Source organism: Varroa jacobsoni, unplaced genomic scaffold (genome assembly GCF_002532875.2).
Source record: "Varroa jacobsoni isolate VJ856 unplaced genomic scaffold, vjacob_1.0 scaffold_443, whole genome shotgun sequence".
NCBI lineage: Eukaryota > Metazoa > Arthropoda > Arachnida > Mesostigmata > Varroidae > Varroa > Varroa jacobsoni.
Window position 1 is genome coordinate 18,155 of NW_019213345.1, and position 125,733 is coordinate 143,887.

At 43.1% G+C, this 125,733-nt stretch overlaps 1 protein-coding gene and 4 long non-coding RNA genes across 5 annotated transcripts; 2 read left to right on the top strand and 3 right to left on the bottom strand.

Moving 5' to 3' along the window:
* Nucleotides 1-5,578: 5,578 nt before the first annotated feature.
* Nucleotides 5,579-19,652, bottom strand: LOC111260477 (uncharacterized). Its single transcript, XR_002680354.2, has 2 exons — nt 19,584-19,652; nt 5,579-5,932 (listed from the first exon to the last, which is right to left on the bottom strand). It is a non-coding gene; the product is annotated as an uncharacterized LOC111260477 (long non-coding RNA).
* Nucleotides 14,978-25,681, top strand: LOC111260476 (uncharacterized). Its single transcript, XR_002680353.2, has 3 exons — nt 14,978-15,227; nt 21,567-21,714; nt 23,011-25,681. It is a non-coding gene; the product is annotated as an uncharacterized LOC111260476 (long non-coding RNA).
* A 2,958-nt stretch (nt 25,682-28,639) lies between these two features.
* On the bottom strand, nt 28,640-114,221 carry LOC111260475 (uncharacterized). The gene is made up of 3 exons (XM_022833280.2): nt 112,892-114,221; nt 56,114-56,286; nt 28,640-33,004 (listed from the first exon to the last, which is right to left on the bottom strand). Exons 1-3 carry the CDS (start codon nt 113,403-113,405, stop codon nt 32,276-32,278), a joined length of 1,416 nt encoding a protein of 471 aa, XP_022689015.1. The 5' UTR covers nt 113,406-114,221; the 3' UTR covers nt 28,640-32,275.
* On the top strand, nt 60,015-69,742 carry LOC147753486 (uncharacterized). The gene is made up of 2 exons (XR_015311082.1): nt 60,015-60,784; nt 68,863-69,742. It is a non-coding gene; the product is annotated as an uncharacterized LOC147753486 (long non-coding RNA).
* Nucleotides 67,604-93,528, bottom strand: LOC147753487 (uncharacterized). The gene is made up of 3 exons (XR_015311081.1): nt 93,376-93,528; nt 67,864-68,199; nt 67,604-67,688 (listed from the first exon to the last, which is right to left on the bottom strand). It is a non-coding gene; the product is annotated as an uncharacterized LOC147753487 (long non-coding RNA).
* Nucleotides 114,222-125,733: the final 11,512 nt, after the last annotated feature.

Consider the following 125,733-nt stretch of genomic DNA (forward strand, 5'->3'; position numbering starts at 1 on the left):
CTACGACTACTACTACTACTACGACTACTACTACTACTACGACTACTACTACTACTACGACTACTACTACTACTACTACTACTACTACTACTACTACTACTACTACTACTACTACTACGACTACTACTACTACTACTACTACTACTACTACTACTACTACTACTACTACTACTACTACTACTACTACTACTACTACTACTACTACGACAACAGCACGACTAACATCAGCTCCGCCGCCGCCACAAGCAACATCTACAACGGCGTTGTCATCAAGGGCCATATATTAGCAGCAAATGTCTTCTGCTGTATGAAGGTGATGCGAGCGAGTGTTACTTCATCGTTCACTTTATCGCTTCTGAAGCGTCTGTTTATATAACAGGAAGGACCAGCAATGAGAACTTATGTAACATCTGACGAAGCTAAAAAAAAAATGCTAATTACCTTTATTAGCAAATCTAGAAGTATGTTGTCACATAAAACATGAGGAAAGCTTATTTGAGAGTCGTTATCGTTTTCTGCAAAAAAAAAAAAAAAAAAACAGTGCTTGTCTCCAAATGTGTTATTGTAGTTACTTACATAATTGGCGAAATTTCTGACGTACAAAAACGTAACATACACACGCTAGCAACACAAGATAGTATTCGAGGGACTTTCATGGTTATTCTTGATGTGCGGGTGAATTCCTACGTTAAGAGGTAGTGTTTTTCGAAGGCCGAAACCTCTGTGTTAAGAGTGCGGCGAGAGAGAGACATGTGGCCTTATGGTCTAATGCGCCGTATTGCGTCAAACGATTAGTGGAAAGGTGAAAGGTTCAACACGAACCTATAGAAGATAGAAGAAAATTTAGAGGGAAGTTGCACTAGGTAACGTTTGATTATTTCCTTGGGAACGAATTGTTCACAGACGGTTCCTCGAATGGAGTGAGAAAAAGAGAAGATGAGCTTTGTGTGACCAGTCAGACATCAACCAAAGACGAGTAATCAAATCTTACAGTCGAGTCTAAGGCATGCGCCGAATTTTAAGGCTCGTGATAGCGTACAAGCTTGCTCCCAGTAATTATTGTGATACACATTTCTGTTTCAATGTTCATCTGTTAAGTTTTTCTGTGCTTTTATTGTTGCCGTGATATTCTACAATAGGCACCTAGTAGCCTTTAGGTAGTAAGTCAACAACGTGAGACATCACCGATGCGATGTATCCTCACAGAAAATTATGGGGTACAATATATTGTATCCCATATTTATAGCTATATGCGTTCTATTTATATATAACTAGCTGTTACAGTAATTGGTTATTGTTATCACTTTGAGGACTAATGAGGTACGTATTAGATGTCCATTCTTACCGTTTAGACAATGGCGGGAATAGAAATTACTGCGTTGAAAAACGGTCTCTACAGCGCAATATGGTTCGATGAGAGCAGTGATGGCGCACTTCAACGCAGCGATCGCACAGTTCACCCGTATTTACTCAAGCTTATCGATTTCTTACCTTCAGCGAGTCCGAAGAACTTTCTGATATAGGTGTCGATCTCAAATTATCATATTTTTTTTTAACACTATTTTCAATAATGAGGCAGATACAGACAGGCTCAAAGTGCCTTGCTTGAGTATTAAGCAATTTTGTTTAATCCTACTTCGAAGACAGCGGCAATTTCGTCCATAGACGAAGACCACATTTTTATTCGAGATGCAGAGATTTGGGACTGTTAAATCTTGTCAGACTGTTTTCCACCAGTGAAACAGCCATTATGAGAGGCATTACCAAAAGGCAGACCTGCCATTGTTCACTCTGCAACTACGATCCGCAGAATCATCATCATGGAGAGTATGTATAGCCATCAAGATATCGATCGAATATCTGTTATCTGATAAGTTCGGTTAAGTCGGAATGACTCGTTACAAAAGCGAGTGATCTTCGGCCCAAGCGAGAGCAGGAGAACCGCCGTATTCCATTTGGATCTTCGTCAGCGAATTATCAAATATGAAATGAACCGTTAACGATCGACTGATACTATGATGCACGTACGCAGCCACCCCCATAGCTATTGTTGGTTACTGTCCAAGTACAATCCAAGTGACGATCCACGTTTGTCAAGCTTGAGTCAAACAGTACATCTGCATGACACGAAGCCAAGCACGCGTATCCAGGTTGGTTACGATCAGGAAGGATGGGGTCAGGATAGATCAATCATTGTGCACAATTAGCGCAGAAAAATCGATAGCCATCAACACCAATCTCGGATGATAGCGGTCGTTGTGGACTCCGGTTTCCGTGACACAATGGTTGATAGACTGCACAGTACGTCGACGCTGGTCAGCAGCCGCCATACTCGTATATGTATATCGACAAACGCTTATGTGTCGCCTGAACGCGCCTAGGAGGTCAGCAGAGTTTATCCAAATCGGCCAGATTATGCTGCTGAATAATCTTATCGAAGACTATAGCTAGCGGCCGATGCTGATAACGAATGTAGATCAACTAATGTATTTTTATCTTATCGGGCTGATCATATACTATCATATCGGTATTGCAACGCGATTAGCTAAAATATGAAGCGTTAGTTTAAAGGCGGAAAAAGATAGATAGCCATAAGTGCAAAAGCTCTTTTCAGCGTGTCCGACTGGGGGTGATGCCGCGAATTTGAAGATACAAAATCGGTTTTGTTCTAGATGGATGTATGTATGTAATAATATGTCTTTAGGTATAGCAGCTGCACGTTGCGGAAACCTTATCCCAAATCAACTGTTTCCTGTGAAGAAAGTCAGGAATAGCGAGATCCTAATTATGTCAGTCCTCACGACACATGTCTTTTAATAAACCATAGAAGATTGATCGTTCTGTCGGCCCTACATCTAGCTACCTTAAGATCCAAAATAACTCTGATAGCGAATATATGAACTTATTCCTGCTTAATGCTAAACACATCTAACAGATATCGAGAGGCGTTGATGAATAAGCGGGCACGGAGCCGCCAAGCGCTTTCGGCGTAACAAACAACTGTCTGAAATCCTCCTCTAGGCTGGTAGATCTTCCGAACTAGGTAAGGCTTCAGTAATGCCGAATGGCTCATCTAATAGATTTCCCAGACACTGCCTCGCTTGAATTCGTTTTGGGCGACGACAGTTGCTTTCCTGATCAAGTGGCCATCTTGACGTTTCCGATTTTCAAACAGATAACTTGCCCGAAAGATATTTTGCGACTATACGTAATATTAGCTAGATTCGGAACTACTTTTAGTAATAAATCGAAAATTATTCCTAGAAGTTTGTAAGAAAGGCTGTATTAGCGAAGGGTATTAAGCTTGTTTTTATTGAATCCTTTTCTTTTCACTGACCTATTACGACAGTTCGTAGTTGTGAAACTGTAGAAAATGCCTCTTTAAATCTGCTTATTTGTAGTTTCTCTAGAAGCCAACAGTCCTATCCGCATATGTGCGTGTAAACGCCGTTCTCACTAGCGAAGATGCAAGCAGCATTTGGTTAAACGCACAAGTCTGCCACGTTCAATTCGATGTCCCTACTGCTGTTGCGGCCGCCGCCGCCGCCGCCGCCTTCGGACCTATTGCCCTTCCCGCTGTGAGCAGGTGCTTCTCGGTTTGTGTCTACTCTCGCGGCTATATATCTCAGATATATTATCCGGTACTGATCCTTCTCGATCTTGTTTCTTTGGCTGCCGCCGTTGCTGTTCTCTTTTATTTGAGCTATCTCACCAAAAACATCTATCCAATGTGTTTCTAGCTCGTAAATAATATTAGCAAAGTAAATAAACGGGCCACTATCGACAGTGCGATCAACTTTATCAGCGGGCCGGTACTCTACGGGTGACGCGATGCCTCCCCTCCAACCCACTGTTTTTGCGTGGCCCTTCGATTTGGTATCCCAAATGGGTGTCTAGCTCTTGACTCAGACGAGTAGTCAACTGTACGCCCTTCAAGTCTCGATGTGTTATAGCGAACGGAGTAAAAGAGCAAGTAAAACCAGTGCGCGCGCGAGAATCATCCTCATGGTATGAAGAAAGAAGAACAACGTTAAATCAAACAGAGAGGAAGCAAGAAAGAACGAAAGGTAGAATACATACAACTATATATACATCAACGAAAGACATCATCGCTTCATTTAGGCGAGGTAACTTCGAATTAATAGTGAGGGCGCCGTACGGGATGTTCGCGACTGTGTCGTACGCTTCCCTCCCTCCCTTCCTCCCTCCCTCCCCCGTCTAGTTGGCAGCAGTAAAGTACGAACGAACGAAGCAGGTATTATTGCTGTTGATTCTCTGATCACGATTAGCTGCCCCGTGATGTGTGCTTCGGGCCCACATAGGTGTAGGCAATTCCTTCACAGTACCTGCTGTGCTATGGATTGACGCGATGCGAACGCGCACGTCCGTCTACCCTAGAGCCCCACAGTTAATTATCTCGCCAAAATACTGTGTGGGCGGCTGTTTATCTAACGGGCCTGATAATCGCATCTTGCCTTCTAGCGAAAATCACTGCTGTGAAAACTTAAAGTTGATTAAGAGAAATTTGGACCGCATCAAAGACGACTGCTTGAATAACTTTGGGCATACCCGCTATTTTCTCACATTCATATTCGATCAATGCTACCTGCCATTGAAGCTAGCGTCGTTTATGAGTTAAAACAATAGAAATAGCTCATTCGAACAACCTCGACGAAATGCTACACTTACGTAGAGGTGCTCCGCGCTCTTCGCTGACGATCTAGGGACGAACTACCACCGTTCGAGGACATTTGGCCCAACTGAAATCAGGGAATCACATTCGAGTTCTCGCTCTGATCATTTAGTGAATTATGATAGTTATGAGTCAAGCATAATCAGAGTTACTGTCGAACTTCACATATACAACTGAACAGAGCGAAACTGAATTTTCTACTCGTGCCTATTTGGTGGGGCATCTAAATTCGGACTTTTCCTTTTGGGTTATTTCTAAGACTGCCTGATTATGAACAATAGTTTAAGCGAGCTTTCCCTGCAAGTGCTTATTCTCAACGGACCTGTTTGTTATTTTTAACATTAAAATTTTAATCAAAGTCAATTAAACTAAATTTTGGACTGGTCGGAGACCAAAAGTGCCAAAAATATAAAGGCCAAAAACGGTTAGGATGTCCAAAAAATGCAAAAAAGCCTAGAAAACCTCATAAACATTAACGGTCAAAGCCTGTCTGGGTAGCTTAATATTTCGCTCTTCACTAACATGTATATATATATATATACATATATATATATATATATATATATATATAGGGAGGGAGAGAGAATTCAGATATATCAACGATTTTTGAGTTATTTTGATAAATTTTGAGCCCCTTCAAATCTAGACTATGATGAGGACTTTTAGATTGCTTTACTAGAACTTTGAGAAGTTGCATAAGAACAAGCAATAACGCAGACCGTTGATTTCGTACAGGAAATCGGGAATTTGACATACTGTTACACTTTTATTTCATAGGTTTGTAAGATAAGTCTAGTAACGTCTGTTTTATCTAATGCGTGATAACTAAAATAAAGACCAGACGTAACAAAAAAAAATAAAGCGTCAAATTAAAACAGGAGCTGCTTAAAGATCGATTTTTTATTAGAGAGTATTACAGTGTATCCCTGCAATGACACGGTGGAAACGTGCTTGCTTTTTATTGACCGAAGACGCTGTTTGTATCCAAACTTGCAGTATGCACACACATAAATACTCACACTGAGCTTAGCTGTCCAGGAAAAGAATTCTCCCGATAACAAGGGTAATGAATGTGGTCATAGATTATTTTTCTGCCTGGTCCCTTTAGACCCCCAGAAACAATGTCCGGCACCGGCTCGTCTTTGAAGAGGCAATTGGGAGTCATCTTCGACAAAGGGTTTTGATGTGCCAATTGATTAGTCTGCGATAAACTATGTGGATCAACCGTCACCGTCCCCCCTAGACAGAAAATACGTTTTCGTAAATATACGGTTATACGATTAAGGCCATAGGTGTTTTCAGAAGTATAACGAAGATCTCTACAGATCGAGAACACTCTTGTTCGATATGCACAAAACATGGATCTGGTTGTCTGCCAGAATAGCAAGCAAGATTCGCGGTAGTATTAATTGTGATCTGTAAGTACCATGAAAAAAATGCAATTGAGATCAATTAGCCATTGGCATAGAGAAGAAAGAAACATCCAGCTTAAAACTTTTCTCCAGCTGCTGCACACAGAGATACACAACTAATTAATTAACTTTAAAATCTAATTATCTATTGACACGTAACTGTGTAGTAACCAGTCGAAGAAAATATAGAAGGAATGCAAAAACAGGGTTGGAAGCATAGCTGGGACACGGAACCTGTAATATAAGCGTGCTATCCATGTATGTCCCAATACATGATACCGGTTTCAGTCGTGTGTCGATATATTTGACTTTGAGCGTAATAACGCATGTTATTTTTTTTTTTGTTTTTGCTATCTTGTATAAGCCAATACCGATAGCACGTTTCGGTCTAAACTGTTGCACGTGAAACAGTAGATCGAGATGAGTACAATTATTTATATAGTTAATTATATAAGTTATAATTATTTATAGTTATGATAAGCTTCGACACGATGGATAACGTACTGGTATTCGCATAGATACACGCTCATCTTGTGAAACAGAAACGTATAGCTATGGGGCCTACTTAAGCATATTCATCTTGCCTGCTGCCACTAGGGCTTTCAGTATTGTGTAGGACAATGTAATAAAGAACTATAAATAAATAAATAAGAGGACTTTAACAAGTAAAACTTCTTGTTCTTGAAGCCGTCCTGACAAACAAACAGTGACAAGTGACCAACTACTGTGGTATCAACTAAGCAAAAAACAATCGACAGAACTGTACAATTCGTTAGTTTGTATCGAAAAAAAAACGATAACATTCGGAGTGTTGAAGCTGATGAACTTCGCATCGAGCAGCGCTTGACCGACCGACCGACCCGCGTCAGTGGCGGCTATGCCGTTTGCTCTTCGGCCGTACGTTTCATATGAAACTGCCCCGCTTAGTTTATCTTTGCTGGTCGTCGTTGTGTTTCTCCATACGAACGAAGGCGACGATGGCGGTGGCTGTGGCCGTGGCCGTGGCTATATCGACGATGTACGCTCTATGAAACATGATTACATAGGTAATGAGAAGGGAGGAAGGACTGGCCAAAGTAAAAACAACTCGTTTGTCCTTTAGCATATTTGGCAGCATACATGTGCACTATTATTTTTTACCATCATCATCATAGAAGAGTAGCACCATGACGAGGAACAATCACGGCTGAACTTCGGCTTCTGTTAGTTCTATAGTCTCCACTATCGGTGATAAGGAGGGCCACGATGATGCTTCTGCAGTTGTTATTGTTGTCGGTGCGTTATCGTTGACATTTACTTACGGCAGGCGGAAAGTAGAATGAAACAAGTGGACATGCGGCCTGAGCTCGGCAACAGGGCAGCTATTCGTCGGCGTAAACGTGATACGCCCATCTCATGATGCCCATGATGCAGTATTTGTAAACGAATGGCCCAAAATGATCAGAAGTGATATAACCGTTTCGCACCAACGTCTCTATACATCTCATGTATGATGGGCTGTTATAGGAATTAACGGCTCCTTCATAGGCCATCAGAAGCTCCGTATGTGAGTTAAAAAGCCGTGACTCCATTGCACACACACATCAGAAATTGGTATTCTGTCGAAGTTTGTTCAATTTTTTTCAAGATGTATCAATAGATGATTCAGTAAAATTTATCTTATTTATTTATGAAATTTATTTTAAAAAAATTAAATCACAACATTCTAGGATGTCAAGTTTTCTAGCGAGTTTACATGGGGACAGTGAGAGTATTTAATACATGTTCGTTTTGTTTATGAAACTTCGGAGTGACACACGATTTATCGCGAGCCATGCACCGCGTACCTAATATGGTGATTTTCTCTTCTCAACTTCCTTGTCACTGCCTCGGTCAAACTGACAGCTAGGCCGAGCTTCACTAAGACTGTATGCAGTTTAGCTAATATTCGATGAACTCAAATACGGCTGCTTGCAAAAATTACTAGATTGTCAGCGTACGTGATTATCTAGACAAATCTTTTGGGCCCTCGGCCTTTCACTGTTAGAAGCGCGAAAAATACAAAGAGCCTACCTGGACGAGTCCTGTGCTCTAACAAAGGGCATAAGACTCTGTTACTCTACCACCGACCTTCACCTAATTTTTAAAGGATAGCCATTATAAGTGTAAACATTTTTGTGCGGACCGCTTTCTTTGCCTTGGAGCATCGTTTGCCGACATCAAATCAGAGGCTGCCTTAATCAGTTTGTTGTTGATATCGGCTAGTCGAACCTTAACCGTCGGTATAATTGATCAATCATGTCAAGACCGTGTTGCTTCCCCGGAATGGCTCTAGCAATTGTCAGGAGCCCACTTAATCTCTTTTTTTTTTGTTTGTAGTATATGACTTTCCGTGCAAGTTCGAACAGTTAAAGTTAACTGGAAGTACGGCCCCTGACTACTGACTAAACGGTACCGTTTAGCAAAGGGTCATGATGAGAATATTTTTCAGGTGGTTGCTTTTTGAACCCGCTTCATCAGTAACGTGTAGACCGGGAAAAGCTTGCACGTTGTCTTTTACTAAGAGGTCAACCTCGATGATGTCTCTTCCCTCACTAACCGTTTCCTGTCCGATTGCCGAGTGTACGTTGACTTGGTATCAGATAGTTCCTTGCTACCAAATTGTTCGATTCAAGAGCAGTGGCAAAATAGTTGATCAGGATCGACGAAGGTGGGGTCCGTTGGGGAAGCCGTTTGTATGACCAGCGCTTCACAGGCCAAGCTTGTTTCTTGCCCGCGAAACGAACTAGACGCCCGGGACTTAGAACCACAAAATCTCTAGCTAACCTAATTGTCCACGTGCAAATCGATGCGATCCTGTACTTTCTAATAAGTTTACAACATAAATTATTATACTCAATACCGGTCGTTGCGGGGCATAGGTCCTTTGGAACACAGTCTTCAGTTATACAGCAAGGGCTCTCATTCCGGGGTATAAAGCTGCAAGAAACTTGCACTCGTTCTGGTATCTCCTGACAACGCGATAAGTTCGTAGTGCCATAGGAAGCTGTGATCCTCAGAACGATGAAGCTATACGGAACGCTGTAAAATCTAGGACACTTGTTGTGGGTAGATTTCGATATCAATAGGATGAGGCGCATGTAGCGCTTCAACAACGGATTCGTTTGTGCTTCAGGTTCATCTGTTCAATTTTGCATTAAAGACAGAACAACAGAGTCTCAACAGCTGCACCATGTAAACATTTTTCGACGAAGACAACCTTCAAATTCAGTCACCGGCGAACATATGCTGGCAGCTAAAAAACTGATATCAGGCCCATTCATAATAAGACTATCTAAAAGTCCGGAAATTGGCTAAAATTAAGATTCTACTCTAAAGCGTTCTGCGCCGGCTTCTCTTCGAGCAAGGTAATGTACGGAAAAATGTCCGGCAGAGGTAATGGATGTCTGGCAGGTCTATGGCCTGCCATAGGTGCGAGGAGCAACAAGGTTATTGCGTTCTCACAGTTCCACTAACCGGCTCATAATGTGTCAAAGATTTCTCGCGTGATCGAATTTGTCCCTGATCCCTGCTGCGCGAACGACTGTGTCCTCGCGTCAGTTGTTGACCAACGGGGCACAAATTTCGTTTAATCAATAATCCTGGCTTATGGACTTGACATGCTAGGGCTTCGAGCATTGAAGATTGCGCTAAAGAGATGGTAGAACCTTCCCTGCTCGTTCGACACTGCATTGTGATGAGGCAATCAGGTAGGTTCGGATATTCCTGCAGCCTTGAGATTTTGCTTTTCTCGATTCTGCGAGTAAATCACCAAGCTGACCTGCAACGAAAGCTAGGCCTTCCTGAGAACTAGCGAGAGGCAATAACGTCGCATCCTGTAACTCCTGGACTGGTTTTTGTTGGCTGATTCCGGATTTCGTATTTCGCGTACCACTTTGCTTTCAAAAATATTCACCCCTCAAAAAGCGTTTCCCCTTCTGGCAACGTTGTATAAGGACCTATTTGGCAACGTCGCGCTTGCGTTTATAGCTACAGTTTTAAACGAACTTTTGTTGGGCAGTGATCAGAACAAGAAGAATCGAGAACGGAGTGCTTATTTGAGCCACTTTTCTAACTGCCTTACGATCTGTGCAGAGTAATAGTAACTCTAATTCTGGTCTTGAGAGCCTCAGCTGGCGTCCCAACCGCCCGTATAGAGACGTCTCTTCCGAACTGCATACATTTATGCTATTCTGTTTGTAGAAAAGTCGCCAGTGGATAATTATAACATGCCTATAACCACTGGCAATAATAATGACTATAATCCATCGTCGCTTTTAACTAGGGGGTCAAAGCTAGTACTAACTTCTCGGTGTATAATACTACGGAACTCCAATGTCTGGGTTAAGTTTGGGCTAATAGTTTAACTTTTTTTTTCTTGTTTTACAGCATACTGCCAGAGCACAGAGCATCAATAGTCGAAAGCTGACGCTCTGTGCCCAACTTCCCCTCTTGTTTCCTAATAAACATTACATTACTTCTTTCCTCTGTAGTAGCTATAAAAGCAATATTTATAAGTGAAAACAGTCATTATAAACTTGAACAATGTCTCGTAGTGAAATACTATAAAAGGAACTTATAATTACTGAGCGGAAAAGAATACTCCATACACAAAGTAATGTCCAAGTTAATAAATACAAACACACGGCCTTTACCTAATCGTAATATTAATGGTTTTCCTCTAATGAAATACTATATTGGCACCCTACAATTATGTTAATAGTTGTGCCCTAGAAAGCACAGTATAAAAATGCGTGTCGTTTAATGGAAAGATAATAATGATTTAGTTAAGAGAAGACGAAGCTCATTTGAACAATTTATACTTACATATAATGATTGTTCTTTGTCACAAAAAACACGACTAAAAAATATCATCACACGAATTATAGCGCACCATATGGTAATTAAAGCTGTAAGATGGTCGGCTACCGCTACAAACGACAAAGATAGCTTTCAAGCATTCTGTCGAAGGACACACTTGTTGAGGTCTGGTGTCGGAAGCATATGCAAACAATTAACAAAACGGCAGTCGAAAGAGCCCCATCACCATTGTCGATATACAGAATGGAGATGGGACACGAAACGATAGCTAAATTTGCGCGTATTTCACTCCCTTTTTAAGTACGTACACGTAGAACTTTTTTTTACCGTTCTGTAGGGCGGGTTGAGCTGGTCGTATTCACAGTGGAAGATTTCGTACACACAAACATCAGAATCTTATTATATTTTGGACTACGCCCACCTATACGATTATGTGGCACGTTGGTAAAAATGTGTAGCCCTATACTGAAATCATTAGCTAAACATGAAAATGGGTTACTGTTTTCTCAGAAAGCCATGTTTAGAAGCCATACGATGTTGGATGAAAGCTTATGAAGATCCCTGATAAAGGAACTGTTTGCGTCGGCGCAGAAACTTATTCGCGGTAGCTATACGTGTTCGAATGGGCAGTCATTACTCGATAGGTTTCTGCGTCGTATTTTCTGCCTGCAATGGCTAGTTCTCTATCTAGAATGACTACTAAAGAGAATGGAGGTGACTGATAAGCAAAACGGAGCAGAATTTGGTGAACCCGATCGCTGCGCAATGAAGTTTCCAATGATATGTACGGCCACATTCGTCGCAGGTAACATCTGCGTTTCAACAACACTGCATTGTTTCCAACAATTTGACCGTGGATCAATGATCATCTAGCTTTTCGAGTGAGACAAATCTCCACCAAAATCGAAAATTCTCTTTTTTGATTCTTCCGAATTGATAGAAAATCTGAGAAAATTTTTATGGGGTAGACCGGAAGAGCCTTAATAGAGTTTGGACATGAGGAGTTCGACAATTTACCAAGACAGCCTTTTAAAAAACTCTTTACCGAAACTAACGCTCGTTTTAGAGTGGAAAGTACCAATTGGGTTGGCCAAATAAGTGTAGTAAGTATAAATAAGTGAGTTGATTTATTAGACTTTATGTGCGTTCGTGCACCTTTCGGCCATTTTGGGCCCGCGCATTTTTGAAACTGTTAGCCTGCTATCAGTTCAAGATCTATTTGCGTTAGAATTTTTTGTATGAGCGACACCCTGATGGGTTTGCACCCACCAATATCGTTTGATGTACAGTTAGTATTAAAAAGTTATTTCTGGATCAAGGAAAACATACATTGGAATCGTGACTAGTTAATCGGTCAGATTCGAAATCTTAACCGCGGTAAACGGCATTTATAACCACGAAGCATGACCACAAGAAATGATACTTCCAGCACATGCGGCATAAAAATGCGTTAAAGTATCGGTTGTTTTTGTCTAGAAAGAAAAATCGAAGAAAAATGCCTAAATTAGACGTGCCGTCTTCTAGGAAATAATATAGCCTACAACAGTTGATATTCCTTTTGCTCAGTGAAATGAAAAACGTCCATTGTGTTTAGATCTAATAGTTTTCGTATATGCACTATAAACGCTTGATCATGATTACAGTTATACAATGGGTTTATCGTTGTGACAACGCCCTGAGAAGTAATTTTAATAACAAAGGCCAATCGGTATAAAAACATCCAGCTGACTTGTAGGAAGAATACAGTTTACAAGAAAGGGCACGATAATATCATGTCGCTTTAGCCGGACTTTATCGGAAATGGCCAAATTTCATTTGACAATCAGCCCGCCAATCGAATTCTGATTGAAGGGTAGGGCAACAGCAGACGGCAATGACACTTCCATCATCACTGTTAGAATGGCACACGCCCGGTTGAGCTCGACGTACTCCTATTCGGAATTATGGATAGCGGCGTGCTTCAATGGCAGAACTAAATTAAAAGGGGATTCATCTCTAAAGGACTGGGTGGCATTAGCAACAAAAAGCAATTATCGCATTTGTGTCAATTTGCGGGAAAGCGAAACACTTATTTAAGGTTCTATTGTCTGAAGTGGAGCGTCTCAGAGCAAACTCCATCAGGTGACCGAGGAAAAACATGTTGCTGTCATTTTCTTCAAACCATAGATCTGTTTACAATCAACAATATCGATGCTAGGTTAACATTATAACGCCAATTGTTATCAGGCGCACTCGATAACACCACTAAATACTGTAGACTTTTCTCTCGACAAGTTTAACCGGTGAGCTGGCTGCTTTTCCGTAAAGTACCCAATCACCAATAATAGTAATAATAATAATGAACGATTCAACAAGTCACGATGATGGTTCGTGATGTTTCTCACAGTGCCTCCCTTCTGTCGAATGCCAGTGGCAGCTATATAGAAGAGCAAAAGATAGCTTTAGCACCACTTTTCTAAGTTGTTTTCGACGTTCGTTGTTGGCATTCGTTGCTGCCTTGTGACTCTTGCTGTTATTGCTGAATTTGAAGAAGTAGAGGCAGACACACCAGTACGCCGCGGGGGGGCGTGGCAGGCGCAGGGTAAAGCAGAAGCCAGTGCTAACACGCGCCACCACTACGCCACTAAAATAACTCTGGTCGCTGTCGTCTTTAAGCTCCTCGACAACAACAGCAACAATAGAAGCAGAAGCATCATCAGCGACATCAACGAACAACAACAGACTTAGCACTGGTGGCGCGGCATGGCGCGATAGAATTCGCAGTTCGCTCTCTCTCTCACGCGCTCTCGCCCGCCCGCTCGCTCGCCGCTCGTTTGGCTGGCGTCTTACCGACTGCTACTTCTCCCCTTCTCATTTAATTAGCGATTAACAAGGTTCAACAACAAAGCTCAGATTGTTATTTTTGCTGAGATATATGTATACAGGTTATTTTTTTTCGCTGACTCGTCGGTAGCTATCAACGCTTGATAGCGTAGTCGTTGTCCAATGCCTCCCTCTTAACTACAATGACGGTATTATTATAATTTGATATACAATGAAATATGGCGCGCGCGTTGGCGCCAAGGCGTGTTGCCAAGGTGGTAAAAGGTTATCACCAGTGTAAGCCTTGAAATGAACAGCATCAGCCCCGAGCAGCAGATGACCGATGACGTGTTTGAAGTTGGCGCGGTTCAGTATTATTACTATTATGATTATTACCAAACGGAACTCTAGGTGGCGCTACTATTAATGATAGTGGGCATCTTTGCGTATTTACCGTGCGGCTAAATTGAATAGGTCGGTAGCCTAAGAAATCGCCACCGTGGCTTGAACGGCCAAGCCTGCAGGCGCAACGCAGCAGGGATTGGTGGTCCGAGTCCCGCACACAATGATACACAATCTGTGCGATTCAAACAAGTTCTCCATATAGGAGAATGTGTGATATGGATAAGATGTTGTTGATTGTTATCACTCATTATATAATAAACGGTATTTATCATTGTCAATCTGGGACAATTTTGAGCTGTTCCCTCGTGCGTTTAGAACAAGAATTTGGAAATTCGTACGTACAACATGATTACTGGCGTGTGATTACGATTTCGGTGGACTGCTAGCCTCACTAAAGCTTTTGATGCACGAAACGTGCTGTTCGCATCTAACGAGAACTAAGTCGTTTCCCATTTACATAATATGTAGGTGCTAACTGTAGAGGCGTGCGGAGTAGTCGTTGAGACGTGACACTAAGGACGGTCTGTTCGTATAAAATCGAGCAATATCGGCAGGTTTATGTATTATTATGCTATGAATAGTGGGCCGGTTTCGTTGTGGCCCATTAATTTCGAGCGATTTGCCAAGCCGCCTCGAATGGTACTCCCGTGGATGCACGAGCATTGACCAAAGGGCGGAGATCTCATACTTTTATAGAGCTGTATGTATACAAAGTTGCAAGCGAACAACTGAGGTGCGCCTTGACAAACAAACGAACTCTCTGAAATTGGTCATCAATTGATTTTATTATTATATATGCTATCATTGTAATCATCAGATGATTTGAACATGAGTACTCACGCTACGTTCGATCACTAACTGTAAACTGTACCAGAACGTATCGATGTTTTGTCATCGGCCAGCTGGGACCGTTGAATCACTTCGAACACCCTGTTTGAGGCGATAGGCTATTTCAGTGCGTTCTATTCATTATCATTATTATAACCATTAGCCGACTAAGGGACAGGAGTTTTTTTTTTACGTATTCATAAATTGTCTGTGTATTTTCGCATAGAGACTGGACGAACGAGTCGCAGGTAAGTTGCAAGCGCGGGAGGTTTTAGCCTTAACAGATTGCCTAATTTGTGGCGTGCGAGCAATTACGGCCATGGTTCTACTTTGTGATTCCCTGATATGGTGCTTGTAGATGCTGTTTCTTCAACTATAGACCGTTGTTTTCGCTAGTGTATTGTATAATCTAGTCCTGTAAATAGCCTGAATTCGTTTCAATAGCGAGTCTATGCATGTACGATGAATGGGTATACAATGTACTGTTTTCGCAGCATATCCTCAGCTACCCATACAGAGCAAGTCTCTGTTATTTATGATATTGATATGATATGTTATAATAGCTCGTGTTGTTGCCTTAACTATAATCATCGCTCACTTAGTCTTCGACAACCGTAGCTGATTCGTGGCCCGCATACAAACTGGGTTCCTTTGAATGTCGCTATCTTACCCGCACGCCTTTTCTAGCTTCAGCAATTGTTTTTGTTGTTAATTTAGTCCTAAGCAAGGTGCGATGCCTATTCGTGTGATAGAGAATGAGACGTTTAATTACTAAGATAGAATACCTCGATCGATCGGCTGCGATGGTTCGTCGTTTATTTGATTTAGGTCTTCTGTCGTTCTTGTTACGTTTCCTTATTTTCGCTTTATTGATGTATTTATTTTACTTGCTTAGACCTGTTTCCCTACTAACTGTATTTGTTACATTTACTTAATAATGAAAAACAAGTGGTCGCACTTATTAGGGCTAGTAGTGGTAACTTAAGCAAGTTTAACTTGGCGAGATTAACCGAGAAACAAATCAGCCAGCCACCTTCTTCTGTTTGCGAACGCCAAATTGAGCTCGTTAGCGAAACATTCAGGCATTTGTCTTTGTTACCTCGTCAGATGCATATAAACAAAATAAAGAACAAGAGGCCAACTGTGTAACTGGGCCATTACAAGTTCCTACGACACACAACAGCGATACAGTTCTCGCGCGCGTAGACGCGAACACACACACGCACTAAAAACCTGTGCGAGCGTAAAGGCGACCAGTTTGGTCAGCAAATAGACAAAATAAGAAGCACCATCGTCGTCTTTTTCAGCTGTAGAGGAGAAATGACACCGGGCGAAACAGGGGGAGTCAAGGCCCAATTCGACCACTATATATACACACACATACACACACGCATATATACATAAAGTACATTTCTGCTCCATTTCGATTCGTTTACTGCTGGATTCGTATGATATGAGCAGTTCTATAGCAGAAAAAATACTCGCAGAAATAGCCGTTATAATGACGACGACGACGGCGACGTGATGATGACGGCTGTTGTTGTTGCGTTGTACAAAAATATTCGAGGTGCCAAAATCGATTGGGGGGCTACCCGCTGACTTTCAATTGGAAAGAAATGATTTGTAGTCACCTCACTGTTATTTGTTTCCTGCACTTGACTCTGTTCTCGTTGATGTCGTATCTGCTTTTGTTAATGTACCAGCTAAAAACGCCGATCTCTAATATTGTAGCTAAAAGACGAGAGCTGATATTTGTTTATCGGCTGCTCTTGTGTTACGGACGGATTAGCGGGGATCTAAAAAAGGGGCATTTTTGTCTAAACACTATTAGCTTCATGTTGTTGATAGCGTTGTTGATCGGTGGCAATGGCTGTGAATGAAATTCACTTTGAATGTTAAGTTGATGTACTCGTTATTAAACATTAAACCACTTCACAAACGATATAATGACGTACAGTATACAAATATAGTTGTAATTATGGCGAACTTCTAATATGCAAGGTTAACCAAGATCCGAAGGCGTCTTCTACTATGATTACTCTTACTGTTGATCGATTTTTTCTTAGAATAAAAAAAAAAAACAACAAAGCGCTAAGAATTCGACCAACTTGAAGAGAAACGACAACGCACAACGGCCGATATTACTAGATAGCTAGAGATTTTTAGAAGAAAATTTCACTTAGTGACACATATATGTCTTGTTCACACAGAGTCTTAAAATCCTCATTTTGTCAGAATTTTTATAAGTACAAAACTGTAGTAAAATTTTACTTCAAGCATTACCACAGGAGGCTAGCAGACATTTGACAAACTGAGTGCATCTATATCCTGAGCTTTTAATCTTCCAGAACGAAACTTTTTACTAAATATCTTTATTATAAATACTAAATTTAAATTCTTTATATATATATATATATATATATATATATATATGAGCAAAGATTCTGGCACGGCGTTTGTCGTAACGGGCACACGTTTATTTTCTTTCTTCTGTTCATGGTATCAGCTGAAAGCCAGACAACAAATTTGTTTTTGGGATTTAAATGAACATCTTGCGTTGTATGAACCCCTACCATAATTAGAAACTTAATTTTTTTGGCTGAAATCGACGGTTTACATTACTGCCACCTGTCATGCGGTTTTTGGAATATCTAAACAGAAATATTTTGAGGCAAACTGGAAGATCCTCCATGAAATTTAGATTTAAAGGTTTGGAGAACTCATCAAAATGGCTTAAAAAGCCATTTTTGACACACAAAGATTTCTCGCAGAGAAAATAACGGGGGTTTTCTAAAAGAAGAGAATATCAATTCACAATTTGGTCGTCCAGACAGACTTTAACATTCTTTAGGGATTTCTTGCATCTCTTTGCCTATTTCAAGCTTTTTGTACCCGCTTTAGGCGCTCGCATTTTTGCGACTTTTGGCCTGATTCCAGGTCAGAATTTAATGCAGTGTATTTAGCTAACACTTTAGCGAGTCCACGGTTACTAATGTCTCCCGACGTACATCCACTGTTGAAAGCTTTCTGTGTTAAAGGAGGAATATTTTTTTCAAACGGAGTAGTTAGCGGCTTAGGTTCCAAATTCAAGCAGTAATCACAGATGGTGCTCATATGTGGTATAGATAAGCCCGAAAGACAGCCAAAATATATATATCCGGACAATTTTAATTAACCTAAAATGAAGCAGGCCAGCGATTTATGTGTATGCGATGCCAATGTAGATCAGCGACAGGTGACTGAGTTCTTTCTATCTATCTATCTATTACTCGCGTTCACTATTACGGGAACTACCGAACGTTGACGAGAAGTAGAGAGGACGGATAGACCACTGTCACAGGCAAAACGATTGAGTAAACACAATTTAGCGAATTGACCGCATATTTAGCTTCCTAGCAGGTATATGAATGAATGAATGAATGGTCGACATCTCTTCGAGACACTTAACATTTTATGTGAAATCTTCCCTTTTTTTTAGCCTTTTTACCTTTCGTTTTAACGCCCTGTTATTTATGTCTTTTCTGCCAGGTCAATGAAATCGTAACTACGCACCGTAAACGTTTCGCGAAGAAACATCTATCTTTTGGTGAAGGTAGTTGACAATTTCTAAGTCAAATATACTGAATGGGAACCACAGCTTACAACAACAACAACACATAACGTAAATTAGACCCAACACATCGGTTTGGGTTGCTGACTACCCCCCAACGAATCAAACTGTGAGCTTCTTGAGAGTCACGTTTTTGTCGTTGTATTAGTGCAGCGGGAACAGATCATCATAATCTGTGGCAGAAAAAATATGGGCATTTCTGGTAACGAACTAAAATTTCTGTGAAATGATTGGGAACGAAGACTCTAGGTGATCAAAAGGCTCCCTTACACTTACTTATAACTGCATAGGCAAATTATGAAATTTGAGCGATAGTTAGGCTTAGCCTGAAAATCTTATTCGGTATCTTCGGTTTTATCTTACCTGAAAGATTCTAGTATTCATCTAGATTCATCCATGTTGGCTATGTTTGCCTAATCCATGTTTTCTAATCGCAAAAAATGTAACAATCTTATTGAATACCGAGTTCGTTGTAAGGGTCCGCGACACAAGCTACAGAACTTCCAAGAACCAGCTGCGAAGCTAGCCCAATTAATGGCTTTTTTTAATTAATACAGTTGCTAATGTCACTCAATGAGGTTGTTTGTACCATTTAGAAGGTAATTTCTCCTCTCCAACGTACCAAGATTAGTCATCACCTCGCTATTATCAATAAGACCCCTGGGGACATGTTTTTTTGTGTGAGATTTTAGCCTTCGTCGCGATCGAACTGGCTTTCCTTCGTTTTTTAAAACAATTAATTGTGCCGCTGAACTTTTCGATCACCTACAGAAATCACTCCGGGTGGCTAAAGTCAATACTATTGGTTGATCTGAAATATTCTGAACTGAAGTGTAATTCGTTCAGTCTGACAGCGTTGTGAAAATGCCTATGTTCTTTCTACACATTTATCGAAACAGACACACCAAAGTAATAACATACCTAAATAGATGGGTCGAGCTGTTACCAGGACTACGGAAACCAAGATAGCTCAAATCAAAATAGCACTACTTACGGCTGCCGATCCGGTGAAAGGTACCAGCTGCTCCGCTATCTGATAGACATCGTAGATAGACAGAAGCTTGTATCTACCTAAAACGGCGTAAGTCGCCGGTATAAGTGCGTTTGTATCACCGCTCAGTCCGACTAACAAGGGCTAAATCAAGTATATAAAGCATACGATCGAGGACTGATTATGATGGGGCGGATATCCGTTTCACTGGAAGAGTCCATTTGAAAGCTATATGAAACTAATTGAAACAGGTTCTATCATCAATGTAAAAGGGCAAATCCACTTGAGAGAGAAACGGAGTATTTACAAACATTGCTTTGTACAATTGATGCCCATTTATTTTGTTACTAGATAACCTAGTTAGCTAATGCCTAATGCTAAATACATGGAAAATTCTGCAGAATTTATGAAATATTGTGTGAAAGAAATTATATTGCGAGGCTTTCATTGACGAAGTTCTGGCTTCGAACTGTCAGGCGCTTTCAGACGTACGCTTTGAACGATTGCGGTTTTACAATACGTTACACGTAATAAAACTGTATAGAAGTGGCCTTATTACTGTTCATGATTCCTATGACCACAATTAAGGGTGATCATCTGATGCGAGTCTCGGCCTTAACTGTTCTCATTGCTCGGCTACTCCAAAAAAATCTAAGAGATTTCCGTTAAGGTAAGTTAGGATATTTGGTCGTACCAATCACTGTGCCAAAAAGCGAACTTAGATCGAAAACATCGCGCGAAGTTATCGCTTATCAAGCGCGCAACTCGTCATTACATGATGCTTTTCTCGGCCCTCGGTAGCTCCTAGTTCGCTCTTGTTTGCTATATTGATGAGAATTGAATATGAAGCGCGTCGGTTCCACTTATTTTTTTATTTGCGTTTCTACACCAAGGTGACTTTAGTTCACCTCTCTGCGGCCCTGATGTAGCCACAGCTTCAATTGCTCATTTAACAGCCGGTACTAGAGAACTGGGAGTAGCATCACTGAAGGCAGATGAAACGAAAATGAGGTCGGCGTCAGACTGACAGCCGAAGCAGCTGGGACTGAGTAAACAAACCAACATGAAGCATACTCATACATCGTCGCTGCCGCCAACGACACCTCACGAAGAGCTGATGAAATTTGCGTCACCCCACTGACCGGCCGACGGCCTACTCACATAACTAGCCCATGGATAAACGCTGATGCAGTATTTCTTTGTCTACGTATCTTTCTGCTTGTGTGCTGACTAAGTATGAAGTAGTTGTGCTTACTACGGCTTCTGTTTAGCTATACACACGTACACACACACGCACACGCAGCCAGTAAATCGGAGATAATCTAGATACCTGCTCTGATCTATAACTAACATGTTAAAATTCGGTTTTATTGTTTGGCTAAGGTTATATAAATGAACATCTTAATTACTGTAACCTAACGGACGCCAGCCGGCATTTGCTGCGTTGACGTGCATGCCCTATCGTATCGTACGAGGTGTTATTGTATTCTTGCGACCCGACTGCTTGTCAACGTTTGAGAGTCGGGCGTTGGAAATCTGCCCAAACGTTTGTCACGCAAAGCTTGACTTTACCGTGAGAAAAAAAAATTGACTGTTATTGGCATATAAATCGCAACGTTACCACCGAAGCTCTTTGGTAAAATCCCTCAATTGCGAAACTCCAACTATTATGTTTCTATTTCTGTTCAGGTTCTGTTGGTTTGCTTAATCATAACGTTTTCTAGTAACTAACTTGCCAATGTGTTTTTGGTTTGGGTATCGTGGTCGAGTTGACGCTGCATGACAGAGCGGCTATCGGAGGGCTTAGCAAAACCTGCAGAGATTATCGTCAAAAAGTTACATAGACGAATAATGTGTACGCTATGTGCAAAGACTCATGTATGTAAAATGTGTAGTGAAAAAAGCGGTTTATATCATAAGGCCAAGTCAGTGATGAATAAACCTATTTACTGCTTCAACTTGTACAATTTCTGCATTCAAAAATAGTCCCAGGTTTCTCTTGCCTATCGACGACAATAGCCGGTTCGTGTTCGTGTTCGGCGGCGATGTGTCTCGAGTGAAGTGGCAGAATGAAAAGACCAACGAGGATGGACGCTTTGAAAAGTCTCACATGTACACCTATACAGGCTCAGAGGTTGGGACAATTAACAGTATTTTCGATGTTATTATACTGTTCTTTATTTTAGTAGTAAAATCATAGCTATCTCTGTTTGAGGCATTTGTGTAGGAACTTGGCTTCTGTCATGCAGACGATTCCACACGTTTGTGGTACGGGGTCATTCGCCAATGTGAAACCTACGATTGTCTGCGATTTTTCTATTAATATTCCTCTCAATTATTTCAGACGACTCTAAAATTGCGAGTCCTCAAAGCTTGCGCTCATTGTGAGGAACCAATTCTCTTTACCTCTGTATAGCAGTGGTTAATATCTTGTTTGATCTTCTCATTTTGGCTTGAGTGTCACTATTTCTTCTGTGTCATTTTTGTTTACCAAGGCTTATGGTTAGTGTTTGCTTCAGAACTTTGAAATGATAACGTTCATGTCGTATGTTTATTTCTGCAAGATTATAACTAGCTAATTTGGTCTTCAACTGAACAGCTCACCCCAGTGGCAGTGTTCCGAAACGGACCCGTCAACTCGAATAGAAGGCCTGAAGAACTGACCCAAAGCGCAGTTATAACGGTGATGTTTTTATTCTTGAAGATCTTTTGTAAACATTGACGGCGTATTAAGTCTCCTATGAGTTGGCAGGCTGTTGTTTCGACTTTTCTTTTATAACAGATGCCCTGTGTCCGTTATGAACGCGCTGGGGATTTCTGTGTAGGCAATTTATTTAGACGAAAATTTCAGCCAATACGGCAGATAATACGCTAATAGCTTCAGCCCCACACGACGAGTCCTTGAAGAACTAATACCGAAATCGTAATATTAGTTTCAATGAAAGCTATACAAACGCATGAGTGCGTAAACCCCGGCCCATTGTTTCTGTAAACATGAAACGGCAATGCTCAGTTCAGAGTTAAATGAGAGAAACTGCATTTATAGGGATAATACAACTGGTAAAACCAACACAATCTTTTGTGTTATATATATAAGACAGTACTATATATACTGGCATTCGCAAGCTGGACAAACCATCAGAGTATCGTGGCGGAATCATGGTAAGTTCAGTATTGAGCTAAACTATCATATCAACGTCATTGTGTACATACTGCTATTCTTCTATATTCGAAGCTAAATGCGGGTATGCTTGGCGTAGTTGCCAAATCAGCTAGCAAAGCTTGTTTCATCTTTGAAAGATGTATACCACACCCATGAGAGCGTTATCAAATATCCTATATTAAAAAAACAACCCAACTAGCTTGCCCGGAGTACTTCGACTGGCCGAAAAATTTTAATACCTCTACGTTTCTGTTCTGCTGTTTTCAGGTTACGTTTTGGGAAAATGCATATCAGTCTTTGGCCTTCGGTGACTATAAACTCATTGAGTATAACCTAGGAATACTAGGTACATTGGGACAGAAGCAAAGATATCGTTTGGTGCTCATAACCAACGCTTAGGGATTAATTTAAGCGTTTTTCGGGAATGGGGAAGATTGATGAAAACATCGGGTAAAAGGGTCTATATTGAAATAAGAGTTCGTTACTCGTACGATCACTTCAAGAACAGAGGTTATGAAATAGGGCACTTCAAGCGAGGAGACTGAATCTCAGGATCTCGAATTGAGGAACGAGTCGCTCTTTAGCACGGAAACTTTAAGACGAAGCAGAGCAGAGACAATACATTCGCCCCGTTCAAGGCATAGCGAAGTTCAATGACATTGTGACGGGACCACTGAAAACGAAGAATAAAAGCAAAAAAAAATTGCTTCCTCACAAACTGAGTCCAAAACAGATATAACCGTGTCTCGTATATTTTAGAGACGCTTTGAGCAATCACCAGCAGTGAACAAATCGCTCGGAGCATACCGTTATAGACGAAACAAGGATTAGCCTGTGCCGTCCACCACAAATATTTCAGGCGATAGGCTGATGTCGAGTAGGAAAGAAAGCGACTTCCATGGCAGTACGGTAGAACGAATTCGGTTTACCCGAATGCTCACAGTCGCCATGTTGCCCAGGGGCAGTTGTCGTTGCGAGATATTGCTTGAAAAAAAACAGAACTGGCTGATGGATATCTGAAGTTCCTAAAGAGTCTCGTAGATGTCTGCAGTAACTAATTTCCGCAACATCTTCCTTGTTGCTACACTATAATCGAAACGTGGGTCGAGGAAATAATAATAGAGGAGAATAAGCTCGGACGGTCACTTCAACCCCCACACGACGACCCCACTGTGCCCTGTAACTTCTCAAATAAGTTGTCGATAAGTGAAATTAGGTGTGGTAATGCAAATTACAAGCACACAGTCATTGCGAAGAATCCAAGGCGTTAGCTTCAGTATGTAAATAATAGATTAAGATATATCTAACACATCAAATGCTATATGGTTTAAAAGTTGTTCGACCCTTTAAATAGCCCTGGACAACTTAACAGAAGCGGTTAATAGTTTTTACTTTATATATATATATATATATATATATACGATTAAGGCTTGAATAATTTGAGTTCAAATATTAATAACAATTAAATGAAGTGCGACGCTTCGGTGAATAGTATTGATTATTATTACTATTATCGAAGTTTTACAAGCGGTGAAATTTATCTGGATTGCTTCGCAGTAGCGTCAGCGAACGCTGAAGACATGTAATAGAAAACAATAATGACCAGTAGGGTGATTACTCTTACCTATGAAATAAATATGTTGCTAGATCATACATGATTTATAAAATGTACGTCTTCAACCCGGGTGCCAAGCATAGAACATAGAAAATATCATGGCTTCAGTAAATCAAACGCTCATCTTGCGGCAGAAAATGCCGTCAGCTACAAAGACAAAACAAATAATAACTCATTTAAAAATTGTTGTTTGGCTGAGAGATCATTCATGATGACAGTAGCAAGCGCTTGCAAACCAAAAATGTGTCTTCCGGACTTAGATGGGCAAAGCGATTTCGACAACTTGTCACATGGAAAGAACCTAAAGCAGCCCTTTTTCTTCCGTTACTTTGAAAACCGAAATCAAGCCGCTGAGTCATAAGACTATAGAAAGCTATCAAGCCAGTTGCGCCATTTGTATCGTGAAGGATCGGTGTTATTTATTAACCCACGAGCATATTTTATATTGCTATGATCCTGTGGCCTCTTTGTCAATGTGACACGCAAGTTATAGAGTGGCTGGCTCAAGAAAGACTCGGACTGAACCGGAAATTAGAAAGCAACTTCAGCACCTTCGAGTCAGATACTTTGCGCTGTTTATCCTTTTACAAATACTCATTACACTTCGTGATCAATTAATTATTATCGGAACTGATAGATGGCCAGTACGTACTATGTATTATGTGTTTATGTAGATGTTTCCATTGGTTTTCGGCGTCGATAGCGTAGCAGACACAATGAGAAAATGAAAGTTGATAAATAGTGCGATAGAAAGTAAAGCGGTAACCTAACACATTTCAAAATAAAACAAATTAAATAGAATCTAAATAGAAACAGTAACAGCGCATGTGAAAAGGTAACATCGACGGAAGCTCCGAGCCATTGCGGCAACAACGATAGCGTTTGCCTCTTTTGCCCTGATCGACGACACTGGTGATAGCCGCAGCCGCAGCCGCAGCCGCAGCCGCAGCCGCAGCAGCCGCAGTAAAAACGCAAAACAACAACAACAACAATATAGCAGCAGCAATTCGGCCCCAAGAGACAAACGCGCAGCATAAATAATGTTATGTCCCCTTAGCGGCTTTCGACAGGGTTAGGGCGGGGTCTGCTAACCGGCGGAGAGGAGGTAGGTGGCGGAGATGTGGTGCGTAGAGTCACAATGACCCAAAACATTGTCCGCGTATCCTTTGCGCCCAGACTTGTATAAAATAGATCTGGTCAACATCAGATATTGATAAAACCTGTTGCCGGTGCAGATGTGCTTCGTTCAAGTTCTGTAAGAGTTTCTGCTCGGTATATGCTGGGCCTGTAGAACATAATAAACATTGTTTCCTTCTGTCTTTATTGATGGCTATCATTTTGATTTGGAATCGAAAGAAACCTTTATGATTCTATTTTTATGGCAGGTTCATTACTAGGCTTACTATTGACCCGGAAGCTTGACAATGAACAGCTGTAAACAGCTCCAAGTGTTTCCTGGAAGCTTCCGATAGAAAGTTCTAAGTTTGAAACTCTCGAGCTTGATCGGTTTTAAATCCGTTCTGACATTTAGAAAAATTATTATTTACTTTGCAAGATGTTTGCTGAGTCAACGTTTTATGTTCTGCTTTGGACGTCCGGAAAAAAATATGGAGTGTTTTCTCGGTGGAGTTACAAGTCAACTTCCTATTCACCCACTGTGCGCGACCTTCTCCGAGCAATGCGCCGGTCAGCTAAAATCGGGCGCGGAACTTGTTGTCGTTATGCAGATCTATATTAGTTCTCGAAGGAACAGCAGTCACAAGTATGGGTGGCCTTTGGTCAGCAATATGACGACAGATTGAGAAAGGATGTAATAAAGTAAGGCAATGTTAAAAAGGTTCCCAAAAAATCGATACTATCTATCAAGCAAGATTAAATAACGTAGCTTTGGGAAGGTTATTGAAGCAACTGCCCACTCCGTTTTAACTTTTCAGGATATCGTGAACGTACATACTATTCAGAGGACCCAAAAGAGCCTTGTAAAAGAGAAGCACTAAATCACAACATATCAGTAACTTATAATAAAGGCGCCGCAGAGGTTTCGTAGCAAAGTTCGGGGCCATCTCTTTCTGCTCGTCTGATTTACTGACCGTTATGTGCTTTATTCGACAGCAATTCAATAGAGGGAACAATTTGAAAAAAATCAAAGCACTGACGTAAATGCACAATGTTTGTAACAGAACGGGAGTCCGGATTGTGTCAGCTCTGATAAAAATGCACTCAAATCGTTTAATGTTATACTTTACGCTTTATAGATGTTAATAGGAAGCAATCTGCAGTTCCAGAACGATTCGACGTAGCACAAAGAGAAACTTGCTCTCTGAGATAACTTATCTAGCTATAGTTTCTCGGGTGGGGCTTTAGCCTTGGCGACAAGCTGTCAGTTACATTGTGGCTGAATGCTTACAGCGTCAACTTTGTACGTTTGTCACCTATTTGTCTTAAGAACCACCACGAGAGTACGGACAGCTGAGTATACATTGAGCTGGATCAAATCCGCTAAAGTAGACTGACAATGACAACATAAAAAAGTTGCCCCATCGATGAAATTGACGAATGGGCATACTTTCTCTCATATACATATTCATCTATAAATTGAACTCCATGTAACACTATTGGGTATGAATTTAACTATGGTATTTTTTATTTCCAAGCCAGCATATTTTCACAACTAGTCACAACTTCTGTCGGTCCGTTAGAATTTTCGAGGGCATGCATATATTAAATACTGATTCAGATACACGTGACTCAAACAGAGCAGCTCGAACGGAACTTTAGCCTGAATCCTTCACTTTAATATGACGAAAGGTCTTTAATCGTCGTAAATGTAAGTTTGTCAGGGCAACGCGTTGCTGAGTTCACTCAACCGCTATCTAACATGACTCTTTCGTTACTTTATCTTTATTAGGTATACAGAAACAAATACACTATAATATAATGAAAATTATAGAAATTACCTTGCGTTACGTTGCCTAAACCTTTCCGTATTGTCAAGTTTGTTCGACCACGTTTAAAAAGATTTAGAGGTTCTTAATTCTACAATATTATAACCGTACATATTCTCTATTGGAATTTACTGTCTTTCTTAGAGAAACGTATGAGTGTGTTGAATGTATCCTACTGATCCCGTTAAGCATGATCGCTTCTACATCAATAGCAACATCACTACCTAAGTTACCACCACTATTAGTAGCACAAAGGAACCTATCCATCTCCACTTTTGGCATCGGTTATATAAGCTTTGTTGCTGCCGCTGCTGATACAAATATATCTATCGACTCGTTTTCCTATCAGCTTGTGTATCCTTACTTTTCTCACATTGCCCAGTTTCGTCTTGAGTTATCGGTCGGTACTACTGGTTTCCGCACATCTGGATTTTGTGTGCTGCCTACCGATCAGCGAGCAACTCCTGTTGTAGAGCAGCAGTTCGGAGGCTATTTTGAGCGGTTTCTTTCCGGAAAAGTTTTTTTTCTTTGAAGATGGCCCTGAAGCGTCTCAGGGGTCTAATTTGGTAATGGCGATCACCGCAGTAAAAGTGGGTCCTTGAGTTCTTCCTTGTCTTCAGCTCTCACGACATTGAGCACTGCTGCCACTTGAAAACTATCAAGTAGAAGCAGGTTTAGGAATCAGCAATTAAACCCTCTCATGAATCGGCTACAATTCGATATAACTTCGCGAAAAATAAACTATTTGTGACCATTTGAAGTGTAATGCTTTAGCTAGGGTGAAGCTAGCAGCTATCAGATGCATTAAAGCGAACCTTTCACTTAATCAGATAATAAGTGTACTTGACTGACTCCCAATCTATGATACTCAAGCGGCGATATTGTGCTATTTGAAAAAAAAATGAAATGGATTTGCTGTATTCAGCCTTAAAGCCAGCACTTTGGGAGCACTCGACTCATGATAACTAGGTAGTAACGTGTTTGCCTATTAAACTTCAGATCACATGATTCGAAACTGGGCGAAAATACACCTTGTCCCGCCGTAGGAGCTAGTCATCTTAAGTAAGGCTCAACGGTTCAAGTACCGAGCAAAACCTGGAACCTCTGTAGAGGATGCCTAATTTCTAAGCCACGTAATGCCAAAATGGTAAATCTCTGTGATAGGGATGGATGGGTTACTAATTTCCAGGCAACTGAATTAGCGAAAACGAGCTCAGCAGGTGCTGAGAAACACTCTGTATAGCCTAAGCTGAATATAGTTAATAGACCATCTGTAAAAAGCAAACAAAGTTTCTTTGTCCGTACGCATTACCTAAGCGAAAAGAGCAGAAAAATGTACGTAAACTGAAACTTTTTAGTTTATTTCACCTCTTTGTTGTTTTTTTACGACATAATCATATATCTATATCTTTCTTTAGCATTCACCTTTGCGTTGTATTCCTATTCCAGGCATGTTCTTCACGTTCCCATGTCCCATCCGAGCATACTTACTTATACATCCAACCCCCAAGCGATAAACCTGCACGTTCGCCGTGTCACAATGAATGATCAGGTTATACAGGTGTCGCTTATAAAATAAATGCACCCCACTTTTCTATTATTGTATAAGAACTTTCATTTTTTATTATCATGGAACCGAGAAGGTTTGCTGGCGTATCACTGCGGCTGCCTCTCATTTTTTTTTTCGTATTTCCATTGTTGCATCAATATATACATATACAGGAAGCGTCACCGCCATACAGGCACGTACGCTTTACGTCATGTATTTTCTCCTGCCGCGCCCCAGACTCACAAAGTTTCTCGCTTTCTAGGAACTGCTCTCGAGACCGAACCGCTGAAGCTTCGCGCGTCGTCCTTCCGTACGCACACGCACAAACGCCTATAGTCACTTACATATGTATATACGCTATATAAATAAGATTTTGTGACATTAGTGAGACTGAAAGTTCGTTCGCCTCCTGCTTGCTCATGCTGGTATTGTGCACTACATAAAAGCTATATATATATATATTAACCGGGTCCACTAGAATATAATCCAAGAAAAAAAAAAGTAGTTTTTACATATGATCTTGCGTCTTAGCATTCATTCTGTTCTATTATTACAGCTGAGTTTAATACATTCAATAATAACGAGATCTCAACATATCAATATGTTGATTTACTAGCACTTTTTACTCAATTTATATATATATATATATATATATAGTTGCTGGAAACCCTGTGTATTTTTACAGAATCGTTTCAACTCTTCGCTGCGTTTCAAGATAAAAGAGCTCATATCAGTACAGCTTGAACCGAAGCGACCGGTCCACTAACGACATTACAATCGATGATAGTAATAATAATCCATATAGATTGCTACTGGGTAGTTTTTTTTTTTGCATACAATTCTACCATTAGACTTTGCGGACGACCACGTTGAAGTGTAGGTTTAGATCAGTGGAGAAGATAAATAAATAATAACAGTAACGTGTTACGTGTGATGATGGCGCGTAAAGACAGGACTTTTGTTTACATGACCAATTACCTTCGACTGGCTAGCTCGTAGTCAGTCGTTTATTTCTTAAGTAGTTTTTCTATCGAAAACAAAAAACAATGCATGTGATGCGCCAATGATGTATGCGTTGATTTATATGTGTGTGAATGCGTATATGTGTTTACTGATCGGATAACCCAGCGGCCTGGCGAAAAGGTTATATTAGAAATAGGGAAAAGAAGAAGAGGCAGAAAAAAACAGGGCAGCCGCCAATCTGGGCCGAATTCAGCATCGAGGAAAAAGAACAGAACAGAACAGAACAGCGTTTCAGTCCATACTCCCGCGGACGGAACGTGTCTAAATGCAAATATTGACGGACAGCTTCAATAAATTGCTCTTCTTGCTGGTAGCAAATTTAATATAAATTCATTCTTCACGAGAAAATACCTATGGGGGATTTGAGTCTTTAGCATTAGATGGCTGCAATTGCCAAAGGCGTCGAATTTTGTATGGGTTTTCTGTCTTTTGCTCTTTTCGCTGCACTTGGGATAAGATCCCGGCACTTGTGTCGGCGATGGGACAAATTTTCAATCTCAATTCTTCTATTTCGTTCGCCATCCGCAGTAACGAAGAGGCGATAGCTGTACTTTTCCTCTATCGCCATCGTGATTGACGCGCGTCCTAACGATATATGACACATACAAGGTAAGAACTAGACGACGACGACAATTCACAAAAAGAAAGAATCAAGCGGCCGTAAATGAGAAGCGAAGAGAACCTACGAAGAGATCTACGAGAAATGAGAATTGGCGATGATTGAGACGATTCGCGCTCAGCGAACGCACCGTGCGTTCAACAGCTTTTGCTTAGATGACAGCGTCATTTCATGGTCCTCAGCGGATCTGCTCCGATTTGTTGGTTCGTTCCTTTCGTTACTCTGTTTTTACTTAACCACTCAGACTGACAATACTCTCTTCTTCCTTTTCCACAAGAGCCTACCCCCTTAGAAACATAATACAGGCAATGTCTCACTTCAACGCATCATTTTGACGCTTAGCAGAAGCGGACAGAGCTCCTGTGTAGTCCGCTTCAGTAGCATGTATATAGAAATAATACTCAAATACGATCCTGTGTTCTGCTTCTCAAAAGAACACAATTGTGTTGAAGCAGTTGTAGTTCTTACGGGTGCACGATTCAGAAAATACACGATTCAAGTAAAGACTTTATGATGTGCCCAGAAGTGATCAATACACGATTGATGATGACCATAATCAGCGCGATTTGGAGACGGCAGTACCCCTAACAATGACGAGAAGTTAAAACTAAATTAATGTTTACAGAAGCCATTTGATAATAACAGTCATAGCTATTATAAGCTGAGTTCTAAGCCATTGAATCGAACGCGGTCCTGCACTAGGTAGCACCGTACCACTGGAGTTCGCCAAAGGAAGCGTCAGTAATAGGTTTCTTGGACCCATTATGTTGTCGTAATTTCAAATAGCGATTGTGTTGCTATTACGCTCTGGACGCCAGATGAAGCCGGTCCTTTTTTAGAGGCGCATCAACAGTCGGCGGTAGGACTGCGCGTGTCTGTCTGTTTCATATGTAAAACAAGGGACTGCGTGGTTTCAAACAAATTGGTTAGTCTTCGAAGGACCACAGTGAAGATAGCATGCACACATAACTAATGATAACTCGGAATATGTCTTAGATTATAATTCATCTTAACATACTTTCTTACTGAGATATTGATTCAGTGTTTACAGGGTGTTTTAACTTATATAACTTTCTGAGACACAAGCGCATACAGCTTTCACGAAATACAATGTTCTTTATCTAAAGCTATTTTCAACCAGCTTTAGAACCGCTAAGAACGTATTTAGTCATTACTTAGTATATGCAGATCGGAGCAATTTTCCAGATTCTAAATGCTGTTTGTTGTACATTATATTATAGAAAATTTAACTTATTTTTGCCGTTTATAATAGTCGTATCAACGCAGTGCCGACACCCGCGGTAAGCTTGGCTTCTATTCTATTTCACCCACACTGCTTTAGGCTATCCTTGAAACTTATTCTCCTGTTTGCTTATCATATATCCTCCATCTTCCATCCTTAGGTACCAATTGTTGTGGTCTTTTTATTAAATATATTTACATAGTATTTAGATCATGGCTAATATCTTCGACGGTCAACGTCATCGAAGTCCTCGTCATCACCGCAACGTGTTCCACCTTAACAGAACGTGTTGAAAATCCGACGAATTTAAGCAGTGGGTCAATGACGCCCGGCCATCTCTCTTCGAACTATTGAAGAAATCAGCAGCTGCCTGGAAACATAGATGGAACACGCCTCCGGAACGTGCCTATGCATCAGCGTGCTAGTTTCGCACACTTTGCAGCGGTTGTTGCTGTTTCGGACAAAATCTTTTCACAGTCTAGGCTTTTTTTTTGAATAATTTTGATTCATAATGGCGATTTGCTGGCATCGTCAAAAGTCAAATTCCGGTTTCGCGCTTGATAAGTGTCTGCGTACCTCCCCCAACGCCTCCTCGAGGAGAAGGGGGTGTCGTCGTCTCCCGTTCGGTATCGTCGCCGCCATTAGCGCCACCAGCGTGCTGAGCTATACCGGCCGACTGCTGCTGTTGACCAGCTGCTGCGACGGCAGCAACGGCGGCGGCCGCCGCCGCCTGCGCCGCCTGTTGCTGTAAAAGGTGATGATGTTGCTGTTGCAACAACTGGAGATTAAGCTGTTGCAGACTAAGACCTTGCGGACTGGCGCTAGCAACAGCCAATAGCTGCGGTGTCAAACCTTGTTGCTGTAGAGCTTGTAGATTGCCTGGATGCTGTGGTGACATCTGCTGAGACATTTGCTGCGCTTGATGTAGCTGCTGAAGCTGCGCTTGCAGCTGCGCGTGATGCTGTGCGACGAGAAGGTGGTGCTGTTGTTGATGCTGCTGCTGATCGGCTAAGGCGCCGGACAGTGAAGGGCTGTTGGCACGAGCATCGCAGTCCTCGTCATCGCTCTCTTCGAGGTCGATATCGGGCGACATTGACCCAGGCGGCGGTGGTGAGCTACTGTTGTTGTTGTTGTTGTTGTTGTTATTGTTGTTGTTGTTGTTATTACTACTGCCGTTATTTCCACCAGAACCAGCAGTGCCACCTTCGCCCTCTTCTTGCTTTTGACGTTTATGCTTCGTACGCCGATTCTGGAACCAGACCTTTACCTGGAAGGTACAGGACGAAGTCATAGGTATTTTTTAATATGATTCAGTGATAATTCAGTGATTACCCATGATGTCATTTTCGGTTCCAAATGTTAATGATTCGTGTGATACAAATTACTGTGCATCTAAAATGGAGGATGGCCCTGTGGGGCTAATTGAAGCAATCATGTTACGATATAACCTAGATACGCTCATCAATCCCTACGTAATAGACAATGGCATTGACGATAATCAAATAATAAATAGCTACAATAGCAAATAATATGATGGTCGTAGCCGGCGAAGCATATTCGCAGGATCTCTTAGACCGCCCGCTGAGATCGCCAACCAACCAATCAAAGGTAATGCTCCTATCGCCGACACTACGATCACGGCCACTATCAGCGAGGGTGCTAGTGCCGCCGCCGCTCACGTTATATCTTCTATGGGCAGCACTATGCATCTCTTAAGCACCAATATTCCATTTGTCAGTTCGCGCAACGACGTCAACAACTTGAGAGCACAATTCAACGACGACGGTAGCAGCACAAACGATGGCGGTATCTAACGTTAAAACACAGAAAGCGTCAGAAGCGGGGAGATGGAGACATGAGGGAGATGTCTCGCGTCAGAGTTGGTGTGAATCTGCTGTACTGTTGGGTGGATGATGACACGGGGCAAGCGGGGACCAGCCAGCAATACTATGTCGAATTGTGCGATTGAACGTGCGCAAACAATGACGCTATCCTCATTCGAGTTCTCAAACGACAACGATTGTTTGATTTGACGGGATCTGACACCATCTGGTGCTGTTGTTTGTTGTTGAAGAATCTACTCCACTGTTAGGCCTCGTATCGCTATGTTGTCGCGCTTTCTGCGCGCATTGGTCGTAGTTGCTAGAGTCGCTGCAGGTCACTGTATTATTCCCGTCATCATCATCTTGTCGAAATGTTAACAAATGCTCCTACTACAGCATAGGTCGTCCATGTATCAATCTATCTATCTACCTAGAATTAAATAGACGCTGTTATTTTTCTTTTAGTATATCTGTATGTATGCGTAACCTACGGTTGACTGCTGCTGCTCCTGCTCCTACTCGTGCTTTCCGTCTCCGTTTAAGACGACGATTGTGATGATAATGAAACAATTGCTTCGTAACCAGTAGGTCTCTGCCTATTTGAACAATGGCTGATACTGGCCGTCGCCATCAGCGGCCGAACGCGCACAAGGCCGCCAGGTTCAGTGTCATCCGAATGGTCGCTGGTGCCATGTGGCCCGGATCAGGACGTCAATTTGTTAGGATGATTTTGTCCCAATTTAGTGGAAGTGATCGTATAGGCAATTCAAGCAAATCCTATATCAATGTTCGACCTGCTTCTATGATTAGGTCTGTCTATGAACAGGCAGACGTATGGACATTTTGACTTTGATTACTGTTATCCGTTCGCTGCTGCTCCCTTTTTGTCGAGAGACAAAATATTTGTTTTTTAAAAAATTTGATGAGACCAAAAGGTTCAGCTGAGAAATGCGAAGCAGCAGTTATAACATGTGTGAGGATGAAGAGTAAAAAGGCCCTAATCCGAAATTTATAGGTTCGATTTGTTTTGTTTTATCGCCATTGGCTATCTGCTTGATCTGCTGCTGCTGCTGCTGCTGCGCGCACACGGTAGAAGCAGAAGAGACACCACACATGGCCAACTGCTTCATTCCTTTGTATTGATTGCCTTCCTGTCTGATCTGTAGGAGAAGCGCCGTGCATCGTCGCGCACCGTGTAGCTATGGCTCAACAAGAATAACAGCGCACGAGGCGCGAGACAAACAGACGAGGCTGTATATAGGACGCAAAAATGAAGTGCTGCTGTTGTTGCGGTGCATCGCGAGCCGAAGGAAGCCCAGAGGACGTCAAGCCGCCACAGAACACACGACCAACGGCAGTAGTCGCACCACGAGCGGTACCAATCCTTCAGTACGGAAGTGAGTGAGCAAATAAACAAGCAGTATCCTATACGCGTGTTATTTGCGACGAAATTACTCTCGGGTCCGTTTGTGTGAGTGGATCTGGTGCAATCTGTGGCGTCTGGTGAACGCGCCCTTCAATAAGGACACGCGGCCTACCGAGCGCTTGAGCCTCCGATCACGAAGTCAAACACTTGCTGAAGAAGCTGAAGCGATCGAAAAGTTTTGATCAGTGATACACACGCGTGCAGCAAAAAAGCCAACGAAGTAACGAACGTCGGGTCAACGGCAACAAGTGTTCGCTGCTATCACAATGGTCATTCGTCTCGAGGCCGACATTTGTATTTGTCGCACACACAGGCACACACGCATAATTAATATCGACAAAGAAAGGTGGCTACGGCAAATAGAAATGCGCAATAAACTTTCTCACATTACGGTTTCCCTGCAATCCTCAAAATGGATAAACTAATATATCTATCTATATATTCTAAGAAACTAAACTCCTTCAATTCCATAACTACACTTTCGCAGCTTGCCAAGGTACCCTGGCAAACATTATCTTTGATTGATGTTGCCCAATGCAGTGCATCTGTAAGGTAACAGTACTAGTTAGCGCTGACGACCCACGACTTCCTGTTGATGTTGACGTTGACGTTGACGACAAGTGGGAAAAAATTCAAATAGAACCTTAACGAATTAGTCATCCGTTCGCCACTGGCGTTTGATACGACACTAAATATCTCTAATGTAATAGACGGCTGTCAGCCGTTATTAGTCTACTTAGTAAGGTTTCCGTCGCGTCGGTGTTGGTAAAAGCACAACATCATTTTGCTCCGGATAGAATCACTGAGAACCCATCGCCGTCCTTTACTGTTTGTTGACGGCGTCTTTCTAATACTAGACGCCAAGTACGCTGCGTCCGTCGGCGGTAGCTGAACGGTGACTTCAGACGACGCACTCTTTCCTCTATATACCTCATCTAGAACGAGTAACGTTGATGTTTGATGACACCGGAATTAAATGCTATAAGGACCCGGACACACGAAGAGCACCGTCAACGTGTGCTACACCATCAGAGGTAGCCGACGTTAGTGATCAACTTCATTTTTACTTTACATGTAGATGTTCGCGAACGCTTTCAATCGAATTGAAGATTTTGTTCGACTCAGCTGACAATAAACTTGGGTCGTAATACCCTTGTCGACTTGCAACAGGGTAATCCATGTAACTAATAGTTAAATATAAGGAGCTTAAGTGAAGAAACCATTTGTAACTTAATATGTAAATACAGCCACTTGCAGCTCTTGGTGCAACGTCAAATATCTCAGATTGAAACAGAATTTTCCCTCCGCGTCCGATAAAAACCTGTTGCAACAGCAGATTGACGGGGAGCTCTCAATGAATGATCCCCGCTCTCGCCGGTGTATAATATCAGGCGTTCGTAAATACGCGGTTTTGATCTAAATTACTTTAGCGCCTTGATACAGCTTTACTGTTTGAAAGAAGTGCGCGCCAGCTGATTTCAGTGTTACAAAACCACCGAACGTACCCCCGTTCGCTACAACTTGTCATTGCCGCTGCTGTTGACACTTCAAAACGAAAGCCCCATGTTATTGCCCTTCAGCGACTTCATTTTTATTCGATTCGATTCGATTGCTGCCGCCTACAGCAATAAGCGATTCATTCATCTTTTTGAATTAGCGCGCGCAACCATTTTCTGAAGCTGCTCAAGTGAGCGGTTATCACAAAACGCCTGGCTGCGAAGCATTTGCTTCATAGAGGTGTTAGGTTTGCTTGTCGCTTTTATTATTCCTCGAACGAGAGCTATATAATACAAATGAAAAATTACAACGGGACCCAAATATATGTTTAAGGTGGTATGTCAAAACTGAGAATTTCTCTAATGCGTTGTATCAAACAAAAGTAGATATTTTAAGAAAGCTCTTCGCATGCATTATAAGTGTCATTCCTGACGATCATCATGATGATAACGACGAGTTGTCAGTAGCGAGAGAGCACCAGAAGCAGCAGCGAGAAGATAACAGGTCCGGCGGCGGCGGCGGCAGCAGCAAAGTGACGTACTATATATATAAATCGATAGATCGGAGGAGGAGATAAGGAGAGGGAATATAAGGGTGGCTAAAGTCGATTTGTCGAAGTAAGGTCATGATAAACAGTACGCATTCGATACATAAAACCGGACAAGGAAAGGCCCCGGAGATGGACATCACTCGCATGTGGCCTATCGTGACAACTATACCGCTATCGTAGTTGTCGTGGACGCCCGAAGAGCAGATACAGGACTTCGATGTCCCACTAGTGGAAGTGATGGTTGCAATAGCACTAGCAGTAATCGTACGTTGCTGATGCGTAAGTGTTCAGTAATGCGTTGAAGCGTTTAACGAAAACCAGCAGTGCGGCGTTTCAAAATCAAAAACAAAATCAGCGAATTAGGGACTGATGCCGGATGGCAAAGACCGGTTCGATGATCGCGGCCGTCCTTCGAGTGTTCGTGGCCAGGAGCGTGGCACACGTGGTAGAGGTTATAGTAGCGGTAGTAGTAGTAGTAGTATAAACAGTAGTTGTGGGGACGGTAAGTGGTAACTTTACGATTTTAAAAGGCGGTGGGAGGTGTGACTAGACGAAGAGACAGGATGGACCCACCCAGTTCTCCGTATTTGGTGGCAATAGCAGCATTATACAGCCTGCTATGGTCGACAAGCGCAGTAGACAGCTATAGATGATACAGATATTAATTCTGTTCGTTTTAGTTCTTCCCGTGCACGCAGTCTGATCGGCGCACGAAGGTTTTACAGCTATAGCAAGACGAGCTCCGATAGTCGCACCGATCGTCTGTGACATCGACTGCGGGAGCTCTGGGCCACTAACCTGTAACAACAACAATTGCTACCGCTTCTTCTATGTGATGATACAATTATGTGATCCTGTTAACGCCACTGCCGCCGAGAGAAGGAGGCATGCATACATACACATACAGGTACGCCAGGAACGAACGCGATACGCAGGCAAAACCAGCAGCGTAACTTGTTCGCGTAATATACGCAAATGTACAGCGGCCGGCTATTAAAATTACTTTTTTTTTTCTTTTTCGCGTCCTTTTGTTCAAATCAAACACTTATTCAGTCACTGTATTGCCCCAAATTATAGCGAATTAGCTAGCCCGCCTCACTGTTGTTGGCAGTTAGCTGATATCGTTGGTGGTCACGATTGGTGGGGTCGCCATTATCATCGTTATCACAATAATGATCGTACTAATAGCATCATGGCCCGTCAAGGAGCAGTTCCCAGTTGCAGAAGATATATTATGAGTTAAAAACAGAGAAGTGATGTTAAATAGTGGTTCTCCTCCTTAAGTGAACGTGTATGTGTGCTTGTGTGCCTTTTTTTTGACGAGCTAATGCGCTTCCATGACTTGCACCGCCGTGCGGTGTCGCTATTATATATATATATTCACGTACTATATTTTAGCCAATCCAGGTGATGGCTCTTCAGTTGGCGAAGCACTTGAGTGATATTATCTAGTAAGAGCTAAGCTTAAAGGTAAACCAGAGTGCTACGATCTGTCAGCGATACTGTACACAATCGCGTTAATACGATGGATCGCGATAGCAGACGCCGTATGAAGCGATTGCAAGAGTGCCAGTTGAAACAGCCACTTCACGTTCGCTCTTGATTCTCGTCAGCATAATTCCCTTTAGCACAATTGCCGCAACAGTCAAGTCATCTGTGAGAATGGCATTGGCGATGCCAGCTAACTTAAAGGGCACTTGACTTTATCCGCATGCCGGCCACGCAGGAATGGCCTCCCTTATTCCGGGTCCCTAAGGGTATGCATCATCATCGTTGCAGTTGCCATCATGCATCAATCGGTTTCGTTTGATCTGGTTGCCTATTTTGTTCATCCATCATGTAAACACCATCTGTTCTCTGTTGCCTGCTTTTTCCTCTATGTTTATGTCCACATATACCTGACCTGCTCCGAACTCCTGTTCAGCCAGCTGAAAGCTGCTTGCGATCTTCACAGCTCAAACAAAAATGTGTCAGTTTGACTTCACATATCGGTCGAACACATCTCATCTGCTCCGAACTCGTTGTCGAATCGGCTGTTGGACGATGTCCCAAGTAGCGAAGTCCCATAATGAATCCTATCCGCTATAGCCTCCGAGCCGCCACTAACACAACATGGCAACGCTGAAGTTTATGATTCGACTACCCCATATAATAGCTAGTTCAGTGCATCGATCGCGCCAATTTCTGAAAAGATTGGTGCGAAAGCGAAGGAGATCGTTGAGTTGGCGGCCGACAACCGACGAGTATTTCAGCAGGGGGTCCAATCAACTCGTTAGCAGCCGAACTTACGCCGTGACCCGGAGCGATTTTGTTCACTTTGTTCCTCATCACTTTAGTTCATTTTGTCTGCCTGCTCACCGCCGCTTGGCACGTGCTTCGTCATCACTGCGTACCCTCCTCCTTCATATACCGACCTAAACCAAAACGTGCACAGACACGCCGACGCTGACAAATCAGGACCCACAATGGGACCCACTGTGCTGCTGAAATCTGCGAGTGTACCTATTAATTAAAATACTTATCACACCGCAAACGCCACACCGCAGTCCTGAATCGTACTAGCTAGGTGGGAAGCAGTGACCCGTTTATGCCACGTCAGCAAGTTACGACGTGCGTTGGAGTAATCTTGTTATTAATACTTCAAATTTCTAAAGACCATTCAAACTAACATTGCACTTAGATGATTCAGGTTTACGAAAATAACCTCTGTGCTTGCACTCTGTGCTACCTGTTAAGGCTGAATTATTCCTTTAAACTGCAGTTGATCAGCCAAATGAGAAAAAACTAATAAGCGTCCCTTTTTGTTCTTCATTTCGTATTTTCGAAAACAGCGCATGCACAAAATCCGTATCGTAACATTAACTAAGAGACTCAGCTTCCCTCCGTTTCTTTTCCGACCACACGCGACCTCTGGATTCGAACTTTCCCTCTCCACTGACGTAGAGGCTGTTGGAGGGTCGTAATCCGCTGTGCGGAAGCTCTCATGGTAAGCATAATGTTGCTTGCTGAATGGGAGAGGCGCAAGGGAAGTTTGAGGGAACTGAGTGGTTGATGGGTAAGTGAGTGTTTGTGCGTTGGTTAGCAGCCGGCCGGGTGGCCGGAAGAGGAACGGAAATGGCCATAGACCTTACACACAGCGTCATTCGGGGCAGGACGGGTGGTGCCGCTGGTAACCATGCCTATTCTGTAATTTACTAGATACGATATACAGCGGTTCCCGCTATAGTCACTCAAGTGAGATGTTAACTCAGGCTAGCACCTAGAGCATAAGACGACGGCCTGCTCAGATTTGCGCTAACTTCTGTACGATGTTACAGTGCTTTCAGTGTGCCTATTGAGTGTTGAGTGTCTATGTACACATATGGCGCATGCAAGTCTGTAGAAAGGACAGTGAATGGAGACGGGATGTGGATCGATGGCAGGCTGGGGGACGACACCGAGATCGCGTGTTGTAGGCCGGCCAAAAAGGGACGCTGAAGTTCGTCACACAACACGAAACCAGTGTGGCAAGAGCATTGACGGTCATTTGAAGGGGGCCAACTCAAACGCGTGGCAAATCAAACGAAGGTCATACAGGCCAGTGGGGGGAAGTCGAAACATATGAGCCTGAACGAGTCCTATTGCTGCTGGATAATGGATTCATTGCGACTAAGAATTCACTAACAACTTTCTCTATCTACAGATCCATGTGGTGTACATCTGTAAATGTGTATACACAGATATATATACACACGTATATATATGAACACTTACTCGGTCAAGCAATTATTTTGCTATAAGCTTTTCTGATGGCAGACGATTCTATTGGCGCGATACGAGTAGGCTCTTTTGTATGGATGACGTCTTTGTGAAACTGAGCGAGAGATGTACGAGCGAGCAGTTGACTATGAAGTTTGGGGAAGAGTTGGGGAGTTCGATAGCTTCGCAAGCGGATACCCTTCTAGAGTGACATGGGTAGTGAAGATTTGCGGGGTCAGCATCGTAGCCTCTTCGACGAAAAAGCTTTCATACTTAACTATGTCAGGGAGTGCCTTTAATACAGAAGGGTCAAGCTCAAATGTTGGTCGTACATAATTCCATCTGAATTGAGACTATAAGTCATGAACAGTTCGTGTGTGGTCAAGCGCGCGATAAGTAGAAGAGTTGCATTAGCTATTTAAGATGAAATAGGACCTCGTAAGTGGATGGCCTAGCTACACCAATCGGCTGCGCAACACGATCAGTTCAACTTGTTGGCCAGCACGATTATACATAGTTACATATTCATCGTATCGCCTTAGCCATTAGGCGAGTGTCACTTTGAATCACTAACGAGGTTCTCACGGAATCGGTTTACGTTGCACAGATGCAATTCGCAAAGCTCAAGGTGTGACTCAAACCGGCGGAAGAGCTATCACACAGAAACCTTTTAATCTATCATGGCAGGTGAAGAAAGATGGACAAGCTGTAGCCAACAAACCCAAACCAGTAGAATCCCGGCTGATGGAACATACCACAGGCCCAGTACTACTTTTGAATTAGATTGGTCTGAGAGAGTAGAACACTCGATGCTGCAAACAATTAAGTAATAATAGTAATAAGTGATCACCTACAACATCTACGAAAGACTTTGTCTCCGATAATTTCAAGTGATCCCACGTAGAGTTACTTGCCAATGATTTGCGCTGACACACAAAGAGGACCAAACTGGCCTAGCTTCGATTGCTATGAAGCGTATTTTTTTTTGCGGGTCGGTAGCCGAACTGCTGATTCGTCTGAGTTCTGAAGTTCGTTTGTAGGCAAGCCAATCCGATCGTTCGACATGTACTACATCATCAGGAAGCCTAGTTCGTGCCGTTGTGTGGTTCATCAGGTCACTGTTATCGAATCAGCATTAAGCGATGAATAAAATCGTTATGTCGATGGTATTTACTGACGCTAATCACTAAATCTTCGCAAATTTCTCAGAACGGTTACTGCTATTATAGCTACCATCGCTTGACTTCGCATTGGAAATCCTGAGAAGATCTTGGTCAACCCCGATTGAGACGTGTTTTTGCGTCCGTGTGGGTGTGATAGTGTGTCTGTATGTGTGTGTGTGTGTGTGTGTGTGTGTGTGTGTGTGTGTGTGTGTGTGTGTGTGTGTGTAGAGTTCAATCGAGATTTTGAAGGACCGCGCTTTTGGTCAAGCCACGCCGCACCACACCACCGCTAATTTATGAGAACGAATCAGATATTACTCTTGTTCTCCACCCCCGTCTCCCGCCCTTCCGCCCAACAGCATTTAGGGTCGAATCTCGTTTTGTTTTAGTATCGTCACTCATTTGGTGGTTAGATGGCAAAGTCGGCACAAGGTAAGGCGCCGTCGCCATCAATGAAAAATCAACTGTGACCTTTTACTCCATGAATTAGTTCACCAACTGAGTTTGAGGATCGGAGCAGAGGCGTTTCAGATCTTCAATGCCCGTTTACGTCTCGCGTCTACGTTGCGATACGGTGGTACACGATGATAAAAGTTCATGGCGATGCGACAGCGGCAGCAGCAGCGACAGGCTCAATGATAACAGGCATCTTGTCGGGCGTTTCCTGTCAACGCGTGATAAATTTATGTCTTAGGGGGATGCATTCGACGCACAGCTATACAGACAGACGAACAGAGAAAGAGAGAGATAATAAAGGGGAGGGGGGGGGGGTGCTAAACATTCGAATGAACGATCGCAACAGCATCAAAAGCAGAAAGATTCTATGCTCGACGGGTTTTGAGGAAAGCTACTACCCAATGGGAGAAGGCTAGGATGTCATGACGTGAAAATGACAATGAAATCTGAAGCAACCAAGATCCACACAGAGAAAAGAATCTGCGTCCTGAAAGGCCATTATTTTCGATAATTAACAATGAAAATCGTTGAGTGTAGTTCAAAGAATGGAGGTACAAAAGATACGTAACATAAGAAAATAGGGTTATTTCTGCAACAGGGAAAGGGAGACACATTGATAGTAAAACAAGTAGACGGATAAAAGCCTAACAGCACTTTCTTTAATTTATGACCTAATTGAAAGTAAGTGTGACCTCACAACGGCCAATGGCAATATCAGCCACTTCACCGAGCCTTTTTGTTAGTGTCACGCTGTGGGCCCACTGATGCCACAGCTACGGTTATCAACCTGCGTTTCACACATATGCAAAGACCTTGTGTGTGGGCATTGTGCCCATTTTGGTCTATATCAATAGTCTTTGACGACAAGTTTTATTATATACGGATGAAGTTATTTGTTTGGGCGAATTGAGGAAAAAAGGTTATGGACCAAGGCCAAGCAACATGATTTGCTGAGCTGCTGAATATTATTTACCATATCATCTCCAGGATACAATCGATGCTTCGCAGCACTTTGTCTGTGATAAACTATTACTCGTATATATATGTTTTTAATCATAATTACATACTCGCAATTCACGCTAAATTTGACATGAAGGAATATAGTTTGTCGCCGTTTTCCGTGTAATTCGGTGATGCAGTATAAAGTATTTTAACGTTTGGCCGGTTCGACAGAAAGCAGAAGACGGTGCATGCGTAGAGATTGCCCCAACAAGACAGATTCGGTACCAGTTATTCAATAATACACTTCTCAACCTTTGTTTTCAATTGGTCACTTTAGAGAAAGTAGTTTAGCCACTTCAGTTGAAGCAAAACAGCAGGACAAAATTGAAGGCCTGCCTGCATCCGGCTTCGAAGGGTCGGATGAAGCAACGTGGGCTACGTATCACTCGTACGATGAACGATGGTTGGCGAAGATTTGTCGCCCTTAGCTTTAAAGGTCTTCTTTCTGAAATAGAGTATACGCAAATTGATTGTCGAGGCAATGTGGGCGAGCGACGACAAGTGAGTGAATAAGTAAAAAAAAGGGGATGATCAAGAACAATTCGATACATGCGAGAGTAAGATCAGTTGGGCTTTTCTTTTACCTATCATATAGAAGAAAATAGGTATCATAGCGAAAGTTGGAGAAGCTGTTCTGGATTTGGTGTTTTCTGGTCAGCTGTGCTCACGCCTCTGTAGCTGTCCTTTTTAATTCTATGATCTATGATTATTTCGACCATCTTTGTCCAATTATTCGTTCACAATAATAGAAAACCTTTCATAGCAGACGTAGCCAGTCGCCGTTACTTCGTGTTGTTGTATCCCCCTGATCAACGGCGACAGTGGCGGCGATGATTCCAGTTTCTGAAGCAAAAGGAATGAACGTTTGCCCCAAGATCAGCAGACGACGAATCGAAGGGGCAGAACACGAATGGAGGCGACGAAAACATTTTATTATTGCGACGCAATAATAAAATGTTTTCGTATTGATTCGCTTACGAACCGCTCGCTCTAACGCTGCCTCGACGAATCTACTGGAGCCGCAGCGGTGGATAAATTCTGTGGCTATCACCACCACCGACGTCATTATCATCAGCAGTAGCAGGATCGTCGTCGTCATCAGCGTCGCTATTCTACTGCAACTAATACTATCACTACTACTACTAACAGCAACTGCGGTAGAAGGAACAAGCGGTCGTGTTAGTCTCTTCGCCGCGTCGGCTATTGCCTCCTCCGTCTCCTCTCGTCCTCAGGAATACGATTTTCTTGATGTTTCTTCGTCTGTTTCGTTGGCGACATCTGTGACTTTCTTTTGGTTGGACCCTGTTGTGTTGCTGTCTCTGCTGCCACGACTCTTCTTGGCTCGTAAAACGCTTCGAATGACGTCCGTGTGGGCGAACAACGTCTTGATAATAATATCAATAATACGCTAGGGCTACAGCAATAAGTAAGGAAAGCGACGGCGGCGGCGGCGGCGGCGGCGGCGGCGGCGGCGGCGACGACAAAGAACGAATAGAGCGGGAATTCGAAATAGTCGCGGGCGTGGAGAACGAGCGAGGAGGACACAATGCGTTGTACTCGCCAATGGCATACGGACTACGCGGTACGGTCACAGACTAACAGCAATCAGTGAGCTGTTAACACCGTGACTACGTTGGCGATTACCGCTACTACCAGCACCGTCAGATACAGATAGTATGCAGTACAACTTTAAGAGCATTACGGCTGCTGCAACAAAAAAAGAACCCTGCCATTTTGGGCCAGGCTCGCCTTGCCTCGCTCCCTGGCTCAACGGCGACAAGTTCAATTTCACTCTGACAGGTTTAGTTCCAGCAGAGCGACTTGCGTGCCACCAGAGGGATACAGTCAGTCAGTCAGTCAGTCAGTCAGACGCACACGTATAACCAGCGAAGCACATCAAATGGGACACGCATGGCCATCGCCGCCGTCTTTACCAGTCAGAACAGCGAGCAAAGACATGAAGTGGCCTACACAGGCGCAACCGCCACGATTAAAAGTGTTGTTGTCATTACTGGTGGTGAAATCCTAATTTTAGCGGACGTGAACAGTTTGAAGAATTCTCTCAATATTGTTTTTATGTTTATGACTGGCACGTAACCATACCGATAGCCTGTATGTTTTTTGTTCACTTCACATACATGTAATTTGTTGGTACATACAGGTTTTTCGGACATTTCGTGACATGAACACTCTGAATAAACGTTTATCTGACGTAAATCCTATTGGTAAATTAAATATTCCCAATAATAATAATTCTATGCGGTTCGGAAGAGTAGAACACGTATTTAAAAGCTATGCTACCATTCTAGTAGTGTTTTTAGCATCGATGCGCCCATATGTGTGTGTGTGCGCGCGCTTATACATATCTATATAGCGAGCGAGCGAGCGAGCGAGCGAGCGACCGACCAACCAACCGACCGACCAACCGACCGACCGACCGACCGACCAACCGACCGACCGATAGACAGACTCTCTGTCTTATAAATGTCTATTAAAATACACGGCGCACCGGTCACGCGAAACGCTAGACATCACACATCAATACAAAAAGGATAACAATATTCTATTAGAGGTCGCAGACAAGACATTACATTATATGGACAACATTTTCTGTCTGCTGTCCGTGTGTTGAAAACATGTGATGAGGCTGAGCAAGACGGGGAAGGGATCGATATAAAGTGTTTCGCCGACGCCAACGATTACGGCGGCGGCGGCGGCGGCGGCGGCGGCGGCACAAGATACCATTTGCCCGGCGACACTGTGTTATTTGTCTCGTGTGTGTGTGTGTGTGTGTGTGTGTATGTGAGTGTGTATGCGTGCGTACACGTTGAGCCAAGGTCCTATGTGGCCTGGGCATGTGGTCCTGTGGTAGACCGGGTAGTATTCATGATCACGTAGAGAAAAAAAAAAAGACAGAGAGATGCTTCTTTGCCATTGAATGGCTTTATTAACCTGACGGAAACAACGAAGCAACGTGTCGTTGTTATCCGCTCTAGTGATAGCAGGATTTCAGCGGCGCTATCATATACGTCCAATTGGCCACTAGTCAATAACGATCTACGACGCTAAGTCGTTCTATGGATGCGTGCTTGTTATTGTTGCGGCCATCGTCGTCGTTGTGTTATTAAAAAGTCATAAAAATCTAATAACCTCTCGTCCTTGCTGATAAAGGCGGTAACTTCTTCCTAAGCTTATTTAATCCCTTGTGACGGTCATTAATGCGAAACGCTATGATAGCGGCGATAATAACAACAACATAAATAGTTCCACTGGTCGTCTCGCTAGCGTCGGCGATAGAATTAGACGAATATTATAGAAATAATAACTAGTTAACGCAAAAGGAAAAAGGTCACCAAGAAACGACTAATTTTAGCCGCTTTCGTGCTTCTGGCTACCACCATTGGCCTGCGACTGCAAAAACGAACGCGCAACAATTATATATGTTTATATGCAACGATTCCATATATCACCTTCTTCTGTACAGAGATCCCGGCTGAATTGAATGCGTTTGCTAGGTAAGCAAATGTCGGTTTTAAAAACAGGTTTCTTCTTACCTAGTCAGATAAGGTACGGGCCTGTTTCACAAAGCACCGTGTAACAAGGACATAAATCTTGTTTAAAAAAAAATTAACTGCTACACCAAAGCGACAATGTCTGCCTATTCAATTCGAAGTAAAGCCTCAAGTCATTTCAAAAGTGCAATGTTGTATACTTCTATTTGTTTTTACTATTTTTGATGTTACGACTGTCTGTTGTAGCCTAATTATGTTACAAAGATAAGCGTTTCGCTCGTTCAGACAGCAACAGCTGCTGCTGCTGCTGCTGAGACACCGTCGCGACCGGCTCCTCGAGCTGGTTAATCGGCCTTTATCTGGCCGTTTCCCTTTTTTTCTTTTAGAATTTATATGATTTCATTTAATTTTCGTTTGTTTCGGCTGTTACGACCGTCTGTTCCTCTTCTTCTGTTTCCCATTATACGATTGTGGCATATTTTCGCTAATTAACAACATTGCTCGCTCTCTCTCTGCCAGACTGCACGCAACCATGTTTGATATGTATGTATACATAGCGACTCGTTGCGTATAGTTAAGTCAGTTAGTCAGCATCTTATTTGCTTTTTGCAGGAACATCGGCAACAGAAACAGCCTCCGAAACGATGTTTTGAATTAGCAACAATCGCTACGGCAACATTCGTGCGGTGATCTTTATTGTTACTATTACTTTTATTGTTACTGTGCTCTTGGTGCTGATGACGAGGACGCGGATGATGATCGTGGAAACTTTTGCTGTTAGCATTGTAGTAATGCATCTCTTTGCACATATTTTGGCCGTTTTTGTTTTGTGATATGATAAAGAAGAAGGAAAAAATATAGAGGAGGTAGAAAAGTGGTTTGATCTGTTATGCGTTCACCCTCGCTTAGGCCACATAGATGGCGGGCATATGCAGGAGGAGCTCTCAACGGTTTCTCATGCTAGTTGAAACGGCTACGCCAGCAGCAATAGCAAAAATAATATGAACTAGATGACAGCAATAAGATAAAAGCCATTTTGTATGTCATGTGTCGAGCTAAAAAAAATGGCCAGATCTAGCTTCACGTCTCGCACACTCCACATTTGGCCAGGTATCACCTTTTGGCTTACATCTCCACCATAAATATTCTATTATCTACTCTCGCGGAGCACTGATTAGGCAGGCAAAAAGTAATCGTAATAAGCAGAAAAGAGGGCTAGCGATTTCGCTCATTTCTTATAATTAGCAGCAATAGTGGTACGTCTTTTTACCGGATGAAGAAAAAACATCTAAAATACCTTTAACGGTTGGCCGAATGATGATGGTCGTAGTGCCGGACCAACTCAGCTTTACTTGTACTAATTATATATAGACAACTCTTAATCGAGCGTTTTTGTTGAATCTAAACGGTTGTCCGCGTTTCGGCTAAATCTACCCGTCACAAACAACAACAACTACACCTGAAGCTCTCACCGTAGCGCTAATTACGCGGAGTCATTAAAATTAAGTCAATCTATCCTTTGTCTTAGAAGATGAAGATAAGCGGAAGATGGCGGCGCGGAGCTGGGTCGACCTCGGCGAATCCGTCGCTCGCAAAGGAAGAAGGTAGCGTCGGCTTTCTGTCTCCAGTGATAAAATGATTTCATAGCATAGCTTCATTTGTTAGTGCCCTTGTATTTACTGCCAACGCCACTCTCAGGGGCGTCTCGCACCAATGCGCTATACGTATGTGAGCGATATGGGCACTCGTGTCTATCCTTCAATATTCAAACATATTGCTTATAAATCTACTCTTTTTTTTTGAGCCATCCGTTCCACCTGTGGCCAATCTGAACGTAGCACTCGGCTCCAACTACACTTTTTGCAATGGCTGCACAGTCTCTACTATACGCGTAGTCGTAGTCGTCGTCGTCGTCGTCCGCGGCACTTGCTATTTCGCCGTCGCTGATGCTAAATCTGGTTCGTTCGGTTGCGTAGCCGGTATTGCGCACCGAATCCTAATTTCAAGCTAAACGTCTAACACTCCAGCGCCTTGTGGTCCACGGATGAACATGTGGACATACAATACTTGCGTCAATTTGGCCTCTAAACCTTCACCGATGTACTCAAATGCTTTCGCGCTTTTTTCATCGCCCCTTCTTTCCTGCCGCCACTGATCGATTTACGCGCGAGTGCGTGAACAGACAATCTAGCTTGCCAATAAACAATTTCCGCTAACGACTATATAATATGTCAAAATTGTACACCGCATTTAATACAGGCAGAATTTGTTCGACGCTAGTTTGGGTTGAAAATGACGATTGCTTGAACAGCGATTTCCTCTCCTCTCCTCTCCTCTTGTCCCGTCCCGTCGCGTCGCGTCCCGGTTTCCTCGATTCTGTTCTCGTTCTTCGTGTAATTCTTTCCTCTGTTCATCCTAAGTTGAGCAGTTTCAGAATCGGAGGCTTCAAGTTGTCTCTGAAGTTTTTTTTCGACTTGTATTAGTGTTGAAGTTACTATTTCAGTTGAACTTCATCGTAATTATTTTGTGACGAGCGCTCGCATTTGATGTTCCCGTATCGACTATTTGAAACTAAATAGCGTTTAACAGTAATAACAGTTTTCGACTACGGCCCGAGTCACCCTCTATTGTGCCACAGCAGTAACACTCAAGAAGCCAAAACACCGTTCTAATGTGAAAGAGAAGCACACAGAATTGCAGCTACCTATACATAGGTCCACAGGCACACATATTCGTACATGCTCAAAGATAGACAAACAGTCAGGCAGGCGACTGGCTCGTACACATTGCGGACGACGCACGGCCGCCTCGGCCTAAAATCACCTTTATCGGAAAAAAGAAGATAACGACTAGCGGCTTCAATAACTGAGTATCGCCTCACGAGCGTCAGCCTAAATGGCTGATGTGTTTAAAAAGGAATGGGCAGGCAGGAGAAGCCCAGAGAATAGTATCTTTAGGAGCTCTTCATTGAAAGACATTTGTCGATAATCTGTTTACATGTTAGCAGAGAGAGCATTGGCTGAGGGAAAAAATAATGAATAAATAATATGTTTTATTTAAATTGACAGGTGCCAAAAGTACGCGGTAAATCCACCACGACCGTCTTCATATTATGAAACATTTGGATGAAAATATTTGCTTCTATAAGTACTGATGTTGTATCAACTGAAGGCTCCTCACGTGAACGTCCGACTAGAAAAGACCAACGGCGCTATCAGCGTTCTTCAGTGAAGCGATTCGTGTCGCCCACACCCGGACGCCGCTACCATCCAAAGAGGACGGAAGGTACAACTGAAAAAGCTCAAAGAACCTAGTTTCCTATGTGGTCCCAAATTTTCCTAGATACAAAGTAGGTTTACTAGTGCCGCCGCTTCTTAAAAGCCGACACAGAAAAGCAGTTGTCAGTGGGCATAATATATGGCTGTTTAAATACGTTTTAGGGTTGATTTTTGGGCGCTTTTGAAACTGACCAGAGAGGCGCCGGAGCCTGGAGACACCGAACCCAGCTAATCGTCGATTACACCCAAAGCTAGATTTTTCTGTGTGATTATTTTACGTAGTTACGTTGCTTGTACCCTTCTCCCCTCCCCGTTTCCAGATGGACAGACAAATCGCATAAGCAACATTTGCATATTTACATCAAATTTGGCAAGTCTGACACACAATCGAAATACTGTATAATGATATACTTCTGACAGACCGATTAAGCAACGCAAGTGGTGCTCTGGCAACAAATTGGACAGTACTTTCTTCCAAAAATTAGGCCAAAGAATCAGTGACAAAAAGCAGCTGGTAAGTGATATGAAAATTCCCCCCACAGATGGAATTTAAGATTTCGGTCAGCCAGCCTTGGGAGACAAGCTAGCTTGGTGGCAACAGCTGTGGAATGGGGCGTGCTTCCCGTTTGTTGCTTGTCAACTGCCCCTGCTGGGTGTGCCAAATGCCCATGAAGCGACTGCGCGCATTTAGTGCGGATGACAACAGATAGCAGACAAAAGCTTGGACTATGACATTGTATATCAAAAAAGAAATCAAACGCATTTACTCAGTTTATAAGATCCATCTTTTGATCGAGTCGCGACAATTATTCTTGCAGAAAGCGGGAAGTTTCTGCAGACAACAGTATACTAATTTGGTCGAGCACTGATACAATCAGCTTATTCGAAAGGATAACTTTTTAATTAAACTTCGTTTCCTTCCCATGATAGTCGCTAGAGTTTTTACTGCGACACACAATCGTTTAGACAAAATAACATGTAATCGGATGCGGTTTTATATCTGCGTCCGTAGAAGAAAAATCGGGGCCCGGGTAAGTATCAAGGCACTAAAGTGGGGGTCGATCGCGACCGAGCAAGCCTAACACATTCTGCTCATTACTTATTGCACGAAACGATCGCAGACCAAAGAAGATAATAGTAAGGAGCATTGAATTAACCGACACCATCATCATTGACATTAAACGAATACTAATGTTTTTGATCATGACCAATTATCGTTGAAGCAGACGATTTCATTTAAAGTCTAAACGAAGCCTTTTTGTCGTCTGCGTACCGTATCGCTGTCGTCGTTGTGGTCGGTCGCACAAAGCATCAACGAAACCACCTGGCTCCTCTCAAATGATAGCAGACGTCGCGCCGATGACCGCAGGGACAGCGACGCCGCATACAACAAATCCGCAACCGTTGCCATCGCCAGAATACTACCGAAGCGACGGTATCGCTGCAGAGATACAGGCCGGCACACGATCGCGTTACATACACACACTCTGATGGACGGACGGTCCGATAGACAGAGACAAACGGAAAATCGACGACACCTGCACCTTTCACCCGTCGCCTCCGGTCGTATCGATATCTTCACAATGATTATAATAATAACAACGATGATTAGTAACGTCGCTGCTGCTGCTGTTACTGTGAGCTGTCTGTTTAGGCTCATGTTCGCTGGTTCTGACATTTGCACACATTGGCCTTGGCCATTAGCCGCTAGACGGCTAATTGGTCCGGTCAGAACAGACTCGATAAGCATTGGCGTTTACGTTCACCTGCCCCGGATCTTCAAAAGTTCGCGGGCGAGCGGACAAATTCTTTCTTCCCTCGAATATGCTTTCTTCTTTGACAGCGACCAATAATAACGGTTTTCTAATTATTATTGTATGACTTGAATTGGTGTTATATATATCGTACAACCATATAGATGGACCCGTATGTATGATACACACGTTTACTTTATCCGTCTATCGGCTTCGATAGGGCGCCATAGCCTGGGTAAGCAGCGCGTATCTTTCTGGGTCATATGTATGCGCCCATAGTCGGTTCAGGTTTAGTGTTTCCAAATGGTTAGCATGGCATTTTGTGACCGCGCCGTTTCATGGCTCATTCGAAAAAAAACCCAGCAAATCCCAAAACCCAGATAGCTAACAACCGATCAAGGAAACCTGACATATTGTACTTGACATTAGGGCTGACGCCCCGCAGTGCGAGCCTGCTGTTTCGCCGGCGAACAAAATGGGCCTATTACGTCATGGGCCCTCTTCCTGGGTGACCGCTGTACCAACAGGTCACGGTTCAAATCTAGGGTGATTCAATAGACAACAGGTAAAAAGCAAAGGGTTAGGCGCATAGTAGTAAGAAAACAAGGCGCGTCCCTGACTTTCTGATTGATCTTGTGCGGCTGCAGTTAACGTAGTGTTATTTAGTTGTTGCATTTTTTTCGACGCGGTTGTTTTACGGGTCGCTAATTTATACTTGGCTGAAGTTCCGTCGACCCCTTTATTATAAGTACTTGTAATATATGTCGATATAAAGTAAAGCTAGCATTTCTTCTTCTGTTCGTTCCATCTATTTTTGTTACGACGATTTCATTACTATCTGCGGCAAAATATAGATGAAATTGGTGACATGATTGCGGGTCGTGCACGTCGCGAAGAATTGCAAGGAAAGCAATATCTAGCTGGGTTTAGCTACTTGCTGGGTTTATGTTAGAATCTATGAATTTTATTGTATATTAACCGCTATGACCGATCATTGTGTCGTCATCGAACGTCAGCCGCAACGGTCCCGCTCAAAATCGTTATCGGCGTCGTCAGCGGCAACAGCAGCAGCGTCTCGTTTTTTTATCTGATAACACATCCATCTTTGTTTCTGTTAAGCGAATCCGTCCTAGGTTTAGTCTCTGTGTTGAGGCAAGTGAGGCAATAGCTTGCAAAACATCACTGCAATACGCTCTACGCGTCGGGACGCAACAAATCAACTAACGTTTGTAAAATAGGCAGTTAGACGTTCGATTCGAGGCGTTTGAGAAGTTCGAGTGTGTACTAAATAGGTACAACCGTCGGACCAATCTTTGCACCATTGGTGAAAATAATGATCTTGACTACACTAGTCGTGGTGATCACGACAATCGTAGAGATTGTACGCGTGATCGTGTTCCTACTTGTGTGCGAATAGGAGGCGAACGTACGGAAAAACGTAGTAATAGCACATTTTAGAGCGAGTGCTGTTAGTGTCCGTTAGTAGTATCGGTTTGTTCTTGCTGGAACCAACATAGAGCCCTATTCGAAGCTCTGGTGCAAATGCCTGATCTGTTTCCGTTCGTCCTTATGATGTGAGTGAGATTCTCCCTTCTGAGGAAGCCTGCATCGAACACCGCCGAATACACCATCCATTCATTCGAAAGCAGAAACGTTTGGCGGATTAATTGACGCTATGACGTTTTTCCCATGTGCGTAGATGTTAGAAGTGACAAGAGAAAACGCAACAGGAGAACGAGAAAACGTACGCCCCTTTTGCTATTTTCTACGCTGCGTAATGCAATTACCATATCGATGCCCATGAGTGATCGAACGCGATTGTTTCTACTAAAATGTGTCGGCGTCTATACGTGTCTAGACAACTGCGTATATGCACGCGACGTATGCGTGTCTTATACAGGAGGAGAAAGGCAAATCGGTGCCCTAATTGATGGCCACTATAGCTTCGGTGTACAAATATCTATTTCTGTTTTTATTTAGCGATAACTAAAGAAAAGAAGGGAAAAAATCAACAAGGGCACCGTGTGTAGCGACAGCAGAAGTGCATTATTCTTTATCGTAATAAAGTTAGGTGGCTTTTAATTAAACTGTATTGCCCCATTCAGTAATAATAAATACGTCCGACATAGTACGATAAATATGCGAATGTGAAACTCGGTCAGTGGGTGCTGACAAGGCAAACCCGCACTAAATTAGTATGATGAGAAATAACCATAACAATAGCATCCGCTACTAGAACTAGCAACAACTGTGATCGGAATAATATGAGGCTATACTGAACCGCCGCACATAATCTGTACGCTTTGCCAGACCTGTTTTGCTCGTCTTCCTTCTTGTCCTGGGATACGACGTAAAAGAGGCGTCGTAAACAGGCTCAAATGAGTGAAAATAGCAAATCCATAAGTGAAGCTTGGTCTTCAATTTTAGCGTATAAAAAAACACTGCATGAAAATATCTAGATCTGGAACAAACCTGGAACGAAGCACACAAATGACAATGATGATAGCTACTCTACATTCGGCTGGTTTGAAATAGAAAACAAACGGATAGATCACCGTAGTGAATTTGCGTAGCAATAGTAGATTATGCAGTCATGCACAGAATAAAGGAGTGAATGAATGGGTTCGTTAGACCACGACAACTAAGTCAAGCTGGAGCAGTCCATGACTGTTTTCGCCTTTCTTTTTCCCGCTAAAATAGAACACATTACCTGGGGTCATTTTTTTTTATGGAAAAAGAGTATAGTTGGATGCTTGCGGATCGCCAGCTTCTAAAACATCGAATCTTCTTTGCCGTCCTAAAACCTTTCTCTAGGTCCATTTTGCGCAATCCACTTCAGCACTCTCTGCACATCAAAGGGCAGTGTTCGAAGATTTATTAACCGTTAGAAGGGTAAAACCTATGGCCTCTGTCGTTGTCTTTATTGTCGGTATAAATAAAAAGATAGCGGAAATTAAGCTTTCCCAACATTGGTTCACTAAGGAGAATGGATAGACGACAATGATATAACAGACGACTGTTTTTCAGCCCGGCTTATCGAAGGGGCGTGACAAAAGTCTTGCCGAGACAATCATCGCATATTCGCTCTTTTAAAGCAATAAATTGATCGGACGCAAACGATGCTTTTTTTCCAGATACCCCCCAAAGATATTGTTGAAACCCGATTTTGTATATGATTCCAATCGATTTTTCGATTGGAATTGAGAATGGAGTAATAATTAAGCCGGCAGAAGCACTGAGAACGATTGTAATCGCAGTACACGAACTACTATTTTGGAATTTATCGTTAGAACTTTTCCTAAATGGCTACGGTACACACCTTATTCATACAAACTAATTAGATGAAATATCCCAATATAACGGCACAGTGTTGCATCATAGATGCGACAGGAAATTTGCGCGCATCGTCTCTATCCGGTCTTCAATACTAAATAGAAGAACACATCGAGAAGAGACATCGACCAAGTTCTGTACGGAGAGCCACTATTTATTATAACATAATTAAATCGATATAATTATAGGTTAATCATGCGTTAGGAAACAAAGGTGGGTGCGATGTCTGCATAAATCGGCGGTTCGCGGCGGCCAGAGTCATCGACGATGACCATTTACGGCCACTGATGCTGCCGCATCGTGTGGGAACAGTATACGTACGTTGAGCTCAATGTGTCAATAGTCGGGAAAGCACTCAATGTTGGTGTTGTGAGAACAATTACCGTCAGCAGAATTGTCTATTTACGTTACATATAATTTAAGTGCTGTTTTCAAGATCCTGAACAAGTAGTAGGACATGAATAATCGCGCGTACATAACAAGCACAATGTGCTTATCAATAGGTCAATCGATAATTCGCTGATTGGATGTCGGCCAATATAAATAACGACGTTACGTTCGACGTGGGTTAACCGAACGGTTTTGGTACTTAGATAGGGTAGACGATACAAAGAAAAGCAAAACTATCTATCGGGAATCTAATTAGCTTCGAACTATACGAGGACACGTTATATAAGTATCTGGCAAAGCACATCTATTTACTACGTTCTTTTCTCTGTTAGTGTAATTGTTCGGTGTGTGTGCTTTCGGGACGACAGCGATATCGGTCGGGATTTTCGGACGAGTGCTGTTCAGGGATGTCAGAGGCTTTACTTTGCGGTTCTACCTAGCGGAAATAACTGACCTGTGTCTCAGTTAAGCTCAGCGATTGAGCCAGTTGCTTCCTCTCAGCACCGACGACGTAATGGTTCTTTTCGAAGGCGTGCTCCAATTTGAGTAGCTGGGACGGCGAGAAAGCAGTTCGAATTCGTTTCGGCTTCCGAAACGGGTGCAGTAGGAAGGAGGCAGCTTCGGGACCTGTAAGTTGAATGGTAGTCAATTATAATAATAAAATTGTGCCTGTTCCTGTGTGATATATTGTTGGTTAGTGGGCAAACGTATGTGTACGCATAGCCTGCGCGCTGGGCTGTTATGCCGCCGCTGCCCTTTTTTTGTTGTAGAAATTTTTGCAGTAAATAGATAGAGGACGATACGGAACATGTAGAAGTAGTTAAGAACGGCAAAATTGTATAGTTCGAATAGCAGCGGTAATCGAATCCTGGCTCGAAGATGGGCTATGTATTGTCGAATTTATGCGCAAAGTATCCCAGGAATCATTATTATTGTGAAGTTAAATGAAGATATATATATATATATGTGTACAATAGAACTAAATTTTTTTAGTTTCGTTGTTGCTGCCATTTGGCACTAAGCTCATAAATAACGTTTGCTTTGGAGTCTGCAAACTGACGATAGACGGGGAAAAACAACCCGCGAACTGTCACGAGGGAAGACTTTTTCTATGTCTGTTTATCTTCGCATGTTGTTTGTATCCATCTAACTTGTCCAGTCAATCTTTAACTTTAATTGAGGATAAGTTGATCAATTTTGTTTTTTCTTAAGTTCTAAATCTAATGTACGTTTTAGTCTGTGATTTTGCTTTACGCAAGCTAGCCTCCTCCTCAATGAGGTAACGACTGATGAAACAATCATTGCATCGCATTAATGAGTCAAATAAAGTGTTCCACTGTTCGATAAAAAGCGATTTGAGAGTTCGTACGAAATTACGTACCGCCATTGTGTTTTAGGAATTAAGCCGTTTAGTCTGCGGAGGCGGCGGCGGCGGCGGCGGCGGCGGCGGCCGCGGCCGCCTCATCACCACGTTGCATAGCTCACTGCGGCTGTATTTCCTAGGCGTTTCTATGATAACGCTACAACAGTAGACGACTAATCTCGCGACGCACGAACACTGCTTTGCTAGTTGCTACTGCTACGATATTTTGTCTCGTCACAGAATCCTACTGCTGTATGCTGTATAGATTGTCGATGGATACGATTCAGGTCTCGATAGTAATACTAATCATTATTATGACTATTAAAATTATCGCCAGTCGAGAGCGAAGTGGCGGCCGGCATGCCTCGCTAGGGAAACACACATCGATAATATAAGAAAACCAGAGCGTACGTCAAGAAACCCTTAATCTCTTTGTTGACGAAGGACAAAAGACTTGGACGTAACGGTATTTATAAACGATAGTCCGCAGTAAAACGACCGCACCTGTAGCAAGGCAAAGCAGCCGGCCTACAGAGAGACCGTAGCATGGACCTTCGAAAGCGGCCAGAATCGCCGTCGCTTCGTCGAATGCACGTCGTATTTACAGTCACGTTCAGGCCGCACGAGTATCAGCGGCATGATGAGCCGGCAACAGGCGAGAGTATCCAAACAGAAATCGAATCTATCTACGAGAGCTAGCAGAAATAGTTATATCTACAGTTACTATCAGAGACCCAGAGGCAAGTAGAAGGGAACGAACAACCGATCGCACGAACGGATCGTTACAAACGACCAATACGTGCATCAGTACAATGAAATATTATGATTATTTAATTATAGTTGACAGACAGCTAGTGGGTTGGTGAAGGAAGCACTGGGCGAGATAAACAAGAGAGACAGGAAAGTGGAACAACGAATCATCAGGTTCAAAAAACGACGGGACAAATGGTATTAGGTTGTCTAGCGATACGTAACGGAACTATGAATAAAAGTGATAAGTTTCTATCACAGTGACTGATATATTTACAAGCAAATGTGTAATGTCACGTATTATGATGACAAAAACGGTAGTAGTCGTCTCAACGGCGTTAATGATAGATGACTTGTGCGGCATTGACTTCATTGAACGTGTCACTTTTAGCAGCATCACCTCTGCATTGGCCGAGATCAATGGTAGATACTTGAAATAGACAGCTCATTGCTACGATAACAAGGATTCAACATGAAAAAAGAGTCTAACATTTTTGCTTATTTTTACTTTCTCAGCTTCTACTAACTGACACTTAGCATCGGCGAACGTCGTACACAGGCGCAGTACTAACAACTGTCGTACTGGCAACGATGAGCAACATGAATACCTTTCGATTACCTTCGCCATCTCCTTCAGCTCTCCACCCTCAGCCAAGAAATGTCGAACTAAAGAACATTTAACCACGATGTGATTTATCGCTTTTCAGTCGTCTGCCGGGAGTCGACCGAAGGGCTCTGCAGAAACAATACACTTGCAGCAAAACTCAATATACAAACGTACACATATATAGTCCGTGATGGCGGCAGCGGTAGAAAACATCATCCATAGACACTGATAAGAAAAAATGTCGAGACGTGTCCATCCACAAACGGTCGACGCGATAGCCTATAGGACCCACAGTAGGTAGACAACAGCGTACAACCCAGGCATCATAGTTATTAGCAGCAACGGCAGTAGCCCCAGCATATCTATGACAGCAATAGAACTAACAGCCGCATGGGCCTAACCTAAGGCCGTCGTGCTACTACTGATTATGGTAGCCGTCGCACCTCCACAAATTCCCATCGAAAACCTAGCGTCGTCTGTACGATGGCTATTCCAGTGCTACCAATATACTCTATATTTACCTCCTTTTGTTGCTTCTGCTGTTCTTGTTGTTGATACTCTTCCTCTAGCATGTAGCAGTGAGAAGAGAACTGATGAAAAAGGCCTCAGGACTCTTCATACGCAGTGAGACCGTAGGCAGGCCAGTACGCTAAAGCTGTCAGCTGGTATTTGGCCACCCGAAAATCGCGTCTCTTTTTGAAAAGGTGAGGCGTATAAAATGTTAAAACTAATGAAAAGCAGAGCCTACGCTTCTGATTGATAGCGGCGAAAAACACCAACAATGAGCACCGTCGGTGCCGGCCATGACGTTGCCGTCGCTCTGTTTATTGTCACTGTTGTCTAAACACAAACAACACCCCATTACAATAACAGTACCAACGGGAGCAATGATGATCATATTGATGACGATGCCGGTGACGATAATAATAGTGGTAGACAGAAATTTTGATAAAAAAAGCAAAGCGAGAAAAACGTAGATTTCAGGCATCGTTGCTGTCGACAACCAAATCTCTCAATGATTCGCTCGTACGTGTCTGCTACTAGACATAAATTTGATAATATTTGAAGATCTCTTGTGAGACAATATTTGAAAAGACAACCGTCCAGTTAATTCTTAGCTAACAAATAGGGTAAGTTGATCTGGCTTTGAACTTTTGACCGATAAATAGCTCGTGACTGGTTGTGTTGAGATCGAGAACTATCTTGTGCTCTACCTTTGTATTTACTTTCAAATAGTTCGATTGCGCTTCAGAGGCGTCCAGGGGGCTCTTAACGTTGTTGATTGCTAGTATTTAGCTTTTGCACTATATCAGCTTTTTAGAGGCCAGGCATCAGCAATAGAAGCTTTCAAACATCCCTGATAACAACGAAGCAATAACGTAGCAGCGGAGCCAGGAACGAATATACAGTAACTAAGTTAGCAGCAGTTAAGTATTCGGACTATCAGCGAATGTTATCTATGACATAAAAAACAACCTTGCACATTCCTGGCAGGTAAGTAAGGAAATCCTAGGCAATGGGCATATCTAAGTGGTGATGATTGAGGTGGCGATCAAAGGTTATTATCATTCGATTCCACATGTAACTTCCCCCCATACGATCTTTTTCACATTTGTCCTTCCTATGCGCCTTACTCCCGCCCTTTTTCTCGCTTTGTTTCGCCGGCGGGCGGGCGGGCGGGCGGGCGGGCAGGCGGGCGGTCTCGTATTCGTTCAAGCTTTAGGCATCTCCCCTTCCCGTCTCCGCCTAACAACTGCCCTACTGATAACTACGAAGACTGATAACAAGAGCATCAACAACGGCAACATCAAGTGTGCAGAATAGCCGAAAAGTAGAGCAACTGCCGCCTTCTAGCTAGTGGCAATGAGGATACTGCCTTCATCGTAATAGATGTACTGTCTTTCGTAGGACTGTTGTTATTATCATCACCAAGGACTTAACGTCGGCACCTTGAAAGCCCTGCTTTAGGTAGACAATGCCTATTTGAGGGCGTATCTCAGCGATGCTTTATAACGAATCCTCCCCAGCTCGATGTGATCTCTTGATTCCCCGTTCGTTGACACTTCTTATTTGGTAATGCGTAAGTAGATGCGAACGAATTATCCACTAGTGTCCGTCCTACACCAGAACAGAACGAAACGCACCCCAAAATCGAATGGACGTTAGTTTCGCCGACACGTTAACTTCAGTCGGAACAAACCCGATATCTCGGCAATCAAAGGTTCTTAGAATAACGATAACAACAATCGTATCGTAATAGCAGTTTGTCGCTAACGAGTGACAAGTATACAATGATGGCAAAAGATAGGGCGCAAGCATAGGTGTTAAAGTGGCTGAGCTAACTCAACACGGGACCCTCCCTTCGTTATTACCGAACGTAGCACGCTCGGATTACTACGAAATATGTAAGGCGACAAGATTCTATTATCCTATTGAAACACTCTGAAGTGATCGTGTGTCTGTGAAAAAGAGAAGACCATTCGTCCAAATCCGTATATATCCGTATTCACTATATAGAAGTGTCACAATGTGCCGCGTTTACTTGGAACTTATGTAAGCAATATATTTCTGTCTATTGCATATATATTGGATTACGTATGTGTCGCAGAGCAATTAATAAAGGATATACCAGCTGCTATGTGACTTTGTATCAATCCATCTTCCTATGGAACGAAGCGCTTATCAGTTATAGCAGGTAATGTCTTTCAGTATACCCGTACGCAAGTACTCTTCCAAACGTCACAGCGAAGACCATTGAAGATTAGCTAAGTGATCATTTTTAAGACCTACCCGTAACTATTTCGTTTCCCAAATACATATTATGCGTATAATTGGCACCCAAAGGGATCATATAATGGCAGTTCGCCTTACTAGTCACGTAATTACCGTTTCAGTAATAGTTATTGCACGACCGTCATCCAAACATTCTAGAAATGGTTTCTGGGCCAGCAAGTGAGTCAGCCAGAGGGGTGAAAGCGCACAATCTCAGCCATTACTGCTCGTACTACAATTCTTAGACGATGTGTAATTCTTCTTTGCTCATGACACACAAAGGATTACATCTTTATTTCGGCTATTTTACAAGTAGAATTATCATCATTACTATTAAACTACAGTGGTCCTTTGCCGTTCTCTTACACTGGTCTTATGACTTGTTTTTGTTTCTATCATTGCACAATTTGTGTAAATAATAGAAATTAGTCGGGTGCAGCCCAGTTCATCGGCTACATATGCCGCCGCTCTCAGCTTTATCACTACACACGCAAAAGTAGCGGCAGCAACAGATGGGTGACTCTTCCTTTGTTGGAACGCTTCCCTCCGAGCGTCGCTGCAATCACTGACCGTTATCGTCGTCAGCAGCAGCAGCAGCAGCAGCAACATGAAGATCAATTGGAAGACGACGATAAATTTAATGATGATGATGAGTCGTCGGCCACTTCTGAGCCCATGGTCCTGCATTGCGTGGGCTTGCTTGCTTGATCCAGGGGCATCATGCCAACCGGAGCTAAAGCAAACGTTGTGAAGCTGCTGGCTATACTACTTACGAACAGTTGGAGATGATGATGTTCCTTCCTTCAAACAGCAGAAGTAGTTATACTAAAATTACTAGTAGAAGCGGGACACGTCATAGCAAACAATATATTGTATCGGCACTAAATGACATGGCGAAAAAATAACGATGATGACTCAGCTTGGCCGGGTGACGCCGCAGCTGCTGGCGCCGCCATAAATGCCGCGAACACAGTTTTAGCAGCAACAGCATCATTGACACAGAATAGTATGATAATCTGTGTAATAATAAAAGTAACTGCCACGTATCCGAAGCAGTACCGGACTCGAAACGTTGATTTTAATTATCATACGCAAAATGAAGACCCGTAACAGTAACACTTCTATCCATAACGCACGCACGTTGACTACTTGTTCTCGTGTATCGAGGATCTCGGCTCTTCCCATTCGGAAAACAGGCTCTCGGAATCATCTCCTCCTCGTGAAAGACGTGCCTTTACGTTCTATCTAAACCTATCTGAGGATTTTCAAGCAAACAACGGCAAGCACACGAGTAGCCGCCCTCTTTAGTAACTCACTCTAGCGACTCGACGCTGAGATTTGAGCCAGCGATCGTCGCGTGCCAGTTCGTGATGAACATGGCAACGCACGTGAAGATGATCCTCAGTGTCCCCAGATTATTACTGGCAGATAAGTAATTGTCATTATTTATTTGCGTTGCCGAATGATAAGTTCGTTCGGCATTATCAGAGACACCATTGTCAGTCAGTTCGCACCAATTACTTGAAGGCACCCAGTGACATTTGCCGAGCATGGGAGATCTATGATCGTTATCGTAGGTCGAGACTGAAAAGGATGGGTAAATATTTAGACTAAATGCAGATGGTAATAAGCGGAAAATTTGCAAATGATCAACTATAAATATTGTTTCTAAACTGGCTTATATTGATTTGTCATCAGCTTGTCTGCCGGTGCCGCCATCTTCCATTCATCTGCTGGTCACCGCAACAACTCCATTTGAATCTACTGTTGTCCTGTCGTTTTATCTAGCTATAGCTAATAGTCAGCAACTTATAATGGCTATTGTTACTGCTGCGGCTGCTGGAACCAGTCACTATCAGTACTGCCGTAAGCGCTACGAGTGAGGGAGCGCGCGCACGCCTTTCCTCCCTTCTCGGCTTTGAACTGAGGACCTCAGTAAATGAGAGAAACGTCTGTTTAAGCGCGATGGAGTGAACATCATTTAAATTGTTTAAACAACACTCATCCACTGGAACAGGTCTATAGGAGAGTTACACAGAACCACAGTCACCGCTAAATTACACCGAGCAGCAACCTAAACGATATGAGGGTCATAGAAATTTTAATGGTGAATATAAAACAGAGGATATGATCTCCTTTATTATGACTATCTGCCCTTCTGCGTACCTGATGCCTATCCAGACACGACCGCGCATATACGCATCGACCTTTCTAGCCCTCTGATCCATTACGCAATTAACTGAATCCATCACCCTCAACAACAGCAGCAGCGACTTATTGTATATATGCAGAGTATCGTTGAGCGCTTTCCGTAAATGGACCCAAGTAAAATTTCCAGCCAGATTTGCAGCCGGAAAGTAGTCGATCAGTTGTATATAATTTTACAATTGAACAAGTCGAAGTCCATCCCCCTACTCTAACATCATTTTTCATCAGACCCGTAGAGGTCGATTCGTCACTCAATGTGGCCATACAGATATGCAGGGGGCCGTCACTCAATTAACAGGAACCATCTGACGTCTGGGCCATTCTTGAGAACGGTTGAGCGAGACATTGTCCATTCGTTGTCTTTTTTCTTTGTACGAAAACAGAGGTGCCAGGTAATGAACGGTTAGCTGCAAGCGACGTCACTAAAAACCAGTCCACGCGTTCACAACGGATACGGCGACGCTGGCGTTGTCGTCGCCGAGTGGCCGCTGCGGTGACCGCTATTATCATCAATAACAGCGGAGCGTCAGTCGCCTATTTTTGTGAGTCCACTCGGGGTCCGCTGCACGCGCGAGTCGGTGTTTGACTCCGAAAGGGAGATTATATAATCGTAAATAGAAAAAAAAATGGTAATACAATCGACGTTCGTTAATTTGAACGCCGTTCACAAGTGAAAAGCTGAGATAACATTGTTACAAATACCACGAATGATGCATCGATGGTAATTATAGTAGAAATGATGTACTACATCGATGCTACAAACGCCCGGTTAAATGAGATTAATTGGATATTTGACGGTTTTCTGCTTTTTTTTTTTGAACGTAGAACTAAACCATTTATAAAGCTATATATATTCTGTTATATAGGTCATAGACTTGAACACGGCAGAGGCCTGCGTGTTTCAGTACGAATGTCTATCGATTTACGTATGCCTCAATTGGAACAGATACATTTTACGATAAATACGAACGTGTCCAATCCACATTTTCTCGGTGATACTGTAAAAAAGCGAGGCGTCGGTCGCTCTAGCGTTACGTCGTTATAGTATGCCTTATATTTGTATCTATCATACATTGTGCTATAATAGGTGCTAGACTAGCTTAAATTCATAAATGTTCGTGTGAGGGTGCTTTTTGCACAAAACCGTTCCTCTAATTGGGCATAATGGTGTTTACTCAAGAACAGTTCAGCTAATCGACGTTTTTGAGAGCAGCACCGCCTGCTAATTAGATTCATATGATAAGGGCCATACTTGGTAAGGGCTGGCACTGCTGTCTTCATTACGATAAGCGTTTATATCTACTCATTCTAAATAAGCGTAGGCTTCGGCTATATATATATATATATAGCGAAGCAGAAGGCTTCTACAAGAACATGCTCGAAGGGAATAACAAATCTCGTATCCATTAATACACAGTGCTCATCTAGTTAGGCAAACTCCTCAGCACAGAAAATATAAATCATTGTGCTCTAAATATTTTTGCGCACCTCTTATGTTAAGTTCACGATTGGCCTCCCGAAGCGATGTCCACAATGCAACACGCTCCCACATTTCCGATTCTATAACCGTCGTCGTACATGCACAAATGTTATCCTCGTTGCCGCCGTCTTCTCCGTACATACATATAGCAATAGTCCTGCTTGTCACAGTTGCCTGCGACGTTTTGTCTATAACAGCTTGGCTATTCAGACGAATTTGTTGGCGATGTTAAAATACTTTGCAACTATTAGACGCGGCCGATTCTGGATTGCGGAAGAACTCCTCTGTGCGTGTTTCAGTAGCAAATATTTATTGTAGAATTGCGGCTTTTTCCCGTCAGTTGCGGATTGAAACGCTACTTGATGTGCTGGAGAGAAGCTATGACGAACAGCTTTTTTCCACCGCTTCACCAGGGTATGTCAGGATCGTCATCGTCACCAGGTTGAACAATTGTTTTGTTCTTTAGCGTCGAACTGTGTTTGCACAATTCTGTATTGGCGGCGTAATAGTTTTGTGCCGCCTTAGACGTCTACGCTACCTGCAGAAGTCGCTACACAAATTAAGATAGAGCAAACATGATGGTTTTTCGAAGCGTGCGAATGAATACGCCGCAACGAAACAACACTCGCTCCTACTACTTCTGCCATTACTGCTGCTGCTATGGGGCTATAGCACCAGTCACCACTGCTACAGTTACGGCTCCCGCTCGTTTGGCTAATGATTTAAACATTACTCGCTCGCTGCATCTGGTCGTTCGTTCGTTCCTTGACTCATTTGTTTTCCCGTAGAGAGTCGAGATATTGCGGCGCGCGGACGACAGCCGGGCGTTTGGCGCTGCAATCGTCGTCGTCGTCGTCGCGCTTACTCCTGATTTAGCGACGACAATCAAGTGGTCCGTCGCTAGCATCACCGGCGATTACTACCAGCTCACTTCAGCACCAGTATCACTGTTATTTAATGCGGACAGACAAAATCGAGACGACAGTCAGATGAGTGAGGGGGGAGAGAGAGCAACGTAGAAAGGCCGAGGAATCGACGGTAATGGTAGTCGCGTGGTGATCGCGCCTTGATCTACATGCGCGAACAGAAGAGACCAGCGCGATGCATACTTGAGTCTAACTTGCAGTCAATCCGTCCGTTCAGTGCCAGGGTCTGCCGTGTATTCGACAGGAAATCGATCAGTTTGCCAGCCGACAGCATGATAGTTGCCCAGTAACGGCCTATACGTACATGGACTACACACGAGTGCTAGCCTGCTCTCTATTGGCGTGCTAATAGCCTCTAATAATAACAGTACATAATTACGACAGTGCCACAATGCTAGTAGTAACAGGAGTGAGCTCTTTTGAGGACTTCATGGAGCCACTGCGTCAGCTGGCAGCGTAGTGACTTGATTCTCGCAAACTCTTCAGCAGCGGGCTTCCCTTGGCCGCTCCGTCATTGGTCACCATGATAGGTTATCCGGTCTACTTTCTTTCGGCAACGAGGGCAGCTTGTTCCGGAAAAATGGGCTTCTAAAAAACGAATAAAAAGCACGTGTTACTGGACCCTGGAAGCGCGTAACTGAGCTGAGCGGATCAGAGCGGGCCGCCCCCCCGCCGCCGCCGCTGTCACCGGCGCCATCAACGTGACTAATAAGCGAAGCGGTAGACACTGATGGTGACTAGTGCACCCTTTGGTTCTAATTAAAGGCCAACATTTGCTTCTCTCGACGCTTGCCCTTATACCGAAGTCGGTACGAATCCCTTGAATTCTACTAATTAGCTTGTTTCGTCCACCGATCTTCTCGTGCTAAACACGGAAGCTCAAATGAAAGCAATGAATTTTCTTGTGAACGTAAGTATGAGAGGCTGTTATTGGCACTAATGGCGTTTCGCTGATGAACTTTCCTTCAAAGAAAGGCAATAGCATTGTTGATTCAATACCTGGAATTTCTTTGTATCGTTGTAAGCAATACTTGACTAATGGATTTGGCACCTATTGCAATTGCGAAATCGCCCAGGTGCCTGTTATCATTAAACCTGGATTAAGAAGAACTCAATAATCCTTTTATTTAAATACTATACAAAATTGTTGTACGGGAAAGCCATAGTAGGACCCTGAAACAACAGGGCCAGAAAGACGGTCGAACCTGTGTTAGTTCTGGAAACTGGATGTCATTGTGTCCTACTTATGTGACCGTAATAACGGGTAACCACTCAATAAGACCTTGTAGAAAAAAAGCAAACGTACCGGACCTGACAATAGGATTACCTGGCTTGATTCGTGCTGAAGGATAACTAAAACCTCCGGTGATATTTATTTGACGACGGTGATACCCCGTTCTCGATTAATAAAGGTGATCACATAGACGTTTTAAGCAGCTGTATTAGAACAGCAGCAGCAGCGGCAGCACTAATGTATGTCTGTAGATAATTCATGTTTCTATGTAGAAGCGATTTTATCTGAAAACGACGTCGATTGAGGCGGCGGAAACAACATTGGCACGTTTGTTTGTCGCTCGTCGCCGTGGTCTTCACTGTAGTGCCATGGCTTCACAGAACGGATTCTGGAAACGAGAAAGTCCGCTCCCACAATGGTAACAGCAGCAATATCGAACAGAACGAAAGAGACAGACAAGAACGAAAGATGATTTCCTCGAATTATCGTCAACACCGTTGCACTAGTTAGACGATGAAAGAGCTAGATTGTCCCTATTGGGTCAACATCTGTTCACCACTTCTTATTATGACATAGAACACATGTATTTAAAAAGGAGAATACCGTGCAGCGTCTTTATTGGTCTTCGAACTCAAGCTCATCTATCAAATTGACATTGGATTCCGCGGGTTCCGTAGACGCAGCGTGCCCTAGAATTAATGTGAATCGTAATTTGATTAACAGAAACGTAGATGTAACAGCTAAACAGGCGTCTAATGAACTGAAACAGAGAACAAACCGGCGGTAGAAAAAACATTTCGTAGCTACGCTATATTAGGTAAAGTAAACAAGTGGACAACAAGCTCGCAAGTCAAGCGGTCATACCTGGACGATCTCACAGTGTCCTTCATATTAGCGGCGTAACCAGACAAAACATATGCATTCGCCATTTTCGTCATCGTCGCTGTTTCTGTCTTGCTGTTGTTGCTGCACTGAAATCGTTGTTTGTTTATGTTGTGCGTGGCGGTGTCAATGGATAGCACATCTTAACCGAGAACAACAGGAGCAGTTGCCGCTCTTCGAAGGCCGCTGCCATTTGTGTCCTACGTACGGCTACACAACTGTACGTATCTAGTTGTCCGCTACACACCTTCAAGACGCCTTCGACGTGATCATCATCACAACCAGCGTAACCGTCCGTCATCGACTTCGTCGGCTGGGCTATATGACAGCAAAAAGCACAGTATGACGCTGATATAGCGCAAAACCAAATACTAACAACTGCGGCAATGATGATGTCGAAAATGTAATTGAGCGCACAATTATTTCGACTACCTCGAGATTAAGGCTTGCATTGCTTTGGTTCGAAGGGGAGCAGAACGAGTTCATATGTTAGATACAGATATATATTTGGCGTAGGGAGATGAGTTAATGACACTAGAAGGAGCCGTTTGGCCTTCTAATTGTAGTGGCAGATGCTTAAACAAAACAATAGAACGACAAGTAATAGCCATCGTATTAAAGATGATGCACAAGCTGCCGGGACATCGAGGCAGGGGTGCTGTTGCTGCTGCTGCTGCTGCTGCTGCTGGCGAAGAGCATTTGAACTTCGTCACTCAGCTCCTCCTCCGTTCAATAATTTTCAGCCGAAATAATCATGCACTACTTCTTGCTCATTCTTATCTTACGTAACATATTACATGTGTCCGGTGTTTGTAGGTCTGCTTTACTCTACGACATCGTCTTCTTCTTTGTCTTCAGCAAGTGCCTGTGATGTAATAAGTTTATATCAATGACGCTGGTCATCTGTACACCCTCACCTATTAATGACGATAACAAAAGTACAGCAATTTCAACGAAAAAATTTGGTCCTGATGCTTCCAGATGTTACTGCTGCCTTCCTTCGCAGACCATCTTGAGACTGCCGCAGAACAAAAGGAACTGCCGTGGCCCCTTCTTTGTACACATATACATAAAGAACGTCGTTGTTACGTTGTGCCTTTTTTTTATTACTTCTAAGCGATTCGGTACTGTCAGATAATTCTCACTATGTACTCCAGAAAAAAACGAAAAGATTTCATCTATCTCTCTTCACTGCTGCTGCCGCCTCGATCACCGCCCTTGTCATCATCATCGTCACTAGCAGTATCGCCGCAAAGATAGATATTCGACAGCGACGATGCGGCGGCCATAAACGCTTCGATCCGTTTCGAGGGACGGACAGACAGAGTTCAGTGCAGGAGTCACCAAATCAAGCCGAAGCGTATTGGAAGAAGGACCTAGGAGATAAATCCTTCTACTATCACAACGTAATAGCAGCCTTGACGTCCATTAAAAGCTATTAAATATCATAACAATTATTATTATATTATGCCTGTGTGATACAAAAAAAGGGCAGAAGTATTAACATCTGCAAGAGTGCTATCAAGAGAAAAAAAACAGCGAAAATTGACTTCAACATCGTGAACCTAAGAAATCGGCTTCTCTTATTTTAGACTTATCTTAAAGAAAACAGTTCACATTTAATCCCACGTTACTGAGCATGGTGTTAACTACTTATACACCAATAGGCTAAGGTTAGGCAAGTGCAAAATTCTAATAAAAGAATATATATGATAGATAGAGCAAGCTGGCTCTGTCTGTTTCGTTGATCGTGACGGAGAAGATGCATATGTATATTTTTGTATACACGATGGCACTAAAGTGAAAAAAAAATACATAATAAATTGACTTTTATAATAAATGACTACGATTAAAAACCTTACCGGAACGCTTTGTTGCTCGCAGCCCTTAGACTAGAAGTAACGTCATATAAGACGAGCCTAGCTACACAATGTTATATGAGTCGCGAGAAGGACAGAGCCTACTGGGCCGCTTCGTCCACTTTCCCTTTCTTTCTTAGCCTCCGGTCAAAATAATTGTAAATAATTCAATGAAAACAAATATAGGGCCAGAAACAGCACAGACCAATTGATCTTCAATATATAAAACGTACAATTTTCATTGCATATTTTTCGTTCGTTTCCTTTTTGTCGTCGTAGCTGCTGCTGGTGTAGTAGTTATTGTGGGCATGGCTGTTCTCGCGGCGTGATAGCGTTCGACTGATTTTACGATAATTAATAAAACGTGAGGAGCACGATAACGATCCCGACGACGACAAAAACAGAACGACTTGGGGTTCGGTGGCCGAAAATCTGTAGCCAGCATCACTGCACCGATGCTGTACTAATCTTCGGGGGGCGGGGGGGGGGGGAAGCACATACAAAAAATACATGGTATCTAGGTAGGTGTTAATTCCAACGGTCATACTTTTTTCGTTAATGTTATTGTGGAGGGAAAGAAAAGACGACCAAGAACATGCTGGACACGAATAAGGCTTTACTAAGACAGGCGATGACGAGTAGACATGCAACTAATGAGCGGCGATTCTCAAAATGGCTAACAGAAAGCGGTGAAGCGGCCAATTAAAGCTAATTCATGACGATTATAACATCACCAACGAGCTCAGCAGCAGAACATGATCATACGGTACAAAGTTTTGGCAGCGGTAGTGAAGAAACTAGCTGTCATCAAACATCTTGAACGTGATGATGGTTGATGGCGTAACAACGGCACCAATACAAGTTATCGTTTGCTTACATGTAATAATAATGACAATGATGATGATAGATGTAATCGCGCAGGAAGACGGAAGACTAACAGATAGACGTGTCGGTAGTTTGTTCGTGAGTTCGAAGTAAATTCTGCCTGTCACCTCGTTAATAACTTTAAGAGGCGAGGAAAGAAAAATCATAAAGGTGCTAACTAATGTAATGTCCAGATGCGCTGTAGAGCTTCAAGGAGAGTAGAATCTCCACGGTGATTGTATTGCCGCTTTCAGCGCCAACGAAAAATTCGGACTGTGTCTCCTTTATTCCCTTGCCATGTCTCAACGCAATGCGATATCGTCACGACGAAGCGATCACGAAACGCGAGTCACAGATTTTCTTAAGGAGTCGTCTTTGCAGAGAACCATGAAGAGCTCTAAGCGTTTATCGTCCGATAAAATAAACAAATATATATTAAATAAAATGATTATTTTATCCATTCAAATCAGATAGCGATACCGATACTTGTAGGTCATTTGGTGGTCAAACGATGAAATTTAAGCGCGTACTAACGTGGGCAGTAATCCCAGCAGTACACAATCAAAATGTAACGACGATTAATGTCCGACTATGCTAGTCCTCTACTACATGTCGCCGTAATAGCGCCGTGGATAACGTTTTTCCTACTCGACTAAGGGACTCGTAGGTCGTTAACCTAACATTTAAGTACCAATCGAAAAACTTTTACCTAGGTAAGCGTTCCACTACTTGATCATCTTCGTATATTTCTTATTTAGCCTACTTCCTTTTTTGCAGTAGTTCTTATGCGTATTATGCACACAGGAAGAAATCTATACATATATCTATATATATATATATATATATATATATATATATATAGCGCTTAGAGTTGATGGCCTATATTATTGCTTGCTTGTATAAATCTGAGGGTGCTTTTTAGTGGGGAAAGCAGGAAATTTCCAATAAAGCTTAGATTTGAAAATGTTTTTCGAGACTTTCTGCGCATTTTTACACCTTTTGTACTCCTTAGCGCTTTTTGACCTGCTGTCAGGTCAAAACTTAGTTCAGCTGGGTTTTTGCATGTAGCGTACGTGAATGACACCTCAGCGAGTATACAAATACTGCTCGACGCATGGAAGCTATTAAGGCGTAGAAGAAATATATTGAATAAACATGTTCGTCAGAAATAACCTTTCAATTAGATGCTAAACATTCCGCTGAAGCATCTGTTTTTGTCTAAGAACAGGCCTAGAGCCGCTTGCAGATACCCCAATTTTTATATGTCGTGTTCTACACATAGATCGATTTAGATTATATGAAACAGGTTTTTAGCCCATCTTTATTCTGCTGGCTATGAGAAGTTGTGCGTCGCTTTTGCGTTTTGCGATTCAAGCTATTTTTCCCGCTTAGGCAATTTTCTTGTCTCATAAAATCGGCTAACTTAATAACTGGTTGATTGAAACAGTCAACTAGTTGCAACCGATGGACGCGTGTGCGTCCACAAAATGCTTGTCCTTGTTCGTGCCTTACAGCTTCCGGCTCTGCAATTGCCTCGGACGCTATCACTATTGCTACTGCTACCAGTGAGGTGCGCGCGACAATCTTATCCATAGATGGGTGATGGCATTGAGCTTACGAGTCGGTCGCCTTCGAGACAGAAGGGTGCCAAATAATAGCTGCTTTTACTGAAAGGAAGGGTTTTGTATCCATGCATGCATCCATCTATCGATGGAACGGTGCTCGTACCAGCGCTAATAGGCGATTGCCAGCTAGCAGTCGATCGTGTCGTCGTCGTACCGCGTGCATTTTTCATTTATGGATAATATCGTTGCCTCTGCATGATACAAGCACAATATGTAGGTGTATCTACATCTTAAATGTAACCGCCTTTCATCGTGGCTACAGGTTCAATTCAGGATCTAAACCATTAACCAGCCACTTTCGAAGCATTTCTTCTTTAATCCGCGACCGATTCTTTAATAGGAATGGCGTGTCAAGCGATAGTGGCAGGTATAAGCTCGTTAAATGCTTACTTAAACAGGCTATATACTACACCAATTCAGCGCAATTAGAATTCAGCTTGACAGTGGGTTAAAGCCCAGAAGGAAGGCGACGGCAAAAAAAGGATAAAAGTAAAAAGGCGGAATCACTTTAAAAAATATGTATATAACTGTGCAACCGAGCAAGCAAAAGACTATCCACTCTAAACCAGCCGCTGATTTTTATATCAAGAATCAAAATATCTTTTTAAGCCATGCTGGCAAATTTTCAAGCCTTTTAGATTTAGATCCGATTGAGAATCTCCCGGTTCGACTCGTGGATATCCTTCTCGGGGTTCTGAAAGGCAGTATGAGGGCTGGCAATAATTTAAAGGCAAAAACAAAACTTTTCAATTTGCTTTGTACGAAAATATCTGATAATGGCTGACGTTCGACCGGACGCAACGGACTATTTTTTCGCCATTGTATTTAGCTCTAGAAGAAGTGGACTTTGCTAATGCTAGAAAAAGCAGATGCACGCATGTACGCTACAAGAAACAACCTACCGAAGTCTGCCTGGCCAAGTTCCATCCTGTTTCAACGTTCAGCTCTTGTCGTCTGCTACGAATAATTTTCCCTTGGTTAGTTGTAGTGCCACGGTTTTTTTTATTCTTTGTTTTTATTTGGATTTTACGACGACGTCAACTTTAATGACGCCCTTCGCTTCTCGTCGTTTTCGTTCACTCCGTACTGCCACTACAACACCACTGTCACAGGGACATCGGCAGTGGCAACCGAGAGGCGCGCTAATTAAAACTGCTCATCGCCCTCAACGACTTCTCTCCATGTTCATTAAATATCGCCGCGATAACGATATGTGGTATTGCATTTGCACAACAATGCGATCAAAATCTGAAGGTAGGATTTGCTGGTTGGCTACTCCCTGCTGCGGAAGAACCAATAGAAACGACCGCCCTTAGGTTATTATATAGAATAATCTAATTCCATTAGAAAGCCTATTATGAAAACCTCCAAACGCCATTGGCGGAGAGGGCAATATTCCATAAAATACTGATGACCCATAAGGTTTATTAGCATCAGTGTATATAGAACGTTTTCTTTTTGCACGTTTACATGCCAAACAAGGATGAATACAATGACAACAACGTTTCTATAAGGATATTTTTTGCTCAAAAATCAACAATCTACGTTACTGCCAGCTCACACGTGATTTTTGAAAAATCAGATAAACTGGAAAGGTCTTCATAAAATTTAAGCTACTTTTGATGCACGTAGTCTTTCTTTTTCATGGAAATCATTAGGGAGAACAACTTAAATTGTCGATCTGATCATCTGGCCAAGTTTCAATGACTCTCTGAAACGCTTTTTTGTACTTTTTGGGAAAAACCTTTTGGGCGTCTTAAGCGTTTGCATTTGTAAGGCCTGGGCCTCTGGTCGGCCATATTGATTTTCGTCGTAATGTTCAATGCCGAATACGCTAGCGAATTTGCCCTATCCTATATCGCTTGACACACGGTTTCTATTGAAAAGTTATCATCAGATTAGATAGTTTTAGATAGAGAATAGATTAAAAACTGCTAGTTTTAATTTGGGTGATACTGTGATCGTGGTGAACAGGGGTTAAATTGAATGAGCATGTAACTTTTAGCATATGCAAAAAAACGTAGTTGTCTTTGTTCAGATACCGTAGTCTTAAAACGGAACCATAGGAAAAGATTCTAATTTAACTACCACACACTGTACTTCGACAGTTTAGCATGTACGTATATATACAATAATCAGCTCATTCTATTCTAATTATTACTGCTACACTGTGGTAGAATATTAAGACATAAAATCTCTCTTAATAGATACTACATTGCAGCTATATTGATATGGGTCGTTCGTATATGAACCAGCGGTTTCACCATAGGATAAGATATCGGACACTGTCACTCTTACGTTTGTGATTGCTATGATCTTATTATGGTTATCGGATCAGCGAAGGGTCAACACGATCGGCACTACTGCATGTACAGTACCGCTGCTGTGGCGCACAGTGGTAACCATGGTAGTGTTACGAAGAACCTGTGCCATGGTGCATCCTCATGGTGGCCATCAACAGTAATGAAAGATGACAAACAACTTGAAATAGCCTAAACTCACTTGCGTAGTGACATCGAGTCAAAACAAAGAATTACCCGAATGATGACCCGAAACCCAAATGCGTGAGGAAATGCGGAGTAAACGACTCACAAACCCGGCGGGAATGTGAAATCTGGCCGCGTATAGACTACGTCTGATCCTCGTAAGTGTTGTCACAGGTGCAACTGCTGCTGCTGGAACATTTACTCTTCGTGTTGTGTCTGTTGCTCGTATACAACTTGCTCCTTCTACGAAATTTAAATAAATGCTATCTCATTCAGGCGCCGACTGACATGCACATGCACACACACACACTTTAGATTGTGCCTACTATAACAACATATAGATTTGTCGTCGTTGTTGCTACTGTTCGCTCGTGCTCCTCGCTGCTTTTTGTTTGTTGTCGTCTTCGTCGTCAGAACGTGCAAATAAGTGAATTATGGCTATCCGTGTTCATTCGTGTTCATCAAATAGCAAACAGTATAGAATAATAGTAGTATATAAATATTAATATGCCGTCAACCGGTCATCATCTGTGCGCCTGTCGCCTGCCGCCGCCGTATGCGCATCCGTCGTTTGCTGCCACCGCCGCTGCCGCCGCCGCTAGTGATAATGAGCGCGATAACGATGACTTTCTCATCATGTCTGACCGTATGTGAGCTACGAATGCAAGCACGCGCGTGAGATGCCAGGCTTATCTGGTTCCCTCGTTTGCTCTCCTAATATATGCCCCTTCGGCCTCCTTCCCACGCTTCCCCTTCTTTTTCCTGTCTTGCGCTCTGTCCTCTTCTGTCGAAGCGTTCTTTGAGCTGTTCCAGACTCTACGGAAGACGCTCGTGACAGCGACGTGGTCACTTTGTCGTGGTTCTCATCGTCGCTTCCCTTTTTCTTCTTCAATTAAAGCAGACTGATATATAGGTAGCTGGTAGTGGAAAAACGACGTTCAATTTTTTTTCCATTAGTGCTTCGGCAGGAACAGCAGTACTGGTAGGGTCAGGAAGGCAACAACTGCAAGCTGTCGCCGTTAAGTAACTCTATACGCACGGACACACACGCGCATATATATGTACGTGCTCGTCTGTATGTACGAGCTGTACGTGCAAGTGTGCATATGACTGTCAACAGACTGACTGGCCGCCGCCAACGACGCGATATCGTCGAAATTTTCGTTACCGCTGACGCTTTGTGAAGAAACAATTTTACTAACTTCTACATCGAGTGCAGCCATCGAACAGACCCAACCGCCTGGACAAGGGTCGGCCCATTCAAATTTGTATGGTGATGCTCATCTTTGCGCTCGTTAAATTTAACGCGAACAACAACCTGTCATTGTTACCTGACGCGTCTGCTTGTCCTTTTCTGTTCTGTTCGACAGATACAATGCCACTTGCCATTACTTCACACATAAAAGTGTGCACAGAAATTCATATATATATATATATATACATGTATATGTGCAGTACTCAATGATCTGTTTGATTGCTAGTCTTACAGTTCACAGTTACCTGTTATATAATACCGCACCATCATGTAAGTACATAATTCCTATAATTAATTATAGACAACGTGCCTTTGTGTAACATTGAGACCTGATCAACATGCATGCAGAGCAGCAAAATACTTAATACGTGATATTAATACTATATTAAAAAATGGGTAAGTAAATCCTTTGAGTCACATTTTTCTGTTATCTCGTCAATTGCTTCGTGAAGTCAGTCTGGTTGGCGGGCGCCAGTAATTACATTTGTAAAAGCGGAATATAATAACGTAGGTCCTGCATTAGGCTGCGGAATATATTTGTTGGGAAATATTTTTAAGGGTCGGAACTACATGATGTCATGTGACTATACATATATAGTACTTAGGCATGTACATGTGTAGCGTGTACAGTGCAAACTCTCATATGGCGCTTAAAACTACTCCAGCTAAATGAGGGCTCTCAGCCAATGAGATGGTTTCCCTTCGAAAAGAGACTTCCTCGTGCTCTAATGGCGATCTTGTAGTGTATACAGTTTGAATAATTCGCTGATTTCCCTTGAGGAAGTTATAGTGTTATTAGAACGAATTAAAAAGTTGTGCTTATGGCGGCTTGAAACGGGAATGATTAATTATTTAGTGTTTAAAATTTACTCAGCTTCGTCTGTATATAATCAGACATTGCGTGCGCGCTTGCGGAACCCTTCATCCGACTCTCGAAGCTTTTTACGATTAACAATTGAACACATAGTGGGAAACGGCGATGGTCGCTGGTCTCAATGTTCGCTGAAAAATATAGTTGGGCTCATTAATATGTCATTGATAGCAGTGAGCAAAACGCAAAGGTATCTGCATTAAGTTAATCGTCTGCTTTATCCATAGTCATTTTGTAGCAGAACGAAAAAAGAGCAGTACCTTGTAACAAGTTCATATTACTAGATATTAGCTTACCTCGACCAGCTGCTGTACAGATTCGCTTATATTCTCTTTCTCCTGTTGAGCATTCAGCAGCCCTACCGCGATGTATGTATGTAGGTATGTATGTATGTATGTATGTATGTATGCGAGTATCGCGTGCAAGCCGTTGCGACTGCTATCGACCTTGCGCCCGTTCTGACTTCTTCTCGCCTCTTCTCCCATTGCAGTAGCATACAGTTGTTACAAACTACAGCGTGTTCAAGCAATGAGACGACGACATTATCAGCGCGAGCATTGTGCAAATACTTCGAACTCAATCCTCGGTCGAAACCTCGAAGGGTCGAAAGAATTAGGCCGCCTGGCGAGAACGGCCATTTCTTGCGGTGTGAGTGTAGGTCGCTATATATATACTGACACACAGCTAAGAAAAACTATGACTATTATGTATACACAGGTAGACATAATAATAGTGGTACGTCTCTCCGCGAGTGATCCAGCCGACTACGGGAAGGGGCGACTCGTCGTCACCCTCGCGGCGGACTATTATTCCATCGACCTGGCCTGACTACTACACACGACATGGTTTGCTCCTATTTACTTACGCTGGTACTAGAATAGATGACAAACTAACCATAGAAACGCATGTAATATGTCGCGTATCCGCGCAATGATATTAATTCAAAGCCGCCCCACCTTCCGACTACTTCAAATGGAATAACAACTCGAACGATACGACAGCGGGGGGTAACGGGGGATGCATTGAGAGCAAGCGGGGGGAGAGCGACGCTGGGAGAAAACGATACTCGTAGTCGTCTCTTCAAGTATTCGACTACTCACTCGATAGGCCAACAATGCAGCTCGTTAGCAAGGAAGGCCAAACCCTCGGCCGCCGCGTGCATTTGTGCGTACGCCTTTATGCCTCGATATATTTGTATGTGTGTGTGCACGTCTGTGCCAAAGTGTTGCAACGCTCAGCGCTTCGTAGCCGAAGTCACCACAGCCGGGGTGGCCGGTGTTGTAGCCGCTGCTGATACCTCAGCGACAGCCACGACAGCCATCTGTTGTTCTATCACTTGATGGCGCCGCTAGCGGCATTCAAATCATTCCCTCACATCTAATCATCTTCTCTCGCCTTCCTCTCCTTCCGCACTCCTTCTCCTGGCGCATAGACGGACAGGGCACGAAGCACACGGACAGCGGCGGTAGCCTCCCCGATGTCATGTCGCAGGACATCGAGCGGCTGCGCCGATGAACAGCCGAACAGAAGCAGAGAAAGACGATCGTTGCGATAAATGTGCTGCTGCTGCTGCTGCTGCTACATCATTCGCAACCGAGCATCCAACGAGCACTTAGCATACTCGTCGTTCTAATTTAAGCCAATAGTGGTTCTGTTGCAAAACGTCGTCTGCTCATTGTCGCTCCGAGCTGCTGCACTCGCCGCCTCGCACAGACAAACACATCGCGTTCGCACCGCTAGACCCATTTTTGCTTCCCTCCCGCTACGCGAAACGCGGCAGCACAGTAGCTGTTGCCGTGGTCGCGGTGCTGCTGCTACACGAGAGGGAGACCGAGAAGGATGCGCGCGGTGCAGGCGATAAACCGACCCGCGAACCAACAGCGCCCTGCAGCAGTAGTGGCAACGTGATGATGATCACGCAATGCTGATGATGATGTTCAATCAATTTGGTATCCGCGACAACGACTGCTAGCTGTCCTGATCCGGTCGTTCACTCTGGTTGTATGTATGCGCGTCCGCTATCGGACTGGCCGATCTCGCACCCATGTCCCAGCGAAGTGAATTCTGGTCACCGCCACTGCGCCAGTTGTTGGGTGATTATGTTCGAGGAGCGCAAGCAGGCGAATCGGGTCGGCGAGGGCTCCACATACATGCGTGCATACATAAATGTTAGCACGCTACCCGTCGAGAGATTCCGATGTCGACGAAATGTTCGAGAGTGGCTGTATCAAATCGAGAGGGGATAAGGTTGTTAGCAGTTGGCTGGTTAGTCACATAACACGGACTCATTCGGCGATGAAGAGAGCCGACCCCTACTATTTTAGGGGAGTGATTGGACCGGAAGGGGAGGGAGGCGGCAATGGTTTAAGGGAGGGCTCCATGGAAGCACATAGAGCTCTAGTAGATGCTCATTTATTCAATCGCACCGTTTAGTCCGAGCAGTGATTTTTAGACAAGCTAATCAGATTGTCTTGCAATTAAAATTAGGACCTAACAGCTGGACTGCAAGCGTAATACGATTATGTTTGCTATTGGTAGCGCTCGAATGAACGCCGAATGTTAAAGGAGCAAAACGTCCCCTTGTAAGAGTACATTAATTCCGAATGTGCGACACATGACCTCGACCGTATTTTTTTTAACTCAATGGGTTAGCCTGCTGCGGATCACTTTCAGAGCACGCGGTTTCTGGCCAAGGCAAATGTTTTGGAAATTTGGCCGTTTTGAACAAAAGTACATCGAGTAAGAATAGCGCATTGGTGCGCTGGCCGTAATTAAAGGCTCGTTTTTTTACGTTCTTTTACTTTTTACTGACACAACTTATGGGTATATATACATTCTCACGGGAGGCTGATGCGTATTTAAGTGCTTGTAGACACATGCGCGCATACGAATGTACGCCCATTTGTGCATATATCAGCTACGATATAATAGATCAAATACACGTGTGAATCGCATCATAATCGCTCATGTTTACATAAGCCGGTGCTAGGCTATGTGCGTCTTCTGTGTACAAAGAAATCCGAATGCGACAGAAAGGCGTGTTAAAATAACATTGGATCAGTCAGACAATCGTCATTATTGCCAGAAGCAACATCGACTATAGTTCGTTCGTTCAAGTTCTTGGCGTACACATGCAAACCACGCTGCTTGAAGTCCTCTTCGCAGCTCTTGGGCGCCGCTACTGCAATAGATAGTCTAATTCAAAGAATCGTACTTCAGCACGCTGCCAGCAACCCACACTATCGAACTTTATTCCGCGCTATCGTCATCACCAACAACAACTGCAGTAACAGTAGTAACAATATCAGCAACAGCGACTGCTTCGAGTGAAGTTCATCCTTTGATCTCGTTTATCCCTTTTCTCAATTTCAGGCCCGCAAAACTCGAACAGCAACTTGGGGCTCCAGCGACCTGAAGGGTGAACCCTGATTATCGAGCCGACAACAATAACGATGCTTCGATGTTAGCTGTTCGTCAGGTATTTGAGATCATCGCTACTGTCACCATTGTTGTCGTTATCCTCGGCTTCATTGCACACCTCTTGCTACCAGTTCTTATTAGTGTGAGTACGCGTACTTACGGGATACACTGCGTTGGGTCGAAGCCTATCAGGGCCTAAGTCTGCCCTCGCACCGCGCGACCCCAGCAGTGGCTCTAGCCGCAGTCCCGTTGCGCTTCGGACGCTGCCATTACAATCCTGCTACTGCTACTGCTGCTGGCAGGCAGGCAGGCCGTCGTAGCAGTCAGCGACTGCGTGCGGGGCGAGGCGGCGCAAGGGCAAGATCGAGGTAAAGCGATTGGAAGCGAAAAAGGGAAGCGGGAGCGTCGATCTCGTCGCTGAATCAGCTCAAATCGTTGCCCGTTTTGTTCTGGTGTCCTCTGATGCCATCGGTTCTGCCCGTGTTTCTCTTTTTTTTCTATTGCGCCCTTTTTCGGCTTCTACAAGCATTTACTGATACTGAGAAAAACGCACCTTTTGTTTCTCGGAGGCAATAGAAGTGAGACGTGTTATTCCATCATCGCTCGCTATGGCCAAGCAATTTTAAGCAGAGTGAGTGAGTGAGTGACGGAGGGAGGGAGGGAGGGAGGGAGGGGAGCTCGAAGTTGAGGGTTCGTCGAGAGGGTGGAGGGGCTATGGAATCAGGCAAAGGGGTAGATGAGTGGGTAGGTAAACGATTGCGAAACAGCATTCTGTTTATTCAGCTTATTTAGTTTCCGTCCCCGGATCGGATCAAAACTGAAGTGGTTTAGGAAAGAGGTGGGGAAATGATATGGGAAGTAAACCTTCTGCTGAAAACACTGAAGATAAGGCACAGAGGATTATTGAAAAGTGACGAATAACCGTAATAAGGCATCAGGAGACATACCTGAATCCATAAGTACCACAGTGTCCTTTCTCATCCGTACGCTGCATAAGTATGGCTCTTCCCCTCACCTAATCAACTCTACTATAAATATATTCAAACTCGAATAACATGTTAATTGAGGTGTCGTTCTGTCTGCACAAGTTTAACATGCATCGGTGGCGCCCAACATCATGCGTATAGTATAAGAAACGTAACAATAACGACCCTAAGCTTTTTTCACGAACAGCGGAACTATATTTATTACGATTGAACAATATCAACAACAAGATGTCATACTTTGGATATCTACGTGGGTTAACAGATGAAAGAACAGTTAAAACCCCCTGGTCCCAAAAATAAAACCCCCGCAAGTTGTGTTCAGTGGCAGATGATGTTCGACAAAAGAATATCTCATTAGTAAAATACTAACGACGAACCATCGTCTTGCATCAAATAGCCCTAATCGCTTAAAATCAGAGATCGTAGTTGGCTTGCTAGCCGGCAGCGACAATATGTTTCGGCGTCTCTATGATCACCCTGCGCCGTCGTGCGAATGTTCTCCCCTGCTAAGCACCGTTTGATATTGTCTACCCGGACTAAATTTACAGAAAACTGACGAACCTTTGGATTATTTAAAGACGAAAAAAATGCTTAATCTATCGAACCCGAAGAAGAGGACGTTGGCTAACTCGGGCTGAACGAAAACTGCGACTGAGAGCGTTTGCACAGACACCAAAAGATCCTTTTAAACCGTCTAGTGATAGTTTTTTATGTTCTTCAGTTCTATTTTAAAAGTAGCGGATGTAGGTAAATAATAATAAAAACTAGCAAATTTTGAAGTATAATATCGGGTCGATTTATGTGTGCCCAGCCAACCGAGGACTACATTATTGTGTTAACGTTTCGGTGGTATAGCCCACTCCACCCCGTTAAACAATTATTGTAAAGTGCTAAATGTAAGTGACCAAATTAAATTATATCCCTCGTCGGCGTACCAGCTTTGCCTTTTCCGACAAGGACCATTCCAAGGAAATATACACATTATACATTGTAAAAAGCCTGTCATTTCCCTACGATATTTTGGTACACCACAATAGTTCTAGAGCGCATTTATGGTTTGCAATGATACGACATTTATTTTCATAGAAACTCACTACTGAAAGGAAGAACGAATTACGGTGAAAATTGGCAAGTATCGCTTAGAGTACGGATGATACTTCTCGCTGACGAAAATAGCACTAAAGTGACGGGTCAGGAAATTCGAAGTACCTGGCACACTTGCACATAACGACGACTGCACGCCGGCTGAACTAGGCACGCCATCACTGATGTTCGAAACAGCATGAAGACCAATCCAGCTACCTCAACGACACCCTGTCCAGCAACTCGACCTATGAATGAGCACTTCATTTTGATCTTGTAGGCCTATATTAAGGACGGAGTTTATTCAGAGGTACTCTACACAGTACACGGTTTAAGAGATCGGGGAAATTTATGTGGCACTATACCAGCCGTGCACCATACCAACCAAATTGCACGGAACGGATCAGGTTCGTGAAAGGACGTTTTTAATGTATAGTAAAGACTAAAGCTTCTGGGCTGGCCTAACATGGGAATAAAGACCCTCATCAAAACTTGCTTCTGTTCCGTCCATTTCGGAGGGATTAAGTCGGTATACTAGCTTTTGGCCTGCCCAATTATGACAGTCAATACCTTAGGCCTTTAAATTGTGCATTAGCTAATAGCAAATAATAATACCGCTCACATTTTATGTTATAGATGCTTGAATTAGTAGTCAGTGTTCGGCCAGACAGGGTCACACTTTTGTATTTGACAAATTCAAGAGGTACTATCAGATATTGCCATTTGGTCAATTTTTTACATTTAGCGTTAGTTAGATGCTAAGTTAAACGTTGGCCAGTTGTACTTTCAACATACGCCCAACACAACACATTGCGATTAGGTAGTACGCTTTTAGTACAGCATTATAAAGATGGTATGAAACTACCCCTCTTCGAAACGTGTCGCACAGTCCACATATCATTTTCCATTGCTTTAGTGAAGATTTTTTAGCTGCTCCTGTATACATACGTGTCGAATAGAATTAAATCAAACAGGAGGCATTGCTGTGGTCCCGGGGTGTAATAGCGAACTGCTGCGGCGGGGGTTAAAGTGACTTGTTCTAGCGAGAATTTTGTCTACCCTTCGCACTCGTTTGTCTATTTTCGTTAAAAGAAAGTAAGAGAGCGAAAGAGGAAGGGAAGCAGGCATTTCTGCGGGTCGGAAGGTCATCAGGGGAACTACGAAGCACTAGCAAACGCCACAGCTTTATCGCACGTTTATTACGCAGCAATGCTACCGCCGTCGATGGAGCCAAGACATTATTGCAACTTCTCGACAAGCGAAGAAAAAGCGTCGAGCAACATCAAGGGGTGAGGCAACGAACAAAAACGCGTTCACAACAAACCTAACAACAATAATAATAGGACCAATAACAAAGCAACGCCAACTCGCAGAACTGCAAAATAGGACGCAAGAAACGATCAGTGCCGGTACCGCCGCTGTCGATGGCCGATCGGAATATAGTAATCCTCATAAAATCGGAAAGAAAGAAAGAAAGAAAAAGGCTAACTAGCGACCCGACTGAAGAGAGCAAAACAGGGAAAGAGAGAAAACTCAGCAGATGGGGGCGCTGATGCTGACGCTAATGGCGGCGCTAGCTGTCAACATCGACTATTTTTACTCTGAGGCGACGTTTTTAATATGCAACAATAAAATTCAACGATCGACATGATCTTTATTATCAGCGAGAACACGCAAAATTCAATTAATTAATTGCTTGGAAACACCAGATTATGTATCGCTGCGATAGACCAATTATAACGGAATGACGACATCACACGCACAGGCGTTGCCTTTTCTATCGTTGGCTGGCCAAGGGTTCGGTTCTGTATTATTTGCCGTGCGATTTATTGCGGTTACCTATTACGGTTCTAGTCTAGTAAAAACGTAGGTACTATGATCCATGTGCACGTGGTTCATTTGATTTTGAGTAATAAAAGTAGCTGTTCAGCAGCGGCTATTATCATTATAATTGTGGTGAATATAGAGGTAGTTCGATGTTGGTCGTGTCGTGTCATCATGGCGTGGCACCTCACAGCTCGAAAACGCTGACCGTACATTAATCGTTTAGAGGAATCTCGACGGAAGTGTTACCTGTATCAGTTTGTTACAATATTTCTTCTGCACTCAGCGCTCATAATCGAGTAAATCTAGTATTATTATAATTACAAATTATTGAGAGGTGGCAGCGAGATAGCTGGCTGGCTAGCTCACTGGCCTCCGTGCGTACCTCTTTCTTCAGCGTCTGCCGCGCTCTACTTATTCCGACTAGCAGCTATTGTGATAGATATATGATGATCATCATTTAGCGACAAGGTTACCTCCGCGTTGTTGGGCATTTCCAGAAATTTCTTGGCAATGGGATGTTTCCGTAATGAAGAAAAGGTTAACCATAGATTGTTTACGAATTCTCTGTACGTTCAACACACCTATTTGATACGACGAAGGCGGATGAAGTACCACTCGTTTCATAGACACGTAATTCTGCTAGCGCCTGATGAACGTCATCAATGCTTTCCGTTAAGTGATGATATAATGGCCACTCTAATTTAATGTACATAAAAACAGATTTGAAATTTTTATACACGTTTCTCGTTAGCCCTAATTCGTTTTTGCTCTCGATTCTGTAAGAAGATCTCGGCGAGCGTAGCCAACTACTAATTGCAAAAGGTAAGCAGCAGGGCCATTCCTGATTGGCCCCGCTTTTTTGTTGCGCCGTTGACGCTTTTCAGGAGACACGTAACGTAGAGAGAGGGACTGCTGCTAATGATATTTTTGGCGCCGAAGTAAACGATCCTGTCTGAATCAGATGAAGTGTGAATCCGTGTCTCCTCACGGCTATGGCTCACTTATACTACTGAGTGCAAGTTGCTTTCTATTACCAGGCAAGCTGCCGCTGCCGCTGCTTCTTCACTAAATCATATTAGTTGATAAAACGTAATGCAATATAAATATTTTTTGCCAACATTTTCTTGCTTATCCCTTCGTAAATTCATATCATAAATAATATTAACCATGTACATATAGCCAACTGTGTTGTCCGTTGTGTTAAATTGAAAACGGAAAGCATCTACAGGCGCCTATGACAGGGCAACCCTAATTGTCAGACCCGACAGAAGACTAGATGCTAGAGACACGCAATTATACGCGGGAAACATAATCTTCGATAACGCTTTTGACATATTGGCAAAGCCTTAAGTAGGCATTGTTTTTATTTAAAAACGATAACATTGGACTAAATGTGCGCCACTTTGATCGATGACTTTCGAAATTAAGGTAACACAAAGAGGTTCTGCAGAGACGATAATGCAAGATCTGCGCCATACGGCGAACGCAGTGCAGGCCAATTCTCTCAATTTTTACTGGATAGCTAAAAATGAATGTGGGCTACCATTGTCAAAATGGAAAACGACGTTTCTTCTGTTCCGGTCGATTTTTTTTCAGCGGCTTATTGTAATCCTGTTACAAAAAAAGTTCGAATAAGTTATATGGTCAAGCGGTTCCTTTCCAGTCCGACCAAACACATACCATCACGTTCGTTGGATTAAGTCATAGATGGGAGAATACAATTTTTTTCTGACTTTCCTTTATTTATACATTATTTTCATCCACTTTTCAACGCCCGTTATCCACCGCTTCAAAAAATAATTCGATCTTTCAGAACAGTTTTTTTGCGCCAGTTGTAGTCGACTTGCATCAAATGGTTTAAAACTGTTTGATGGTAGATGGTGATATCATGGCTGTTTGTGCGTAAGTCTTGCTCAACTTTCGCAGTAACTGCAACTTTTTCCTGAACGGGACCTTTATCGAGGTCCATCACTCATATCGAAATAGACCGTTTCTTGCAGTAATCAATGTTGATCATAAACAAGATGATTTTTTCCACTTTTTCAACACAGCAGCAGCAGCAGCAGCAGCAGCAGCGTCAGTGTCTTTATCGTTATAATACTCTATCTTGCAGAAATTCAACTCAGCTTCAAAGCGCTCGATCCTAAGCCCCGAATAACTTTGATACGCCTACCGCTAGCAAATTTCTGCTTTCAGATGACATTAATGCCGACGATACTTATATATCCAAAATGATCAAACAGTCAGTACCTTGTCGATGGCTCAATGTACGATACAGCAATATAAACAAAGAAAGTAATAAAACAGCCATCATAACGGCGTCCTTTGGTGAGCACGCGCTTCGTACCTTTCGAATTTGATTTGCTGCTTTGGCCATCAAAGTCGCTCTAAGTCGGAGTTGAAGGCCTCACTTTTAACAGGATATTTTAACGCGCCAGAATTAAACAAATTAAAACGGCCGGCCGGCCGGCCGGCCGGTCTGTCGGTCTGCTGCTGCTGCTGCTGGACGAAAATGCGTAATTCTCTCGATGTAAGTATCCCAATCAGAATTCAAACTACACAATTATCTTCTGTCGTATTGGCCAGAGACGTGGTGCGACCCATTATTCTCTCAAAAACAGAGTAGACGTTTCGGTTTTGAAAAAAGCTTGTTCTTACTGGCATCAGACACGGTTCACAGGTGTTCATTTAACGGATGTTATCCATTTATCCTACAATAGTGTAATGGTATGAACAAACAAACAAACAAACGCAAGAAACCCGTACAATCCAAGGTACGCTAAATGTTTACAGATGGCGGTAATGTCTTGTATCAGCGCTGAAATTACTTAGCAGCATTAACAAGTGGTGCGTCCTAGTAATAGCACGTAACAGAATTGTAGATGGTATTTGAAGCAGAACTGGAAGGTGATGTAAAAAAGTACAATCTGTTTCCACACTCCGCCTCTGCCACTGCTATTGTTGCAGATTTTCATACAGTTTTTGAAAAACCCGCTCAGCTATATGGAGCCTTTGAAAACTATAACCGGCGCTGCACATATGTATCATATTATCACCGATATCTTTTTAGACACCAATTTAAGCAGATCAGAGATAAACGAACAAGCTGAAACAAATGCTCTAGCCAATTCATCTCGTCACCCTGTTACTGCCACTGGCCCTAACCGCGGTCATAATTGTAATGCTAATAATAATTACGTGGAATGAGAGCGGCTGAAGCGGGCCAGGACACTAAAAGCACTAAAGTTTGACGGACAAGTAAAAAGTACAGAGACATGCAAATATAAGACCACAAAAAATTTCTACAAGAGACCGGACAAAATGAGAATATTTTTTGTTTATATTATAGTTTCAAATGGGCTTCTTAGAGAAACACATTCATTCGGATATGGCAGCTGGATATAATGCTGTTAGTAATAAATGAAGTTTATTACTTCACCTAACATTGATTCGCTTCCTTCGTATGTGCCATAATTTAGATTTATTCGTTTTACGTATTCTCATATAAATACGCATTTAAGGATTTTCAATTTTACACGTTCGACTAAGATAGTCGTTACGATGAGGTGAAGCGTCCTTAAGCAGATTGTGTAGACGAGGACAACCCTAGACGCTTGTTCGATTTGTTGTTAGCTATAATATCAGAGTGGTATGATCGCGCTAGTTAAAGCAATGCTTTCAGGAGTTCTGATGCTGATCAGCGAAAGGAATGACCATGTGCCAGGGAAAATCACCGAAACTATCTACGACCGTCTTCGACCATAGGCAGGCGGTCGGCAAAAGCACCGCATGAAATACAAATAGTAGTAGTATTGACAACAACTAAAATACCGAGTAATGAGCATAACTCGAGCCGGAACGTCAACCGCTGCTGGGTCATCCACGGGTAAAATAGGACGACGAGATGGTAGCGCACGTTTCACTTCCATTCGATCAATCGATGATATAGGCAAAGCTATGCTCAACCCACAATAGCTTTGCGTTGCCCACATTGCCACTCTGCCAAAGCACCGCGACAGAATAGAACAGAGTAACATTGCGTACACAGTTTCTACTCCTATCATCAGCACATACACCAGCCGCGTCTGCGTATAACGACGTTCCGATTGTTGCGTAGAATTAACGCCACTTCTATCAACAACGGAACAGGAGCCGAGAACGGAAATCAAGTAAAACAAGAAATAAAGAGCGCTAACAATAATTTTTGAGTTGCGTGATCGCCGTGCTATTTCTCTTCCCCCTGAAGTAATCAGTCGGATAGTATTTTTGTCCTTACATTTGGTATACCACGGCTTGAAGAACCGTGTGTCGCGTCGACACATGGCATAGAAATGGCGCAGAATCTGTATTATCTATGGTCGACTTCTACGGATCTCTAAACATTCTGCTTCTCTTTGTTTCTTTCGATAATAAGCTACAACTGCTTCTGCTTTAAAAATAACAGTCTACGGCAGCAGTTATCCTATGCTTCTATTATAGCTCCATGGATGCGTGCTGTCGCTGGTGTGTATTTGATGAAAAACAGCATGAAAACAAATTTGCGGGCAGCAAACAGTAGACGGAACATCATCAACCAAGACGACATCATCGTCATCAACAACCGTCACAACAGGACGACTCGCCAATACGGGGAACTGGCTAACAAAAAAATCAGAAAAAAAAAACAAGCAATAACACACATATCTCGAGTGCCTCTCCGTCACCCCGGGGGGCGGTTACGTGGCTCGATCGACTAGACGACGACGCAAGCGGTGAGCGCCCTCTAGAGGTGCGGACAAACACTAATTAACTGCTCGTGCTGGTGATGGTCCTCACTTTTTCTGCTTTTTGCTGTTATTGATGTAGCCTTTGAGTTTCACGATGTTGATTCTTCTGCTGCTGCTGTTGTAAATGGCGTCTATAACAGCGGCAGCAGCAGCAGCAGCAGCGGCGGCGGTGGCGGTGGCGGCGGCGGCGGCGGCGGCATCAGCGATGTTGCGGATGATAATGATAAAAATGACGATATTGACGTCGTCGACGGCCCTCCACTACTCAGGGTGACTCCACAACTTCTGCTCATGTTGCCGTTAATGGCCTGTTACATAGAGCCAATAGCATGACGTGGCAACGACGAACGGTTGCGGCAGTGGCGACGGCGGAGAAGAAGGAAACGATGGTGCCGTCGTCGTGGTGATGGCGCTTAGCAGCGACCGGTTACGACTACTACTACTACTACTAGTACTTAGCCATTTAAAAAGCTGTTTAGTAGATGCTGATAGGAACGATCGACGTAATGGCGTTGATTGTTGATGTCGGCGCTAAATTTAATGATCCAAAATTCTAAAGAAGCCCCACAGCATGTGAGAGAGAACGATAGGAAAGAGCGAAACACACAGAAAGCGCAAGCAGAATAGGGAGGAGGAGAAGAACGGGTGAACGGCAGCGTGGGTTGGGGGAAACAGGGGGTGAGGGAAATGCACGAACGATAGGAGACAGCGGCTGAGGGTGCCGCCGCTAAGAGGACGAGAAGGAAGAAGCAGTGGAGAGAAGCAGACGGGTGGCACAGATGCAATTAGTAGACGAATATAGAAGGTCTTTAGCGCTCTGGCAAAGTGCAATTAGCCGGTTAGTCGAAAGCACCTATTTAGCTTTTGGTGGTGACGTCAGCAGCGCTAGTAAATGAGCAGTCAGCGAGTGACAGTGGTGACAGGGTGAGCAACAGCGAAAGCCAAGAACTTCAAAAACAGCAGCAGCTGCAGAACCAAAAGGAACAGGAAGAAGACCCAGGGCGAAATAGCTCCGTTTTCACTCCGCTTATGTGTCTGGTCGGTCACAGTTTAACTTGTCGTCGACGTCGTTGTCGCCACCATCAGCAGCAGCAGCAGCAGCAGCAGCGTAATTATCTATTCCCAGGCGACTACCAGCCGCGAATAGTTGCTTACACACAATACACAATAGTGTTATAAAATCTGTAGCGATACTAAAGCAGTAGCGAAATTCCGCCGTGTCGCAAAAAATTAACTGAGTAAAAAAATTAATTATCGTAGTCTCAAGCGTTAATTATTTTTCCCTATTTGATCGTCATCAAATAATTGACCATGTTATGAGTAAGGAAGCGACTCGACCCCTAGCTTAATACGAAGCAAGAAAATCAGGAGGCACTCCTTCAGAACAGCAATCGTCAGCAATAGCACAGTTAGTAACGACGGTAATTGTCGTTACCTTAGACCCTATCCGTCCTCCCTCTGCATTACTTTCGTCTGTGTGCTTCGTTGAACTCTTACTACTAACACTGTCGATCAGTAAACGATATCATTGTTGTTATCTCGATGCTCATAAACGTCAATTGGCCGAAAAAATGATAAAATAACATCGTGCCAATATTTACACGTTCACTACATCGTATGTACAGATAATCAACCAACTGACTATGTATATATCCCATAATGAACAGGAAAAAAGTACATCTTTGACGTTCGTGGTATTTCGGTGTGCGCCGATGATAAATATAATGGCTCAGATTGTTCACGAATGTTTCAGGTACAAGTTACATTTTTGCTACCAGGACAACATACAGAGCATAAAGCTGTCTTCGGCTATACAGAAACGAGAAGATATTTGCCGCACACACAGGACTCAGCCGCAGAAACGGCCGCCTACTTGTCCTCGATCCATAGTATGTCTCCATTACGGCAGAACGAATTTTCCAATTAGTGTCAATATTATCGATATGGTGTTTAGTGAAGGAGCCATCATACGCGCTACCTTCATAAAAACCGTACCCGTTATTAAAAAAAAAGTTTATTTGGACGCTCTGAAAATGTTGAGAAGCCGCTTCGTAATTAAAAATGCGCAAAAAAAAAACTACATGATTCGTGCTGTAAATCATCACATAGTAGCTAGCCCGTACGTATAAAAGAGCCGGCCTTTTCGCTGCCCGTTTCGAAACAGATTCAGCTTCACGTGCCGATTGGGATCGTTATTTACTTGCAACACATATATACACACACACGTGTCAGTACGCGTATAAACAACGTACTAGCTTTTACTAGGTATGTTTCGAAATCGTACTATAGTATAGGTTTAGCTGATTTACTTGTTCATAATATATGTCCTTACTGTTACGCAAAATAAATACATGGGTTTGGGTTGTGAAAATAATTCTACTTAGGACATGGTGGTCTTATATTGCCTTATTATTAAATTTAACTGTTGTCATACGGGCAAATTAAAGTGACGCGTGTTTGCTGATGCCAATGTTGGTGGTACTGTAGTAGATGTAGTGATGATACGGGCCCAGCAGCGACAACGGTCACATAGCGCAACAGTGCATCAGAACTCTTCGCGCTGCGACGGCGTAAGGAATCATAGACCCGCAATATTTCATGCACATCTAGGCTTACGCCCTAAAGATGACGTCTAAAAGGAAACACTCGGAGCCAATCGAAAGGCACGGAGGACAAGCCAAGCTGTGATTTACTCGCTAGTACCTTGATTGGTCGAAAGCTTTATTAGCTAGGAAATTATTATCACTACTGATTGACGATTGTATATACTTTATTAGGTGTCCGATTCTGCTTGGTCTATAATTGTCAGATCAACATTACATTGTAGCAAACAGCCAACGTCTGCTAACCGACGATATGGGCAGTTTGTTCTACTGGGGCTATTCGTGAGATAGGGCTTTGAAGAAAGATACGTCCAAAGAAATCTGTTCACGTCAGGCCGCCCGCAGCAAACACAGCCACGGGCAGTGATGATTCTCTTAAAAAACGACACCAAACTAATGTATATTGCATCTACTCATGTGTACATATATAACATTTGACGCAGGCACAAATCAACAGCCGCTTAATTGTGGCGCATTCCACGTTGTCGACTAGTACTTAGTAGCTAATGAATGTGGCTTCTGGGGTAATTATTATCAGATCATTATCTACTAGAGGACAAGTATAGGCGATCCATCGGTCCGGGGATGGACATCCGAAGCACTAGGCGCCTGAAGCGTTCGTCCTTAGCGCGCTTCTAGAAAAAAATCATTGAAGGGCAACGAAGTATCCCACGCAGTCACTTCCTCCAAACAACAACAACAACAACAAAACCTGCTCAACATAGTTGTTGCTGCCGCTTTGTCATTTGATTATCATTATCACACGCACACAGACGCACAAGTTAGGGCGAAAACAATTAATAGTTCGCATCCCAAACGTGTAAACATCTGAACTAACCGACGCTTCCATGGCCGGCCCTCTAAATCAACAAAATCGTTCGATAACTTCGAACCTGATGAATATGTCATCACTGTTATTATACAGGACTTTAATGATAATAGTATTCGTAATCAATGTGCCATCGCCGTCTATGCGTACGGTTGAATCGCGAGGTTTAGCTAGTTGTCGTAGATATCCTCAAGGGAAAAGAGGGCGGGGCATCATCGTCCGGGCTGCACTGCTCCGAGGAGGTGACCGTTGTTGTGATGATCAACTAGACAAGTGGAACAACGTGAAGAGTTGTTGAGGTACGTGCCTAGGTAGGAAGCCTTTAATGCAGCTGGCGCCGACTAGATTGACAGATCCACTAATCGATTCGAGAGAATCCAGCAGGTTGCCGACCTCACTTCATAAACATCGTTTTCATCAACAATGGCGGCTGTTGCAGTGAGGGATTGCTAAAGAGATACTTGGGATGTGTATCATATACACACACAGACGATATCGATAGACAGACGATGCAACGGATGCCTGTTTAGTCGACAACCACTACTACCGTTACTATTAGCTCCATAAGTTAATCTCGCATGGCACAAAAATACACTTATCAGATGATTATATCTATGTTCGTTTTAGTACGCAATAGTGCCTGTACCATCTACACCTACATCTATTTCAATATATAATGGATACAGACCATCGCCGCGGTCGTCAACAGTTCAAAGTACCAATATACTGCTAGTACTTATTAGATGGTGGTTGTTAATGCTGATGCTGCCACAGTAAATGATCATCTTCTGAGCGTGGTAGACAGCAAAATGGGTCGCTTTTTTCGGTATCGCTCTATCTTCTGCTCCTCATCGGCGAGCCAGATCGATCACATGCGAGACGGTGCGCGTCCATACATACGGACACACCACTCGCGCACATTTAGGGAATGATCAGTGAATAGTGTTATAAATAGTAGGTACCTTCTTTTAGATCGCAAAGTATACGTTATATTTATAAGGTAGGATGTGCCATCAATACTTATGTTGTTGTTGTTGTTGCTTGTGCTGATGAACGTTTGCCCTGCTGCTGTACATGACGAAACAAAAAACCCATGTGGTCCATAAATTGACAGGACATTTAGTCGTCGTCCACAACGGCAACGATTGCCCTGTTGCCGGTCTGAGTACCGCTAATAACTGAAACGGTCAAGGAAACATCTTAGGCAAATGCGAAACTTCGACGTAAATCTCTGTCACACATGCAGCCACTATTACTCGTACGGCCACTACCGCTTTTGCTACTGCGGCTGTTGACCGTCGAGTAGTAGTAATAACACTTTGCCACTTCATAGTAAAAGAGAGGGATCATTTATCCATTTTGTCTAGTTAAGAATCATGCACACACCCTCCACTTTACTGGTTTTTCCGCTACACGAATTAGTACGCGAGCGTAGCCGCTACTCCTGCCGCTGCCGCTCGCGGTGCTACTACGCTCTGCTTTGCTAGTAACTGACCTAACGGCGGATGAATACGGACGGGCTGGGCAGAGTGCCGTAAAGGGATGTCTATGTATACATATATTGTTAGGCGAGACGATTTCCGAGAGAGAAACAGCACGCAGTCGAACGGTAAGCATAGCACAGAAACAGACATGATTCTTCCTCGCTGATTTCTTCGTCTTCCTCTTCGCATCTCTTAATAATCTACTACTAGGATGATTTCTATAGATGGTTGGCGTATGTACGCTTCAATGCAACATCCAATCGCCGCCAACGATGTTCTCCGCAGATTCATTGTCGAAACTTAGTCAGAAGGGAGTCAAAAACCGACAGCTACGAGTAGTGCGAATCTGAGGCCCAACGCCTCATATCGGTGCCTGGTCACCGGATATTCAGCCAGAGCGTCCTCGACTGACTGAGCGCGTTGTCGGTAACTTCAAACAACGGGGCACGGGAGGGATGGAAGGGGGCTGACGACGATGGTAATGGCGGACTGCTCTTTCAGCCGCCTCTGGCCTGCTTTCGTTCACTCGTTGACTCTCGTTGGTAAACGGTAAATGCTGGGACAGCAGTTTGCAAAAGGCCATAAAAGGAGGCAAAAAGGCAAAGGCCGACAGCAACATCAGTGCTCATAGTAATACTAGAAGTAATTGTAGTCGAAGCAGTCGCTAGCAAAACTTAAACGCATTGTAGCAGACATAAAACTCGAAACATTTACTAGTAGCAATAGCGACGCTACTGCCAGCTGCCGTGACCATAGTCGTCGTAGTCTTAAGTTGCAGGGTCAGCATTCATCGGTCCACAGCGTTTTGCAATATGAAAAATGCAAAAGATACAAGTCTCTCACTCTACAGTGAAGCAAAATGGCGATGATTATGATGACGGTGAAGTAGAAACAGCAAACAATTGTCATCTGTATGGCATACTACGTAAGCCAAGCCGGCTAGACCGACGTTGTGGATTAGAACACGAGCTACCATCGGTACTCCATCACTCTAGAATTGATGGCGCTACTGCTGCTGTTGCTGAGGGAGGGTCGCTCTGTGGCGAGAAGAGAAAGAGAGAGAGATATTATACAGGTCTACGTAATGAGCTTAGGTTCTGGCGTTTCTTCTTCGAGACCCAACAAAGTGAACGTAGTTCTTTGCGTTTGGACCTATTATTCAGGCTTCGTTTTTCGATCTATACATCTCCATTTGCCTATACGTGTGTGCGCATGCGTTCCATGCTTTCAAAGAACAATGCTATTTTCTCCCAGATCTACCTTCGGCTGGAACCGTCCTTTTTATTTCCTCCATCCGATGAACTGTTGGGCATTATCCGGAATATCTGCGATCTTATGACAAGCCGCTAGACGTTTGCTCTACAGTGTACACACAGAATAGAATAGAAACAGCTGAAGCTGTACTTGTTATTGTTATCGCCTGTCGAAATACGTCCATTTCTTCCACGTACAGACACGCATGAGGTTGTGGTAACACCATTAACTGAATAAGCTTCTTTACTGCTTTAATTAATTTGTTTCTTCTGTAGCTGCTAAGTCTTCTAATGCCGCTCATCACTATTCAGTACGCACACGGTCTATCCCGTTGCTGCCTACCTACCATTTGCTGTAATTATATCATCCTTTATGTATATAGATGATTATGCGTGGCGTTGAGGGGCAATTTGGACTGCTATGCCACGATGCTTTTACAAGGTTTGTCAACCACTGTCATGTGATTGTATCTTCCCTTGACTGCCTACCATAATAGGCTACTGATCAGATGCGTTGAAATTATTTATTCTTTTTTTTTTTTTTTTAAGACAAATAACTAGATTTAGGTTCGAGTTCTGCTTGCTGTAATTTTTTGAAAATGTCTGTCTGTTAATTAAGGTAGTCAGCTCACAGGTTAATTGGCATTCCCTACTTACCAACAGAGCCCTGTGTAGTTACTTGTACGGTTGCTACCAGTCGCAAATACGGGAAGCACCAGATCAGCCACCTAGGATCCAGATATAGTACACGTATATAAATATATAGCGTACGATGTACGACAGACTGGCTGGCGGCGATCAGAGATGCGTCGTAAAAGTGCATGCTCTTTAACACCCCTGTCCCGTGCAGAACCAGTACACGCCGTAGCCGCCAGCAAAAAAGGTATCAATGGCAGAGGAATCAGCAGAATAAATCCTCCGTGGAGTAGAGCTTAACTATTTGTGAGTCCACTGGCAGCATCTGGTGCAGTCGTCGGCTCCCAGCGCCTACTACGGGGCGGACCATAGAATCGAATAGACATGCGATCTGTCATGTCCGCGCTCGGCGAGGGGCTCATGCTGTGTCATCTACCGCTATACCTGCTACAAGAACATCTATCCAGTTCTAGCGTGGCAGACAACTAAAATCCACAGCACGAAACTCATGACGAGACTCCGCTGATCTCTAGTTTAAGATAAGAAGAAAAAAAAGGTCTGAAAAAGATATCGCGCTCGTCTAGCGATGCGCGTCACTCACTAATTGCACCTCATTTTGATGGAATAGAACTTGTTACGTGTATGCACGCCCTATAATGAAATTCTTCTGAGTCTTAACTGCAGGCATTACATCATTGTATAATATACACAAGTAGTGGTCAGCGGTTCGCAAATATTAATCACGATGTTAGCACCAGAAGTTCACGAGCTTCTATGGGAATCTTACCGTCTTAAATTTTCCTACGGATGGATTCAATTTTGCCATTAAACCTAACGTTATAGCAAAATTGTGGCAATACGGTAGTGTTAATATTATTAAATAAAAAGTTGGCATGGAAAGAAGCTGTTTTGAACGTGTTCTATCGTAACTGATCTCATATGCAAAGGGTAGCCCGAGCCTTCAAGAGTGTTAAGGTCCCTGCATCTTGGAGCCACGCAGCGTTCGTAGAACTTTCATATTTGACGTCAGGCGTCGCCTAAAACCGACTGCTTACGATCAAGCAAGATACGGAAAACTATTTGGCTGTACATTAATGTAGGACCATTATTCTTGTGTCTAACAAAGTTCGACAAGGAGAAAGATGAAACTGATATGGTACATAGGTGTCTAGCAATGATAGTGCTGGCTATGTTATGATGACAGAGGCAATAGCAGCGTTAGTAGAACAAACGAAACACTACGGTTACCAGCTCTGCTGACTCACAAGAGCCGCAAAAGAGTGAGTGGTCGATTTTTCCAGTTGACTGTTAAGCGAACCACCGGCATAGCGCTACCACCCTTATCAAATGACTAATCAAATCCTCAAATCGGTGCGATATTTGAGGTTCATCGCTGGATAAAACTGCTAGTCGTACCACATCAGCTCACTACCATCAGCTACTGCTACGTCTTGTATTTTCTGTTTGATCGCAACCTACCTGCGGGGTAATTTTTTTTTGTTTTTTTTTATGATCAGATTTATCGCTCCCAAGCCTTGAACCTGTATATCTGATCTACCACGACCAAATATGCAGGTTCAACTTATTGCACTGCATATCTCCTTTCGGCAACAATCGTCGCCGTTCTGTGTGTACTGCAGGCGAACGTGTCATTGATGTTTGTCTTCTAGCGCCCTGAGCTCTTCGTCGTTCCGTTACCCTCCGACCGGCCGGCCATCACATCACATCAATCAGATGCAGACTCTAGTCAAGTAAGTGGGCAATAAGTTCGCAGAATTGCTCGCAAACGACACGAGTCTCTACGATGAACCAGTTGGCAACCCTATTGAGGAACCAGAGAAAAAGAACTAGAAACTCACTGAGATTCCTGTTCAAAGGGTAGCATCTGGAGAAAGAAGATAACGTTAGATAGATATGCGTACCTGCGTCCTGGAGTTATCGAGGGGCATAGCTATACTCAGCACGTTAACGGCAATCTGGAAGATCAACTAATTGTCTAACGCTATCAGCAAAGCTCGACTTTTTCTATTAGTAGACGTATGCTAAACGTCGAACAGCAAAACTGGTCGCGCGAGGTCGCTTACGTGTAAGTACATACGGTCGCACATTCTGTATGACGCTGCCGTTTACTTCAGCTCACCCTTTTTCTCTATTCAATCGTCACGTTAAGAAAACACAATAAGCAACATCTTTAAGGTTACGCACTGAATTACCGCGCGTTTGGCTGTAAGATTTTCCGCTTTGTGCGCCAATTAGGCTTTCGAATTGACAACAGAAACAGTTTCTAAAAAAAGGCCCCCTTTGTGTCTCCTGTCGTTGCTTTGGCCGTCGCATTGTTGTTGTGGTCGCTGATAGCAGCCAGGTTGATCAACCTAATTCTGTTTATAATTGCGCTAACAAAGGTTTCTTCAGTGAACGCTTCAAAGGCGAAGACCTCGCGCTAGCACTCGAGCAGCGAGTGACCATTGACAATAACAAGACGAACGAACTTTCATTTGATATAGATGTTGCACCATAGTCATCAAAATCATTAGCACCATCAACCCTGTCAGCAATAGCTACACAACCATTGGCCTGTTTTGTAGAAGCTGTTACTAAATTAATAGCACATGTATTATTCTATGTTGTCACTAATTCTGTGGCGGGCCAACAAATGAACGAAGCCACAAGTACGCTATCGTACTTGTTTGACTGCCCGCCAGACCCTTCATTTAGCTCTGGTTAGTTTGATTTAAGTGACATATCATTAAAAGTGACATTATTGTTATTATTACGATCGCCATCTCATAGCGAGCTAAGTGAGAGCGTCACTGGCAGCAGCAGAAATAGCTTACGCCGATTATTATTCAAATGTGAGGTCGTCGTGCAGATGATGGCGGAGATTCAGGAATGGAACTGAAGCCTGGCAAAATCCGCTGTGGATGAACGAATTTCGAAACTATGGCTGTCTTCTTTCTGCGGCACGTTGTTACCACCACTGTACATATCGTTTGTACCAGTGCTCGGAGCTGGCAGAGTCCACTAGACGGACGTCCATTGGCCTGCGTCAGTAACCGAAGCGCTCGTTCATTTACTCGTCGGACGTGTGCGTTGTAATCAGCAGCAGCGCCACGCTAGACCACACCAAAGCGTACCACACCTGAACGCTAATTGGGAACCGCCCTCTTTGTTCTTTGTGGCGGACGGCCGGTCGTCCGTTGGGGAACATCATACGGTCGGCTAAGGCAGTTAGGATGGCAGAAATACGACCAGCGTCATCAGGGCCAGCGCCGCTACAAACGATGGCTCACAACTCTCAACTGACCCCACTACTGCAACGAGGACTAGCCGGTGTCGATCTTAAGTGAGGTTATACCCGCTGCTACGCCAGCGGTGGTCAGTTCGGAGACGTGAGAGGGTCGACTGACCGTATCATCGTCACCGAACGCGCACCCTCACATAAACAATTCACTCACTTTTACGCTGACGCGGCCGACGCCGGCGCGTGCAACCGACAGAGAATCTAACGAAAATGCAAGAAAGTACTGATCACAAAATGGAAATCAACGCACTTTGCTTTACTGCGCTAATTGGCTATTCAACAACTGTGTTGTGCCCCACGGCTACAATGTAATATTAATAATAAGTACAAAATACATTTGTTGTTGCAAATGCCGAGCGGTAATATAGTTGCCGCCGCCGCCGCCGCCGCTATACAGGCTTATTGTTATACAAATCTAGTTACTATATTATTATCTCACTTCAGCTTCAGCACTGTTATACACTAGTATATTTAATAACATCTAGTATTATGACATAATTATAGAATGATAACTGTGTAAGCATTTGAACGAATGTGTGGCGTAAACGTGTTGATCAATAGCTTGATGCTGGTCCCGCCGTCAGCAGCGACGACTGACCAAGTGACTAGCTACTCTATATAAGGTACGAGAATAATAATATGAATAGCTACTATGAGGATACACTGCTAATAAGCACTTCATTAATTCCCACTGAGGATAATAGAAAAAAAAAAATGCAGGCAAACGGAACGTCTACCAGCCAGACGCTTCTCATGCAAATAGCACCGCTGATGACCATGGTCATGGGGCCGGAATCTATATCAGACATCGCTTCGATAAAAAGATGGAATTAACAAAAGTATCACAGGAAATGCAATATATATGCGTTTTGTTTCGGATTTCATGCGGAGCAATGCTGCTAGAGCTACCGCAAAACCATCTATTTCTTACAATGTCAATGAATTTACGTCGTTAATTACAGGGATAAAAGGGAGGAAATAAGGCACAGAGACGAGTATATTTCGTCGTTGCACTTTTTACGGAGTTATTCCGTTCACCGAAGCTTCTGTCGGGCCGGTAGGTGGCAGTATATCGAAAAATATATAGTAGACAGCAGAACGTTGTGGCAACTTTTGTCTGTATGAATGTACGTAATACAGTTGTGTTATCGTGGCTTGGAAAAGGACCAACAAGCAAGAGAAATATATGTGCATAATTGCAATTGCTACTACATAATTAATGACGGTATAATGTTATATTTATTAGATAGATTATATTATATAAGTGCGCTAGCAATCAAGGGGAATAATAGTTAGTTTTTTTTTTTTTTTTTTCGATGATCACCAACGTGTCGGCGCCTGATTTTCCTACACGGGAGATTAATTTAATTTAGACGTCTAATATTAATAATTGTCACAGCTTTTAATTGCCGGTTCTTCTCGTTGTCCCTGTGAGTGTCACTCGAAATGTAGCTTTAGCAGTAATACTGTAGAAATTCTGCGACGTAGATACAGCCGCTACTAGTTAACCGCTCGGGTCTGCGCGTATCGCTCGCTTTATCGGCGTTTGCCGATCGGCTTTAGGTAGATTGTCCAGACGAAATTTTCGAAAACTGAATAATAAGATAACAGGCACATTATGAGATGTAACAGTTTAGTAATATTGATACCGGTCGCAACTGATGCTAGTCTTAGCTCAGCTAGAGAGACGTCTACCCCTTAAACGTGTTCTAGTACAGTGTCTGGAAAAAGATATGACAATAGCTACCGGCTATCTACGGGACTTAGATAGCGCTACCGTCTTTGTAATTTGCCATTCTACCAGCTGGTTTCCGTAATTGACTGCTGGCGTACCCTACTATGCTCAACTGTCCATCGAGGATCATCGTTAGAATCAAGCGTCGATCTGTAAAATCGAACCGAAACTCGACTACAGCGACAGTCGAGCAACTGTAGGCGACAATCACACTGCTGTTGATAGCTATTATGACTACCGATGACAATGTCCAGGTATAGCGTAATTGTTCCGCGTTGGTGGAATGACAAATCACTCCAACAGCGTGAATATTGTTACTCAAATGTACAGGCCCCGCGTACGTACACAATCTAACACACACAGACATTCGGGCATATATGTGCGTGTGTGCATCTACCGAATGCCACTTTATAACATAGCAACGATTAAGTAATGGTGAAACAAAAACGTTCGATACATCTCGTATTTCCTATTGTCATTATATTTTACCACCCTGCTGCTGCTGCTGTTGCTGTTGCTGTTGTTGCTGCTGTTGCTGTTGCTGCTGCTGTTGTTGTTGCTGCTGCTGCTGCTGCTGCTGCTGCTGCTGCCATAGCAGTAAACACCACATTACCGCTGATAAATATGTAGTATCGGTATTAAGATGCAGCAGCATCAGACATATGCATGTGCTGTATGTAGACGAGTTGATCAGGTGGTATGAATACCTCGTGTTTTTATGTTCTTCTTCTACTTTTGGCCAGCTCTGTTTTTATTCATCACAAAGGAATTCAAGGTCGTTGACGTTTGCTCAGTTTTTCAGAATAAGCTGTTCTATTTTCGGGACTAATCGAGACTGACGAAGACGTTTGGTGAATGATCTAATGAGCATTAGTATTTGCGATAGTGATACTTTGACGCTCGTTAGTTGTATAACGGTGCGTATGGACGCCACGTTGTGTTTGGCACTGAGTATTGAAAACACTGAAGGCAGCAGGCGTGACCTGAGCAGAGTGGCCTTTTCCTGTTTTTTTTTCGGCCCCACGCAGTTACACATTCCCAATGAAGAACTGTGATAATATGTCGGTTATTTAACTACGACAATAGAACCATTGTTTAGATGTGACATCACATAGCACCCGTCGCTGTTATTAGCGTAGTCGTGGACAAGGTGTGACACAGACAGAGAATGCATTGTTACTAGAGGAACATGAAGTTAAAGTAATGAATCGTACACCCACATCCCGCATCCCTATCGTTGTTGTACAAGATGTTCAAAGTTCGTCGCGTTAAAGGTCGCTCGAAGCTATAATACACGATCGGAAACATATGTTTACTGAAGTGACCAACTTGAGTACACGTTTGAAAAGGCTAAATGCGACAAATGAAAGTAATGTCTCGTGTTATTTTCCTATCTAATCATTTATTGGCCTAAATACGAACACAAAACATAATTATCTAAAAACTAATTTTTTTTACCACGGAATATATCTAAATTATGACGTCTTGGAATTGATAGCGTATCGTTAACATCGACTGACCACTGCTATCTCCGATAACACAAATAGGGGATCAATAGTTTATTTCATAAATCTCTCAGCCGTTCTTCGAACCTCTCGCAAGTGAATAGCATACGAACGAAGGACGAGCCTCGTTTGTCTCTCGTTCATGTACGATCGATCCTCCTTTTCCTGGCTCTACTCTTTGAGGAGGGTGCTCCAGTCCCCTATTGGTCTCGTGCAATCGTTCGACGATCTCATTTAACAGTCGCTTGATAATTTTGGTAAAAAGCGTCCATCTGATGAGGTTGTGTCCCGAGTTATAGATTGCAGTCGCAGTTACTGCTGTTTCCACCGATATGTGTCGCTTTTTGAGCTTGACGATGGCAAATTATCGTAAATCGCCACTCTAGGAGTCGGAGTTAGTTGCTTCCCATCGAAGTGGGCATTTGGCTTGCTATTAAATTAGAGTTAATCGTTTTTACAAAGAAAAAAGACGCGACAAGAGCATTTACCGAAATTATCGACTCGGTTTCGCAAACGAAGGAGCTTCATTTCTCTTGGCCTGTTTGAGCACGGACGGACGAACGAATATATATAATAAATATCTACGACTACTAGAACTACTGGACGAGATTTAGCGGCACATACCGTTGGAGGTGAGGCCGAACACAGCCACATTTATTGGTAGCAAACACATTGAAAACGAAGGGAGGACCTCGATCACTTCGTGGATTTGCTGATGGGAGTTCGGTACCAACAATAACGGCAGCAATCAAAACGAACATTAGCCTCTGTCTATTCACTAGAAGCCTCTAGGAAAAGATGTGAAAGCATAATTATTATTGATATTATAATTTAACATTATTGCACTTGATACGCTATGACTCCCTGCGTGCGTGTGTGACTTATACGTAATTCTTACTTCGATTTACCCGTTATTTTCGCTCAAAAAAAAAAATATATATATATATATACACACACACATATATATATGTATGCGCGTATGTAATAATATTTCGTCAAGTAGGAGCGAGGCCGGCCTTGCCTGTTTGCCACGCGGCGGCAAAAAAAGCGCTATTTTCCCTTCTTTCTCGTTGTGTCTGTCTATTTGTCTGTATTTCACTGCTGCCTTCTGTACGATAGCGCGTCCGGTCACTCGCTTCATGGGTTCTTTTATGTGGCTTCGCTGTTCGAAATGAGGCGCTTATGGGAGTGTCGTAGACGCTTGCCACCCCAGATTCATACGATGTTACGATTACGTGAGAGTCGAATTACACGAAATTACCACGTGGTGGAAGCAGCCGACCGCTGGCAGTTTATCCATCTTTTTTAAGAATCGTAGAAAAGTATCGTTCTTTTTCGTGGGGTTGCTATAAGACGCTTCATTTGACCGTACCTCAGGTCTTGTTCAGTGATAAACTTCATTTGGCACTTTCCACCATCTTTTTTCTTTTTAAAGTAGGATATGTTTGCTAAGTAGCTGCATCCAACCGATATGGTGATCACCTTTTGCGTTCGGGCCGTTTGAATCTCGTCGTTCCGTTCTTCTGCGATGATTGTCATGACCATTTATACCCACTTCCCCTTATCGCGGCATATTTCTTCGGCAAGGTAACAACGAAAGGTACCGTCCAACAGGTCGACCAGTCCCAAAACAAATCAGCGCTGATCACTTATTAGGCGTTCAACAGACACTTGAAACTGTTAATATTTGACACAGTGGCTCTCTGTAGTGAGTTTCATCGTAGTGATTGATTTGCGCTAGCTGAGCAATTAGTTGAATTGGATGGAAGTACGTATTAAAATACGTCCAGCGCAAACATGCGGCTGGTTACAATTTGTGCCTAGAACTAAGGAGCTGGGCCGCTGTTGACACCACTGTGTTTTCAGGTCTCGAGCGATGGCGTAAACAGTTACCCGATCACGAGGAATTGCTTTTCGTTATGACAATTGTCGATCTGTTGGCTTCTTTTCTTTTTTGTTTCTGACGTTTTTATATCGGTTAAAATTTGACGCCGCATGTGTGTTTTACAGGTGCTTCTCGTGCACTAGCTACATTCAAAACTCATGGGGATTTGTCCGGTTGTACTGGTGGCCTAACAATTCACCAGACTGCGTCTAACTAATTGTAAAGTGGTACAGATTTTTCTGCTAAAAGCATAATCGGGCTTCGGATTCTGTTCGTACTCTACTTTAGCCCCATACAACAATTTCACGCTTTTGGGAAACAATCCACTAAACTGATTTGGTTTCCTCTCATCCAGTTGTCCCGGACTGCTTGCAAATTGAAGAGAAGTGAGACGTCTAATATTATTTGGCCAAGTGTAACCGAGCGGAGCTGACTAGTGCCCTAACTAGCGAAGTTTAAGAAGTTCAAAAGACGTACCTAGCCATTATCTATCAAGCTATTCAGTTCCTCGCTCTGGGCAAAATCATTTTTTCGTTAAGAACTCCAACTGCTAAGCTATCCCCGTCATCATTATCAACAACAAACAGTTATTACGACCGCCACTACTGCAGCCGACCCCCGATGAGACGATTACGTGAGAACGCCTAATTAGATGAACACCAGAAAGACGAAAATCATGAACAGGAAAAGGCGCATATAGCGGCGGTGGTGGTGCTGCTGCACGACCCACAGTCACCCAAGCAAAGTACTACTACTAGTACTAAGCAGAAACACACGCTGATATAAAGACAAACCGACAGATAATATGCTGCTATTACCTAACTAGACTTATAAGACGGGCATCTGAAGAGGCATCGGTACCCCAACAGCCGACCTGTTCTGAACGGGAACGCCACCGGGTAGGTGCCGGTGAGCAGGCTGGAGAAGCAACAAGCAGCATGAACACTATGTGTACAGCAGTCATATTGGATCAAAGAAAGCATCATTGCTACATGCACCGTACGCTGAATTCATAGTACAATGTGCTGTAAGGGGAACGTGCATCGTGACGGCGGCAGTGACGACTATGTCTACCGCTACTGTTGCCGTCGACAGCAACTGTTTGATGTCTCAATGTACAAGTGAATGACACTTGAAGCTCAAACGGACTGTTGTGCCGACCATCGCAATTAAATATTACCTGTCGCTATATAGGGTACCAACGACTGCGTTAATGGTAAGTTTCGTTGGTAAAACGTCAGTCATTTTTGTTCGGGCAAATCTACTAAGCAGCGACTCGTACGAGTGTAATAGGCCAGCACAGTGACGACCCTGCTAAATATGCAAATGGACGTGTTAGAGTAAGTATGATTGCCTGTATATTTATCCCGATTATTATTACGGCCCTAGTATACGCTACTCGCATGGAAGTAATGTCTGCTAAATAAAGCTCTGTGTATGACGGCGTGTGTACATTGACTGAGCCAGTGAGCATTCCAATTTGATAGCGGTATATCAGGACAGTGGCGGGACTCTAACTATTACTACCATTAATGTCAGCTGCTTGACTGATTCCGCAGTAAGACGACGTATTGTACTTTAAAAATAACAAGAGAGATACTCCACAGTGACAGATCGGATCGTCAATAATTGATTTACAAACAAAAACGTATCGATATGATTTCGTTCGTTTAGAAGCTGCATGAAGCTGACGATCTTTGCCCCGGCTTGTCCTATTGTTGTCCGTACTGCGATTGTTGGCACACAAACGAATAAACGCAAATATACGCGCTGATGGCACATAAACATCAACGCAGCGCTGCGCAGAAGATTGTTTTTTTCGTCTGGCTGCTGCTGCTGCTGCTGCTGCTTCTTCGTTAATTCGTCGACGTCTCTGTCTCCAGCCACCGAAACTCGCCTCAAGTGAATTTGCCTCATCTTGTTAATTACGAAACTTTTCTTAAGAATAATGATGATCGTGCTGATGACGACAATAATACTGAAGATAATAAAAGACTGGAATGTCAACGAGCCTCCTCTTGCGGAAAATAACGAGCCGAGACGACTATTAAAATCAATTATGGCCTTTTCTGGCTTCGCTATAGGGGCTGCCACGCCACCGCCGCCAACACCAGCATGAACGCCAAAAGCACAGGCAAAACCCACTCTCAGTCACTGCCCTTACTCTTCTCTCCCGTTCCCCGACAGACGTCAGGGGCCGGCCTGTCGGCCTACAGTCAGCTTGTCGGGTTGACGGTTCCCGTTTCTCGCTTGACTTCTGGGTACGGCAGAACGTGGTGTCAGCCAGCAAACCAGCCCGTGCTATTACAGAGCAGCTCGTCTACGTAAATCTGCCAGTGAAGCGGCTCCAGGCTGAACAGAAGACTTACCAGTTGGTTAGCTGCGCAGCATGACAGATTCGTGTGGTTAATTGGTGCCGACTCCTTGAGCGAATGGCGCGAATCAGATCGAAGTACTACTCTTAGATTCAGTGCACCTGAGACACTACAAGCCTAAATTGGCTTAAGCTGAATTGAATCTGAGCGCGATCTGGCTACGTGGCGTCGCTGCCGCTCACATCGCTATCTATAAAAAGCAATGGCAAACAGTCGTCGCCATCTCCGCCGTTGCGGTCTGTCCTCGCCGTTCGAATAACGAACGAAGGAAAAGATAGCTCTCTGGAAAAGAGAGAGACCAGGCCGTCGTCAATAGAGGCTGTTGTATGTCGGTGAGCAAAGATGCGGATATACAACGTTACCAATCTATTTTATTTGATGATTGAAGCAAACAAAGCGGGGACGACAGTTTATACTACCAACAAATGTACAGGCCCCTCTCCCTCCCCCGCCACTACACACACGTGTATGTACCTAAACCTGTGACTGCCGAATCGAAAGCTGTTTATGACGGTTCTTCTCTGTCGTCTTGTTGCACTATTCGCGTTTTCCGGTTAAATCGTTGTTATCCTTGTGTTGATCCAGTAACAGTTCTCTGCCTACGGTGCTTCTCTCGTTTCGTTTCTATAAACTACTGCGTTGTCCAATCACCCCTTTTTCAATAAATCGGCTACTTACCCTCAATTGCTCAGTTATTCTGGTTCAGACTTTAATAAATGTCTCGGGTTTAACATCCGGTACTACCACAGTCACGTATCGCTTCAGACGCTGGCTTCTGTCGCGGAACGCCCTATCCAAATTTGGAATACCTCTTGTATTTTTCAACGTAGTGCGCAAACACATTATCACTAAATCATCACAGAGCCTTGAAATTAGCTCCAAATCAAGGTCCGAAGCAAAACGCGCCTAGTCTTCAGCGGACCAAAGTCTCACAGTACCAAACAAATACTTCATCAGCCTTTAAGAACTTCATCAGCCAACGTAATGCCTTTAAGAATTTACTTAAAAAAAATAAACACAATAGGAAGTATTCCTCTTGCCTGTTCCGAATGCTGTAACCCTGAAGTTACGGCGGAACTGGCGTCAATCTATAAAACTCTGTGTAAATATCAGTACCAGCAAGGTAAATTAAGCAATTTTTGACGTCGTTTTTGGAAGCGCGCAAAAACTAAGCAATTTTTACATTTAAACTTTGATCTCTACGCTAGAAAACGTATGCACTGTTTGTGCTATCCATCGTTATCGGATCAACAATCCAAAAGAAATATCGAAGAAGCGTTGACACCCGAATACGTCTTGTAGTTTTCTGCGAGGATTCGATGCACGTGTGTCACCGATTTTTCCAAATCTAATTCCAAGGCGTTGGGATTATAGATCAAGACCTCAGGCCACTCCAGTTTTCCGCTGAATTTCGGAATTTTTCTCGTCTGCAAAGTTTTTTTTTTATTTAGAGGAAATAGAAAGTCAGAGAAACCGCTAGATCTAAATAACACGGGAATCCACGCAACACAAACACCAAATTTTTCTGTAAAAAATAACTTTGTACAAGTTATAACATGTAGGCCCATGCATTATCGCAAAAAGTTAGGCTCATTCTAAAAAACAACGTCACGTAATGTTATTAAAAACCTTTTGTAAATAGCTTTTTTTTTTCTGTGGCTATGTTAGGATTACTTTGAAACCGTTATTGACCAATTGGGCACTTGCTCACAATTCAAGCTCTTTAGTTTAACTTCTGTTGCAAGCCTTGCCACCCACAAGTGGACCTCCCTATCAAAGGTTCGTTGAAGAGCACGCGTGCACTTGGCGTTGACCTGTGGCTAGGTCTCAAGAGCCTCGTTGATTAGCTATTTCGATTTTCCACAAAGGATCCAAGTGTATTAAAAATGGCTTTTTATTAAATTTTTAAGCCATCTAAACCTGAAAGCGAAGAAGAGACTTGCGGCTTGCGCCATGGAAATCTTTGGATTTTTCAAATTCGCGTGAAAACCAGAAATAACGTAAACGGTCGATTTTAGGAAAAAAGAAAAGAAAAAAAATTGAAAATATTTCCGTGAGGATTCGTCCAGCGCTAAGACATACGATAATAGCCTATTTTATTTTCGCGCAAATGACCCATGGTTCTCTACCATGACGCGTTTATTGTTTTGCTCTAGAAAGATGTGGCTTTTTTCTAGTAGCGAGAAGGGCGGATAAACTCACGCCTCGTACGGCAAACGCCCGCCACTTGTCGTTCAAATTTAGGTGCCGTACCCTGTGCATACACGTGTGCATATTAGTGTACAAGCACTAACGAAGTCACCATAAAAAGAAGAGGCAATATGGAATAGTGATGGTAGAAGTACGCTGTAGTGAAATAGTACAAATACCAATAAAATACGAATCAAAATAATCCCGGCCTATGACAAATGCTGCTCCGACTGGCGTTTTAGGGGGCACAACGGATAGCGTACGAATTAGATTCGAATTCGTTGTCTAAAATTCACGTTTTTGCCAGTACTGAAAACGAAACAGTTATGCCCCCCCAACACTCGCTAAAACTGTGTGCAACAAATGGCTTTTTTACTTTCGTTACAACTCAGGCACAAAGGAAACAACAGATAATAACTAAAATTTGAATACAGCCCTAAATATGTTCATTTTAGCTGGTAGTGCTTGGAAAAGTAAATTACTTAAGTTAATCTCAATGATTCATCTGCGCACTGCAACATCACGGTACGAACTACAAAAACTGATCCATATAAACATTATCCGTTAAGAGATTTATAAGGATCTTTGAGAAAATATCAATGGAAACAGGATTTTTCGACCATGGGCTGACTTGACGAAGGCTTAATTTGTTTGTGGCTCTTAGTTTGCGTACCACAAAGAGCCTGAACATACATCGGCTTTTCTTCGCAAACCACTTCAGCGGACCATTGTGGTTGTTTTAACGAATAAGTATTTTTCTTTAAAGCGCTTTAAACAACAGTCTGCGACGTGTATGCTCAAACATATTTGTATGTAATATATTTGTCTGGAAGCGGCCAACATTACTGTTTTAAGGATAAAAGTCCACGTTGTTGTTGCTCTCCTATCGTATAATAACAGTTGACAACAGGGCTACTAGAAGTGTTAAAAATGACAGTTCAGAGAGAAGTGATCAAAAAGATCTTCTTTTTCAGAAACTTCCGAGGAAGGTAGACAGCGGAACCGGCAGTGGTTGGAGGACACTAACCCAGTTGTAATGTCGTCTCAACGTTGCAGTAGTCATAAACACACTCAGAATAATACAATGCTTGAATCTTGCTCTACGTATGTACTGTGTATATGTGCACACACACACATATATTGCCTCGCGTACGTGCTTGTTGGTGTCATCTATCGAATGGACGGTGTACCAACAGCAGCACATGGATCGGGGGTAACTAGTCAGTCCTTCTATGTGGTCTCGCCTCAGCCAGCACCAAACTGAAGGGAATAATTAAAAGAAACGAGGAGAAGGCTAATTAAGACTGTGTGAACAAAGTCAGTAATGGCGTTTACGCTACTAATATCGCGGCGACAAAGAGAGCTTCGACTGATGAACTACGCCAATACAGCCACCTCCGAGCATATAGATCCGTTAGCTACACACAATAGTTTGGATTTGCCTAATTCAATCATGAAAGTATTCGAGGAACTAGACTATCCGAAATGTCCAACAGCTAGATAGATGCACAAAATGGAAAATCATTTTCTTTTATTAACGTCGACAGAAACCTATGTGGATCGGAAATTAAGGATAGGTCAGGAATCAATAGGTTAGTGAAGCAACACACGACCCGGTAGTGCTAGTGCAAACACTGGCACGGAGAAACAATGAAGTCCACGCATGCTGGCTGCACGTAAACGACACCAATATCAGACTGCCATGTACTTAACTATCCGTATGGTGCGCTGCGTGTCGTGCGATCGTGATCCTAGAAAAGCGCGCCGTTCTAATAACTCATTCCCAAAACAGAAGGGCAAAGATTTCTAGCCGCTAACAGCATTATCAATGCTACAATTACAATCAAAATTCATTTCTAAAACTAGCAATACAGCTATTCGTTTCTTCCGTTTTGGTCGAGCATCTTTCGTCTATTTTAGCATGATGATCATTAGCAGCCGCCGCCGCCGCCGCCGCCGCCACCATCATCATGAGTAATGGCGACGGCTGTGGCGACCACAATGAACAGGCGAAAATGCGTTAATGTTTCACATTGCTTATATTCTGATCTTCTGTTTCGTTTGGAGAAAAAGCCACAGAAGCAGAACTAGTACCACGACGAGCAAGATGGAAGCAGTTAATTGTATCCTTCAAATAATAAATAAACACGCACCAGCGTTATTTCTCGTCTTCTTTTTTGTTTTCTTTAAAGATTGGTGTCGTTGCTGTTTGAACTGGCAGCAAACGGATGGACGACGGCCCAACCGACCAGCGACAGCTGACAACTAACAAGCACTGCTCGTTGGCAATATAGTAAATATTATTACTACAGAGGCGACGGAAGGATGTAGCGAATTAACACGGGCGATAGACGGCCAGGGCTCTCAGAATAGTTTGGAGAGAGAACTGCGATGGTCTGTGCTGAAGTAAGTCTAGGAAGCACACCAGCACCGTCAACGGCAACAGCAGACGATAATAGTATAAAATTACTCAGCAGTATTACTGCAGCTGTTGATATTCCACGACGCCGGTCGACCGATCGATCGATCGATCGACCGACCGACCGACCGACAACCCTTAATAATCAATGCTTTCTCCTATCAAACCGTAATGGTGGTAATGGCTGTTAATATTACTAATCCTATAGCAAGACTACATATATTATGCTGAAGTTATTGTTAGCGATGTAGCAAAGCCGTAATTAACGTGGGTCCGTTTACAAACGTGTTGTCAAACTACGCACTGTTCATTCAAGTCGTTTAAACACGTGAGGAAAACTGAAGAAGTAACCATAGCCTCTTCGCTTCCCATACGGTCGTGTATCAACATCTACTTAGCGAAGCGGAACAATGTGTTGATTGAATAACGGTAGTAATGGTACTTAGTATATGGCGGCATAATATTATACATAGTCCTCTGATAAAGGCATGCCGGACACGCAGGAGCGAAATCATATCACCGAGCTGACGTTTACGTGAAGCATCATATATGTATTGCTTCTCTATTTGACGCATTAAATATCGATATAGTTAAGTTATAGTTAGCCAATGCGTGAACATCCGTACATCACGACATGCCTTACAGCAAAACCCGCATTTAAAATATGCCACATGTAGGCCTGTTGACGGTGAGGATGCCTACGCAGTGAATACAAATTGCCATAATAATCAAGACTTTCAATCTTCGATCGAAACTTTGATCCATATCATTCGTATCGAGAGGTAGTAGGGCTGTACATAATAGAAGTATTTACACCACCTAAAGAACACTATTTTCATAGCCGACTCAACTGTCCTTCCCACGATAAGCCTTGGCGTTGCTGTCTTAGTATTGTTTCTAGGACCTATCGAGGGTGGGGCCTACATACAAGTGACTCGACGGTGAAATACTCACACCAACTAGCTTTTAATAAACTACCCCTCTCCAAGGTACACTGCTAGCGTCCAGTATATTAGAATTAGTAGTCCATTAAAATTCGGTACGCTGTTAACTGTGGTGTAGATTATTAGCGCTCGTTCGGGATGATATCAATTTGAAACATTTGTTTATTACTGCAGGAAATTTGTTCAAGCATTCGCTGTGATTCAGCGGCGAATAGAGGTTTTTGTCTCGGGTCTTCGGGTTCAGCCAAGTATGAACCTATACAAGCGTACAGACTTTCTCGTTGGTAGATACAGTATGATAGTCGTTGACAGAAGATCGTTGTGAGACCCGTCACCACTAGCGCGTCGTTACCTGTTTAATTCGGCAGTAATTCCTTGAGATCTGCTCAATAAAGTTTCGCAGTCTTTGTTAATTGAATATTGTCATGAGTCACGGTTGAAGAATTGTCGTCAGTCATCGACAGTGTCACTAAATAAATATTTATTAAATAAATGGTGTTTAGATAGACGGACTAGATCGGTTGACCAAACGGTCAATTTAAGGTAGAAAATCTGCAGTGAAAGGTGTAAAGGTAACAAAACGAGATTCTGCCTCTAAGAGTGGTTGCGCTTAAATCGTTACGGTTGTGGGTGGAGAGTGTTTTTGTATGTCTGAGCGGATTTCACTGTCAGGGTGGCAAACCTTGTTATCACCGTGAAGAAAAAATGGGGAATTGACGGTGAGACAAAATATTAATAATACTAATGTCCATTTAGAGATATGCACCACCTGAATTCAAGCTCATCTAATTCTGGACCAAACTACTTACCGGCGAAGCGTTGTGCGAAGAATCGTGAGTGTCTTGCGGCCAAAAGCCAGGGGTAAAGCGGTTGGGGTGACGGCCCATGGCCCGGGACAGCTTCAGATGCCCCAGGATGCCCAGGTCGCATGAGAAATTGAGGTGCCGGAAAGCCCGCGAGCGGGAACGGAGCCCGTAAGTCAGCCTGAACGCTCACCAAAGCATCAAGCGGACCCGGAAGAGGAACTGGACGGCGGGGCAAAGCCGCAGGCGCACGGGCTCCCTCACGCGATTCGGGGTCCGAATCAGCGCTACCAGGTGAGTCCATTGCAATACTTGGGGGCGCGGTTGGAGATGGCGTGCGCGAAGGCCCTGAACTTTCCTCATCAGCAGCAGCACCCATTGCTCCTACACCGGCAACTGCAGCGACCGCGCGGTGTTTACCTACAATAGCGTCAATGCTGAATCCCAACTTGGGACGTGTAACCTGAGGGCCTGCCGAATTGACTACCATCGCTTGCGTAATCTCTTCCGTTGAAACCATTTTGACGACGCAAGATCCTTAACTGAATATTAACATCGGACACAACTGAAGTTAGTTAGAGTACACAGTTAGATTACGATGGACTCGGTGGACGCGCACATTTATACTCTATGGGCACGCACTCCCCACACAAAATACACACATACACACTCGCAGTCACCGCACACGAACAGCACCACAGTTGTAGCTCTGCAAGCGATTTCACTGCTGTGATAACAGAGATTGCTCTTCAGGTGTTTCCGAGCACAAAGTTCTGATTGACGCGGAAAAAAGAAGCACTAGGATTCAGCTGACACACTGATATTCTAACATGCAGTGTTATTAACGATCCGAACTAGCGAGATCGGAGACACCCTGATTATGCGTAGTTTCCAGGCAAATGGACGCATAAGGTTTTTTCTTCAGTATACACAAAACTTTTCTATTACGACACATATTAGCAGAGACAAGAGATAAACAGAAATATAAAATTGGTTTGTATCTGAACGGGAACAGTTGTAGTGCACATCTCTGTAAAACTGTCTCAGCTTAATTCACGGGCGGTACTACAATTCGTAGATGTGATTCATAGATCTGCAGCAACAAGGGCGGCAGTCGTATTAGTAAAAGTAATGGCTGTGGCATTAACAGCGGGAGCAACGGCCGTAGTCACCGAAAAGGCAGTACTCATTCCCATGCGGTCATTGCTTTCGTAAATGCTGCGGCCCCACAAGGGCACTAGTCGTGCTTGCTCAGTGGCAGGACAAGCGGAACTAGCGGCAGCAGTAGCAGCAACAGCGTTGTCGCTATCCCGGCCGCACGCACCGGTCTTCGCTTCGAACTGAGGGAACGCTAAACCGACGAGCGCTCCATTGTGGGGCGGGCCAATAGGAGGAGTTTGGGGCGGGACTAGGGAAAGGGCAGCGCTTATTATGGACCATTACGGGCGGCTACAATGCAGCGGCGGCCGCGGCTATGGTGATGCCGGCAACGTTAGTTTGGGAAGCTGGGCCGCGTCAGACGGACCGAGCCAAGCAGATCTCGATCTAACTGCTGCTGCCGGCCGGGGCAGCGGTAGCAGCGGCGGTGATGGTAATGGACATGGGGGCAGTGTTTGCTTCGTTTGCCACTTGGTAACTTTTGGGGCGGTGGGGATTCGGCCTGGCCGGACTCGGGTCGGCCGATAGACAGAGAACGCGTTAGCCGGCTAAATGGCCGACAATGTTATAAGTAATAGAAAAAGGAAAAGAAGGACAGGATAAGAGACGAAGGGGAGAAATAATAGGCGAGCCAATGAAGTGCTTCGAAGAGGACGCCACGAGAGCGCGCAGAGCTGAGAGCAATGAACGGACGAGCCAGCCGGCTGGGAGTCGACGAACGGACGCGGCAGAAACCTAGCAGCTATCGCCGCTGGTGTAGAAGCAGCATCGGCCAGGTTACGGCTCGGAGGAAGGAGGGCTGCCGCCGGGCCGCTGTAGCAGGAACAGCAGCACAACGCCAAACGGCCATGGCGAGTGACCAGCGACGAACAACGGATGGAAGACGGAGGGCAAGGCTGGAGGAACCAAGCAAGAACAATAGGCAAGGGAAACAGCGATGTCTGAGCGCAAGAGAACGAAACGACCGCTGGAGGCTTCTGAAGAGGCTGGAAAAAAACTGGGCCTTGGGCTTGCTAAGCTGGGGCTATCGAACTTATCCTCTGGATGCCGACTGAGGAGTCGGTCGCGAAGCATCCATCCATCAAGGCGGAGACCGGATCCACGTTAGGCGAATGGGGAGAGGACGAAGCATAGCCTTTGCCTACAACTCGGGCCGAGGGCGTCTGACAGAGAAGGTGACTCAATCAGGAAATGCTTGATCTACTCGCGGCCTAGTCGAAGCTCTCAGACGAGCGAATCACGAGTAGAGGTCCCGATGTGGGATTGTGCAAAGGGTAGAGATAAGAAGACGATGATGATCATCATAATATTGGGTGGGCTCGCTCTAAAGGCGAACCATCGTCGGGGCGTCGGCTGTACAGGAGATTACGATGAGTGCGCTCATTGCGCACCCTGATTGCTAAAGTAGCATCGAAATGGCCGAGTAAGGGTCATAATAATCAAACTTAGATCACACGTATTTGTATGTGCAGAAGTGAAAAAATAACACAAAAGGTGAGACGGCAAGAGTTACGAAATTGAGGTTCGGACAATTAAAAATAACTGCTGTTTTCTTCGTCTTCTTTCTCTCATAATCACCCAAGTTAGAGAGGGGGCGGGAATTTTTTTATCCAGTGCCTTTCCGCCCACAAACCCACAAGGCTGAGATCAAGATCACGGGCTTTATATCAAGCATAAATTTAAATTAGACAAATAACATTCAGTCAGAAATAAGACTAGTTATACATATTTGTGCGATAAAATTATAACTCACGTGAGTGGAGTTATAAGTTAAATTAAGTTGGCTAAACTACGCGCCACCAGGCAGGCAACTACTCATGTATGCGAGTAATCAGCGCCAACTTGTACGAGGCATAATCTCATGGCGATAATAACGTATAGTGACCTATCGCAGATGAGAGCATAATTCAAAAAATAACTTAATCGAAGATACAAGTTAAATGCGATGACTTAAGCAATCGTCCTTCATCCTTGTGGAAGTTAAGTTATTGCACCACATTAGATTATCGCAACGTTTTAAAAATGCAGAGCTGGCCACTGGAGACTGGAATCCGATCGGAACTGAACCCTTTAGATGAAATTAGGCACACCTACGAGCTTCAGCCTACGCCTATTTTGTCGTTAATTTACCTGAATTGATTCATTAATACTAGATCTGGTCTGATGCAAATTGAACACGTAGGTTTACAACTGAATTATCTAGCTTTCTCGTTGTAGTTCTTCTAAAATTCAGGGGCAACAAACCCGCTAGATTGTTGCAGCCATCCTGGTAAGGTAGTTCTATTTTTTCTAATTTATTAGAAATACGCAGGTCGTTCCCGTTATAATGTTCTCACAGTCCTTCGATTTGTATCATTCCTAACCTAAAGCTACTGCTCAATAGCAAATCGACAATTTTATAGGCGTTCAATTTCAGTCTCGTAAACCCAGTACTATTAGTTCCGTTATCTCGTTATAACTCTGGTCACTCTAATGGTATATCATTGACTTTGTCGATTTTTTACCTTATGTCAATGATTACGTTAGCTTGCGTACGCTATCCTATTACTCTGTACCCGGGGATTAGCTCCCTTTGTGGAATCAACGTTCCAGCAACCACGTTACTAAATTCCAGTTATTTCGCTGATGCAGAATTCCGCTACTGGAAAAAAGTAAGTGAGCGCGGCTTCGAAGTTGCCTATATTAACCCAGACAAATGTACTTCATCTGTATAGGCAAAGTTAACTTCGCGCACGGATGGCCATTTCGAGTCTCGTTTAGCCTAGTCCCCCCGTACAATTCTTGAGTTGCTTTCGCTACTCCATGGAACATTGTTGTAAGCTATAATGATACCCGTTTGCGTCTGTACCTTGATTCGCATTTATATCGATTTCGAACCATTCAACCAGAGGTCACCATTTTATCTCAAGAGATAGAATACGAAAAAGAGAAAAAAGTCATTGTTATACCTATTCTATATTATATTACTATACATCATTACTTTGCATTACAAACCTTCCTGATACTCTCAAGGGTTGCTGAGTTACAGGCCCACAACGGTCAGCTTGCACAATCTATATCTTAGAAAAACTGTTCATCCCTACCAGAAAACATAAGCTATATTCTTCCGAACAACTGATATTTCGTCAGTCAAACAGCCCAATTAGGCTTACGCCCTTTCCCCGCTTTTTTCTTCTTTCTTTCTTTCTTTCTTTTTTTTTTTGATTAGGAGAGAGGATCTAATCCTAATAAAGAGTCTAATAAAATGATTCACACATTTAAAGAATAGGGGCCACATGTGTCCAGCTATCAACTGGAAACCATTATTATTTAAACTCTAGGCAATAAATATATAAAAAATCAAAGCTCTTGTTGTCTAAATTCGATCGTAGCCGGCTTTATAGAGCATGGAAAAACAACTTTCCAACATAACCCTCATAAACTCTTAATAGTCATCGAGGAGATCCAAAGATATAACTAAGTTATCTTAATTAATATTACGCTCTATTTATACTTGCGAAAAAAGATTGTCATCCAGGTCTCCTCCATTCGACAGGTGATTGACTTGGAGGTAATGCTTTAATATTTCTGAAAAATCAGCTCAATGCGAAGAATGCACTTGTATTAGATCAGCCTGCACGTACGCGGAAGGCCAGACAGAGACTCGGTCTCAGTTTTACTAGTACAAGTAAATAGATAAATCACATAGATACAACTGTCACAGAATAGTAGAGTAGATGGATTCAACCCATTTTATGCAATACTACCATCTTGGCTGGTAGTAAGCTGCTGTGACTGTCGATTATTGTAGTACTCTGATCGATGAGAACAGTGTACGACCATTAGAATATAACGCACTTGCTCCAAGCACTCGCCATATGCCCACTTCAAATCAACTGTCCAAGAAAACTGGGCGCTCATCTTGAAGCTTTCTCATTTTTATAGTATCTGATTTAACATAATACAAGTAAATAACGAGAGCACATTGTATCGAAATGTCACGTAACGAACGACGGGCCCAACGCACCGCGGTGCTTCGTGAACATTTTGCTTCAGAGCGATATTTTTCTTAATAAATTAACCACCCACCTGCTATTATAGGTACGGGCAGCTCCTGGTTCACACATCCTTTATGCCAAAACTGTTGCCAGATTCGTAGATATTGCACATGAGGTTTTTGTATATTTAAATATACGGTGTGCACACAAGGTGTGCGCGAAGCTTTCCTGTTCCGGAACCGCTGGCTCTTATGTGAACACACGAATACCGCAACTGTTCATCTGAAGTTGTAATCCTTCCACCCTGTGATTTTAATCAACTTGATCAGACTTTTACAAAACGAATCGAAAAGGTTTAATGCTGGCTGTACATAATTCTAATGAATGTGACTATGTAATAGATGCACAGTATTGTTAGTATGGTTGATCACCTGTTGTGCAATATCTGTCGATCTAATTTTAATTATTAAAAAAAAATTTAAGAAAAAAATTTCATTATTTTTTTAACATACGATTAATTATGTATATTATTATTATTATTATTATACTTTATATATTATTATAAATGATTTTTTTACGAAAAAATAGCTTCGAATTAAAAAAAAGGCAATGGTAATTAAAACCTATCTGGAACTCTGAGGAGTTCCTTCGATCTAGATATCACTTCTAAATGATTTTTTTTACACATAAAGCGCCTCCTGAATAACAGCCGCAGCGATCCATTAGCTAAACATCATTATTGAGATAGTTTTTTGTAACTTTGTAAGAACTTTGTTGTTCTCCTCGCTTGTACGTTTATGAAGAACATTACTACAAGTTCTCTCTTTGTTTGTGGATTTATGTACTTATGTTGTTTGTTACAAAGTAGCATGAAATAGAAGGTCACATTATTTATCGTATAATTACAGCAGAATGCATCGACTTCCAGCAGACAATAGCTACAAACTGTGGCTAGTATATACATCATTTTTCGGTATATCAAATGAAGCCAGCAAACGGGAATAGTGTGACTGTCATTCCCCATTGAGGTTCACACACTGACGAAAGTATATGTTGGTCGCTGATGGGTTATTTGTCTAGCGTCTAGTGTGAAATAGATGTGTGCGTTCGCTCATATATGTATGTGTATGCACATGCACATCTACATGTTGCTTTGGAGAATTTCATTGGGCGAAGCAAAAAATATCGCACGCGCACTCGCCGGCAGACACGCACAGCCAACCGCTGTTAATTCCAACAGACAAATGCTACTATTATCCCATGTAACACATATAAACGTCGAGTAATTCAATGAGCATATTAGTGAATGAAGGGAAAAAACAGGCAGCCCAAAAAGTTGCGCAAGGCACATTGAACGCCTCTGTTGCATCCTTGGGCTCACGAGGCTGAAATTAAGGGCCAACTACTTATGACGTAAGATCAACCCTTTGCAAGAAGAATAAGTTGAATTTTGAGACCCATCTGCTTGATAATAACCTGGAGCTAAGTCGTGTGCGTAGAAAATTGACGTTATCCACCATCTTGGATTCGATGCTTTCTTAACTTGTTTGAGGTGACCCAAGAATGAAACTGCAGGTATTCTGAACCAGTCTTGGAGCTGTGAATTAACTATATTGGTATAGATAAGGTAACTCCTGCTCTGCCATTTTGTTCAGCTTATCAACCAGGTTTCGGTAGATGAACGGAATATGCAGCTCGCATCACGAAGGATTTAAGCTATGTTTACTATTATTCAATATGGAATTAATGCTTTTTTGCAGCGATTTCATAGTATGACCTAAATAACGAGACAAGAGATCTGCAGCAACGTGTGACTGGTATTTGATAGTAAGAGGTACAATGACGCGCCAGTTATTGAAGGATTCTTATTCAAGTTTAATTCTTTTTTTTGCAGTCCGATAGAGTCAAAATTCTCCCCGAAAATTCCCAGAGCTTATCTATTAATAAAAATTAGCTAGTCCTTCGGTGGTTATTCCTCTATGTATGACTGAAATAACTCACGTTGACCAACCTACATTTGAGACTGAAGTAAACAGCCCCTGCGCTTCTATCTTTGGATTCTTAGGCCAGGCCTTAACGCTTTCTGAACGCTGTGTTTTATTAAAAATCACTTATCGGGTGAGACACTGAAATAATCACAGTAGTTGATCACATGTCGGTGCAGTGATAACAATGACGATATGATATTCTATGGCTTCACCTAGCTTGGCGACTTCATTCCGCTACATTTTAAAAGAGCGAAGAAGCGCTTAACACTGTTTTTGGTGGCGCTTGCGTCGCCCGCTAAACACAACAGAAGCCAACTGAAAGATTCCACCTTAAAGGTTTAACCACCTTAGACAATTTAATCCATTTTGGTTGAAGCAGAGTCAATTGTTTAGAAAGAAATAAACAAAAAAAAAAAGACATCAGGGAATGAGCGAGACTAGTAGTGCGCATAATAGAGTTTAAGATATACTCCGTCGTGTGACATTGGGCAACGATGCTGCAAATGACAGCGGCAAACCTCTCAACCGGCTAAAAAAGCATCGAGCGGGTCGAAGCAACTAAGCCACATTCTCGCTTAAAATTCTCTCACTATCGATTCATCGTCTATACATTAGGACTCACTTACTTCGACTGTTCTGTGCGGGCTGTCGCGCTACCTTCGTCGATGTTTTTTAGTTTATGTAGATTAATAAACGACAGCAACCGCGCCCAAACTAAACGTTTATCTCGCGCTTCCACTCACAGTCAATAACTTTACAAGCATGAACAGCATCGCGTTCTACTCTGCGATGCCATTGGCGTCGGAAGCCACCGACAGACCGACCAGCCAAGTTCACGATAAGAAGGCTCAAGTAACTGACAGACGTTAGCTCGTTCGTAGCAACTGCAACATTAGTAGTAAAAACGAAGGCCAACGACGACGACGACGACAATGGAAACCACCGAATAACATCGTTCGGCCGACGACAACGAAAAACACGAGCATAAAAACGACAAAAATCCACTGTGCTCGAAGCGTGCTATTAATCGGGATGCTCATAATGCTGGCGGCGATAGTATTGAAAGTGACTCTGATGATATCGTATTTGCTAAAATTTATTAATTAAATCTGTATGTGACGTCGCATCGAAGGCTGTGGCTGGGGTCGTGGTTATGCAGGGACGGGTGCTATGAGAACCAATGACGAAGTCAAGAAAAATGATACTGATGATAGTTGGCGGTGGTCTGACATATATACAAATACATAGATGCATGTCATAGTCTCATTGACAACGACGTACAAATTTAACGCCCCGTCATGGATGCAAACTTCGAACACGATAGTTATTCTTAAAAGAAGATTAATGACGGAAGCAGCCGTCTGCTAATACATAATCAAAACACCTGTTTGAAGGGGAAAAAACATTGCGCGCGCCCTGTTGTTCTTGTCTTTTGTGGCGATACAGCGACAGGTACTATGAAAGGTCCTGCTTTTTCAAGATTTCAACAGGTTCCAACGTTGGCAGTATCGAGTACCGCAGACTAAGGTAAACAAAAATGAGATAAGCAAGATTGTCGTTTCGCCTCCCTTGATCGCTCTAAATAATAGATCAGATGTTTATTTCCGACGTTGAAATGCTCTGCAAGTTGTACTTGACACTAGTTGGGACCTGTTTTTAAGCTGAACTGCAAAGTTATCTGTCTACACAGGAGAGAAGTCGTTCTGTTTGGCAATGAGACACTCGATTGTAAAGCGCATTATACCTCGACAGTGATCGAGCTAATGAGAGTGGAAATATAAAGGCGTTGATTGAGCTGAAGAAAACTAAGAGGGGCCACTCGTTATTATATTGTAAACCACACCCATTTTTACTAACGAACCAAAATTACCTAATATAAAGATAACTAGGCTGTGGAGGATACGAGCGACGCTATACGAGGCTATAGCATTTTCTGTGTTGACCTAAGTAAACCTTTTTCATGACGTCATTTTTCACACGTTTTCCTATTTTGGGATGCTTCAAAATACCTAATACGTACCGAGCAGCAGACACAATATGCAGCGACCTTCAAACTATTATGATAGTTCCGTCAGTTGAGCCGGAAGCTCAGTCGTTTAAGCCCAAACCTACAAAGTTTATTTGATTAAACTAACTACTGCTGCTGCAGAAGATTGCATAATTAAATTTCTTTTACATGCGCCCATTGTTCTATTGAAGTAGATAGGCGTGGTTTAATAGTAATAAAGTAATGCACTTCATTGTTTGAACAGAATATGATACAAATCAGGCATAATAGCCGTAATCCATTTACGCGTCCGCAAAAAAATCCTCGAATGGACTCGAACCAAATCGTGTGTTAACAATATTCGTGCTTAGTCGACGGGAAAGTAATGCGACCCAAAATACATATTGATTTGGGCTGGTCCATGGTATGATCTAGAATAAAATAGCTTATTCCTTCTGTTTCACGATAATTCACTAAGTGATTGACTGGCTACGAGCTGCTGACTGGTTGTTCGAGAGGCCCTGAGGCAAAAAGGATTTGTTACCACCTCTGAATTTCTGCGTTCGGACCCGCTCAACACGGACGCTGCGACGGCAGCAGCAACTCTTAATTCTTTAGTCTCCACTTAGAGGCAGAAAGCCGTTCCTTCCTTCCTTCAAGGCCTCACTCAAATCTGCCGCTTATTGCTCTACTTCTGCTTTTAATACTGAGCGCAATTTAAGCATTAATGGTGTTAATAAATGCGCACCAGGGGTCATCAGTCTGGTGGCCTGAGGCTATCGAACAACAACGCTAGACGCTGGCAGCAAAAATAGTCACTTTTCAATAATTACTCGTCTATCATTGCGGTTTTTCTGCCGTTTTTAAAACGATCATTCTGAAAACGTGGCTTGCGCTACCGAGGCGAAATCCTTGTCACGAGACGGAGGCTGCACGAACAATTTTGTCTCGATATTTCAGACACTTCCTCATAAAACAGAAGATAAAGAAAGACAATTTATTTTATGGCTGTGGCAAATGATTCAGAATTTAGATCGGCCAGTGCTTCCCCTATCACAGAAGCAAATGTCAAATATTTGCGGAGTAAACTTGAATACTATTAAATTCAGATAGATACTTTATTCACCGGTGCGAACTGTGCCAAAATGTACGAAAATATCGTTTTACTTTTTGCGATTTACAGACTCATTATGGCGCAGTTTCACTGGTACATCTGTGTGTCTCCTACAGCCTAAATAGCTCACTATGTATTCTTTTGCAAGATTAGATAAATAGTAAATACAGCCAGTGCGAAAATGAGGTATTACGAGCAACACGTGCTCGGTAAAACGAGCAAATAGGAACCTCTTTGTTAATCTATCAATGATCGCTTAATATTCATAACAAAGGTGAACTTGAGCGTCAAAGCGCTGCAGAGCAAACAAGATCCTACTTCGCTGGTAACCAAAGCTATGACTGACAGACAGACAGACACACCAGGAATGAAGGCATATACACTGGTCAGGGAAAGAGGATGCCTGGTAAACGCATGCGACAATTCAAATATTCTTAAGGTTCGATATTTGTTGTGAACGTCTCGACATGAGGAATGGCTTTTGTATTTACCCATCAAATCAGGTTGGAATTGGATTTGATTCAGGTTAGCCCTCCGTTCAAATGTCCAGGATATTTGTCCATAAAGTTTCAGAGAAAAAAAAACAATAAGCTGAACTTGGCAGTAGCATTTGTGATGTTTTTTTGCTGATTGTTGTTGTTGTCGTCGTCGTCGTCGTCCCTGCCATTATGAATGATGACTTCAAACATGTGGAGTTGATGGCGCTTGCTATGTAGGGATCCATCTCCACCGTCAAAACAAACACCAACACTCCAACCGCCATCATCGTCATCGCCATCACGGCTTCGCCTTTCCGCGTCATATCGACACGTACATCACTTCGGTGATCCTGGCAGTCAACAGCAGCTGCTGCCGCTGGTGGCGTTGCCTTTTAATCATCTGGACACTGTTCTCTCTCTTAGTTACTTGTCTAGATGCTGTTAACGCTTGCTGAGTGATCGCTAATCTCTTCACAGCATGCATCAGTGTCTCTTAATTTACAGACTCGCCACCAACAGGTCAATTATCATCATAATCAAGCAACAGCACTATTCTTGGCGCCAGCTAAATATATATCACTGACATACCCTTCAATGCATCCATCATCACTAACCAAGTTCAAAATCATACGAATCATCATCGCCACACAATAAACGATGCCAGAACGAGGGAACAATACAGCGAGTTGATCGCAATTGGAGAAAAAACATGCTGCAAAAAATAACACACACACACACACACACACACACACACACACACACACACATACACACACACACACACACACAGACACACGTGCACCCAAAGGGAACAGAGACACGCTCCTCCATTCCATCGCCCATTTCATTAGTCTACCAATTAAGTCGAATTTAGAACGACAAACCACACGTATCTTGCTCAAGAACTGTGCTATTATAAAATGGGCTAAAGCAATAATGGAAAAATGACCAATTTTCGAAAGCTTGGCGCTCTGAGAGATTGCGAATTGGTCTAACCGGTTCGACGGACTCAGTTTTTCTACGAAAAATCGTGTATTGCCAAAGCTTGTATGGCAATTGCGATATTTTCTATAAGAGTGCCGTGTGTATAGTAGGCATATTTATGTTATAAGTAAAATCATTCGGTTTTAGCAAGCCCTTATGTCCTCAGCTTTACTTTCGACTTCGCAGTTATTATACACTACCTCTGTGCTATTAAATGCGTGCTTCTGCTCCTTATCTGGATTTACATATTATTATTATATATGCGGCAAGTGAGCATACCGTCCTTACTACGGGTCCCGTTGTATACAAACGGGCCAACTTAAAGTCGATACTTGCGTAATGGCACAACATGCTTAGAGGTGCTAACCACCAGCTTCAGCGACTACAAATGAGACTTTCTAAAAGTGGTTTACCTTAGAGAAATATTTCGTTTATGCAGAGAAAGAATCAGCGCAGTCGCCAATTGGGATGAGGGAGCTCTTGCAGGGGTTGGTTAGTACCACCTTGTTCTTACCAAAGATCAAGTCTTACTGAAAAACAGTGGCCCAAGCTAATGGAATAAAGATGAAATCGATTAATAACACTATAGCTGAAGAGCGTCGCCACTCACGTCACCATGATAACTAATATAGAACGGAATAAAACAAAATAGATCCGAGGTACATTATCGAATATGACATTTCGGCCAGTACTAACCAGCTGGAAGCAATGTAATGTTCAGGTCTGTTGGCTTCAATTTCATTTTTCCTCGTTCTCAGTCGTCGTGAAGATTAATAATTGTCATATTTACTATGTGATGAGCAGCAATCATCGAAATAATGATGTTTTCTATATGCGCGTATTGGCCAGCTACAAGAAGTAAAGTTGATTGCATGGAACCAGACCAACATCGATCATTATGACTCTAGGTGCACCTAAACGACATTTTTCAGTTGAAACAGAAGGCGTTCGCAATCGTTGTTGTGCGGAGTCACTTGTCTCGGAGTTAGGGTCAGCACGGAGAAAAACGGAGTCTTGGACAACGAAGTTCAATTGAAATAGTATACCATGATAGAGTGAAAATGCACATATAACTCTCAGCTAAAAACCCGAATCCCTGTGAAACCTTAGAACGACGACGCCGCTTCGCGTAATTCTTATGACAATTTCGAATATCTCTCT

Bases quoted from the DNA above. Each gene is read 5' to 3' on its own strand.
- LOC111260475 (XM_022833280.2), bottom strand. From the start codon at position 113,405: ATGGTTTCAACGGAAGAGATTACGCAAGCGATGGTAGTCAATTCGGCA. The intron at 56,287-112,891 runs GTAAGTAGTTTG...TTCAACTTACAG, and splicing joins CTTCGCACAACGCTTCGCCG to GTCCCGAAGCTGCCTCCTTC. The intron at 33,005-56,113 runs GTCAGTTATTTC...TGTACCTTCCAG, and splicing joins TGAGCTTAACTGAGACACAG to GTAAAGGTCTGGTTCCAGAA.